This window comes from Ciconia boyciana, chromosome 1, assembly GCF_034638445.1.
Source record: "Ciconia boyciana chromosome 1, ASM3463844v1, whole genome shotgun sequence".
NCBI classification, from domain to species: domain Eukaryota; kingdom Metazoa; phylum Chordata; class Aves; order Ciconiiformes; family Ciconiidae; genus Ciconia; species Ciconia boyciana.
The window spans coordinates 50,064,559-50,198,873 of NC_132934.1; the positions used below are offsets into that span (position 1 = coordinate 50,064,559).

General features: G+C 37.6%; 3 protein-coding genes and 1 long non-coding RNA gene across 12 annotated transcripts; all 4 read right to left on the reverse strand.

The window, feature by feature from the left end:
* Positions 1–3,851: 3,851 nt before the first annotated feature.
* LOC140661134 (uncharacterized) lies at positions 3,852–16,706 on the reverse strand. The gene is made up of 3 exons (XR_012045632.1): positions 16,397–16,706; positions 5,296–5,386; positions 3,852–4,857 (listed from the first exon to the last, which is right to left on the reverse strand). It is a non-coding gene; the product is annotated as an uncharacterized lncRNA (long non-coding RNA).
* A 19,031-nt stretch (positions 16,707–35,737) lies between these two features.
* On the reverse strand, positions 35,738–70,457 carry EPYC (epiphycan). The gene is made up of 7 exons (XM_072857915.1): positions 70,308–70,457; positions 58,479–58,601; positions 43,966–44,119; positions 41,073–41,231; positions 39,309–39,511; positions 37,685–37,780; positions 35,738–36,154 (listed from the first exon to the last, which is right to left on the reverse strand). The coding sequence occupies exons 1-7, from the start codon at positions 70,455–70,457 to the stop codon at positions 35,984–35,986; spliced, it is 1,056 nt and encodes a 351-aa protein (XP_072714016.1). The 3' UTR covers positions 35,738–35,983.
* Positions 70,458–83,449: 12,992 nt separating this feature from the next.
* On the reverse strand, positions 83,450–105,201 carry KERA (keratocan). 9 transcript variants are annotated; one of them, XR_012043057.1, is made up of 5 exons: positions 95,256–105,201; positions 92,962–93,059; positions 90,801–91,693; positions 84,951–85,370; positions 83,450–83,682 (listed from the first exon to the last, which is right to left on the reverse strand). XR_012043057.1 is itself a non-coding variant. In XM_072865116.1 (5 exons), the coding sequence occupies exons 4-5, from the start codon at positions 91,684–91,686 to the stop codon at positions 85,198–85,200; spliced, it is 1,059 nt and encodes a 352-aa protein (XP_072721217.1). In that variant the 5' UTR covers positions 91,687–91,693; positions 92,962–93,059; positions 95,256–95,405; positions 103,132–105,201; the 3' UTR covers positions 83,450–85,197. The 9 variants fall into 9 exon arrangements, 8 of the variants coding, with proteins under 8 accessions (XP_072721217.1, XP_072721210.1, XP_072721201.1 ...); XM_072865116.1 differs by having other exon boundaries at positions 83,450–85,370; positions 95,256–95,405; positions 103,132–105,201; XM_072865109.1 differs by having other exon boundaries at positions 83,450–85,370; positions 95,256–96,931; positions 103,132–105,201.
* A 142-nt stretch (positions 105,202–105,343) lies between these two features.
* On the reverse strand, positions 105,344–117,173 carry LUM (lumican). Its single transcript, XM_072865138.1, has 3 exons — positions 116,925–117,173; positions 112,890–113,786; positions 105,344–106,390 (listed from the first exon to the last, which is right to left on the reverse strand). The coding sequence occupies exons 2-3, from the start codon at positions 113,764–113,766 to the stop codon at positions 106,236–106,238; spliced, it is 1,032 nt and encodes a 343-aa protein (XP_072721239.1). The 5' UTR covers positions 113,767–113,786; positions 116,925–117,173; the 3' UTR covers positions 105,344–106,235.
* Between the last annotated feature and the right edge of the window lie 17,142 nt (positions 117,174–134,315).

Below are 134,315 nucleotides of genomic sequence, written 5' to 3' on the forward strand. Positions count from 1 at the left end.
AGGAGAGTTTTCTTTTCAATTTCATCTCTCAGTAAGCCCACATGCAGTCAGTGTGGTGTGACAGCATGGCCACGAATGGTCCACCCCTTAGAGCACCAGTCTAAACAACGCCCCAGAGTTGGTTTGCAATAGGTAGGTCTAACCCTGGACCATGTCTGACCTCAATACGCAAGGAACAGAGTGTCACTGAGTGTGTGCAACTACATGACATACCAACATTGATGCACATGTACAAAACCCTGTGTCTCTCATCCCTTAGCATGGCTTTTTCTTTTCAACCTCAGTGTATCCCATCAGCTACATCCATCTTTTGTGAGGAAAAAATATCTGATTTGGACTTGGTTGGCATGTTCTTTGCTGTCCAACTCTGGTCTCCATCCAGATGTCCTTCCTACAGCACCACTGCATAGCAGAAACTCAAAATGTGTGTTTGTCTCAGGTAGATAGCTATGTCACTGTACCCTCAAACTCCACCTTTGAACATCTCATTGCTCTCAGACCTCTTATATACAAAGTATTCATGTTAGTGATGGGCTTCATATATCCCCAAGCATTTAACTCCCTCTGGCCATGGCTGCAGGAGCCCTGTGACTGCAATGCACTTGCAGACATGACTCCTCAGAGCTTTGACTCAAAATCCCTAATGTTTCATCTGTGGAGACTTAACATGTTACTGGATCCAGCTGTCTTTCCAGCTTTCTGCTACTGCTTTAGCCACTTCATATCACAGGCTGATATGTTGTCGTAAATCACCAACAAGTTTATTTCATGTTGATACACCAGTCTACAAAGTATGGCAGCTAAGAGAGGACCTTCTTCCCTTTTGCTTCCAGGAAGAACAGAGCAGAAAACTAGGGGGGCAGGGAAGGGTGCCACTTTAAACTGACACAGCATGAATCTGTGAAGGTGGCAACTCAGTCTTCAGTTTCAAACTTTATCTAGTGGGCTTGTTAGTAGGGTTACATCCTGTCAACTTATACGGCCTCAAATCCTGCTTCTTCCTTCTTCACATTTCTCTGCTTTACAATATATATTTCTGTTCTTTACTTTCGTCATTAAAAAAATCTTCTGCAATGTGTCTAAAATCATCCTTAGCATTTTTCCATTTGAGTTTCAGTGCTGCCTGTGACCTGAGTGGGCTTCTGAGCACATGCCCAGACATGACTATGATTTGACAAGGAAAGCTAACCTTTGGTGGTTCAGCATTTGCAAACGTGTGCATGCCTATTTCAGACTGAATTTACTGCAGGGATAACGTGTAAAATCTGTCCTCAGTGAAATTAACTGGAGGCTTGGCCATTGATTTCAGTGAACCAGAGTTTCACCTTTAATTTCTACATATAATTTCACTCAGAAATAAAAAGAGAACACTTATTAATGTTGTCTTTCTAGCCCCTTATCTATGGCCACTAAATCTGTTTCCTATATCAGTTTCATCCAGCTACCTAACATGTAGATGCTTCCTCTAAGGGCTGAATGACTGATCCTTTTTATTGATGATCAAAGTCTTAATGACTCAGCTCTGATACTGCTTTCTGACCAATACTAGGTGTACTAGTGCCCTTGAAAGAACTGGCTAAAGAAAGTAAGGTCCTGTACGTCAAATGTTAGCTTTTCTGACTGTAACATGGTGATTTTTGAACAACACAACTGGTCAACAATATCTTAAGGAATGAACAAGACATCTGTGGGCAAGTCTATTTACTGGAAATTAGGAAACTACAGAGACTCACAAGACACACATGGAATTTATGATAGAGCATAAACATCCCTGAGTTAAGCAGCCACCCAGAAAGTATAAATGAAGGGTTTAATTATCCTCTGCTGTGAACAAGCAGATTATTAGAAATAGCTGCTCAAGAACTCTATCCCAGGCAAAAGGGAGCAGCTGGTTCCTCAGAAGAGACGTCTGTGGTACCCGTTGAGGAAAGCTTTGGAAACAGAGACTGTCAGTCATGGAAAATAGAAAACAAATCAAAGAAAGCAAATCTTCTTCAGACTTAACACAGGGTTTCAATAATGAAATCTGTAGCAGATAGTGCAGTAGAAGACATTCCAGTCTTTGAGAAAAGAAGTGGCCTCCATGTAGAGAAGAAGCTCAGAGCTATATATACAACTGCTTGTCATGTATATGGATACTATAAATTCCTGAGTTACAACTAATTAGCAGAGATTATGGCAGGTGAGATGCTTGGTCTGTCAGAAATGGCTTATGTGGATCCTAGCTGTGTCTGGTGGTCAAGACTCTTGTGTCAAACTGACAGACTAGAACCAGCCCTCCTGTTGTGGAGTTATTAAGTTTCAGCACAGTATCATTCCCTTTCCCCTCCACCTCCATGATTTCTAGAATAGCTTAGAATACTGATATCCTGAAGCACTCACATGCTGGTTGAAATGAAATGCAGGACCATGAGAAAGGAAGGTGTACAAGGAGCTCCTCTCATGGAGGAACAATAATGGAAGCACATACAGCTGTTCCATTTGGAAGAGAAATACAGCACCTTCAGTCCCTGAAATTAGGAGGAGAGAAGAGAAAATAGACAAAAACTTGTGTTTGTGAAACTAATATCCAGCTCTGCTTTGAGAAGCTATGAAGAGTGACCTCTAATAAATAATTTACTGGAAAATAACACATAGAACTGCTCCTGTACTGGAAAATATTCTTCAAAAAGGTAAGTCATTTTCCACTTCACAACAGTACTGAGTCAGCCTCTTGTTATTGTTTCTCAAATGCAGTGGGAATATAGAGACTGAAGGTCTAATTACATAGTTTCTCTTCCTATGAATCTACCTTTCTTTTTGTTAGTATGCAAGCAGAAATTTAAATGTAAGTCTAACGATCATCAGACCTAGTTAAAATAAAAATCTCTCTGCAGTCAAGACTGCTATTTTGAAAAGGTCTTCTCACATGTAAAGCATTTGGTGTGAAATCTAAGCCTTGGCAAGTCTCCTATTGGTCTCATTTATTTCAGACACATATACTAAGCAGAAAAACACTTTTCAGTGAGGAAGTGAACTGGAAATGTAACTTTATGAATAAAAGCCTTAAATATTTTTCTTACAAGATTTTCCTTTTGTATTTCAGGTTTTAGACCAAAACCTATTCTTTTCCTTCTCCAAAGAGTTGTATTTATTTTATGTGGCATTTTCTTCAAAGCTAGCTTCTGATATTGGAAAGAACTTTCCTGCAGACATTTTAAATTGTAACATGATTAACTCAATCCTTTTGATTTCTTTTTTGATTGCCTACAGGTACATAACCTATTCCAATTAACTACTACAGACTATAAAAATAATCATCTTATTAGCTAGCAGCTACAGCTACCATGGTACCCTCATTTAGTACACTACAAGAAAGTCATGCAGAAAGGAGAAACTTTAAAGAAGTTTTAAACATATACAAATTATTGGAAATATGAGATTAACTCCTAGCTCTACAAAATCTTTTTTATAGCTAAATTTTATAATCCCTGAGTACCATTATCTCCTAGAGAGGAGACCAGAATATGGAAAGGAGATGTGCTGCTGTATTTCATAGTTATCAGCAAAAAAGCCTAGAACAAAAACCAGATAAAAGTAGATACAGTTAGCCAAGCGAGATTGCTTTTGAACAACCACGTGCCATCTAAGTGTACTGAAAGGTCCCCATGTTATTTTTTCTTTTATTAGAAAAAATTAAAAGGCCAAGCACTTGTTTGTATACGGTAATTTTCTACAAAACACATTTTTTAATTCAAAAGTAAATTTGTCAGAAATTAAAGTATAGTTCTTTACATATTTCCATTTAATTTGGAGAATGGTTCAGAAGAGGAGGCAGATATATCCTCTCCATCAGACAGGGGGAAAACTACAAGGTCTGTGTCAGGCAGCATGTTGCCCTCTCAGACATTGAAGATCACTCTATTTCAGGATCAGCTAAAAAAAGAATTGGACTATGGAAAATTTTGGAAATGTCATAGCCTTGTTGTTGTTGTTGTTATCTTTAGAATGAGTCAGTTCTGAAGGTTTTTCATTTACAAGGTGGGAGAAAAGGTGAAAAAAGGTTTAAAAGGTGTCAAGTACTTTGGAAACTAAGAGAAATCGTTTTAGTTTGACTATGCAACATTTAAAAAAAACATTGCCATCAACTAGAAATATCAACTGTTCTCAAAGACTGTTGTGCAGCCAAAAAAAAGGATGGGTTAGAAAGCCAGGGTAATTCCCCTGAACTGGGAGATAGTGTCTGTCAAAGAGCTCTCCCAATGCTGCTGTAGAATTGCTGCCTGTTCACTGGAAGTAGATGCCTATCTAAAAATACAGGGAGTCATAAAGGAGATGCTTTTCAAAGTTCTTAAGCTATTCAGTTTTTCCCCCTCTATAACTAAGTTGAAAATGCCTCCTTTTTTTTGGCTTATGGGAAGTATAAATCTATTTATTAAGCAAACTATCAGTTCTGCTTTAATTTAATTTCCTTTTTCTGATCACGATACATATCAAGATGACAACAAGCGCTCCTCAAAAAAGCAGGGACCAAATCCGTTATCCTCTGAGGAAAACTGCTTGACATTTGTGGCATTTAAACCCCATTCTTAAATGTAGTCAAGGGATGTGGTGAAAAGTGATGACTCTCAGTCAAAGAAAGTAAGGTGTCACAGAAACACTGGTTGTAAAGGATGGTGTGGGGATGCTCAATACCTCACACAATGGGACTTAAATTGCTGACCACATTTTGCACTGGTGAAAAATGATGAACTACTTTCCCTTTTTCTTTCCTCTTAATCATTAGTAGCACAGAACATGGTCACCTAAGGGTGTTCCTCTTTTTCATAGGCTAAGGTCAATGCTGTTTTTCACTTTTCACAGATCTTCTGGAGGAACCTGTAATTAAATAAATCAGAATTTAGTTGTATATCTGTAGGTTTGGGACTGCAGTTGCTACAGCTTTACTTCACACCAACAGTGCAATACTTAAAATGATTTCATTTTTTAGCAATTTTCTGAAAAGTCTAATCTTCTTAAGCCATATGAATACAGCAGGAGTCTGTGGCAGATGTGTTTTGTGACTAAGTAGAGATTTAGAGCAATGAATTCTGACTTGTGTGCAAAGAGACAGTGAAGGAGGCAGTTCTGTGACTGAGGGCTTAAAGTGATTACACTGGTATAATTTTGAAAATGGTACATGGAAACTTTCAAATCTCTTGGACAAGAACACATGCTATGACTGCTGGACCACCTTAGATAAATACAGGCTTAAAAGCTCAATTGATTGCTGTGAACTCTAAGAATAAAGATCAGAGATTCATGTAGATGCTTTACCTATTTAATTACATTGAAGTACTGCTGATGTTTGTCTTCTCTTCAGCTGTCTCTTGTTGATGACCATCTTAAAACCCTTTCCTTGGCATTCCTGAAAAATACACTTGTATTTAGCAAGCTCTTCATATCAAAGCTCAATACATTTATTTCTAAGGAAAAAGAATGGCATTAAAATAGCCCATTGTTCTGACTAGGTTTTATAACATATGTAATATTTATCACATTAAGCATTGCCAGTAATAATTATTTTGTTTTGGTAATAAAAGCAGTTTCCTGCCTTTTTCTGTGTTAACATTCATTCGTCAGCCTCAACCTATCAAACCATCAAGTCTGTATGTGGGATATACCTCTTCTATAGCATTTATTTTTTTTTATGGCAGCATTATAGAATTTCTCTATTTAATAAAGCCATATGAATCTTATTGCAGAAAGAGAGCTATTTAGATGGATGTTTTACAGCCCTTTTATTGTTTATTGTGCCTTCTTAGTAGACGCATGCTTTATTTGGTATTTTGCCAGAATTTGAAAGCATCTTGCCAAAGAAAAACAGGTATTTTTATGACATTATGTATGTACAGTCCAAGTCGCAGTCCTTGCTATTGTTTTGGTTGATGTTTCGAGCTGCACTGGGTCAAGTACCAGTGGTAGTTGATATTTTATTCTTTAATGTAGGCAGGTGCAGTAGGAAAAAGCTATGGCACAATATCACATCAATTATCTGTAAAGATACTTCAGATCTCTCTGAAGACATAGTGGAACTAATGAGCTACTAATATTCACTGTTTTTCTAAAGCATGTGTTTAAAGCCATATCTATTTCATGGATCAATACTTTAGATTAACAAGAAAAAGGAGGAAAGTATTTTAATGATGAGACCAAAAATCAATTGCTTTTCTGTCAGGCTTGATCTATATCAGGAAGATCGATTGAGATGCTCCAAAATGTTGACAGAATATCTTTGAACAGAAATCAAAGCCAAAATAAAACACTAAAGTAACTAGAGTTTGAAATGGGAAGATGACAAAATCGTTGCTGACTGCCATATTAAAGTAGAGGAAAGACCTTTATTTTTAGCTCCATTTATGTTTGAGCTTTCATTCATAGATGCACTTTTTAGTGGCTGCTCAGCTGGACTCATTTAGCTATGTTCTTCAATAAATAAAAATGGTTATATCTCCATAGTATCAAAGGAAAAAAACCTCTAAATTAGTTGTAGAATTTAGTTTGGATTTGTAGCGATATACGAGGAAATGAGATTCAGTTTGTAGATTATAGCACATAATGCAGGAATCTTTAAGTAGACTTTCAGACCTACATTGAGCAAGGTGTGCAGGCTGTCATTGCACTAGGGAGATCTATATTATGCTGAGAGTTTACATGACAGTGTGTGAACATAAAATTTAGGTGTCTTAATCTTTAAGCTAAATTCTAGCCATGCCGTTTGACTTAGGTTATTAATCTTGAAGCTGAAAAGTTTGAGACAGTCATGCAAAAAGCCTTTGCTTCATTTAAGGAGGGGTAAATAAAAGGTTGCATGAGATTCTTGTGTTGATCTGTGTGCGCCTGAATTTAATGATTTTTGGCTGTCATGAGATTTGCCTACTTCAGTTTTTCCTGTGACAAAAAAAGAGAAAATTAATTGACAAAGGACTTGAGTATTGACGGAAAGACTGGCTTTCAGGCTATATATCAAGCTTTCAGACTACAGCTGATCGAAAGACTATAGACATTAGCATCCATCAATACTGAGCTGAATGTATTTGGGACCATTCTCCATACTACTAAACTCTCTTACTTTCTAAGCAGCTCATCCTTGTAACTGCCTAATGAGAACAGTATTCAGCCCATGGTAACCCCTGAATAGCACCCAGGAGGTGTTTGGAGCATTGCTAGCTGACTTGGGCCAAATCACCCCAGGACTTATTCTAACATTTTAGCTTTCTAAACTGGTCACTTCAGGGTCCGGGAATATTTCTTTGTACTCTTTATTTTATTACTATAGACACAGCTTATATATTTCTCTAGCAACATATTTATAGCAATGTATAAAATCATGAGTGTTCCTATGCTATGGTTGAAGATATTTATTTGGATACAACAAAACAAGCACACCCATAAATCTTTCAGATACTCTTTAAAGAAAAAGAGCAAGATTGACACTCAATCTAGATGTACAAGATTAAATATTGTAGAACAATGCTGTAGTTGAGAATCAAAGCTACAGAGAGACCAGTACTGTCAAGACTGCAGCAGGAAAGGGAGGGATCAGAGTTTTGGAGAAAAGATCTTGGAAAATGTCCAACGCCCAGTTACTTCAGCAAAGTCAGGATAGCACTGCTATAATCCAGTTTTCTCCATAGTCCTAAACTGATGAGAAATAGAAGAGGTCTAGGATGTGAGTAACTTTGAACTGAATCTTCCTTTTAAAAGATCCAGGAATTTCAGGAATTTAATTTACAACGTTTTTCACATTGATTATTTTTCTACCCTCATATGTCTCTTCATTTGATTGGTTTGGATTATTTTTGTTAAAGTTTTTTAACACTTTATTTCCCAAGTTGTACTTAGTTGGAAGGACAACATATTTACCAATGTCTATTTCTGTTCTTCTGAACTGAAAGAATTAAAATTTGCTGTACTTTCAGTTTGTGTGTGTTGAGTGGATATCTGTCAACATTACTTACCTGGATTTTCTTTTCCTCTCCTGCATGTTTTAAGTGTATTTATTTTTCCTATTTGCACTTCTGCAGGAATTTGAGCAAGGTCTGAATGCTAAGGGGAGAGAATGTCTTCCACAGAATAAGAGTAACAGAACGGTTGAGGTTGAAAGGGACTTCTGGAGGTCACCTTGTCCATGCCTCGTGCTCAAGCAGGGCCACCTAGAGCCAGTTGCCCAGGACCATGTCTAGATGGCTTTTAAGTATCTCCAAGGTGATACTCCACAATCTCCCTGGGCAACCTGTGCCTGTGTTCGGTCACCCTCACAGTAAAAAAGTGTTTCCTGATGTTCAGAGGGAACCTCCTGTGTTTCGGTTTGTGCCTACTATATCTGGTCCTGTCACTGGGTACCACTGGAAACAGTCTGGCTGCATCCTTTTTGCACCTGCCCTTCAGTTTTTTATATACATTGATAAGATCCCCGCTGAGCCTTCTCTTCTCCAGGCTGAACAGTCCCAGCTCTCTCAGCCTTTCCTCATATGTGATGTGCTCCAGCCCCTTAATCATCCTTGTGGACCTTCGTTGTACTCTCTCCAGTATGTCCATGTCTGTCTTGTACTGAGGAGCCTAGAACTGGACACAGCACTCCAGGTATGGCCTCACAGCACTGAATAAAGGGGAAGGATCCCCTCCCTTGACCTGCTGGCAATACTTTGTCTAATGCAGCTGAGGATACCATTTGCCTTCCTTGCCACAAGGACGCATTGCTGGCTCACGTTCAACCTGGTGTCCACCAGGATCCCCAGGTCCTTTTCTGCCAAGGTGCTTTCCTGCTGGGTGGTCCCTGGCACATATTGGTGCATTGGGTGGTTCTTCCCTAGGTGCAGGACTCTGTACTTCCCTTTGTTGAACTTCATGAAGTTCCTGGCACTCCTTTTCTCCAGCCTGTCGAGGTCCCTCTGGATGGCAGCACAACCCTCTGGCATATCAGCCACTCCTCCCAGTTTGGTGTTGTCTGCAAACTTGCTGAGAGTACACTCTGCCCCATCATCCAGATCATTAATGAAGATGTTAAACAGAACTGAATCCAGTATTGATCCTTGGGGTACACCGCTAGTCACTGGCCTCCAACTAGACTTTGCGTCACTGTTCACCACATCTGGGGCCAGCCATTCAGCTAGTTTTCAATACAATTCTCTGTCTGCTCATCCATCCGTGAATTCCCCTTGGTGAAACCATGCTAACTACTTCTGATGATTTTCTCATTCTTAATGTGCCTGGAAATAGTTTCCAGAATTACCTTCCCAGGGACCGAGGTGAGGCTGACCAGCCTGTAGTTCCCTGGGTCCTACTTCTTGTCCTTCTTGAAGATGGGGGTGACATTTGCTTTCCTCCAGTCCTCAGGTACTTCTCTCAGCTGCCACGATCAATCAAAGGTTATTGAGAATGGCCTCGCAATCATCAGCCAGCTGCTTCAGTACTTGTGGGTGCATCCCATCAGGGCCCATGGGTTTATGTATGCCCAGTTTGCTTAAGTATTCCCTGATCTGATCCTCTTCCACCAAGGGTACAGCTTTCTTGCTCTAACCTTCCTGCCTGGTCTCTGGAACCTGGGATTCCTGAAGGCCAGTCTTGCTAGTAAAGACTGAGGCAAAGAAGGCATTCAGTACTTCCATCTTTTCCATGTCCTGTATAACAAAGCCCCCATCTTGCTAAGCAATGAGCCCACATTTCCCCTAGTCTTCCTTTTGTCTCCTATGTTTTCTAGGTTTCTTAATCCTAAATGTGGAAGGCTCCATCTATGGGGTCCTGTGCACTATCATAAATCTCATCTTGGGAAAGGGTTACAATGCAAGAATGTAGCTGGGGATAGTGCTATTGACAACTGTCTCTGAGTATGAAGCTCCAACAGGTAGCAAACTGCCAGCTATAGCAAAACCCTGCAGTCTTGTTTCTTGCTTTGCGACTGCAAGTGCCAGATCCTGCTAAATCAGGGTCCTGATATCCTGCACAAGGAGAGATTTTTGTGTTGCAAATGGTTACACGTCTTGCTGTCTGAGTGGCACGGCAACCTGACAGATCTGTGGAAGTTGTGGGAGTTCTAGCAATGATAAATGGCCTCACCTCAACATACACAGGTCCCAGTCTGACCTTCCTGCTATTGCTCTACCATGAGACTCAGCACCATCATGGATAGTGGCAGGCTTAGGGGAGGACCAGAGCAGCAGGCTTGCAGGGCAGGTCTGCAGGTGCTGGGTGGCAGGTCCTGGATGTGTCTGTCACAGAGATGCCTCCTTGGGCATCTACCCTAGCTTAGGGAAGGCTGTTGGCTGGGGCCAGCCAAGACATGTAGTTGGGAGGGATTACCCACAACCTATTGCTTGTCTTGGATATCTCCTGTATTATAAACATGGTCGTTGATGAGCAGTACAGGATTGAAAAGAATACCAGGAGAGGAGCAGAAAAGGGAATGTTTCAGAGCATTTTGCTTTGGCAGGCCTGGCCTGCTCTGAGGCTGGTAATGTCAATACACAGGTTCCTATCAACTTGGTTTTGACCAGAATTTATTTTACTTATGTTCATGCAAAAAAAGCAGACCAAAAAAAGACAGCACAATTGTGGTAGTTTTGGTCACTGCTGGTTTTTTTTCAGTGAGCTTCGTTTGGTAGCTAGAGAAATAGCAGTTTTTTCTTAAAACTCTACTAACTAATCAGTGTATTTGGTGTGACATTTGTTCCTAATAACTTGAAAGCAGAAACCTCTGTGGAATCCAGGTCCTCAGGTGAAATAAATAGTTCTGGCAATGCTGACTTGATTGGATATGACAGTTTGGATTAGCTAAGAATATCCCTGATACACACGTTGGTAATGTATATGGCACCACTTGCAAAAATCATTTGCTAGGGTAAGGTGTTATTTTTCACATAATGTATAACACGTTTTTCTTTTTAAAGTAATGAAACAGTAAATTAAACTCCATGGAGTGGAATGGAATACAGGCTTTAAATTAGCAGGAAAATAATTCTTTATAGCTTTGTCAACTCAAACAGTAGTTCCAGTTCACAAAATCTCTATCATGTTAATGCTATCCATTAATTTGGCCAATGCTTAAAAGGCAAAAAGGTTGACATATACCCCCATAGGTTCTTTATTTTTGTCTTTATATAAAAAAAAATAAAAAATCTATGCATATGCTCCAGCTGTTACAACTAATGGTATTTATTAGATGAAGATTGCTTGATTCTTTTTTAAGCCCCTGACTATCATTAAGATAGTGATGATGCAAACACTTTCAGTGACTATTACTTGTAGATATTTTAAAATAAGTTATTTAACGATGTGATCTTAAAATTTATATTTTTAATTTTCTGACACTTTTTACTGAAGAGCAAGTTACCTGTAAAAAATGAATGTCAGATTGTTTCTTTTTTTTTTTTTTTCTCCTCCAAAAATACTTCACAAAGAAAGCAGAAAAAGTGATCAGGGATTTTCATTAGCGGTTTTCATTGGTCTTGCCACTTGGCTTCAGAGTTTGATTTCAGAAAAAAAAAAGTTACCTGGTTCAGCTACCATCTCTGGACAAAAATACTGATTTTACATGAAATTGTAAAGTTTTAGTGCTGGAACTTGACAAAAAAAATATTTATCTTGGTTTTAGGAGTATTGTGTACTGAGACATTCATTAGAGTGTGAGGATGTGCTTCAGGAGTTTTGTATCAAGAAATGATTTAATGTTCTACCTCCAAATCCTCCTCTTCTTAGTTCCTTAAAATTGTAGAATTTATATCCTGTCCTCCTTGTAAAGCAGTAGTGAAAAAAATGTTGTAAAAAGAGTCGGAAGGATTACAAAACCTGTTAAATTATGGGTCTTTTAAGACTGGTCTTCAAATTAATTCTGTTTGTAAGTTTAAAGAGTTTTATTAACTGATTTTAAAAAGTAAAGTTACTGGTATTAAAATTAACTATTGAATTGCAGGCCATGCCAACTGAATTGTCTGATAACTGTGAAATTTCTTTTATTTCAAGGAAAAGTATATAATGTGACAAAGAAAATGCCTAAAATTTACCATTGTCTCTAAATTATGCATAGTTTCTCCTTATTTCCATGATGTAGTCCTCAGCATTTCTGCCATAACACCCCCAAATTTACTTTCCACTATCACATCCTGCTCTGACGCAATGTTGTCACAGTGGAAAAAGGATTAATAAAACTGATTTTGGAAAAAAGTACCTTGTGACACAAGCAGATAGAAATCCCTACTAATATGAAGTTTGACCATTTAACTCTTCAAAACTTGACTGCACAAAAAGTCTTGAAAATAAATGGGCTTTACTTTTTTTTTTTTTAGAAATAGTAATTGTTTAAATGTTACACATAAGGTTAAGATTTCATTTAGGTTTCAGAAAAATAAAGCCAAGTCTGGCCATTAGGATCTCAGCATTTTCAGAAACCTCTGGGGTAGTACCTTAGAATTCTTTCCAGAAAATCCTTATTTTCCACATTAATTAGATCTTACCAGTTTTGTGAACAAAGGACGAGTTATGTGCTAAGTTTTATCCACTGTTGCAAAGAAATGTACACAACAAGGAAATTTTTCTAGGGTTTTTGGTTTTTAGTTTTTGTTTTTAAACAAACAAACAAGCACTCTTGTTAAGACTAAAAGCACATTTTGAGAATACCTGATATTTTGGAACAGTTTCAACATTTGCCCCTAGTGCAGAACGGTTTGTGAGCCATACTCTCAGAAGTACACAGAGGTGTGGGTATGAGAATACCTGGCACATCTACACAGGAGTCTCAGCTTTACTGTACGTATGGCAGCATGTTCACAAGTGCGGTACAGGTGGGCCCCCGGGTGCATTGGCCAGACCTCTAACCATCTGCCCTCAAAGTGATATCCCCAGAGCTATGTCCAACAGGAAACTTGCAGGGGTGAAAGTGGGTAGTGTACTTCTTAGGCTCTTTTTAAAAGTCAATTAGGATTTTGGAACAGCCTGACTTCAACAGCAAAGAACAATGAGATCAATATGGACGTGGGGGGCTATGTTTGGGAATGTAGCAGGTTTTGGTCTGCCTCTAGCTAGCTCAAGGACATTATAAATATGGCCTTAATTTCTGGTAGTTCAGCACACCTTTGAGTTTTAGCTTGAAGGCAAATGCTGTTTTCAGAACTTTTTTTTAGAGGTAGGAATACAGATGACGCACTTGCCGTAGGTAGATTTGTGTTTACTTCACAAAAACTCTTGGTCTGCAGAAAATGTTATACATCTATATGGTAAATACTGTTAGACTTGTGACAAATATTTCGATTTTTATTTTAAATGCACATTTGAATCATGGCCTGCTTCCTTAACATATTAAGAACAAAATTTTTGTGGCATAGCACTCCACTAGCCTTTCTCTGAAACATAATATGCTCATTTTCACGTTCTCCACAAAAATCTGTCAAAATAGAAATTTCAGCAGTGTTCCAGAAAGCCATCTTTCATCCTAGAACAAGCACATACAAACACCTGCTCTTCCATGTTGGAAAAGTCTCAGAGGCAAGAAAAGAGGCTCTCATGTGAATCCAAGGATTACTCAGCAATGCCTGCTGCTGTCTTGAGCAAACACATTAGTCTGTTGCTTAAAACAGATGCAGGTCACGTTCTCTGGGCCAACAAGTGCAGACAAGACTGTTGAATTGCCGTCTGTGCTTAATCTGTCACTAAAGAGCAAACAAGGGTGTTCCAGCCTTTCAAAGGAAATGCTGACTGGTAGGAACATGTGCTGCATGAGAAGGCCCTCCAGTCACAGGGCTTTCTTCGGTTGTGCCTTCTGTTTGATTGTTTTCTTAATTCCTTCTCCGAGGCACTTAGCTTTATTCTGACATGTTACAAGGCTGCTTATCTTATTTGGTATCTTCCTTTCTCTCTTTATTATTTTTTAAAAAGTTTTTTTTTTAATTATTATTTTTACTCTTGAGGTAAAAAAGGATCCGTCATATAATCCTGATTTTAAAAAGAATTCTTCTTGGTAAAATGATAATCCAAACAGAAATCTGCCCCAGTAAACCCTCATTCTGAGCACTGAATGAATGAATTTTAGCCATAAAATATTTTCAAATAATGAAGAGACTTATAGTCAATTAATCTAAAAATTGGATGCTTATTTGGCCAAGATAGCTATCTTAATCAATACAGGAATTTATTTAAAAGATTAAATGTTAAAAAAGAAAAAAAAATTCCCTTAATTTTTTTTTTCAGTATATTACAGCAGTTATGTAATTTCTGGACATGTCTGTTCCAATTAGCCATAGTCTCATTAAAGAAATCCTGGTTTTTAAAACATGATTTAACAAAGTACGTGTTTAGGGATGTAAAAATGCACAAGAAGTACTTTCAAGTACTTTATTTTAATATATTGTCTGAGGGTTTTTTTAGAGACAATTCACACCAGAGCATGTTTTCAGGAGAAATGTTCTGCCAAAACCATTAGTTTGCCAGTGGGTTTTTTAGTTCTCTTTTCTACTCTAGAGATACTTCTGTGGATTAAAAGTATACTTTACCCTGCCAAAATCCAACTCTTCTCTGAACCTCTCCTACGTATACACTAATTCATGCAGCTTGCTCTATCTTATTGCCCACCACCAAAGAAAGGATGTAATTTCACAAACCATGTATTATGACTCAGCTACTGTAGCAACTAGAAAAACATACTAAATTACTTTCTCTCTAGAGGCAAGACATCTCTTTCACAATTAGGCAAGGTGGCAGAGAAAGTTGGTGAAAACAAGTTCATGATAAATCTCCCTGGATTTTAAATAATGCGAATGAGATGTATATCTTGTATGAAGTGATAGAGTTCCACTGATTTAAATGATGTCATTATTAATACAGCCTGAGAATTAAGCTTGATGTGTTTTGGGTTATTGTCATTTATCTAACAAACTACTTAGCTACCTGCTATCATGGGCTGGGCGGTGGCAGCAGGGAGAGAAGATAAAATATAAATAGTCAGGCAGTTTATTCCCCCAGGCAGTTAGAGGGCCTCCCAGTGGAATCACTGAAATAAGAGGAGCACAATTTTGTTGCACTTTCCATTCTGCTGAAAATCTACAGCAAACTGGACAATTTGCTAGCCTTTAAAAAGTCTGCATTGGCTTGATTACCTGCAAAAGAAGCAAAATTATCAAGAGAAAGACTTCTGGGGACAACAGATAGGTTTTTGGTTTGTGGGGTTTTTGGTGTTTTTTTTTTTGTTTTTTTTTTTTTTTACTCTGCCAGTGCATGAAGTCCTCATGAATCTTCCGTAACCTCATAAGTTTTCTGGCCAAGCACCCTCTTGTTCTGAAACTTACTGTTATATTTCAATATGCCTCTGCGTCCTCAGACAATTGATTGTAAGTAGGTTTTCTTCTACTCTCAAGAGCAGAGACATCACTAGCCTGTATTTTGTTGAGCCTAAAAGGGAGAAGATTCAGCCCTAGAATGGTAACACTGTTTTTTGTATGCAGCTTTGCCAAATTCAGTGCCATATTGCATCAACTATAGGCACCTCTATAAATATACCTCTATGTTTTTTTTCAGCCTATGGACATAATCACTGCACTTCATATACTGGATGGTTTTGTGCTCCCAAGCTCTATTCTACAGAGTCAATGACATTAAAAAATCAGTGTGTGGATTTTTTTTTTTTTTTAAGTCTCTAAAACATTTCTAAAGCAGTTTTTATGCACTCTTTGTGATATGTCCAGAACACATGGCAGTGGAATACAACAGTCATTTTGAGCAGTCTTTTGGGATGTATGATGTAACTTGATCCTGGTCTTCTCATGCATAGATAATTCAGTTTCCCCAAACTCACACTAACAGAAATGAAAAATTATTTGGAAACAAAACCAAAATATGTTCCCTTTTGCTTTTGGCAGATTTTCCCCTCTGTCACCATTTTTATTTTTGAAACAATGAGTTTGTCAGTGTGACCCTGAACTAAGTTTCAATTTTGACAAACTGTGTTTTCAAGCAGGAAAATGCTCTGTTGGAGTCTTTGACCAACGCTGCATACTAGAGCTGAGCAGATGGAAAGCTACTTCTACTACTCCCACCAGCAGTGAGATTCAGGGGGTTGATGCTTTTCACTTCCCAGGAATTTTTACTGGCTTAAAATTTTTCTCCTCCCACTCCCAACCCTCACTCCTCTTTGGGGCTGAAACCAGCTTTTCTCCTGTTTTTCAGTTCTTGCTTCTTAGTAACAGTTAAAAATACTCCCCGCCCCAAATAAGAGCTGGGATGACCCCAAGGCACACAGACACTTGTATTTCTTTTGCAGTGTGCATCCAGAGGTTTCTAAACAGTTTACGAATGGATTAAACACACTGACATATCTAGTAATATCAAGTAAAAGATCACTATTTTACCTGTAGAAAAATCAAAGTTCAAAGTAATTTGGCAACTCACTTACCATCATTCAGCATGCCAGGACTGGAGTGGAGATGAAAACTCAGGTTTTACATGGCTGTGGGCACATTATTCATGCTTTCCTGAACTATTTTGTCTCTTAAGTATCAAACTCTTAAGGCTATTAAACTGTTTAGGACTTGTCCTAAGAGGGCTGGCCCTTCGATGCCGCAGTAATGTAGTGCCTTAGTGCCCAGGTGTCACTTGTTAGGGAAACTGAAAGGGTATCTTGAAGCTGTGATTTGGTCCTTTCAGACTACTGCCACTTGGTGCAAAAAGCTCTGCTGAACAGAGAAGCGATTCAGTGCAAGGAATGAAAGCTGGGATCTGACAAAAAAGCGACAATCAAAAATAAAACCTTTTTCTGCAAAAGGCCTGCCACTTTCCTCGTGAAAAATACCTGTTAAACTAACAACGCTGAAATGCCTCAGCTCCCCCATTTTGCAGCTTTCGGAATGCACTGGAATTGTGCCGCTGCTGGAAAGGACCCGCAGCCGAGCTGTAAGGAAGAGGCAGGGAGAGGCGGCGTTGCCGGAGCTGGGAGAAGGAGCAGGAGCGATCTCCTCCCCAGCACCGCCTCCGCCTCCCTGCCGGCGGCCGCCCCCCCGCCGGCTCCCGGCGCGCCGTTCCCGGGCGCGCAGCGCCGCCGGCCGGGAGCAGCCCCGGCTGGCCAGCCCATCGCCTGGGAATCGGGCCCAAGTCTTTCCGGAAAGCAGTGGCAAAACGTAGGGGGCTGGAAAGGAGGATGTTTGTTCATCTGTAGAAAAAAAATCCGTAATGACTTAAGGATTTCAGTCCGGATTTTTCACATAGTTCTGTTCCATGTTCTTTAGCAGTTTTCTCAAGGGACCTGAAGGGTCCTTCAGGCGCCCATCCTCTCACCAAACAGAGTCATTCACTTGTCACAGTGGGGTATTCAAGAGATCAGGTCAACAGCAGGAACGACACTTCTGGAGTCACTGTGGCATCAGAGCTGTAGGATAAACTATCTCTGAAGGAGATGTGGTGCGTAGCTGAATTATCCCTGGTGATGTAGTAGCCTTAGTCAAGAGTTAGCTAACTATCACTCTGAACCTGTCAAAAAGATTTTAAAAGATAAGTAGGTAATTTAAGACACAGTTTTGATCCCATCTTAGAAGAAATGGTACAGTACTGGGATCTCAAATTTGTCATGGCTGAGTATCGCAACCCAGCCAGTCCTCTGACTGAAAACATCATAACTCATGGGTCTGTACAGCTTGTTCTTACCTAGATGATGAAAATTTTCCGTGGGCATCTTAAGTAGTGGATACGTAAATACTGTATCCTGCTGATATCTCCATAATGCATGCATTAGTCTGCAAAAATGTTGTGCCAACTGCGTAATGCCTCAGAAATCACCTTTTGCTCTCAGGGCTAAAACTAGCCATGCTGTGGATGAGGCATGGAGCTGAGCTCAGTGTATCCTTGAGAATGCATCTTGCACTTGCAGGGCTGAAGCTCATTGTTCTTTCCATTTGTGTCTGCACCATGTTCTTAAAGCCCTGTAGGGGACAACTGACATTGTAGATGTCTAAAGTTAGGTGGGATGATTCCCATCTTAGGTTTAGGTATGAAAACTTTGGCGCAGACCAAAACTTGTTTATTCCACCTGGTATACTGTTGTGTTCTTCAGGAATATGTTTTTATTCAGGTGTAACTTCATGGGGGAACAATTTCTTCACATGTGTTCAGTTTTTGTTGGTAGTTCACTAGTTCGTAATTTTAAACACTGCCTATTATCAATGGTAATTCTCAATTCCCACCTTCAGGTGTTTGTAACTTCACCAAATTAAGCATGGGACTGAAATTTTTCCATGTTGGATATTTTCTTCTGTTTAATTTTTGGGAAACTTTTAACCAAATTTGTTTAGCTGTTTCTGAGAACAAGACTATGAAAAGGTGTCATGTCCCTGTTAAAAATCCTTTTGGTCCTTCTTTTTCAATGTCCTGTGCTTTAGAGCAGGAACTCAGCATTGAACTGAAGAATGACTTTTGTTTTAGGGCATACCTCTTCTGTTGTGCATGAAAAAAAATCACTCATTTTTCTTCCATTTATGAATCTTTAAGGAAAGTGCAGTTTAGTTATGACTATAGGAAACTTGCAAAGGTTTTGCAGTTTGTCTGAGGGTTCCACCTGCTCTGAGCACACACGTGCTATCCACGCAGTCACACACATACCAGCAGGTATTCCAGCTCGGGGTTGGAAGGGGTTCAAAAGGATTTGGGCAGCTCTATTGCTGGCTGAGTTGGGGCTGGGGTCTAAACTCAGAGTAGGAAGCTTGCTTCTGTTCTGTGTGACCTTGTGCTTCTACCAAGTAATGTAGAAGGAGAAAATATTTAATTTGAACCTAGAGGGTAGAAAAGATGGATCAAACAAGGAAAGGAAGGATATGCAGATTGGAACAAAGACTCTGAAGCTGCACCTATATTAGTAGATAAAATGGGCTTCTCTGGTCTTGAAACCAACTAATGCAGCATAGCTTATTTCTATATAGCTCAAATCCCTTCCCACCCAAAATAGGATGGCCACATCCAGACGGCTGGCTTTGAGTGGTCTTCAGCCCATGCTAACTCCAGGTATTGCCTGGAAGAGCACTAGTTCATTCAGGCCAAAATGATGCCAGACTCCCTGTTAACGGTATAGAGAGCTGCACAACAGCCCCTTCAGCATTTTAGTTTTCTAGTGTAGATGAAGGCTTATGGTGGGAGTGAGGTGGGAACAGAGAAAACGTTCAGCTGCTCTGTCTGGGAATATTGGAGGACAAGACTGAGGAAGGGGTCTAAATAAGAAATGGGAGACTGGGAAAAAGCTGCCTTTAAAGAAAGTGCTTACCATGACTGAAGAGTTCCTGGATGGGGAAGGCTGGGATCAGAAAGTAATTTAATTGCAGTCTTTGTAAATAACTATATCATTTTCAAATCTGTATACTCATCTCCCAAACATCTGTCAAAGCAAGGTGCCCAAATCTCTATTCTGGTGTAGCAATAACAGCAGTCAGCACAGAATGATAATCAGGCTAGTGCTTTGCAGTCCCAGATTAGATTTCCTGGATTTTGAAGGATGATACATTTTTGTATTTCTGTAATGTTATCAATACATAATAGAACATAAATCATGTGGATGTCTCATGTGCAAAAAACAAAATTTATTACAGTGTTTGGGTTTCTTTTAAGCATATCCTTAACCCTGCAATTTCCTAAATTTATGTGGCTTAATTTGGAAACAATTACAAGTACTCTTTAATGTTTACATTTCCAATGTATATTCTAAGCCACACTTCCCACTTAAACTATAATTCCTGCAGGAATTTTATTGCTTTTCAAAAAGCTCATTCATGATCACTAGGAAGGTAAATGCAAAGGAGCACTATTATGCAACCATTAATGGTGTGGAGCTGTGTTTTCAGTAGAATAGCTGGTTTATTAGAGTAGTGTTTAACAACTACTTTGTGTTGCCAAAAGAGAAAACCACAGCCAAGGTAAAGTGCTCACAGAATCACACAGCAGCTGAGGTTGGGATGTTCCTTTGGAGATTTCTGAGTCAAACCCTCCTGCTCAGAGCAAGGTCTGCTAGAGCAGGTTGCCTAGGACCATGCCCAGTCAGGTATTAAAGATTCAGAGATGGAGACTCCACAGCCTCTCTGGGCAATCTGTCTCAGTGTTTGACCATCCTCACTGAGGTGGTCAGTATTTCTCATATGTAAATGGAATTGCTTGTATTTCAATTTGTGCCCATTGCTTCTTGTCTGTTCGCTGGGCACCACTGAGAAGGGTCTGACTGTGTTGTCTTTACTGCCCTCATTAGGCATTTATACACATTCATAAGATCCCCCTCAGCCTTCTCTTCTCCAAGCTGAGCAGTCCCAGCTCTCTCAGCAACTCGTCATATGTCAGATGCTCCAATCCCTTAACAATCTTCCTGTTCCTTCACTGGATTCTCTACGTTATATCCATGTCTCCAGACCTAGCTTAATCTGACTTTCTCTCAACAGCTTTTTTGTATCAGAGTAACGTGAAAGTGGAATAAGAATGGTGGACCCCAGAGCTTCTCTTTAAAAGGTTCTCTCAATAGTCCTGTTCCATTTTTCTTTAGCAGTTTTCTCAAGGGACCTGAAGGGTCCATCAGGTGTCCATCCTCTCACCAAACAGAGTCATTCACTCGTCACAGTGAGGTATTCAAGAGATGAGGCCAACAGCAGCAATGACACTTCTGGAGTCACTGTGACATCAGAGCTGTAGGATAAACTATCTCTGAAGGAGACATGGTGCGTAGCTGAATTATCCCTGGTGATGTAGTAGCCTTAGTCAAGAGTTAGCTAACTATCACTCTGAACCTGTCAATAACCTATGTGGTCATAGCTATTTCATATCAATACATCTGTTACCAACACTGTCCTAGAGACAATGTGTGCTCAATTTCTAATATGGTTACAATACAAAGATTCAAAGAAAAGATTCTCAAAGTTTCTGAAGGTGGGGATGATACTGTTCCCTCACCATTTAATAGCTCAGTGATTTTAATACTTACTTAGGATTCAGGAGACCTGAGTGTCCATTCTTCAGTGTGACCTTAATCCATTCCCTTGACTCTATACAACTTTGTAGTACCATAAATTGCATGCTGGAGCACAGATAGAAATCCAGATATCTTATCTCTCGAGGTAATATGCTAAACTAGTGGCTGCAAGGTTGTTCTCAGCTTATTTTTGGTCACTGTTTGCATGTAATACCTAAAATGAAACACTGATCAGTCTGATCTCTTGTCTCTGGCACATGAGACCATGGAAAGGAAGAGAGGCCACCTTGATGTGCTGCTTGTATCATATGCTCCCAGGGAGAAGGAGCAGATGGTCATAACTGATTCTGTCGATGTCACATTCAGTAAATGAAGAATAGGACTTTGTTTTCCAGCACCATTATCAGGAAATAAGAAATAGTAAAAAGAGCCTTGCTGCTTCATTAATGTACAATAAAGAGATATTGGCAGGTCTGTGGAGTGCCATTAATGGCATTCATAGCGATACCCTGTTGGCCTCATTTACCAAATTAAGTATATATTTAAATATGTACACCAAAAATATTAGTGATTTAGATTTTTATGTAATGACCTTTTTAATGTAAATGTCAATGCCAAGCTGATCTTTATGTACCTTCAGATGTCATTAGAAATACTTATTCAGACACAGTTCACAATATATTCATGGTTTAGGAAGTGTGTATTTTGGGAGGCATTAAGAAATGTTATTCGGGAGGCTTAAGAAATGTTATCCTTATACATAAATAATTCACATTCTCATTCTGTTGATGTGCTGCAAATTTGAAAGTATTTACAAGTCAGCTTGAAATTATTAGATACTGGTTGTCTGGAGAACAGACAATATAAAATGTAGTTTGACAAACAAGATCAATTCAAAATGTTGCCATAAAGTTAGTGTTGCTTCAGCCTCTTACATGCAAGAGTACTTTAGAGCAAACTATTTTACTATATTAGCCCACATTAAAAAAAAAAAAAAAAAAGGAAAAAAAAGAAGCTGTTTTCTTTCAGCTGCTGTTTTTCACTGTGAGTTCCCTATGTCTGGCTTATACCCTCTTGGGACACTATTATAGATAATCCCTTTAGCAGAATTTGCCCAGGCTCTTTACTGTTGTAAGAACATATTCCACTTTCTAACTTTTTTTCTTTGTCCTATCCACACCAGTAAATTAAAAACCAAAATTTTCCTTGTGCTCTTGAGATAAAATGGTATTCACGGACAGCACTCATCTAACAACTGTAGTTTCTTTTGTCAGAAGATGAAGCTGTTAAAAATGCAATTTTTTTCCTTAGAAGCATTTTAGACAGAAATTCAATATTTAAACCATGCTCTGCTATATTATTGAGCAGTACCACAGAGCTGCTTTTCCCAATTATATCACAAAAGCAGATGAAATAGATGAAACAATCAGATATTCAAAATTTACGCTTTAAAAAGTTTTATTGCCAGATTACAAGCACTTCTGAAAGATTAATTTTTTAATATAAATAATGGCAGAAGTAATTCTGAAGAAAAGCATTTCAACTTTATAACTGAGCTCGTATTCAGAATGTTTTAAAACAGTCTCCTGCATGGCAACACCTGAGCAATACAGTTTCAGTGGTCCATCATTGAAGTCAAGAAGATGACACACAACTTGTAGATTGTGAATGGGGAAAATACGCTGTAAAAAATTCTAGTTCAATTGTGTAGCAAAATTATAACTATTTTGTACTAACTGTGGCGTATTGCATTCTCATCTTTTCTAGTACCATAACAAAACAGAGAAAAGGAATAAGTAATTACAGCTTCATAGGGCACTGTTACTTCAGTGACCAAAGAACTATTAAGCAAAGAAGCCCAAAATTATTTTTTTCTGAATTTTGAATACTAATTAATATTGCTTGAAATATCAATTACATTGTTCTATAGTAACATTATGAACTGTTTGTTAAACTGTGATCATGTAATACTACTGGTCTGTGTAAGTAGAAAAACAATTAAAAAACCAAACAAACATACAAAAAACCCAGTATAAAACATGGAAGTCTGAACTTCCTGTTAATTTTCAAAATGAAGTCAGTGAAGATATAATACGGAAGAAAATCAGCATTGTGCTACACCACTACTCATTTTAGCAGAAACCTGTAGCTAATATGCTTAGTCCAAACTTCATATCAGCTATGATACCTTCTTACACACCAAAATCTATAGATTTCTCTTTTGTATTGTCAGAACGAACAGTTTTATTCTGTCATTTTTTTATAAACCAAATATTTTTCAGCACATTGGAACTGAAATTTGCATCAAAATAATTACTGCATGAATACAATACAGATTGGGTTAATAGATTGACAAGAATCTCAGTTTTTGAGTGATCACTAGCATCATGTCATTTGTAATTTTGTCAAAGCATTTCTCCATACAGATCCACTCTTACATACAGCTAAAAGTTAATTAAGAGGGAGAAAGAAGAAAAACATTTTCCTCTTCTAATCTCAGGCAGTCTTACAAATCATCTTAATAGGGAAAGCCATTTAAAAAAAAAATCAGACAAATCTCTCCTTATCCATAAAGGAAAAAAAAGATTGTTCTCTTAATCTTATAATTTAAAAAGAATTAAGAAGATTTGAATAGAAACATTCTGAATGAGAATGTGAAATACTTGAGAACTAAATTTGAAATGCTTTTGGGGAAACTCACTTTTTTGGTCTTGTGACACTCCAGTTCTTGTTAACCTTCCAACCTTGAATAGAATAGAATAGCCTATTTCAGTTGGAAGGGACCTACAATGATCATGTAGTCCAACTGCCTGACCACTTCAGGGGTGACCAAAAGTTAAAGCGTGTTATTAAGGGCATTGTCCAAGTGCCTCTTAAACACTGACAGGCTTGGGGCATCGACGACCTCTCCAGGAAGCCTGTTGCAGTGTTTGACCACCCTCTCGGTAAAGAAATGCTTCTTAATGTCATGTCTGAACCTCCCCTGGTGCAGGTTTGAACCATTCCCACACATCCTGTCACTGGATACAGGGGAGAAGAGCTCAGCACCTCCCTCTCCACTTCCCCTCCTCAGGAAGCTGTAGAGAGCAATGAGGTCACCTCTTGGCCTCCTTTTCTCCAAACTAGACAAGCCCAAAGTCGTTAGCCGCTTCTCAGAGGACATTCCTTCCAGCCCTTTCACCAGCTTTGTTGCCCTCCTGGATGTATTCAAGGACCATCACATCCTTCTTAAATTGTGGGGCCCAGAACTGCACGCAGCACTCAAGGTGAGGCCGCACCAACGCTGAATACAGCGGGATAATGGCCTCTGTTGAGCGGCTGGTTATGCTGTGTGTGATGCAGCCCAGGATGCGGTTTGCCCTCCTGGCTGCCAGGGCACACTGCTGACTCGTATGGAGCCTGCTGGCGACCAGCACCCCCAGATCCCTTTCTGCAGGGCTGCTCTCCAGCCACTCCTCTCCCAGTTTCTACTTCTGCCTGGCATTACTCTGTCCCAGGTGCAGAATCTGGCACTTGGACTTGTGAAATTGCATGTCATTAATGATTGCCCAATGCTCCAATCTATCTAGATCCCTTTTGATAAGCCTAAAGGGTTTATCAAGCTTTTATTGCCTTTCAAAGGCAGAAATATACCAAAAATGGATACTATAATAAGGCTATAAACCTTACACTTATTAAAATTGTTTTCTTCATGATTAGCAAAGTTTCAAACCATTCTTACAGGTGCTAAAAAGGTTGAAAATGACACTGATTTAGGAATAAATTTAGTAATGTGGTTTTCAATTAAGTAAGGGATTGAGAAGTCTAATATGAAGTAGCAGTTTCTGCTAGTTAGTTTATGGCATATCAGACCTTTCTTTCTTGCTTTACTGCCTCTCTCTCTACACCACCCTATCCCATTACAGTCCATGATATCATCTCAATGTCAATTTGGGCTATGTCAATTTACAGGAGGTAAAAATGAGGAATTCTGACAAATAAGAGATTTGCATACTGCTAAATGTTCAAGTTCTAATGTTTTGAGAGGGTTTCTATTAACTAACAGTGAAGCAGAATGCAAAGGAGGAAGAGCAAAAAGTATTAAAACATTATGCAATTTAAAGGTGAACTTTAAGAACATTTGGGATTTTTAAACAATTAGTTGGAGAAAAGAACCCAAAGAGAAATAATAGATCCACAGATCTACATGGCTACTTAATTCTACATAGGTTATTCAAGAAATTTAAATATGTATATTTATATATAAAACTATATACTTATACGTAGTTGTTTTACACAGAAAGAATATTGACATCTATAGCAAAATTGTATTTAATTTTGATTTTATTTCTCTCTCTGTTTTTTAGCGGGTTGTTTCGCTAGAAACATGAAAAATTAAATACTTGTCTCAACTTAGACCAAAGTTAGAAAAGGCTTATGTCACCTTATTCTATCTTTGTCCACAGATATAAAGGTCAGAGATACAGCCTTTCCCACTATCTCCATTTTTCCTTCTCCCCTTTTAAATCCCTAGCCCACATCAACATCATTGTCTCTTAAGCCAAGAGTTTTTGGCTACTGCTTTTCTCTTATGATGGCTAGTAGACATACATGATTCTTTCACCTTAAGATGGAAATACTAGTATATTTATGATGGTTCCTGTGGCTATAGTTGCAGTCACCTTCAAAAGTGAAGCTAGGGCATATCACCAAACCTCTTTCTCTTCTTGACATTTGGTAAAAGGAAAATGGTATGAGCATTCGTGACAGGTCAAGGTACATAGTCTGTGACTGGGCTGCTGCGCCCCAAATGTGATTTTTTGTTCTTTTTCTCCTATTTTTGGAGCTGCATTTCTTTTGCATATATAATGTATATATGCAAATACACACTTTAGCCATGGATAAGCAGGTTTTAGTGTCTGTTTGTATCAAAAAGCCTATTTATCCAACAAATACTCAAAAAAAGCCTCCATTCTAGTGGGTGCTTAAATATATGTTGGGTTTTTTTGGTTTTAATCATCTAGTAAGGCCTTCTGTTTTCAGTAGAACATAGTAATGTACTTAAAAGCCTTCCTGAATGGGACATATGTACCTGAGACAAACACAGGGTCTCTAAAAGATAGATCTCTGGGATAGCGGTTTTGACCACTTTGGCATATGCAATGCTAACCTTTTTGTTTTTCTGGTTCTTATTCTGCCGGCCCTATCTCAGTGTATATGAATCACTAGGCAGTAGGCAGCAGGGTTAGAAGTGCAGATAGATATTTATTTAGGAAGCTGAATGTCAAGAGCTTGCCTGCTCTTAATAGCTGATGATTTTACAAGTCAGATGCTTCCTTTGTGCTGTCACTCCGCTTTAGGTTTCACAGTAGATATTGTCTTGGCACTTCTAGTCTTGGTGGGCAGGCCATGTGCTCTCCTTCTCTTCTGTAGCTGTGCCTTCACCCTCCTGGGCCATGGAAGGGAGAGGGACCACGAGAGGGAAGTCCTCAGCCGCAGTGCTGTAGTTACTGCTTCCTCCAGACATCTCTGCTGCTGCTTCCTCTTCATTTCTCCACATGTACTCATGCTGGTCCATGATGTACTGGCTGGTGTTGTGGGGCGTGCACATCCCCTGCAGGCAGTACCCTGCCATGTTCATGGGGCGGAGGCGCACGCTTGCCTCTTGCAGCATCGGCGCCGGCATGTGCAACGTCGTGACCCAGCAGCGCTTCTTCACGTTCCAGAACAGCCCTTCCTCTTGGCCACCGCCACTCTGCCCACCTGCCTGGTCTTGGTGGAGAGGCTCAGTGCGTCGTTGTTGTCGTTGATTCCTCCTCCGGCCGTGACCCCACCAGCGTGCCTTCCCAGGCTTCTCACGCTGTGGTCCATGCACAGAAGACCTGCGCTTGTCACCCTGCCTCCTGCAGCCCTTGGAGGAAGATACACAGGGGTTCTGCTCCATGAGGTCTTTCTCTCTCTCCTGTTGCCCTAGCTCATCGTCTCTGTTAAAATACCGTTTTCCCCTGTGCTGCCGTCGCTGCTGCTGTCTTCTGCCCCTGCCAATCCTGTTGCGCCACTGGAGCAAGCGGGACATGGTGTCCGCCTGCACCGGCTGCCGCCGCCTGTGCCTCTTGCCACTGCCTTCCCCTTGCTGTGCCTTCTCATGCTGCCCGGGACTGACTGCGGCTGGCAGTGTGGCATGGCTGGGTGAGCTGTGCCAGGGGTGGTCTCCTCTCCTGCTGGGGTCTGGCTCTGCAGTGAGGGCAAAATCCCTGTCCCCATAGGGGATGTTTAGCTGGAAGGCCTGGGAAGGAGCCTTGTAACTTGCCCACCCCATGCTGACACCCTGCCGTCCCGCGGAGGGTCTTCACCTGGGGTGGCCTGGGGGCAAAGTGACAGACTGCCTTGCCACCCTGCCTGGTGGAACCAGCGGGGTGTGTTTGTGACATAGGGGTGATGGCTGTGACAAGGGCACCGGCCTTTGTGACCTCAGCCTCGGTCAGCAGGGGGGACAGGGCGCATCTGCGCCTCTCTCCTGCATAAGCCCAGGCCCCAGACCAGGTCTAGCTTTAATGTTAGTCAGTCCTATTTTTTGCTTGCCTCAAAGCACCTTGTAAAAGTGAGTGAATGTTATTCTGGCCATGTGGCGGAGAAAGATGCAGAGGGACTAAATAACTTTCATAAGCTTGCACAAAAAGTCAGCACCATCAAGAAGCCTTTCTCTCTCTCCTGCCTCAAAATCCTGCATCCATTTGAAATTAATTCTTGTCCTTTTATTGTGAAAGGTAGCAAGATGGATAGCAGACCTATCTCAAGATTCATTTTCTATACATACTATATTTACATCACACCAGGTGCTATTTGCAGCATCTCTTTTGTTGGCTTCCTGGAGTACAGAATAAAATAAATAAAGAAATAAATTTGTCTGCTATGGTGAGACAAAAAGCTTTATAAAAGACAGCTAGGTTCAAGACAGGTGTTATACAAGACACTTATTTATTGAAAAACAGGTGGTGTATCATCATTCTCACCACACAAAGATAAGGGTGGGGTTTTTGTGGCTGTGTTTGTCTCTGTGGAAGTTCACAAGGCTTGTGTAGCTAGGAAGAAGTGGGCATTTATTGTCTTAGCCCCCCTCTCCATCCACTGTCAGATCAGGCTTATGGTTTCATAGTAAGTGATGGAAATCCACATTTAGACCAGAATCTGTGTCCATCTTTTGCTGAGAGATGTCATAAAGGACTCTGAATTTTCATACTTAATGATTAGAGCATCTGCATAGTATTATGCCCTGAGACATAAATTTTTCTGATGGCATTTCTAGTCTGTTTATTTAAATACAAAAAAAGAAAAATAGTAGAATATTTTAAAAAATATAAAATATTTGTTTGCAATATTCTATGCAAAAAGGAATTTTTTCCTTTTTTTTGTTTTCTAGGCTGATTAAAGAAAAAACAAATCCACACAATGTTCCTCTGTTTTCTTTTGAAAGAGTTTCCCAATCCTTCAGCTTTCATTAAAGATGAAAGTGAAAAAATGTGCATAGGATTAACCAAACATAAACAAAGTCACATCTACCCTTAATGTTAGGCTTTGGTATGATATCAAGTGTTACTATTTATCAACACACGATGGCAGTAGGAGTCCATGAAATGATTAACTGATGATGCACGTTAGTAAAACAAAATCTCTCTTAATGCCTTTTTTTCTGGAGATAGCTACAGTTTTTGCTTGTGAATCTTGACAGTTACTGAGCTCAGCTCCACAGAAGAATGAAAAAAAGAAAAAAAAAAAAAAAGGAAGGTTCATAGTCTTTGCTTAATCAAGGTGGCCCTAACTGTTCTTGCAGATACAGTTTGTGATCTCAACCTCCATGTATAAAGTGGCAGTCTGGTGATGTCATTAACCATAGTGACTTTTTGGAAAGCTTTCTCTGGCTTATCATGTTAACTGTAGCAGGTTCTGTAGTCATTCTTTACCTCCTGGTCAGATTGTAGCACTTTGGGGATCTTCCCAAATCAAAAGAAAGATTTCTTTAGCAGCCCATTCAGCTAATAATGCTCCCATATCTGTGATCAATTTTGAGTGAGGTATCAAAGGTGCTTGCTGGAGAGACATATTGACTAAGCAAATACAACATTTTCCAAACTGCATTCTCACTTCATCTTCAATATGTCAAGGAAAAGTCTTTTAGACATGTAAAAGTAGTTTAGTATTCACAGTGATTGGTTTGATTGAATTTGATGTCATTACTTATCTTCTTGTTGAACACTGACAGCTTCAGCCTTTCTCCAGACTGTGTCTGCATGGATTTCCTTTCGGATGAGCTCTTCAGATAGAAACTAGACATTTAACATCAACTCCCTGTAACGTAACTTAAAGTAATTGCACAGTGTTGAACAGTTGAGATTCTCATGAGTCTCCCAAGCTGAGTCAGACTGGTCCTGTGGCTGAGGGCACATCTGCACTCATCAATGGATTGCGCTACTGAGACAAGCCTGTGTATCTTCCCAGCTCCAGAAGCTAGCAGCAGAAATAGCTGTGTCTCTGCAAAAACTCTGGGTTAACAGGATTTACTAAGAGGAGCACAAGGGTAATATAGCTACACTGCTTCAGACACCTGATGTCCTCCCAGCACAGTTCAGTCCCTCAGGCCAAGAAATTATTTACAAGTTATTCATTCCTCCTGCGACAGTCCCAGCAGACATTACCGGAAGATGGGAAACGCATGACTGCTGGACTGAACGGTCTATAAAATGTAACAGCAATCTTTTTCTTTTAAAACCAGCACTGGTTTTACTTTTGTGATTCACTAACAGAGCTTTTCTAAGAGCGTGGACTTCCTAGCAGAGAGGGACTTGCAGAAATTACCCCTGAAGAGACAGGGCTCTGTCCACTTCCAGGACTTTGCTACAAGTCCAGACAGGAGTGGTGGAAAGCAGCAGCAGATTGGCCCATACATGACTCAAACACATAACCTTGGCATTATTAGTGCTAACCTCTCAACTGTTTTCTGAAGTGGGAAGAGCATCAATTGTATTACCTCTGATAACACTCTCATGCTAAAAGGGTAGTGTAAGGCCTGGTCAATTAAGGAATTCAGAGCAGAACATACGTTTTCAGACTGTGGGTTCAGAATAAGTGGAAATACCATCCTACAACCTGGAAAACAGGATGAGGCAAGTCTGAAGACTTGATGCCACACTCACTGTATCGTAGTTTACTGACTGGCGGGAGCTGCAGGTGTTTCGGTTATGTTCCACGGCACTAAGGTCCTGCAGTGTGGAAGCCATCAGACACCTCACTCGGTGTCCCACTCTGGAGCCAGCAAGTCAAACATTGCAGGTGTTTTCTGCAGGCACCCAAATTCTGTGTTATAAGAGTAGGATAGTGCACAAAGGATCAAGGGAGAGAGATAAGGAACTGAATTCAGTGAAGCACAGCCAATTTCCTCAAATAGGGCTTGGCTACAGAAAAGCTGGAAATCACCATTTGTTTTGTTTTGTTTTTTAAATTAATTTATTTTTTATTCAGTTCTTTAGTCTTAATAGACTTTCCAGGTTCTTGCCCCAATATTGAGTATTTGGCATAGAGAACTGTCTGCAAATCTAACACCTTTCATTTGTCAGTCAGGTACTTAGACTTTGAATACAAAGGATATATATGCTTTTCAATCTGGGAGGCAGCGAATTTAAATTAAAGTGGTACACCTGTCTTCCTGTGTTGAAAATGTCCTCCTTTGTATCCCATGAATTAATTTTGAAGCAATTATTTGATGTTAGGGTGGTCTAGGTCTGAGTTTGCTCCTAAAAATTCTGCCTGATTCAGTTGCTGAGAGAAGTGTTTGCATTTTCAACTTCAGAGAAATAAGATTCTCTCCCTTTATTGTGTCCTTCTGGCTTCCTTCCTTTTTCAAACCCACCCACCTGGGCACACACCCTTTTACCTACTATGAGTTTTCTATTTTATTTTCTGAAATTCAGGTTAGCCTCCCTTCTTTTTAATAAAGGAGAACCCCAAATCTCATATCCATCACTCTTGAAATAATTACAGAAACTCATGCAAACACCATTTTTAAATGCAACCAAGTAAGAGTGAGGATACTGTTCTTGCAGATGTCAATAGTATGAATAGTGAAAGGTAGTAGACTCAGTGGCAGAGAACAGAAGAGATTACTATGTTTGCATTAACATCCACTCACAATATAAAGGGGATCACAACTGATATTCTGTATGTATAATGTATAAAACTGAGAATATAGTGAGTGTGCTTGGCCTTGTGAACTTGCACTAGAATATTGTCCTTATTAATGGCTTTGTTTGTTTGTTTGTTTGTTTTGCCTAGGAAGCAGAGACTTATAGTATGGGCACAGGACTGGGCACAGTCTCTAATGCTTAGGTTTTTCCATTACACAGTTTTTTTCAAGGCTCTTAGTTGTTCTGGTTTTATCTATCGTTTGCTAAAATCAATCAGGTTCATGCAACATTCACTTTGTGAAAGCAGTGTGAAGATAACTCGAGTAGAAAATTTCTAAAAGCTTTTCTCTCACAAAAGTCAGTGGAAAATGACAGCTACACTACTGCTTATGGCCTTGATAATATTCCCTAGGAGTCTTCACAGTCACTGGAAACAGAAGTCACTAAGAATAGAGGTGTCTAGTTTCTACATCTCCAGCACTCTCTTTATTTCTGGTGTATGCCAGGCATGACATTTCTGACCAAAGGACATATTGTAGGAGTTTTTGTCTGCTTCTCCTTTGGTGCAGTTTTGGTACAACCTCTTATTTTGGTGAAATTTCACATTGACTTTTTGCCTGTATCACACAGTCAAAGTTGCAGAAGTCAGAACATTTCTTTTCCCTAACACAGGCAGACGTTTGGCATGTACTTGAATGGGGAAGTTGCAAGACTGCTGAAAAACAAGCACAGGTTTAGACTTTATGTTTGGCAGTGCTGTTGCAGAATACTGAACTGCAGAGGAAGAGAAGCTAAGGCTCCAGAAGAGAAAAGTAGCAGAGCAGGTAGCACATGTACTCTGCATGCTGACTACCTCTCCCAAACCTCTGAAGAATGGAATTTGGTAGCGGGCTTCAGGTCTGTTCACATGAAGCAGGTCTGCACCTGAGCATTACAACTGAGTTCCATGAGACTTGGACTGATTTGTAAAGTGGAACAAAGACTGAAGTTCAGAAAAACCACATTAAAAGAAAAACATATACACAGAAACTAGCAAATCCCTGGTTAGATTTTCGCAACTGGATGAGGTCTGCATTAGATTAGTATAGCTGACCAGTATACAAGGGATGGAGCTCTGATCTGTGGTTTTAGAGGTTTCTTCCAAGGCAGCGTTTAGAGACATTATATTCTATTTAGTATTTCTTGACTTCTGGAGTACAATAGTTGATTTTTATCTACCACAGCAATTTCTACGTTTTTTTTGCAACATGCCCTTTCCTCACTGTCCTTGATCTGAGAGTAGCTTGCAAAACAATCTTCAAATTGCAGGTACACACCGTAGAATATGCTTGGGGCCCAGATATCTGAACACCTACATTACTTTGTATAATTGGTGTGCACCATACTCATCATGATTAGCAAGGGTTGCCCTCTCCAACTGATATGCATCTTCCCTGAAACAGATGTGGTACGGGCAACAAATCCGTAACCATGGCATGGTGCTTGACCTCTGCACAAGAGCCCAGGGACTGATTCAGCCTACTGCAACAACTGTGAAAGGGGCTTTAGTGCTCTCCCTGACTTCCCCCCTCAACCGCTGAATTTTTATCTTTCCCAGAGCACATGTGCTCCACTGGGAACATGAAGAGTTAGTGATGGCATGGGAGGTGAGGTGTGAATGGAAAGAAATGGCTAGAATCTCTTTAGCATAAAAATAAATGCAGCTAGAGAATAAGACTTCTGGGATAAGACTTCAGCAAGACAGGAGAGAGCAAGAATAACCTCTCTCTGCTCCCAACCCTGCTTTCTTCCTTTCTTGCTTCATCGTGTCACTCCATATCCTGTCCCTTCCTCACCTCACCTCCTTCCTCCCAGCTCCATCCCTTACTCAGTTCCCAGAAGTTCTTTGTCAGCACAGTTCCCTGTATTGCATTATATCCTGTGACCTTTTGAAAGCTATTTCTCCATTTTCTCTCCTTTGGTAGGCAAGTCACTCAGTCAAACCTAGGAATTCTTTTGCTTACACCTCCATTTGCTGGAGCGGAAAGAGTTTCACAATCAGGGTGTGAAGTAACCAGTGGAGGCTGACATTCATACATACATTTTATGGGTAACGAAACCCATTTGGGTGCGAAAATGTCCCTGTTCTGTAGGAATCTCATATTCATGTTAATTAGATTACCATAAAATATTGCAAGGGGCGGGGGGGGGGGTTAATGTTTTCTCAGGATCAGGTTTTTTTCTGACTGCCTAATTTTTGTGATAGTGTTGGGCTAACTACACGGTTACAGCCAGTTCTGAGAACTTCTGCTTACCTGCTAGGCACTGAGAAAACACTTTACTTGAACTGGAGTGTAAGGCAACATCCACACCTATGTTAACCATGTGAACTTGACTAGCTAGTTTTCTTTGGAAGTCTTTAGGGATAAACTTACACTGCAATATTAGGACTCTTTTAGGAATAAGCTTGCCTGAATGGTACTGGCCACATCTGTGAGAGCTCTGAAAGATATGTTAATATTGCAGGGTGTAGATTGGGCAATGTTCAACCTGTCTGTATATCGGGGACAAGAGTGCGTAGACATTTAAACCCAACACAGAATCATGGTTGTTTTTCAAATTGTGCCCCAAAGTCTGCCTAAAGCTTGTGTCTGAACATAGGCATATGCCCAGGCAATGCAGATGCACAGAAAGTGATGGTGGATGCAAGCTCTGACTGGTATTTAGAATACAATGCATATGTACACTAAGAGATTGTAACCTTCTGGAGACAGTGTCCACCATCGGTGCAACACACTGACAGAGACAGAGATTTCAAAGAAAAAAACATCCCAACAGAACAAATAATGGTTTTCGTCCTCAATATTAGTTTTCATTTGATTGACAGAACAATATAAAGCCGGTTATTTACATATTGACAGGAAGGTGAGTCCCAAAGGTAGGACAAAATGCCTATAGAACAAAGCACTGTAGATTCTGTGTATTTAAGGATGTATTGCACATCGTTCCTTTGACCACTAAACACAGTCCCATAGGTTCAGATTTTAGGCCTGAAACAAAGACTGTAGTTTGGAAGGTTGTGGTTTTTTTTTTTTAAATCATGACATTTTAGTTACTATTAGAGAAAAGAGAACTGGGGAGTGAAAGAAGAAATATTGTCTCAGCTTCAAGAGCATGTATGTGAGAACAACTCATCTTTGGAAGGAAATGCTAAAATGAAGATAGCTGTTGTTCTATGGTTTGTTCTGTATAAGTGTCTGAAAACAAAGCAAAATTATTGTAAACAGAAGTGAAGGGTCCAGCTATTATGTTTTTGGTTTGTTTTTTTTTTGTTTTGCCTATCTGGATTTCAAGTAAGACTGCCAAATTGGTAGAGGTATGGTGATAAAGACACAGTCCGTGTAACCTGCTGTATTTCTTCAACTCTGATTTTAGGCTATCTGAGGTTGTTGCATACAAACCTGCTGTCCATGTTCCCAGTGTGTTCTCTTCTAGAAAGTGGCAATGAGGGTGAAGAATGTGAGCTCTTCTGAACAGAATTTCCATTGCCTGGCCTGACAGAAATTTAGAAAGTCAGCTACACTTACACTTTAAATGAGCATGTATGTTTAGTTAGATGAAAGAGAATTTTGATATTGAACAAATATCAACTTGTGTAAGTGGAAGGATTTGTTATGTTTTATGGGGATTTTTTTGGCTGAAGTCTTTCATCAAACCTTTATCACTGAAGATGTGCAGGTGTTATTTGCTGCTTGTTACTGTAGAACAGAATAAGCAAGTACCTATGTTGTATCTAGTGGATCTTTTCTGGGGGCTTTCTCTCTAGAAAAATGTATTAAAGCTCCCCCACAAAAGGAGGAGAGTTGTTTAAACTATCCAAAGGGAGGGAATTTCCTAATCTTTGACTGGTAAGGCTCTTAAATGGTAAAGCAGAAAAGCTCAGTGAAATTGTTTCAAATAATTGGAAAGTGAGCCATGGCTCCACAAGGATATTTGTGATTTGGGTCTCTGAATTCTGGTCCTTAGTATATTGAACCGTAATATTTTGTGTGACTCTGGAAATATGTCAAGGGGAGTTTTTTCCACTTCCTATGCAGAATAAAGTTCAATATTTCTCAAATAGGCTATTTTACATGAGATTTTTATTAGCCAGATAATCTGGCAGGCAAATTTATCAAAGATACAGAAGACAGGTTTGGGCCTCGTCAGCATTACAAAGACCAACTATTACTGCAAAGATATAAGTAAATAGTTGACGTACTTTTTTGGGGTAAGTTGATACAAGTTTAATCTCTATATTTCACTATTGATTCAAGGAAAAATTCTGTTTGTGAAAGAAAACATGTTTTTTGGAATACTGCTAGTACTTTTCCAAAATGAAGGGACGTTTAAGGAAAGAAGTAGAAAAATGGATGTGTCTCTGACAGAAAAATATTTAATTTATTTTTTATTTTAATTATTATTAATTATTAATTAATTTTTTAATAATTAAATATAATTAATGGAAAAGGGGATAAACAATTGTGTACACAGATTTTATTTTTATTTTTTTATTTACTATGTTATAGTTAGATTTTAACATATAAAATTATTTAACTTTAGAATTCATACATTAGATCTGAATAATTCAGCATAAAATTTTACATTTACATTGATCTTTTATTGCCTTCAGTACAGTTTTTGTAGTAAAATATTTTTCTTGATATTGCTATACAACTTACAGCTGGGTAGATAATTGAGTTGTCTTTTAGCATTTCATATTATTCTTTGTATCTCTGTAATCAATTTCATTATTAATAGAAATATTTCCCAAAGTAATGAGATTTGAAAAACTGCATCTTGCTTAGTGTAGCAGTGAGATAATAATTTGTATTTAAAGATCCTTATAGCATATGACAGTATTGGCTTCTGTCAAAGCTTAGATGAGGTTACCAACTGGCAAACGGGGAAGACACATGTATGCGTAAGGTGTTTTGCTCAGGTTGATGGGATTACCATCCAGTCTGATGTCTTCAAGAGCCCTACGTACATAATTAAAATCTTTCATTTTGCAGAAAGTGTCTTCGTGGATCTCTTGAATGTTGTTGTTCTAAAAAAAAAAAAAAAGCTATCAGAATACTTGCTTGAAAGCAATTTTTTACTCTTTGAAGAACAATTTATGGATGTATTTTCAGTGCCTACAAAGATACTTGTTTGAAGCCAAGGGAACAGATCATGGCTACAAGTCATCAACAGAGAAATGTCCCAAGTAGGGGAAAATGTCTTGGCCAGTGCAAAGCTTCAAAACTGAGTAACTCAAACCATGTAACAGATACAGGCTTTGCAGGAGGGGCCTGGTAGAAATATAGAGCATTTTCATTTCCAGGATCATATTGAAGAGCTTTATTAATGCAAATTGGAACCAGCATAGGCCAGTCCAATAATCATAGAACTATAATTACTATCCTGACAGCTTGATACGCGTCAACCTGCAAACGCACAAATCTGCAATTTGATCTTTGACAAATTTCTTTCCCCCAGGCCCTCTCACATTAGCTTAACCCACATCTGTATATATACAGGGAAAATTGAATGCTTTAGGTTTTATTCCTTTGATGTAAATTCCACTAATATACCTTATCTTCACTGAGCTTTTGTTCTTGAAGTAACTATTTTCAACAATGAATTGCTAGAATACAATATTATCAGAAATTGAGAATAAAAGGGTCATCTCCTAAAATCAGGGCTGTCTGAAAATTCTTCCCTTCTCCATCCTTTGCTAGTCAGAAATTGGTGTGGAAAAAGTCTGGCTCACAAGCTTTGGCCTGTAGCACATAGCACTGAATATTTAATTTGGGCAGGTGAAAAAAATAGTCAGCTAGCAGGCAGAATATTTCTATAGATGTATTTATTGAAAGATAGAAGTCAAAATATGTATGGTACAGCAGGACATTTATTCAAAGTTTTTTTGCTGTATTATGTAATAAACAAAAACATCTTCTGATAATCAAAACTGGGCATTGGTACAAGAGGAGATAAAGGGAAAGAAGCAGAGATGGAAAAGGTTAAAAGGAAGAAGTCAGAAACAAAGGTATAGCTAAAAGCAAATACAAAAAATAGTAATACAGAAAGATGATGGATGGGAGATTCCAACACAGTAAAATGGAAAAGTTTGGCTGAAAAAATGTTAGCAAATGGGAATTACATGTATTAAGAGAATCAAATGCACTGGTAAAGATACAACCAATATGTAAAGTAACTTTCTTTTGGGTATCTAAAAGCATTCCCGTTGGAAGATTTGTATGAGCAGTGTGAGGGATTTCTGTCTTGGAAGTCTCTTAGACTAATGTTGCTCTTGACAGCTGTGAACATAACTTTAATCTGTACTAACAATAAATTTAGAATTTTATGTTTGAAAAATATTATATTACAAATTCTAATAATTAATGCTTAGCTGAGCTAATTTTTACATCTTTCAAATACTGCATTCGCTAGTTAACTGTATATTTCTAATAGTTTGTTTAGTTAAGTAAGTACACTTTTGGATAAACAGAAGAAACAAAACAAGACCGTAGTTACCCTTTCCAGTTTTACTTACTATTTGAACATGATATATAGAGCCATTGCTTTTGTAGCTTACCTGAAGATGAAGAGCTTGGAGGCTTTCAGGGAGTGGCAATGGAATGCGATCCAGGTTATTGTCAGTGATGTAAAGATGCTGCAGTTCATGCAGATCCTAGAAGATGAAGGAAAAAGGCAGGGGAAAATGAAAGACATTTTTGAAAATCTCTAGCAATTAAGTTTGAAATCTATCACTGCAATGAGCACCGCTGGATACTAACACATTTTGTTTCAGCATGATACAGTTGACAAGGCAGAAATTCAAAGACAGTCATGAACTTTTGTTTGCATAGGCTGAGAAATGTTACTGTTAAAGATTAGGTATTTGCATTAAAATAAAGGAAAAAAAAAATTGAAATGTCTGGAGACTTAATAATTAGAGATGTAATTTCAATTATGTTGTTCTAAAGTGAAAATACTGCCTTACCCGGTTATTATGCAGGAAGGCTTCCTATTCTGTGCTTTCTTGCTTTTGTGACAAGCTTACTCAATTTTGCAGAAGTGTATTGGTGTTGAACCAAATTATAACTGCATAAGAAATGCCTGAGCTAAAAATAAATTTCTCATTTCTTTTGAAAAAGTAAATAATTTTCTCCCTTGACTTAGTGGAAGAAGCAGCTTCATCTGGTAATTATAACAATTGTAATATATAAACTTGGCTAGGTCAATAAGGTTCAGTAGAATAATTTCATTTTGCCCCCTTTTTACACACACAAGTTATCATGGTACCTAACTACTTCTTTGAGTGTAGTGTCCTAGCTTAATTCTACTAACAGAACTCTGAGACATCAGGGTGAAGGTTCTTGGCAAATATGGAAGATAAAGGCTGAGACTCCTTCATGGCTAAAATCAGGAGAGTGCAGAAGGGTGCTAGGCTAGAGTCTCAATTTGGGGGACTGATTTTTGCCCATCATTCCTATTCCCAACACCTGCCTTATGTTGGGCTAGAAGAAAATATCTGATTCAGTAACTGCTGTTGGTTGCTTCATTAAGAAGCTGTCTTTCAAAGGAGGAATTCAGAGATGGCTGGTTAAAACTACCTTATTAGATGCAACTGAATAGTGCATATGAGCCAGGTCTAACATATGAAGCTAGCCTATATTCTATAATTACTTCAGATTTCACATGCAATTAGGAGCAGTACATGGTTGCTTCTCCCCACCAAAATTCTTGAGGAAAGACAATCACTCAGAGGTTCCAATTTCCCTGCTTTTCAAGGTGGAAAGAAAGTATATACATTTAATGAATACTCTAGCAAGTTCCCCTGTAGATACGTGGTGGAGTAAGTTTGAAGCAGGGGCATCCGTAGCTTTGCCCTTCCCTCTTCCCTACTTGTAAGGGAACATCAAGCAGCTTTCTGGAGTCTTGCTAGTTATGTGGGTGGTTGGTTCATAGATACAAACATAGTGTGCCATCACATGTCTTGTGTGGATCTTTGTAAAGAAGAATAAAAAGGGTTTTCATGTCCAGCTGATAGTGCTCATGCATCTTGCTCAATCTTTATAGATTGCCCAGCAGCCAGCACAGTCATGATGCCTATAATCTTAACAGTTTTACTACTGTAGAGGGACACTTAGGCAGCTCTTCTGACTACATCTTTTGGAGAGAGGAAGAAAAGATTTTCCCATCAAACCCAGACTTACTTTAAATGCCTCATTACGTATTCCCTTACGACCAAGCCTGTTCTTACTAACATCAATGAATGTTAAGGTAGATGGTAGCTCAGGGAGTTGCCTTATCCTATTGTCACGGAGCACCAGCTCCTCAAGTTGGGGCAATCTCCGGAAGGCATCTTCATGGATCTCTGATATAAAGTTTGCAGTCAAATCAATCCTCTTTAAATTGTCTGGCAGAGAAATAAGATACAACAAGCATGTAAGAATTTATTTCCTGAAAGCTTTAAAATAGAAAAAGGCAAATGGGTTATTTAAATTACAGGTGAAGTGTCTTGAATCAGATCCATTCCTGGCCTACTATGTGACAGCTCTCTCTGTATATAATGCAATAATCTGTATTTGAATAGTTCTCCTAAGGAAGGGGGCCAACATCTCCTTCTCATCCTGTTTAGAATTGTCTGTGTCATTCTTCATACGTCTTTCAGTGGAGGATTTTAAAGTTAATATTTTAAAAATTTCTGTGTGTTCTGGGACTCTTTTAAATGGTTATCTTTTGGAAAAATACATTTAAAGGAACATAAACATATTCTCTACCATCTTGTTCCACATGTTTCTTTATTTTCAACATTTTCTTATATGTAAGAAATTTGATATATTGACTTTTTTCTGAAATACACTCAAATACTTTTTCCAATCAAAAAAAGAAAATGAAACTTATTTTTGACAAAAGAGAACAAGGTCTAAATATCAGTGCATTAATATGCGTTAATTTTAAATGCATTATTCTGTAGCTTACTTCTGTTTTCCACCCACAATGTTTTTCATCGTTATTTTATTTAATTCTATTTTATTATTTTATTCTTATGCTAGCAGTATATTTTGGCCTAAATAAAGTTTCTCTCTTCTTAGTATTCATTCCCCTTGGTTTTTTTATATACCAGTTGTGTTCCTTCCCAACCTTCATCTTGGTTTGAACAAGCCAAAACCTTATAGTTTTCTTTCATAAAAGGATCTTTGCATTCCCCTGAATTATTGTAGTAACCTTTTTTGTCACTGATTCCACACTTCTCATCATAAAATCAATAAGCATTAGTTACACAAAGTTAGGTCTAAAACAAAAAACAAAGAATGTGGCTTGATATTCAGGCTGGTGAGTGTATAGCAGTCCCTATCCCTAAACAGGATAGGATTAATACTTCCTGAAAAATCAGGTATCTTTAAGAATCTCAAGTGGCAAATGTGAAAATATAAGCTCCCTAAATCACCAGTTTTGTCCAGTTTTAGGCCACAAATAGTTTTGGATTAGCAGTTTTCATTTAATGAAGATTTTCCTAGATAATTCTGGAGTAAACCAATGAACATATACTTTAAATATAAAATTTAAATGTAAAATTTAAAGGTAAAATTCCTTTCACACAGATGCTTTGCAAATATTTGAAAGTATGTCTACCTGAGAACTTGTCTTGTTTAGGAAAACAGTACTTTCTAATATGCTACAAATATTCCATGAGGTTTGGGTATTTTTCTACCTTTCTAAAGCTGATTACAAGTAACAGCAAAAAGATAGATGAACGTTGTTATTTCTAATAATTCAAAAATTTGATGGACAGTCTGCACTTGAAGTATTGACCTTTACGTTCAAAAGTAGCAAACCAGTTTTCCATATGTGCATTTATGTGTATAATCCTACTATCATCAAACATTACATAAAATGAATCACTGTGTCTTAGATTAGTATGAGCAAGAAATAATAGAAATTAAAGCTAATTGCAACAATACTACTATCCATACTTAAGTTAGCAAAGTCATTTCTGTTGATTTTCCTGATTCTGTTATAGCGTGAGTAGAAATACATGGTTTCCTTAGGCAACGGTGGAACAGCATCAAGCTCACGATCATCACAGTAGACTGTGGTCCCTAGGCATGTACACAAAAGGCAAGTGGGAAGACCTGTCAAAGAATTTAAAAGAAAACAGCTTGTTACAAAAAAAAATGTACAAAAATGATATGTAAATTACTACAATGAAATGCTCACCTAAGCACATAACAATAACATTTTGTCAGTGATAAAATTCACTCCCATTCTGATTTGATCACCACATGATATAATCGCAACAATAAAGTGATTAAATTCTACTTAAAACTATTTTTTTCTGCCTATGCCTATTAGAAGGTCATTTAACTTACTTTTCTGATACATTGTTTCTCAGACTATAACAGTAGAATATTAGGTGACAGCAGCCAACCAAAGACCAATTTCTCCCTAAGCTGGCAAGTGTGCACTTCCTTGTAGATGGAGAAATAACAGCTGATGACTGGAACTTGTTATGATTTCCCAAGTTTGGTTCTGTAAATAGGACTTCTGAATAATTTTTAATTAAATTAATATTTTCCTACCAAGCTATGGAGAACCTCAATTTCTTTTGCATGTTGTTTAATTACATTTTCTGATTCAGAAATTCAGCATCATGAAAAATTTCTCTGTCAGTCTGAGCTAAGGTAACTTGAAGACCATGTAAAAAAAACATTTGGTTAGCACCAGAAGTTCATGAAAACGAGAAATCACGTTGTTTCATCTCAGTCATAAAACTGCATGAATACAGTGAATTCAGAAGTTTCTTTTGATGATACTGTTCAAATTTGGTGAGAATTATGACACTGAGTGGTTTGTCTGGATGTAATTTTCAGTAGGAAAAATGGTTAGTTGCTATGTGCGTTGAATTTTTGATACATCTTTTCTTTGATTATGGGTATAAATCAGCATATCTGTTTCTCAGCTTTTACTCCCATAGAAATACTTTTCTGTTTCATGTCTTCCTCCTCCTTGTAGCAGATGGCTGGTTGTTTGTTCTGGTTACTTTATAAAATAGTAACATAATGAATGAGTATTAAAATGTTTTTCTTGCAGATGAGTCTTTTCTCCAGATAAGTTGTAGCTACATGGAAGATTTGCTTTCTGAATCTGTGAATTACCAACAGGCAGCAGTAACTAACTGAAGGGCAGGCTATATACGTGGTGCCTTTTCAGGCAAGATTAAAGAATCAGTGACCAGAGTACTCTTTTATTTGAGAATCTCTACTTGGGCATCCAGGAATAACATATTTGGAGACATGAGACTCTTTTTATACTTTCCCTGACTTCCTCCACAGGACATTTTAAACTACCTACAGGGAACAAGCCTGACACAGGGAAAAAATAAACTGTCACACTTTGAACCATTCCAGCAAATCTAGGCCTAAATGAATGTAGAGTTCAGGATGGGTGACATTTTTTCAAAATAATGCAACGTATTACAGGAAGAGAGTTTCTCCTTCTGTCCTGTTTTTGATCTTGTAGGAGTGGTATCTGTCACCTATGGTTGGTGTAGACTGAAAAAGGACAGAAGTATGGGAAGGATTCAAAAATATATCAACAAGACAAATGAACTTGGCTTGATGATCCTGAGTCTTGTAGTCTTCTATCCAGTACCAAGCCAAGAACAGCAGCAACATCTGACAGGAAAATATGTTGCTGAAAAAAATAAAGACACCAAAAAAAAATCCAATTTGATATGTTACAGCCTTGAGCCTCCCATGCATATCTTTAGTTGATGCACTAGTTGATTTGCATTCAGTGCTCAAAAATGTCGACAGATACAGAATTCATAATATGTACTATTTACATGAAATGTTTTGTAACATCCTGCAGCTTTCAAAATTGAAGGAAATCATGTGTTTCTTTCAGAACTCTCCTGGGAAATTCTAATTTCCATTTTTATTCGTTTTGACATCAGTGTATTTTTTTTGCCTGGTCAAGGCTCAGTAGTAATATGTATAAAAACAAGACTAGGAATGATTAATTTCTCTTCACTGAACACACAATTTTGGAAGTATGAACTCCTTTTTTTTTTCATTTCATTTGTCTTCTATGGCATTCAGTTATAGTGTTATGCATAGTAAAAAATAGGCTTTTCCTGTTGTTGTATGTTGATCACCATACAACACAAAGACCCACCACAGCAGTGGATAACTCTAGTGAGCTTCAACTACAAGAGTTTAGAGTAGCTGTTAACAAATACCAATTATTAGCATCACAATGTTTGTGTGGGAGAGGGACAGATTGTGTTTTACAATTTTAATTCCCCTACGAGATGTAGAAAGTTCTTATTTCACTATAGCTAGTCAGAAGAACAGCAAATCAGCTTCACTGAATTTTTAGAAAATTTCTAAATAGTTCCCTTTCCTTAAGTTTCATAGTTTCTAGTTTTCACAGCCAAAAATTGTTCAACATTTTAATGATATTTTGTATGAACACATTTATAAAAATAATGTAACAAATCATTATAAAATAAAGATAGTTGGTAATTACATTGAAATCTAAGTCAATAAAAAAGTACTGGTATCATTTGCCAATGATTAGCAAATTTTCCTAATGTTGTAAGTGTTTAAGTGTTAATAAAATTCTATGTGAAAATCTTCATTGGCACACAGTCAGCTTCATAGTGAAAGTGTGGAAACATTTGGACTAGTCACCTATCTGATTTCAGAGCATTCAAGATAGGCATGTTATACCTCTCTACAGTAGAAGGTACAGAAATTATATACCTCATCTTCAGTAAGAGAGGTAGACATTCATAAGCAAGCAAAGTGGGCTCACTCAAAAGCAAAGGTACACACGCAAAACTCATTTCTCTTTCCTACTAACCGTCTTGAGTTTGGGGTCCAAGAACCCCAGACCCCTGTGCTGAAGACCCATCAATTAATTTTGGTGTTGATGCTTCCTCCTCAGGTTCTTCTGTCAATGGTGCAGAAGAATAACTCTCTTGAATTATAGAAGGTAATGCTGTCCCAATCTCTGTCTAGGGAAAATTAAGAGGGAACAGGAAATGTTACTCTTTACTTCCACCCACAGCTGTTTCTCTTCCAGTTATTCATATTCTCCCACTAGAGGTCATATATGTTCTGAGGTTTAATGCTTGAGCTGCATTTTATCCAGCAGCTATAATGAATTTTGATGATGTGTAAACAATTCATGAAACTCCAACATGCTTATTCACTTTTTATCTCAGTGTTTTAAATGTTTTGTTGTATGCACACATGCATGCATACTGCGTCTACTTCATTAGCGAGAATATGTACTAACAAAATGCTTTTTCCACATTTATTGAAAGTTAAATTAGATAAAAATTGATATATTCTGTGTGACAAATTAAAATTTGCTGTGAAGCATCAAAAAGATGCAAGGCTTTTGACCATAACATTGTAAATTGTACCAGCATAAATCCAAACCCAATGTAGCTGTGCAGGCCTCGTTTTAAGAACACTAACATGCTTTAAAAATCTTATTATCTAAGGATTCTGAAGTCTAAGTTCACATACTTCTTGTGAATATGTTGGCAGTGTTTTTGTCTCCTTTGTTTCTGAATCTGAATAGCAGAAGACTCTGGTTAGCTTAATTAATCAGTGGCTGCATTATGTAGTATGAAAAATTACAAATACTAATAAAAAATATTAGATAAAATCTTGATTTAGAAAAATCCTATAAAATTTGGCAGATCCTTTCATGGAACTAGAAACTTTATTTTTTTTTCTCCATTCAACATAAGTAGTCAAACTAGTGAATTTTATTGTGTTAACTCTAATTCTAAAGATACATTCTGTTGATTTTACTGTACGACAACTTCAGGATAAAAATGAAGATGCAATTTTCATGCATCATGTCACCCCTCATAAAAAGAGTATTGCAGACTTGCCAGGCTCGTTGCAGAGGGTCTACGTTTGTAAAGACGCAGAGTGGTTTACTGTAATCACCTAGACACTGAGCATCCACTCTAGTTGTGTGACCTTTGCAAGTTACTTTACCACTGATTTCCCCATGTGTAATAATATTTTTGACCACCCCAGGATCTCCTTTGAAAATGCACTTTTTTTTTTTAAAATCCCCAACAATGAATTAGTGTCCTTATAGGGCTTTGCACATCTGAGGTACTGTTTAAAAGTTAGGTCGTACACCCACCCTTGTGGGTGCTGTACCCCTGTGCTGCAGTTAAGACTCCTTAGCCTATATCTAAGGCATGATCAAAAGCAGGAATTTTGTCACAGTATCTTTATCCCAAGTGCAAAGGCACAGAAGCCTAAAACTATGCTTTAGTAAAGATTTTCCTTCACTGCAGCCTTCTAGCACAACACCACCATAAAACTATTGAAGTTTTTCATCTGACCAAACATCTCCTGTTTTGAGATCAGCCCCCATCTACTGCTGACTTTGTTGTCCCCATGGAGGACCGGTTGTTGAAATCACTCACACTAGCACTCATAAATTCTAGTTGTAAAAGACAGGTAAAAGTAGATTGCATCCAGACTGGACAAGTCATTAGGATTTTTTAAATTAGGCTTTCTATGTAGACCATACAAGTTAAAGGAACTAACATACCTCAGATCTAGGTCCCAAGCTTGAGCAAAACTTTGGCTATATTCTAATCTCTGTTTGAATCTCTTGGCTTAACCGTATAATATTCAGCAAATAGAGTTATTTTTGTCTTATTATTCCTGGATAGGGTAGATTTTAAATATATTTATGTGAAATACATATATACATTCATGTGTGGATATATATTTACCACAAATTTGTAAGAAAACACTTCACACTTCAAAATAGACTCTCCGGATCTTGCAGCGTAGCTATATATCATTACTAGCAGTATTAAATATTATGATCCTGGACTGCCTGAGAACATCTAAATAATAATCTAAAACCCACTTTTTGCACAGAAATAATTTGCTTTAAGTTATATAGTGGCCACAGGTTCAAATATTTCGCACAGAAGACAGAGAATATGGAATCAGTGAAAAACCGCGAAGGACTCTGAACCTCACAGACTCAGATTTTGACTGAGCACAATTCAGGTTCTCTGTATATTCTTTAGTTGTATTCCAATAAGCCATAGATAGTATTACTAAGTAGGGTTTATGGATAAAAATGCCCTGATACAATTACTAGGATCATAACTTTGCAAAACGCATGGTGATCAAGTGAGCAGAATGAACTTCAGCTGAACTATGACTAACCTGTTGGTGTAAGTAAGAGTAAGGATGTACCTTGTTGCTTTGTGCAGACAAATATACAATGTTCCCATCTGCAGCACTGACAGTAAGACAGCTTAACCAGGAATGGAGTTGGGGACAAATCAAAAGAAGACTTTGGGAACAAAGGAAATGGGACAGATGTTCTCTGAATGGAGGAAGCCTAGAGGGAGAGATGCATTCCAGACTTTTATTGACCTAGGGTAGTACTGCACTAAAGTGCTTGCACATGCGTTCTTCACCAGTTTTGTGGGCATCAGATAAGAGTCCCTCTCCTGAACTTTGGAACAAAATCCAGAGATTTTGAGACCTGTTAACAGCTTTCTATGCAACTTTTGTGGCAATTTTACTGAAAATAATATTCTGGAGAAGAACATTTTCAAGATACAGTTTATAAATAGGCTTCAGACCTAAGACAATGTTCCTTTCAGTTGTCATTGGATTTGGGTCATCTACACTGACTGCCACTTCTCTGAATATTTGAGGGCATACTCAACGGAACTTACTAGCTTGAGATTTGTTATTTGTTTTATGCTTTCTCAGGTGTTCTTAGTTGATTAATCACTGTAGCTGTCGGGTACCAAAGCAGAGGTATTAACTTCTAGTAAGTCTGTTTCTAGACTGTTATCTCTCTCTCTTTTATTACAGGATATTATCTAGTTTTAGAGATGCACAGTTGAAAGCCTCCTTATAGTTTCCTTTCCAATGTGCTAAATCTGCGTTCTAGAGAAACTGTTCCAAGCAGTTAGCATCAATATCCATTCAGTCTTCTTCACCGGCTGTGACTGTCACAAAAAATACCAATTATTACAGTGAATGTAATGGTGTTGCCATTTTTACATTGGTAACAGGGTAGGAGTTCACTGATACATGTGTATTACATATCAGACCCAGAGCATGAGTGGTATTTGCTTGCTGTACATAGGTTGGACTTGAACCAGTAACCTAAAGGTAAAAGTCTGTTTCCCATTATCAGTCATCTGATCCATGCAGCTTTCTATCTTTTACATATTTGATAAATCACGCAAGATTGTAACAAGACAAAGATGTTTCTTGGACTATACACTGTACAGAATGATCCTTCATCTTCCAGATGTTTGTTTATTTTTGGCAACATGTGCTTTACTAAAAAATTGAAACAGAAATGATTCTATATCACTAAATGGTATTATTCTCCATAGGTTTTTTGGGGGTTTGGGGGTGGGGTTGTATTTCCTTTGCTACTCTAAGTAATATTCTTTATAAAAAATCACAAAGCAGGAAGAATATTGTAGAGAAAAAGAATAAAGCATGTTTCTCTTTGCCAACAGTTGCAAGTCTTCAAATCATAGTCAGCCTTCCAAGCTAGATTTAATACATGGCATAAGAAAACACTGAAAGGGAATCACATCACCTACCTTTAGCTATTAACTATGTGGTTAATAGTTACCTTACTCTGTCTTTGGAATCAGTCAAGAGATTTAGAGAATACCAGTGCAGAATATTAGCCACAGAGCATGCTATAAGCAGAGTAATATCTTTCCTAAGATTGCATGAAGTATCTGTTTTTTCCCCCTCCTGTATTTATCCAACGTGGCTAAATTTACAAATGAAACTGCTTAATGTGGATGGCCAATTTAGAGGCACTTTCAAACCAGGAAGCTACAAAAGTCAAGAGCACAGAAATCCGAACATATCAATAAACAATAAAATACAATTGGTAAAAGTCAACTCCTAACTTCAGTCATCCATAGGCTAGGCACCTAGTCTATGCTAGTGTCCTTTCACAGTCAGCAGAGAATGAGACAAAATTTCTGAAAAGCAGCTCCAGCCACTGACCACAGATACTTCTTTTAGGATGGGTTCTTTAGGTAACTATCTCTCACCATTGGCTGAAAAGGAGGCAAGACAAATGAAAAGGTTTTTAAGATTAGAAACAGCTCAGGAGGCTGAGCTGTGAAAAAAAAGTAAGATGAAAGAGTATCTGTGGGCTAGGAGTCAGTAGGGGTGGAACAGAATAGAAATGTAGATAGGAGTAGCCTATATGAGGATTATGAACCCACACAATCTATGCAAAGTAATAAAATACAGAAAATAAATAGATTTAAAGAGGTAAACAGGAAGTCTGGAAGCTATCAGTTGCCACATTTTACTTCTGAGGTGGTGTAATTCCAGTGGCAGATGTTCTGTCTATTGTTTTATGTCTACATCTTTTAGGATCAAAGTTGATATATTACACGTAATAAATTTAAATCCACAGGAGAATCTGAAGTGTGTCCTGTTTCAGTGCTTCTTTTACTGCAAAAAATATACTTAAAAACACATCAAAAGTTCAGAAGTTAAAGAGAAACATTATAAACTTGAAGGGACAGTTGTACCACACACTGACCGATCAAAAGGAACTAGTTTCCCCCACAGCTGTTCTGAAACTACCAAAGGCTTACAAGAAAATGTCTAATTATGGTAGAGGTTTTTGGTTTGTTTTCCTTTCCAAAAGTGGCTCATACTTGTTTCTTCTTGAATTTTGCATTTAAGGTCTTCTTTTCTCCTATTGTTCTATCTTAAAAATAAATATATCTGTGAGCCATTGCATGTTAATGCAATAACTACTTAGATTGCAAAGTCTGCAGCTCAGATAAATTGTCATTTTCTTGTACAGAGCTACATAAATAAGTTGTGTGGAGAAATTAGTGTAATAAAACTCAGGGAGATCTTGGGGAAGGTGATATTTGTTTACAAATTTTCTAAGTAAAGTGATTTTACATACTCACACTCATTCTCTCATATTTTAATCAGTTGCACTTTTACACCCACATACTCCCACATACCTAAATGTGTATGCCCAAGTGGTCTGGCCAGGATCACCTGTGTTCAGCACAGAAGACAAGGGGCAGAAGCTACTGAGTCCTTTTAGTGCCTCTGGGGTTCTTCTTGACAAGCATTGAAAATTAACCTTTGGACAGGTTTTTATCTCCTTTAAGATTCACCAGTTGTTATGGGGCAGTCTTTTTCCTCAGTCTTGGATACTCCAGCATCCATGAATCTTACACCAGGTTGCTGCCCATTGCCTTCTTTTCCTCATTGGGAATGTGATTTCATGATGACTAACATGGAAAGGAATGGTATATATTGTATGCTACAATCTTATTTCCTGTCTGCTGATGGTAGGATGAAGGGTCTTCACAGAGAAGTCATCCGTGCTGCGACGTTATCAGGGTGCATATTTTGACATAAACAACACATTCCTCAGTCTTGCTGCTGGCAACAGTGTTCTGGAAGTGGTGCAGTCGGGTACAGTGTCCTTCGTTATCAATGCAGGCCATTCTTTTAACCCTGTAAGCCTTCTAATTTTTTTAAGTTATTTTGTTGTTTCTGCTGGGTCTTACACACACATACACGCATAAATTTCCATTCATACTTCAGTCAGACCAACCTTAATATTTAAGTTACAGAGCTCTAGAGTTGTAACCCAGGTCTCTAGAAATTAATGTCTGTGGCTTCTGCCTTGGAAAATATAGGTAGACTCTGAGGTTCTTATAATTAGTCTTAGAAAGAGAAGTAGTTGTTTTAGCACCTTGACCACAGAATATCCTAAAGCTTCTTGTCTCAAAAGCAAGTGTATCTATGTCATGTATGATTTTAGCTGTGTAAAAACATTTATGCTGTGCAGCATTGCTACAGAGATTTTACTTACTAATTCTGTTGTCTGAGAATGAAGAAAGTCCATATAAATGGAGCTAATCTTGATTTCCATGAGTACCAATGAAGTCAAAGTCTCATTCCAGCACTGTATTTGAAATTACAGATTTTATTTCTAACATTCTGCTTTGAGGGCTATATAATATCTAAGTTAGCCTGCAGCAGATGCTTTTCTTTGGAACAGTGCTGAAGTTTTGTGAGACATAAAATTTCAAAGAGAAATATGCCAGTTTTAGACATGAGGGATCTTTGCACTATTATAAAGCACAAAAGGACTGAAAACCAGTCTCAGCTATTTAATAAAGATTTCCACAGGCGCTCCTGCTGATCCAAGCCACAAAGTAGCCATACGCAGCCAGACAAAGAAAGTTGGAGATCACTCAGATGAGCAGAGTATCTACCAGAAACTTTGTCAACCCTCAGACCTGTGGTAAGGAGCTGCCTCAGTTGGACTTCCAGAGCTTACTGTAAAGGAGGGTTCAGGGTCTCAAGTGTATTTCCTCATGCAGTCCAGGCAGACCGGGCCCTGCTGGAGCTGAACATGTTTTTGCCCAGTTCACCAGCTTGGCTTTTCCTAAAGGCACTGGTTGCTTTGAATCCGAACTACAACCACACAGTGTTAGAAACATGATCAAAAAGGACCAGATTCACTCCACTTAACGTCAGACATTGAATTTAAGTGTCTTATTTAGTAGCTTAGTCTCTACACTCCTGGTGCAGACAGTGGAGGAAGAATCACTTCCTGAGAGTAGTTCAGCACACATATGTTGTGAATCAACTTCCTGAGGTGCCTGTTGTCTTCCTTTGGCTGTAAAGGAGACCATATAGAGGCAATCATATTCTTTACAACACATCAAGGCCAAAGTCTGGTGTCAGATCTGCTCTTCCTCTCATTTCTACAGCTTATAGTGCCAAGACATTTAATCTGATTTGATCCAGTCCAGTACATGCATGTAGTCTGCAGTGATACAGATGTAGTGCTCACAAGTTTCTATATCTCCAGAACTAGAGAAGTTTCTAATAGTTTAGGTTTGTCTTCACAGTGTGGACTGTTATGCTATATACAAATGTCCTGTCAGTGTAAGATCAGTTAACATTTAGTGACAGGTCCAGGACACGAGTATGGTGCAAGGAAGAAAGTGCTGAGGACAGGGGCACGGGTGTGATACATTTCCTGCCACTGGGAGGGACATTCTGCATCATAACAATAGGCATTGCTACACAACTCTAAAAATAAGGAACATCAATATCAAAAAAAGAATAATAAAGAGAGAACATTTTTTTTCTGCACATTGATTTTTTGACTATGTGGTCTGAACTCTATGTCCAGGACTGATAGCTGCAGCTATTTTATCCACAGCTACTCTTTCCCCTTCTATTAATAAGAGCTAAGTCAGGAGTGAAAGTTGAAAAGCAGAAATTGGAAGCTGGTTCAAGCTTAGATTTCCTGTAAAGAAAGCCAGAGCCAAAACTACTCTTGAGAAATAAAATTCAAAGTAAAATTTTCAATCCCCAGATTTCTGTGCTGTCACAATAGGGATTGTGCTGCTATGAAATATATACAATTACTGCAGCACCATTTGTATACTATCTTTTTCTTTAAACAAAACAAAACAAAAAAGGTACAAGTCATTAAAAACAATAACTATGCTGATACTAGTGGGCAGTCCACCAAGTCTTTAAGCATCTAACAAGATACTAGGTTGCATTGAGGAATGTAGGGAAAGAAATTCTGTGATGTTTTACTTAGCTAACTCAAGTTCCTGATACATATTTTGCAGCTAAGGATTTAGGCAGAAATTTCTTTAGGGGTCTACAATCGTGCATATTCCAAGGAGTTTATTGAGCTATTTGTCTCACACTTAAGGCTATTTGTGTAGGGAATGAGGCATTCCTGCACCTAAGTAATTCAAAGAACCCATCTGCTAAATTTGCACACCTTTTTTACTCCATTTTAGTTCAGATGAAAACAAAGGTGCTGGTTCTCCATTCATCCAAGAAGCAAGAAGGCTGAGATATAAGTTGCTAGCCTGAGGAGGCTGGCACCCCAAAAACCTCTGTTCCAGAAGACATCCTAACCGCCAAATGGGGGCCAGAGGCAAGTTTGGATGAGATGTTGAAACAAAGGCAGAATACATCCAAAGAGGCAAAACTCATGGCAAGAGAAGTAGAACAAGCCAAAGGAAACATGATTATGTAGCCTAATATGAAAGGAACTGAGACCTGGGACCTTTTCAAAGCATTATTAATGTTCCATGCATTAGACAATCACTAAACATGAACAAAGATAGAAATGAGTCAGACCAGACTCAGAGCAGAATCACAACTCCTCCCCCCTCTGAGCTGTGTACCAAACCACATTCTGGATTCTGTTTTGATTGGTTCTAAAATTATTCTTATCTTAAATGGTTTTTAAATGAGATAGAAATGCACATGTTATTTAGCTTAACAGTGTTCAGAAAAAATATATAGCCATGGGTACAATTTAGAAATTTGGGGTAATTTTCTAAAATATCTGTATCCTTGTTTCATACCCCATGTCCGTAGGGATGATGCACATTACTTCTTTCTGGAAGAAGCCACAAAACTGGAAGTCTGGGGGAAAAATAGTTTAAGTGACTAGGGAAATTGAAGTAGCAAGCACCTACTGTAAAAGGTCTATGTAATTTTACTGTGGAGTTTCAGCTGTCACCTCTTTCACAGGAATTTCAAACATTGTGATAGTTACTCTTAAGCAATGAGCCCTAGCTGGACCAATTTAGGTGTTTTCAGACGGGGACAACTACTTCACGAATCTTACCCAGTCTGAGGCAAGAAGGAGGATGTAGTTACACTGTTCAGCTAAGGTAGTGGTAACTAATGGCACACCCAGTATCAGAGTTTTAGGTGCTTAAGAATGTCTTAGCCAGTACACGTAGTCTTTATAACATTTCAGGTAGCTAAGTGGGTGAGACGAGCTCTTCTTGGATTGTTGTACTAGAATTTAGGGACTAACATGCTATTTCAAATCATTCCTTTTTGTCTTGTGATATTTCTGCTACTTGCTTTTCTATATGACAAAATTGAAACATCACTCAGGTATTTCATGACAACTTTTTATTCCATGGAAATGTTCACCTTTTGTGAAGACATCTGCACAGAATCATATGGAATCAGTTATAAACAGCTAAGTGAATGTAAGAGCTGTAGTCAAAGCCTTTCTGAAAAAGTAGAAAACTTCCTATTTGGAGATAAAGCTTCACATGGTAAATTTAATTCTTTTATCAACTATGTAGTTATCTGACTTTTACATTACTTGTACCAATTCATAAGTTTTTTAAAAGTGTATACGACATGTTCTGAAAAGTCATTGCATATCCACCTTGAAGTCTTATTTAATCAGATACCTGCCACAAAGATAGAAACAGCAGTGTAAGCCTACGTGTAAGCCTTCAGTGTGCACATACATGTAAATCAATGCGTGTTTACGACCCAAGTTCTGAGCTTTGTGCAGGCACCTGAATATCCTTTTATCAGTTTGATTCAAATTCAACAAGCTAATGCAGGATCAAATATTAGACTTTCACAGTGTTTGTTTCTGATTATTTTGTGGATTGTGCTTTCCAGCTCACCTCTTCTGTGTACATAGACCTGGACCAACCTGTATTCAACTCCCTTGTCTTGCTGCTTATTCAGTGCTAGGATAGCTCCCTTGCTTCTCAGCCTCCCTGATAGCCTATTTTATTGATGAAAATATTTTTCTGATACCCCTATGTTTTCACTTCTTATTTTTCTAACTTAGCTTTTCCTACCTGAAGGAAAATGGACTGGTTATGTTTAACAGTCACAGTAATCAAAAGTTTGCAACGTGATTTTATTAGACATTAGTAGCTGATGCACATGGGAATCTCTCTCCACAATTTCTTTTTCTCACACGCTATCCAAACAAAGTATTAGTTTCAAGGAGGGAAAAACTCTGAGCCTTCAGTTTCACCAGCGAGGAGCTTACACAAGAATGCCTTTGACAGTCTGGTTTGATTGTATCCATTTTAAAGAAGGATATCTGTCTTTGTATATGTTTGCAGAGCAGTTGGGACAATGAAGACCCAATCTTGACTGGGGCCTCTGGACCCCATCGTGATATAAATATTCATTGAAAGTAATAACGAAACTTACTGTGAAGAAAAGGGGCAATACAGCAGCTCATGTTTATACTGTTTTGACTGTCAGTTTCAGAAGACAAATCCAACACAAAGCTTGTACACTACCTTACAGTGACATTCCTTTACAGTCTATTTCTCCTTTAGGACCTTGGAATTTTTTCCTTGGTAATAGATTTTTCTTTTACATTGCCTTTTTTTACCATTATCTGGGAAAGAGTTGATAATGTTCTCTCTAAAGTCTCTATACACATATTATTTCTGCATGATATTACTTAAGGTTTTTTCAGTAACAATTTCACTTTGGGTGCAAAGCTTTAGCTAGGTCTTCCATGTCTCACTAACCTGGGAACTTGGAAGCCACAGATATTATAGCCCAGATGTGACCCACCTAATACATGACAATGCATAGCTTTGATCAAGGATTCAATACAATTCTTCCAAGTAATGCACAGCTACAAGTATTTTCCCCATGCAAAATCTTTGCATTAAAAAATGTGTTCCACGTACACACATTGAATACAATGAAAATAATGGAAGAAATTAAACAGATCTGCTGATGTTAGCAGGCAATGCTAAATAACCTCTGATTTCCATTGCTAAGTGACTTTTTCCAAACCTTAAAGTTACTCTAAAATCTATGAGAAAAATAGGCAGATTTCAAGTGGAAAAATAAAAACAGCTGTTATCTAGATAAAATGTTCTCAGAAAAATTTTTGCAAGCCAATGAAATGTGTGTGTATATACACGCACACACTTCAGTTTTGGCATACACACTTCATAAGGAAAAATAATTCCAGAGTATGAGAAGTAGAAAAGAAGTCATGAACTTGGACTCAGTGACTTGATTAACTTTATTAAGCTGAAATTTTGGTGCTAAGCCTCAGACAGGTGCCTAGCATCCATCTAAAGTTATTCGAGGAAGATAGGTGTACAGGTTCTGGCTGGGATGGGGTTAACTTTCCCCATAACAGCCCTCATAGTGCTGTACTTTGTATTTGTAGCTAGATCGGTGTTGATAACACACCAGTGTTTTGGCTACTGCTGAGCAGCGCTCTCACAGCATCAAGGCTATCTCTCCAGCCTCCCTCCCCACCCCAAGGCTTGAAGGTTGGGGGTGGGCAAGAGGTTGGGAGGGGGCATAGCTAGGATAACCGACCCAAACTGACCAAAGGGATATTCCATACCATACGGTGTCATGCTCAGCAATAAAAGCTAAGAGAAAGGAGACAGGAGGGTAAGGGAGAGGGGCAGGCTTCGTTATTAAGGCATTTGTCTTCCGAAGCAACTGCAACATGTACTGGGACAAACTTCCCAGGAAGTGTTTGGACATCACTTGCTGATGGGAAGTAGAGAATAAATCTTTTTGCCTTGCTTTTCTTCTGTGCGCAACCTTTGCTTTTCTTCATTAAACCACCTTTACCTCGACTCACGAGTTTTTAATCTTAATTTCTCCCCCTGTCCCTCTGAGGAGGGGGAGTGAGAAGGTGGTTTGTTGGGCACCTGGCAGCCAGCCAAGGTCAACCCACCCCAATAGATATCCCAAGAGAATGATTCATAATTGTCTTGGAGGATGGTCTTAGGATGCAACGCCTAATTTTAGCCAGATAGAATGAGTGTGAGGAATCCCTCCCTAATTACTTCTAGGTTTTTCCTCATTTTGGTGGTTACGCATTAAATGACTGATTACAATACCCAAGGGGTAACATTCTGGAAAGGACGTACTGATATAGGTGCTTTAGTTTAATTCCTTGAGATGCACAGGTGCCTAATTCCCATTGAAATCAACAGGAGCAACACACCTAACGCATCTGAAGTCCTAAAACCAGTCAGTCTCCTGGACCTGCTGCAAATCAGTTGGAGGCACAACCTTGGAAAAGTTTTCATTTCTCCAATGAGTCTAAAAATATTTGAAACAGAATGATTTATATTTGCAGCTAACTGAATTTTAAAATCTTAAATTGAAGACAGCAACAACAGAAAATGCGATTTCATTTTTTCTCCACTATTTCAGAAGGTTAAAGACATGATTCAGAGTTTTCTAAAAGGAAATGCAGGCCTTAAATCAGGCCCTAAAGAGTTACTGTACACAGGCTAGATCTAATGAAGGCCTGCTGTTTGTCTGGGTCCCTGTGGTATTGCTCATCATTTAAGCTATGCATAATAAAAACTAACCTGTGACCTTGCATAAATACTGGGTTTTACACACAGAGACACTTGTGTAGTTCACATCTTTACGATAACAGGATTGTAGGGAGGAAAGTCGTAACCATGATCAAGAAATCAAATGTATTCTGTTTAAAACTTGAGTGACGTCAATAATATTCCATGTCTAAAAGATAACTTGCAAGACTGACATGCATGTCTATAAAAGCTCTTTGATTTCTACAGCACTGACCACTCTGAGCTCTCCTGGGTTTAGGGGAATTGTGAATGCTTAGGTTTCTTTTGGGTGGTACATGGTAAGAGGAATGTAAGCCAAAAAAGATTTTGGCTAAACATCCAGGAAAAAAAGGCTCTCACAGGGAGGTCCATCCATATGCAAAGTAACATTCCTTCCAATTGCTGTGATGTATGATCTTCACTTGATTAATTTTAAGAAGGCTGTCTGAAGAACTCAGTAATGGGAGACAATCCTGCTGTGGAAAATTTTAAGGACAGACAAAAGGAAAAGACTTTTTGGACTCTGCCTATTCCGTGCTTCCCTAAAGAAAGCAACCTGTGATAGGACCTGTTGTATCTTTTCTTGTTGGGTGCAATATTGGTCATCCTGAATTTCCTTTCAGGTAGAAAAGAACCACATGAGCCTTTCCTTGTCTCTATCCTTCACTCAGAAACTTAGAAAGAGGCCACCCCCTGCTTCAGTGTCATAGGACCTCACAGAGAGAGGACAGCACAGGAGAGTCCCACCTACCATTCAATATATTATTAAGAAATCTGTTGTTTGAATGAGAAAATCTCTGTGGTGAGGCATATACAGAATAGCTTCTCCCATTTCTGGGAAGGAAGCCATTTCTATAGGACTGATAAAGGCTTCATTTTTAAGAGCAAAGACAGACAGGAACTGTGACTTATTAGTCAATGTGAAATAGAGAGAGCATAAGTATCCATTGACTAAAAGTGGGGATGACTTTATCAGGGAAGAAAGCTCAAGCGCATGGGTATGTAAAGAGCTTTGACTCTGCATAGCACAGGGAAACAGGCCAAAAGCAAAGTAATCTCTTTAGAGCAAAGTTCTTCTCAGTCTTTCTTAGATGAGAAAATTTATTTCCTCCAAACTGTAAGGTTCTGATCTTAGTGCAAACTTTGAGATTATTTTTATCTCTTCAGTTCTCCAGTTTTAGGATAGATTTATTCTTAAATTGTCTCTGTCCTTTGATTTCAAGGCTGCTATCCAATTCTGATCTCACCTTGATGAAAGACTACTTCCTGTCCCTCCTGCTGCAATCATGAATCACTCAAAGGAACATATTTGCATGAATTATGTACTGTTACGTGAAAATGTATTAAAATATTATGTGTAATAGCGAAAAAACCATAATATTATTTCAATGTTATATTTTTCACTCAACTTGTATTGCACTCAATCCTGAATCATACAGTGCATATATCACCTTCTGGGAAGTTGTGCCGCTGTTTAAGCAGCAGAGCGAGATTAAAATTAACATAGCCTTTTAGTAATGTAGAAAAATACAGCAATGTAGGAGGGGAAGGAGACATTTAAGTCAACAAATTGAGTCCCTTGCTTGTACAGGCAACACATCTTACTATCTCATACTATCAGAATTTCAACAGTTTTTCTTCAGTAATCTTTCTCACTTCCCTGTTTTTCAATTCAAGTGCTTTCCTTTTTCTTTTTTACTTACTTCTGCCCACTTTCCTAACAGAAATAGAAACCACTGGCATTTATAGCCTGAAATACTTGTATTGAACATATCTATTATTATAAGAAATAACCTCAGGAAACAGCATTTTACAACCTCATTTAATGTGGAATGCTGGATGTCCTATCTCAGCTGCCTCCATACCTCATCCAGACAGATAAATCACAAGGACAATCTCCAACAGAATTTGTGGCAATGCAAGGAGACCTGAAGGAAGCATGGTAGCTTTCACCTGCTCTCAAAAATTACCACCAAAAAAAAATATTGGGAAATATTGTAGCCACATTTGCACAGAAAACTGCTGATCAGCCAAAGGCAATAGCAACCACATGAGTAGATTTGTCTGATAAATGTTTTCATGACCAACAAAAACTCATCAGTAGCCACTGCATTTGTGCACTTTGGAAAGATAAAATAAATTAAGTTCTGATTACCTCTAATTGATCAGACTGCTCGTTTTCATCATAGACAAATGGGTGAGGCAGCTCTCCAAGCGGTATATCATAGAACTCAGAATCATAAATTATGGTATCAGTGATAGGCGCAGCTCCAACAGACTCGAAGATAAAAAAACCCAGAAAAATATTTACAAAGGTCTGCATTCTGCTTTCTTTTCTGAAAAAGAAGAAAATGGACAAAATGTGAGTAATCTGGTATTTGCAAGGAATCTATGAAAATTTAATCTCACAAATACAGTACTTATATGTGTGCAACAATGTTTCTGATGGATAACTCATATTTATTCATGATGACTCAATGGTTTACTCTGTTTTGCTTCATGAAGAGTCCCTGGATCTGAGAATTTCTGCAGACTGCTTTGGCCGTACTAACATTTAGATGATTTAGGAAAGACCTATTGAGTTTTATTGGTATAAAAACAAACTGGCCTCAATGAGAAAGTACCTGAAAAGGTGAAAGGAAGATATATATTCATCTTTTTCCCCTTTCATCTAACTTCACCTATTTCCACTGCACCATTAGAAAAGAACTTTTGAGAAACTAGACAAAAGCTAAATTATATTATTTGTGTCTATCACGATAAATACTCTTTTGAAATGTACAACAATATAACTTTGTCTTTCTCCTCCACCATAAAAAAAAAAAAAAAAAAAAAAAGATCAGAAAACATTAGGACCTCTTTCTTTGTTGTGTCTGGATGAGCATAATCAAAACACCTTTCACCCAGTAGTGTTTTGCCAGAATATAATTTTAGTTGGTTGAATGGTGTGGCATATTTGGACCATCACTTCTGCAAAGTTCTGGGGAGCAAAATAAAAAGTAGTCTGTGTCCTCCATAGCCCTGTAAGTGACAGTACTCTGCATTCCTTCATTATTCAATCAACACCATTTTGAAAGTAGTGAGAAATGGTAGCATAGTACAGTCACCTGTTCTCCTTGGAGAATAGAATTGTAAAATGGAATTATCACCCATTTAAAAGTTCCATATTTTAGTAAAATAATACAAAATTCACACTAGGCTTGAATATTAGTGTTTATGTATTCCCTATTCATTCTAAGTGATGTATTCACTATTATCATATAAGATGCCTGACACAAGGCTCTATTCAGCATTCTTTACTTACACCTTGATTTAGCTACAGCTCCCACTAATTTCACCAAAAGCAGACAATGCTAATGAGCAGTGCATAAGTCTAACAAATTGTACTCCTGATGTGATGCTATAATACACACACTTAAATATCTCATTTTTAAACTGTAGCTACTTAAAATAGATTAAGTATAAGAAATGCATTAGACTTTTTTTTGAATGTGTGTGCTGAGCAACAAGCTGAATTTTAGCCTCATGAAAAGAGGTCTTTATGAAGCTGGTTTAGGCATGAGGATATGAAATTCCTCTGGGGATGGTCAGCAATACAAGGCGTTCATTTTTCCCTCATTTGCTTTATTCAAAAAGACTTTTCAGCTGCTGCTGGGAGAAGCTTGAGTCACTTGGGCTTGTCTTTGAGAAGACTTAGTTGAATTGCACCTTTCAGTATTAGCTTCCAATATTACTAAAGGTATTCTGCTTTGCTACAAAAATATGAAATGAAATAAAATAAAATAAAAATGCAACCAATCTCTGAAATAAACTAAAGTGTATTGGAACTTGGTTTTTTTCTGTCTTTATATTTTCTGCTGTCTATTTTTGACAGGACTGGTTTTGGTTTTGGTTTTCTTTTGCATGTCACTTATTCCAAATGATTCAGCTATAAAGGATGTTATCTATTAACCCAAAATGTAATACTAACATACCTGGTGTAATTTTTCTTCTGAATACACAATTCCTAAACAAAAGATTACTCATTATTCAAAATTGTTTTCATTTCATATTGCCTAGAAATAAAAGGTTTTTAAAGGGTATAGGGCTCGATAAATATTTCATTTTGTATATGTATAGACAAACCCAGCAATTATAACCTCTGTGGAAAAAAAAATTATTTACCTATGACCATAGTATCTGCACTAATTTGCAGGGTTTGCATGTCTCTGTACTTCCCTTATGTGTAATATATTGGAACACACTGTAATGATATTGGCATCTGCAGTAGCTGTAAGATCAAATATTTTGATGAAGATTATGTACTCCTCTCACAGGAAGGAACTAAGACATATCCAGGGAAAAATAAATAGCCTCCTCAATCTGCCGCCTTTGAATCAGTATTATGCACAATAAAATAAACCAAATACTATAAAAATATTTCCAGCATTAAAAATCCAATTAACTGTTCTAAGAGAGAAGTACCAAAACTTACCTTTAGCTTCCAATCTCTCAAATGGGATAGAGTTACTCAGAATGCAGAGCCAGTGCTATTAGACCCCGACCAATGGCAGTGGCATTCTGGGGCTGTGGGAGGTGGTACAGCTTCTACCCTCAACTGGAGACCTCAGCCCAGGGAGTTTCTCAGACTTCAAACACCTTTATATTTGATTTTGCTGAATTGAATTTTAGGAAGGTCAAACAAAGGTTTATTGTAAGCAAATGGCATTTATTTCATGTCACAGCTTTTTACACTTTCCCCTCAAATTTCTTACTGCTCCTACCAATATACCAATAACACTCTCAGTTGCACTCTGGAAACAATCTTTGGGGTGTCCTGATAATCTAGAAATGCATATTTTCCAATGTCCAAAATCAAGGCTTAAGCAAACTGGATTACATATGAATATTTTTTCCTATATGTAACATTTCCATTTTGGGGCTCGTTGTATGTGATAATGAATTTCCATCTACTGTGGGTATTATCTGTTATGTATTTAGAGGTACTTTTTTTCCTTTACTTTTCTGTAAGTACTTATGAGTCAATACTCATAGGATCTACTCTTTCCAGTATGTTTTCCTTCTGAAGGGGAAATACCACTTCCTTATAGATATGAACCGCTATAACATGCTGCAAATGATAGGCATAAACTGTAGTATCATGCATTTTATTACACCAGAAATATGTTTTACAATGCTACCAGGAGTCAAGCTATCTCTTTTCCTTATTGATGGTATTTTTTTATTATCACTTCCTACTTAATTCTGTGCTTACTTTTATATTACCAGTATTTTGTACTACATACAACCATTCCTCTGAACTTTTTCATCATTCCTCCAGCTCTTCAATGAATTATACCTCCTAATATTGTCAATGTCCTATATTAACAGTTAGGAAAAGGCAGAACCCATTCCTTATCTATGGAGGAATGTAAGATTCATGTAGAAGATTCCAATGTGCTAAGCAAACCTGATTCCCTTTGTTTTATATAATTTCTACATAAAAATTTTTCCAATAAGAAGACCATCCTAGAAGGCCAAATTTGTATGAGGCACTGAAAGCATGTTAAGAATTTTAAGCCAGTTCTTAGTAATTTGAATGTCCAACATCGAACTTCTAGTGCTAGCCTAGGGAATCCAAGACATTTGGAAGGGTTTGGCAGATAGATAGAAGAGCAACAGATCTGTTAGCGGATAGGTAGAGGGTAGGATATTGTAGGACATACGAAATGGCATTAGGTATCGTGTGCTGGTTTTGGCAATTAAGTCAAGTCTGCAGTGCCCTACAGTACTACAACTGCTCCTGGATGACAGACTTCTTTCTAAGGAAGGTTCAGCATGATTTGCTTCTATGAAAACGGGGGCCTTGAGTCATTAAATCAGATATTTTTAATTTCATTATTCTCAGTCCCTTCCCATTGTAAAAGCAGGGTTTTCCATGAAGAATCAGGGCAAGAAGTACAGTGCGAGCACCACACTATTGTGTCCTGTTGCTCTTCTTTTTCTTCAGGTCAGTACCTTTGGCCTCAATTTACTCCTTAAGTTAGCGATCTAGTTGCTTTCACTGACTATGTATGCTCCTTCCTGGTAACAAAGCAAATAGCTATATCTTTTGCAGCAAAATGCATCATTTCACCTTATTCCTACTGGTAATTTTTATGCTGCTCCATGTGCTGAAGTAATTAACATTATTTCACTTTTAAGTATTTTATTTGCTGCTGTGCTTGGTCATTTAAGAATTACTCTTCTAAATCCTCACTTCCATTATGTCTTCTTCATTTAAAAAACGTATTCTCTCTAGACAGGCCCAGTGTTCATTCATTTCACTTGTACAAAAGACCTCAATCTTGTATTCTTTATTGAAGGAAAATTCTTATCTACAACAAATTCTTCATCTCTATATTAATGTTTTTTCTTCATTCTTACACAACTAAGTTGATTTAGACATACTGTGACCTCAGGGCCTGAAAATTCTGTATCTTTTGGTCTGTAGGTTTGCTTTTTTGTTTTATTAAGACCAATGAAGTTCAAACCACTTTGACTCTGGATCTTAACTTAGTCTTGATTTTAGTGGCTTACTGTATTCCTGTCAGACTACAATATGTTTTGGTGGTCTTGTTTTCCAGAAACACTAAGCAAGTAAAATTAATTGAAGGCAAATGTTAACTTACAAACATTGATACTGCTTCTATTTTTTGTTAAAGCTATAGAAACTTATCTGAAAAAGGGTATATTTTATACAAAGCATTTTACAAGCTTATGAGCATGATGTTTCAAATGGCACACAAATTTTGCCAATAACAGTCAAACAAAGAAAACAGTTTTGTTTGTCTCAATTAGTGCTTTAAAGAACCAGAACTTGGAGACTGAGCGGTATATCTGTAGAAGACACGCCTTACTTGATGCTGGAATTAATGTTTGGCATTTTGTTCAAGCTTGGATGCTATAAGTCCTGATGCTAGCAACCCTAGACTAGCTAGAAACCCAAGAGACCCAACACTTAAGCAGTTCAAGAATATTATGCCATTAAAAGCAAAGGAAAAGAAAAACTACTTATAGCCCTTGTGGTGTTGCTAAGCAGAAAGACAAGCATTTAAAAAAGCTCACAGAAAATCTGTGCTTGAGCTAGGAACTGATTCAGATCACTGCCTTGTGCTTTCTGAATCCTGTTATCACAGCAGATAATGAAATTCCTGAGTCTGACTGAAGGACATTTGGGAGTGAGCTTTTAATGTCCTCTAATTAGTCCCTTCACTGACACTTGTTTTTTTTCCAGATCCTCTGGCCTTGTACAGTTTAAGTAACTGTTTTGCAAACTTCCCCAGTTGTCTCTAAATCTTGCTGTCTGACTTACTATCTTGGGCTTGATTAAAACCTCACTAAAGTTAATGGAGAGTTCCAGTGCATTCAGTGGTTTTTGGAGCATGACTTCAGCTGGAAGCATATCCAGCTGTGGTCATTGCCTAACACATTCCTAGCTAAAATGCATTCCCATTGTATAATTGCTGGCAGTGTTAAATGAATTAATTTATTCCCTTGTTTGTTGAGAGGGCTTTGTTTCCATTTCAGTTCTCCCAGTTCTTGGAGGTTCAATGACTCCTAACTGTGTTCTTGAACTCAATGCCAAAGCCTCAGGGTTGTCCTATTCTTGTTTTTCCAAAACCTTGATTATAAAGCATTGAGCCTTTGATTCAGACTGTCAACATCCACTTGATATAAATATAATTTTTTCTTTGCTTTGTTTTCTTTTGGGCCTCACAGATTCATTCCGAGGAACTTGTGATAAGAAAGAATGTGTGGGAAAAATACTAGCTTTGCCATAAAATGAAAAATCCTGTCTGACCCTCAGAAAGAGTTTGCGTATGGTACCAAGTTTCCCTCTCTGCACCTTCTTGGTCTGCCAGCCTGAACAGAAGTACAGTTCTTTAGTCTTCTGCATCAGCTCTGGAAAGTTCTAGTGCTGATTTTTAACAAGGAGGGCAAATAATATCCAGCTTCGGAAGGACTGACAGGGGAGGCCCAAAATGAGTAATTAATTTGGTTGTTTCTACTTGGCACCTGGCTAAAAGATGCTCCCAGTCTGAAACTATAGAGTAAGAGCAATAACTGAAGATGTTAATGTATTTTCATATTAAAAAATAGTAACAAAATGAAAGATCACCTTCTCCTGGACCAGGGACCAGTCTACATAAGGGAGAGGAAACACCTGAGTGTTCCAGTACTGGTGACAGTAAGTTCATCTGCTTGGGCTACACAGTCTCTTAAAAAGACACATTGGGTTTCCTCCAACTCTTTTCCACATTCTGTGACCAGAAGTGCATCCACCATATGAAAAAAATGGGGTCACTTGCATTTCATGATGGGGACAATTGTGTTTTGTTCATATGTGGGAGGTCCGTAAGTATGCATTTCTCAAGATGTGCTACGTCTCACAACCAAAATGCAGGTAACATTAGCATGTCAATGTTAGCATTAGCTTGTTAACATTAATATTAGTATGAGGAAGCAAATCTGGGGCACTTACAAAAGAAGGCAGCAAAAAATAGTCAAGTTGAATTGGTATAAAGCACTGACTGTAAGCCAAAGACTATAAGATAGTCTCACCAAGCAGGGGCAAGAGCCATCTATTCCAAATAAAGTTGTTATGAGAATGTCATCTCAGTGGGTATAGAAAACATTGGTCTTAAAAATTAAATTTCATGTTTTTGGAAGATTCCTTATATATTTAAACTTATGCAAGGATTATTTCTAGAAAAAGCAAGTTTGTGTTGTTTCCCTAAAAGCCCTGTATAATATGTAGTTTATTTTTCATATACTAAGAGAGAATTCATAGTTGAAATAATAAAATGTCATACATTGTGTCACTTTGGTTACTGATTTGTATATACTATTTAATTTTTGAAATTTTTGCTCCTTTTTAAATTACTATAAACTGTTACCTACTTAGGTCAGGTTTCAGATTATTTGGTGGCACACATGTACCCGTTATTAATAAAATGCCCACAATGAATGCTTGTTTTCTTTGACTTTACTGTAGAGAAGAGACCACAAAGTAGATGTAACTCCTTCTACAGACATTCTAAACTATTTGGAAAGACACCTATTATTGTGAACTTGTAAAAATTTTAATTTAAAATTTAAAATATGATTTTTCAACCAATGCTCTTTAACCTGCATATATGTACCTCAGCCTAATCCAATTGGATAGTTTTTAGTTATCTAACTAAAAGTAGTATTTAGCACTCCAAACTATGTCCACTGAATGTTCATTAAGAACTTTACTAAGGCGCATAACAAAGAGCTTTCCCTTTTTGTACCTGGATCCATCTTCTTTGACATCCTACTTCCCTCAGGCCTTTAATGCTAGAATCCTCCAACATTTTCATGAATGTTATAGACTGTACCAGAGAGTCTGCTTTATGTCCAAACAAACGTGTTTCTCATCTTTTTCTTGGTGTGTGACATTATTAATTACTGAATCATTATTTATTATTTATTTTCCAATTTTAAATATGTGGTCAGAATTATATTGAACAAAGAGAAACCATGACGTGAAATCCTGGAATCACTGAAGTTAGCTACAATCAATCTCAGGGCTAAAATTTGGGCAAGTATTTTAAAGTGTTTCCTTCTGAGACACTGAACACCCCAACTCTTCTTTTTGTTTGTTTGTTTGTTCTAAGGGCATAGTGAGAGGATGGAGAGGTAGGAAGCTGCTTTGATATATCCCTTGCCTGTCTCCATATCACTTGCATTTCATGAATTGGTGGATTGTGGAACCTCGTTCACCCTAGGACCCTGGGAAAAGGAGTGCATCGTTATGAACCTCACTGGGACTAGGGAACAAAGGCCAGAGAACAGAAAAACAAATGTCTCAGAGAGAAGGAGAAAGGAAGGAAATCATGTGTCTGCAGAAGGGATTAGCATTTCCATTTTGCTCATCAAAGTTAAACAAAGTACAAAAGAAGGATTTAGAGTGCTCCAACTGTTCCATCCCTTGTGCAAATCACCATAAACAGGAGGAAAAAGAGACTTAAACAGAAAATGTGAGATAGCTACAATTGGTTTTACTATTAAAGTCTTGTTTAGGTTTAACTATTTCTGCATAAACAGTGAATGCAAGGAAGAAAAAAAGCTTTTTAATGAGTCACAGAAATAATTAAAACCCCATTACATATGAATCAACTCAAGTACCTTATTTCTCACCTCAGTTTGCTTGATTTTCAGTTCTCGATGGTGAATTCCCTTTCAATTCACACACCCTTAGAAGATGTTATTCTTTTCCTTTAAAGTTACTTTTATTGTCACCTCTTACTTCCATGGTTGATATAGGCAGATTAAAGTGTCAGAACTTGTATTATGAGACTTTTTTCCTGTCATTCAAATATTAATTGTTGCTCTTTTGTACTGCCTGTCTGGCTGCTTTTTTTTCCCCCCCCCCCAATCTTACAGAAAAAAAATAACATGACTATTTAAAATTTGTCAGATGTATGCTGGATCTGGTTAACATTGATTACTAACAGTGACATCTCAGAATATTTTCATGCAGTCTGGTCTACAAACTATGATGCTTTTCCAAATGAGCACCCAGAATATAGTTTTCTTGCATAGGTAAAGCTCATATCTATTTAGACTCTGATCCATCATTGCATTCAGTATACCTGGAATTTCTTAGTTCTTAAGAATAAAGCATTAGCTTTAACAGGGATGATGCACATTTACAGTAAAATCAAACAACAAATCCATAGTTACAACAACAGGAATGGATGGCTCCCATCTTTCTTTTGGAAAGGATGATTTAGAACCTGCAATATCTGCTTCTGAAATTATTAAACTTTGTTGCAAACCATGAGCATGATCCAAAAGCTGTTACTTTTAATCATCCTTAGCCAGGCTTGCTGGCATGACTGTCCTGTAAAATTCAAAGATCCTCCTTAAATACATTTCCAATTTTACCTCTCTAACATTTTTTTGTATAATCAGCCCATAAGTTAAATCCATCATGGTGTTCTGTTCACTCTTTCTGTATGTTATAAATTTTCAAGCAGATGAAAAGCTTGTCAGATTATTACTATATGTTGTATACGAATAAACCATATGGTTAGCTTAGAAAAACACTTAGAAAATCAGAGAATTCTGATTATTCAAACTCTGCTAAAGCGGGTCTGAAATAGTCTTTATAATTTATTATATTCCTTGCACTTCTTCTTTTTACTTGATACAGAAGTCTCAAGAGAATAAATTTTTCTCAGGATATTTAGTAATTTCAGTTTGGACACAACTGGCAGGTAATACTGAAATATAATCTAAACAGAGGTTGGTGCTTAAGATAACATTTTTCCTTGTTCCATGTAAACATGCAGAGGAGAGATGGAGAGATGTATTTTCTGAAGATTTGCTGGAGAAATCATAATGGGTCAGGTTTTTTCTACCTTGTTACTAATCCTTTCATTTTGAAATTAATTGGGTGGAAACAAATGTGCATTTTGTGCTTCCTTGGTCTATCAGTTATGCACACGCACATAGATATATGCAGGTTATACTGCAGTTTGTTAATGAAGGCAGTCTCAGGAATTCCCGCTGAGGCCAAAGACGGGAGTCAGAGCTTCAGACTCACATACTTGGGTTATATTCCACTCACATTAGACAGACTGCCATTCTTCTAAAACCAAATTTACAGTTTGCCGTTTAAGAGGTATAATTTGCATCAGTTTTGAGAAGGAGCTGGAAAAGGAATCTCTGTTCTTTCTTTAATCATAGTTGAACATAAGATAGCACTGCTGAGTATGCAAGCATGTGGTGTGGCAGAATGGTTTTTATTAACATCCAGAGCTATTGTCTGCTGTTCCAGCCCAGCTTGTGGACTGGGTGGTGTTAGACCCTTTCAGGAAAATGCAGTTCCTGGCCCCAGAGATGGAAAACTTCAATGTTTTTGCTTAGCTAAACAAGTACAGTTCAGAGCTGGGTTATCATATTTATCGCTAAAAGATGTATGATGTTTTGATTGGGATGGAAAAATAAACCAGAAACAAGGTTCAATAAGACAAGGATTTGGAATTTACTAGAGCACAGGCTTTATATTGTATGTTGACATATCCATTTATTCAACAGAAATGGTGAATACTATTATACTATATTTATTTCATGGATAGGTACTGTAAAAGATTTTATGTAGCACAATGAGGGTCATAATGTCCTCAATATCTTGAGTAAATTTGAAATTGAGGACATGAATTAAAGTTATTTTTCTCATTAGTGTAAGTTTTACACAGTTTCCTATGATGTTTGAATATGAAATTGTACGTGTGTTCTTAGGTTTGCATTTTGTGTTGCATATATTGCAGTGTTTTATACCCTCTACATATGCTTCTAAAATGTTCAAAAAATGCTTGTAAAGAGGATAGCATGATTGTTTGCATTTGAGTACCTTCATGTAATCCTACAATTGTAACATAAAAATGATCTCTACTTTCATTGAATTTGTTACACAATGCATGAATATTAATTACTTGTAGTATCTTGAATTTTACAACTTTAGTACAACTCACTAGCAAGTAATTCTCACCTGCAGGGATCCAAAGAAGTCATAATTACTCCAACCTGCAGAACATAACCTGGAAATTATTAATGCAATGTGTAAACCAGTCATTACCATACTTTGCTCAGGCACCAGTGTGTCAGACACGCAGTTGGCATTCATGTTTGCATAATACCAGTTGCATCCTTCAGTGGCATTTATGCATTGTCTCCTTTTGATTGTTTCTTCTAGCAGTAGCCAAGTTAGTGGCTCTGAGGGAGTTGATGTCAAGGGAAGCTCTGCTAACATTAACCTACATTGCTTTGGTCTGATATTTGGGAAATATATTCATTCTCCTAATCTCTTAAGGAATAAAGGATTGAATGTAAGAGTGTCTAACCCTGGAAGAAGAAAACTGGAAAAATGCTTATTATAAAGCTGGGATACAAACAGTAAAACAGATCCCTTTTCCTCCCCCAACTATGCTTACAGGCATGTTTTCAAACAAAAAAAAAAAGATTTTAATCTTAAAAGTTATTTTAACATTTTTTAAAAAAATATTGTTATCATATTCCAAATGCCAGGAATAAAATGTATATAGTATTGGAATATATTTCATAGAATTTTATAAAATATTAAAATTGTAACCCTACTTGTAGGTTTTTTAAAATATGCTGGCCTGCAAGGCAGATTCTTTTTCTAATTAGTTTAATTGAAGTATATACATTGTAAAATAGAGCTGCAGGTGACAGCTGAAAATGATTGTAGCAAAATAGTTCTGTCACTATATCCAGAGCTGAGCTGAACTTCAGCAGGATTGCTATTGCCAGTCCAACTGACTGTCTATAATTTGTTTTCTTACCATTACTCTAATAACATGGAAATGATTTTTTGAAATTATGTATGTTTTCATAGAGTAAGTTGTTAGGGATTTTTTAGCAAAAGTCTTTTTTTTTTCCCCATAAGTGTCCCTTCTATGGGAAGTTTTCTGTCAGCTAGCAGTTTCTGTCTCTGAAATGTTTGATTTAAAAAAAAAAAAAGGCCATGGTCCAGGCTTGCTCCACAGTGGCAGGAATAGCACCAAGAGTTTTAGACAAGCGGTAGAGGAGGGGAGCAGCTTCACCACCATGGCCCACGGGATGACTCATGGCACCGGGGAGTGGGAAGAGGGGGAAGGGAGAAGGTACACCAGCTTTAGTAGTCCCCCTTACTGCTCCTCCTAGCAAAAGACAGCGTTCACAGATTAGTTCATGTGCCAGAGGAAAGACTATCCTGCTTCGAAGATGCATGCAGGTTGCTTGAGTGATACAATGGCTATATCCACACCAGCACTAGGTCATCTGATGGGGGACCAACCAGGCTAAAACCAAAGATGTATTTCCCAGTAGAGCTTCTGAGAGAGTATGGGTCCTGTTAGATGATCCAACCCCTACTACAACACAGCATTTCAGGCTCTCTCCAGCTTTTGGATGCCTGGTTCCAGCTCACAGCAGCCAGCCAGCTTTGACTGGCACAGTTGAGAGGTGCAGGAGGAACCACGGTGCTTGGTGGAGAGAGTGGGAGGTGGACGCTGCGGTCGGGAACGTGGGGCCTGAGCCAGTCGCACAGAGTGAGATAGACAGAGCTGGCCTGTGCCATGGCTAACCACAGCCTGGCTCCAAGACCTCTGGCACTGTAAATAAGAGACACACCACCCTTCAACCAATATTTCTGTTTATTTGTTTTTAATTTCTGCTTTAAACTGTTTCATTTCTGAGTAGACTTGGAAACACGTCCTTTGAGACAATAATGCACCAAGAATGTGAGAATCCACATTTTTTTCATAGGCTTTAAGGAAAAACATTAATTTTCTTTAGCTGTTAGAATTACCATGGTGATTTATCAATTATCTATAAAATAATGTGTCTGTAAACAAGAATGAAATACAATGTTAGACAGGCCTCCATTTCTATCAATTAAATATGTGGAAAACATCTCTAAAAAAATCTTAGCTTGCAGAAAACATCAGCCCAGATAGCAGTTCAGGAAAAGTGCAGATTGCTATTAGCATGACAATACAGGAACTATCATTGGTTGAAGAGCGACATATGAATTTCTCTACCATTTTAAAGGTCAGACATGGGTCATATTTTTAAAGGCAAATATTCAAGAACAATACCTAAATTAATACTTTATGATTGTTTTTGGTTGAACCAAAGTATTAAAACTTTACTTTTCAATTTCTATTTGAAATGTATGAGGCGTTTTCCAAAAGTATTTTTCTAATTTATGCACTCACACACACACATACACACAGACTCACACAGACAGATCCTGGTAGCTTCACAAAACCTCAAGACAGTGTAATCAAATCGCCTTAAAACTTCTGATTTGCAGGATTGTCTTCTGGGGGGGGGGGGGTTCGTTTGTTTTTCTTCATTGTCTGCACAATGTGTCATTGACTCCCACTGCTTAAAATTAAACTGCAATCAGCATTTGCTCAGCTCACCATCTGCAACAAGTTACCATGTGGTCTCTGCTCCATGAACTCTGTCATCTCTGTGTTGCCATTAAGAGAAACAGGATCAGAGTTAGCTGATGAAAGACCTTTTATCTAGCACAGCCAATATACCTAAATACAGGTAAAATTCTTTGTTGAGTGGAATTTCTCTACTGTATATCATCCACGAGAGACAAACCAAAATTTAAGCACCGGATCCAAGCAAGTGTTGGGAAAATACACAAGCACTGGGTGAGATACGGAAGGGAAAAGGAAAGTTTTAGGGTTCAAAGTAATTGCAGATGCAGCGTGTCTCAGTGCTATTTCAAGATTGCTAACGTCCTGTTTTCAAACAAAGCTGTGCCGATGAATGTGTGAGGGAATCATTCATGAGGAGGTTTCAGCTTGTGCAAGTTTCCTGAAGTCAGGAAACCCAGATTAATCCAGATTCATCCAGCTTTAGGCTGAGGGAATTACTTCAGCTCTGGTGCAGAGGAAAATTCTCCATCCAAGCACAAGGGAAACAGTGTTAAATTTCATTGTATAAATGGTGCTTTCTTTCTGTTTCTGTCCTTTGATGAGCAATGTGATGATTATAGTGCTGTTTGCCCAGATGCCCACAGTTATTTTGCTGATTCCTTTTGGTAGTCAGTTGGTTCACTGTATGTAACTGGAAAAAAAAAAATCTGCTGGCACCATGGCAAAAGGGCCTACAACAGCCACGTATAAATTCAGGTGGGAACTTAGAAGTTTTCTAACTGTAAGAGCAATAGATTCTGGAGCAGCAGTCTAGTGACAGTGAAAAGCCTTTGATAGTTTTAGTGTAAAATCACAGAAATGTATGAATTGGATTATGTGATAGCAAGTAACTGAGATTTTTGCTCCAAATGAACAAATCCCACATGAAGATCAGAAGCTTGAATTTCATCAGCTGGGAAAAGGGAGTAAGTGGAAATGTTCAGATACAGTCTGATGTGGTCAAAATGATAGGCAAGGAAGATGATTTGAAACTACATTTTTAATGTATGTAGTGTGTCTGAATGAGCATGTGTGAGGAGAGGGAAGGAAAAAAATAGGAATTGCTGTATCAGAGATGAGAAGTAAGAGATTCTAATAACTGAGCTTTATGAAAATACTGACAAAAACCATGCATAGGAATAACAGTTCAGACGTAGGAAACAGTATAGCATATAGTGACAAAATTCAGACCACAGCAGGAAGAAGGAAGGGTCCAAAAGAAGAGTGGGAGAGAAATTAATAGCAGTAAGGAAGACAAATAGATAGTATTGTGGAGAATTACAGAAGAAAAAGAGTAAGCTCCATGTTTTTCCGTTACAAATTCTAGTTTCTTTAATATAGCCTTCAGCAGGAGATTGGGGAATCCTCACCACATCAGCAGGAGACTGGGGAATCCTCACCACAGAGGTTAAAGATCAAGTAGTGTGAATAAATTGACTTGTCTAAGGAAAATGAGCAATGGGAGATCAGCAAGGCACAGAAGAGAGCGAGGGAAGGACTAAGATCTACTGAAGAATGACCTGAGATGTAAGAGGACACCCAGGAACGGATGTTTCTGCTAAACCCATAAATAAGATGCTGAACCACCAGTTGCTCACATGATCATTTTCTGGAAGGAAAATAGAAATTTCAGTTTATCTCTGTTATGCAGACATGTAAAGGTGCATCTCATTTATAATCTCTAGTATTCACAGACTATTCCTTCTCCTTAGTAAGGTCTGAGGGACACAGCCTCACCTGGTGAAAATCATCAGATTTTCACATCAGAGTGCAGATTAAATGAAAGTTGAGCCCTGAACATTTTATGGTGGTTTAGTGATAGCTAATGCACAAGCATGATATGCCAAAACTAAATATAAATTAAAGAACAGTGCAGCCTGACTTGTAAAACTCCATTACTGAACTAAAGCCATCTCTGAGGTAAATCATTTGGAGCCCGTGGTGAACTTGGTCTGTTAGAGAAAGTCCTTGCTTTCATTTACACCTCTGAAACACCATTAACAAAGGCAGATTTTGGCCCATATGCTACTTTAAACAGAACTCGAGGGCAGTAAAAAAGCCAGACATTTCTATCATTAAAAAGAATCCTGCTGGGAGGACCAGTCTGTTTCGGTTGCTACTGTATAGTGCCAATGACTGTCACTGTATCAGTTGCTAGAGAGCAAAGTTTGTTCCTGTAGGACTTTCTGCGATAGAGTTTGAAATGGTTTCATTTAAATAACTCTGGATACTATGTCTGCAACTTTAGATCACTGAATAAAGATAATAAAAGGGAGCAGAGGAGAACTCCATAATATATTGTCTGAGAAGAAGAATAACCAAAGGCAACAAAAACTTTCCCTTTGGCAGTTATTTTTTTCCCTTTTACTCCATGAAACATGAGAACTTTTATTATATAAAACTGTGCTTTCTTGTGAATTTTTCCTTTAGGCTTGCCAATGAGAAATGATGATTTAATTCTTTCCAGATATTCAGTTGATTTAATATAATTTCTTTCATGTGGAACAGAACGGGATAAATGGGCACAGGTCCTAGAATATCTATTCTTTTTCACAAATCCTTAAGGGTACATTTCAGGGAATCACAACATATTTTTTGCATTCAATTCTTGCACTAATTACATGGTGTTTGATTATAAAGCTGTTTATTGAAGATCATATGGTGTTTGTCCTGTGTGCTTAGCCCTGGATTTTTTCTTTGTTTTAATGGACAGTGATGTATGCTTGAATTGAAAATGCTATTTAAAAGAGACATATTTGAATAACAAACCCCCTTGCCCAGGTTCTCTAGACACAGCTGTTACTATTGCAAACCCAGAAGCTTTCATGTAACTCATCTCATTTCATTTCTCTTGGATTATTTCCGGAATAGCTTGAAGCATTGATTATGGTTAAAAGCTTCATTTTTCTCTAACTAAAACCAGTTTCATGAAAGTCTTCATTTCATAATATCTTTTATTCTCTCTTGTGCCTCTTCCTTTATCCTGTGTCTTATTTGTATGCAGTATGTTTCTTTTGTGTGCTACACATATTTAATTGGAAAACAACATACTGAAATTAGCATATGTATCACTCAATCATGTGTTATTGACACAAAGAAAAACCCTACCACTGTGGGATTCTGGCAAGAAGATGTGTAGATGTGGAGAGGGAATGCATGATCCAGAACAACATTTTTTTTTCCTTAAGGAGTTTATGTATTGAAATAAAAATGCCGTTGTGTTAAAGTTGAGCCAAAAAACAATACTGTGGGTAGAGGGGTTTGATACAAGAGCTATTTGAGTCCTTTCTTCTCAACTTTCCCTCGTGTTTGTCACTGAAATTCAGCCCTCGAAGTTAATCTCTTTTTGCACTGTTCTAGGTACTGTTAAAGTAGAAAAAGTCTTAGGGAAATTCACACAATTTTCTTTTTACCCCTTTCTTTTCTCTTCATTTTTTAATAGGAGTCCATAAGGTCACCCTCACTGTCTGGGAATGACTCCTTCACTGACTTCATAGTCCAGACTGAGGGAACAGCTGAATTTTGTTGTTATTGCTGTCATGACCATTTCAAAACAGTGCTGCTGTTTTCACTGTCGATTTGTTGACCGGAATTCATTTGGGACCAAAGTAACACAATCTATCCATGTAATAAGCGATTCACTCTTAGATTCCTGGAACCCCAAAGGATGTAAGATTAGATGTTTATCTGCCATTAAAAAAAAAAAAAAGCCTGAAAAATGCTTATCTGGAAAGGTAACCTGTTCTCCAGTAAAAAAATTCCTGCAAGTTGGATTTCTGATATTCTGCAATGTGAATTTAAATTTTAATTTGGTCCATATTAATCAAGATTAAGTATCCAGTTGTCTACCTGCCATGAACAAGATGAATTTACAAAACCATTGCATTTACAAGAGTAGAGATGTCAAAGATTTTATGATTAACCAGTGCTGGGACTGTACTTAGAACTTCTTTAAACGTTGTTTCTATAACCATCCAATGTTGACTTTTCTCCTTCAGCATGGACAGTCTTTTTTCTGGTATTCCTAGAAAAAATGAGGACTTTTTCATTGCATGATGTTAAGTGGAGGCAAAACTTTACTTTTGAGCAAAACTTTACTTTTGAGCTCGTAGTATATCTGAGCCATGATTCAGCACCTGAAAGTATTTAAGGGGCCATAGCACTTCTGAAAAACCCAACGAGTTAGAGGGCCACTGAAAATTAGTAAATCATGGATCTTATATCAGCTGGTGTCTGAAACATTAGCTGATAAAACTAAGCACATGGAGAAGCATATGGTTTACAGGATAAAGGTTAAGCCTGAGAACACTGCAGAGTTGATTTGCCAGCTGACATTGCCTCTTCATGTGGTTTCCAACAAATCTTTAACGAAATACATGGCTTTTGCATATTACCATATTCCTTCTGGAATTCGTTCTAAAAAGCAACTCCACATCAGCATGAAACAGTGCACAAAATATAGTAATGCATGATCTGAAGAAAGCTCATGGGTGTTATTTTCACATCGGCACAGTTTCTTTGTGTTTGGACAGGGCCCAAATGTTGGATTACATATTAATCACAGTGCTTTAGACCACATTACAAAAATTAAACACTTACTATTAGCTGTTGCTGTCCTGCCAGTTCCCAAAAGGAGTAACGCTAGACTAGGCTGAGGTGTTATAAGTCTCAGGTTTTAGGAAAGACCACAGCACTGCTACAAAAGGCATTGTGGACTAGTAGTTTCCAAGCTTCCAGGCTCTTGGTTTTCCTCCCAAAAAGCATCTGAGCCCTTTTGTCTCCTTCCCCCTCCTTTTACTCTCATGCAAAGGAATGCCCAAAAAGGAATCTCTCAAGCTTCCTTCTTTTCCAAATTAGTCTTATTTTCCTTCTTCCTCTTTTATACCCCCCCTCCCAAATTCCTTCTCTTCTTTTCCCTACCTAGTCTTATTTTTCACATCTGTCATCCTCTCTCTTCTAGTATTTGACTTCCTTTGTCTCCTTGCTTATCAAATTGTGGTTATACTGGTGACATGACAAATGACAAATACAGTTGTTTTGTTACTTGGCCAAATATTGGCCGCAACAAAAGCCTTTTCATATATCTGAGAGTACTGCGTAAAACTGATAACAACTACGGCTTAAGGTCCTGCACAGATTTTTGAGATCTCTAAGAATTCTCCCTAAACAGGCAGTTTTTCCACAATTACAATAGTGTTAAAAGGCTTTTTTTTTTTTTTTTCAAGTGGAAAAGAGCATCAATGTGGCAAAGGTTAATATATCTTTCTAAGTAAAGAATACCATCCACTGCCACTTTGGCTGTAATCTATTAAGTTGTGTCCTGTTTGTTTGTGTGATCATATCACATATAAATGGGCTTTATCACATCATTTCCCTTTCCACAGTGTTGGTATCTGCCCACAGTTCAGCAGCAACTGACAACATAACTCCATGATCTTGTGATGCAGAGGGGGAAGCACCACAGGGTCAAGGGCTGTATGAACTACCTAATTTGCAGTGCTTTCAGCTTTTTTTAGCTGTAGAAAGCACAGGGCTTCAGCATGTCCCACTCATCTTTAGATGAGTTAAGATGTTTTGGTCTGAGGGCTTACTCTCTTGAAAGAACAGGAATTTCCATTCCCAGCAAACAAGTAGACTGCAGTCACCAGCTCAGGTGATTCCCAGTTCTTTAGGCATTTTGTTGAATTCAAAAACAGTCTCAAAATTAAAATATGTGTCTCTACACACGCACAGAGTAGGGACAATTTAGAAATTATAAGTGTTTTCATTTTAATGGGATACAAATATTCAGTATGAAATGTGTCTTCTAGCAGATCAATGTGAAAAGATTTATCTAAAACATTTTGATTTGTCTGCTAATGATAAGATATGCTTGTTCAAAGTTTATTTTCTTTTAAATAAGGTGCATGAATTAATCAGAACTGTTATGGAAATGGTTTCTGAAATGATGAAAAAGTTAATGAAAACTGTAGAAGTATTTGACATATTTTCCCTGAAAACTGTAACAGCTTTCAAAGGAGAGGTGTTTGTTGTTTTTTTTTTTTAACAAAAAATATGTTTACATGAGCTTTCAGCAGCACTTATAACTGCTGGGCTGTGCCTGAACTCCTATGTTTAAACAGTTTCTGGAGACTTGGAAGAGTTGACCAATGACTGTTTAGACCTGATCACAATGGTTAATGTGAAGAAAAAAACCAATGCCACAAACCCATTTGTATCACCAATCTACTGTTTACCTCTGAGAAGGTAAACAAGAAAGGACAAATCATTACACATTATCAGAAAACCCTGCAAAAGCTAAGTCAGTTAGTGCAATCAAAAGAGCAAGTTTTAGGGAAAAAAAGTTTCCATTTCTGCATTCACAGCTTTCCACTGTTTCTTCTCTCTGAAGTCCCTCTGGTTTTATGCCTTAGCAGTGAACTGCCCAAGCTTCATGCATGGGTTTCCAAAGATCTTTCTCCCATCTGCACTGATAAGTTGAGCTAGCATGGCCTGAGGCAGCTGTGGGAGATCATTAAGTGGACTCAGTGACAAATGGCACTGAATCAGGTGAGGCTGAGGTAGTGCTGATGTTAAAAGTTCTGTTCCTCAAGTCACTGATTATAGAGAATTTCAGCTTTGGTTAAAAAAACAGTGAAATTTTTAGTCCTGTTACACAGGGATAAAGTATGATTTTATAAACCCTGTGAATTCTTAAAATCCAAAAGATAATTAAGAAGCATTCCCTATTTTTAGGTTGCCTTTTTTTTTAGCCTTTTGTTTAGAGATCCCGATCTAAGAGGCCTGGCTCATGTCTCCATTCATCAGGGGCTGCCATGAAAATTTCCCCAGCCAAACCAGGATCCTTCCTTCCCTTGCCCCTCATTCAGCCTCCAGAATCCCTTGTCGGAATGGAAGTGCAGTAACTGGAGTGTCTTTTCTCCAGATAATTCATGGACATTCAGATAGTTCAATCTGTGTGGATGGCTGCTTGAAGGAAACATGAAAAACAGTGAGGCAATTACTTCAGAAGTATGTTTGCCCTCCAGAGTGCATGCAGCTCCCACCTAAAGGGGATTGTTTGCAAAATATTGGTATAGATACGGCTGTAAACGTGTTTCCTAATTCTTCTTCTTGACACATTTCAGGTTAAGGTCTGCTGTAAAAGAAATGTATTTCAGGGAGCAGTTCTGTATAACTGCTGACAGAAAGTATGGCTGACATACCAAAGATTTACTTTTTTTTTTTCCTAAATTTGATAGAAGTGTTATAGGGGTCTAATGTGCCAAGCAGAATGCATCAGGTGGGCTTTTGCACTTCAATCAGTATTAGGATCCTCCAAGCTGCTAGAGTTTGAAACAAATTCAAAAACTACTGGGTGGGTTTTTTTCCCATCTTTCTTATCCTCAGCCGGACAGAGCTAATTGTTGCCTCTTTCTGTCTTTCTCACCTACATAAGTAATTGCACCTACTTGTAAGTCTGAAAGTTTACCCCAACTACGTCTTCATCTCTGTCTGTCTTGTGCTGGATGATTTTCTACTCTGCATGTTTGTGATAAAACAGAATTCATTTAGCTGTTGGACCGTTCTTGCCTTGATTCCTACCACTCAATTCAACCTCTTCATAACCCTGAGCTGCTAGTCATCTGCTTCAGCTCCTCAGACACAAGGCCCACAGGCTGTCAGTCCTCCATCAACCCAGATGGCCCATGTTAGAAGCAGCCCAGCAGCAATGGGACTTATACTGCTCCATCCTTCACAGTGCCAACAATGGGCAAAATCCCAGTATTGAGGTAGTATTAAACCATGAGGAATAAGCCCCACAGGAGCTTCAGGAGGTACGCAGTGGATGTCTAAATATGCAGAAAGCAGGCACCATACAAAGCCTTGAGTCCCTGGAAGTACTGTATTTCCTGCACAGGCATCTTGCACAAACATTGACAACAATTGCAGTTGAAACAGCATGAAAAAGGGGACCTGTATGCAGAGCTCGCAAAGTAGGAAAATACAGGCACACTTCTTATTAATACTTTGAGGAGAATAAGAAGCATGCATAATATTGCAGCTGAAATCATTCTCAATGTTCTTCAATACGTCATAAGTCTGCTACATGATCCCAGACAGAATGGAAACGTAAAAAAGGAACAATGGAGGAAAAAAGGAAAGCACAGAAATCTTGGCTTGAGAACAGAAAATTGGCTTTTCTGTTTGTTTGTTTGATGTTCAGACCAATATAAGAATATTTATGTTTATTTGACTAAGAATTAAATATTTTCTTCTTCTTTTCTTATTGAAATGGAAAATAAACGTCACACCATGTTTTTATGTTGTATTTTAAATTGAATGTTAAAGAACTTATACCAAACCAAAACAAACATATAAATGTTTTAAAAGATCCAAAACACCATGACCTTCAGAGAAAATCTCCACCAGCAGTTTTCACTTCCCTATTTGGCCAGTAATTCAGAGGCAGGGAATTTGGGGACCCTGTGCCTGGCAGCTTTCTCAGAGAAGGCATTTTAGGTGTCACTTCAGCAGGGTAGCTCCTGCCTGTTCTGCTGCTAAGCAGTGGTGGGATGGGTAGCTATCAGTCATTTTTGTTTGAAGCAGTTCCAGTCATTAAAAGCAACAAATCTTAGGATTCACAAAACAGGGTGAACCTCTAGTCTGGTGCTCAAAACAGTGTCCTCATAGAAAAAAAATCTACACTCCAATTCACTCTGCTTCTGATTCAGACAAGGATTTGAGCCTAGATCCTATAATAGCCTCCCCTCACTGTCAGGCTAGACAATCGGTAGATTATTTCAAGTCCTGAAAAAAGCAGAGCAACACAAGGAGATTACCCTCCTTGAAATAGGCTTCCTAGTAGTAGGAGTACGATTTCAGACAAATTCCAGGTTTTTATTGCCTGGAGAAGGGCATATCATGCTACATGGATATCTTAGCAACAGGATTATTAAATAAGAAGCATGAGCACTGTTTTATTATTTTTTTTCTTTCCTGTGGCTGAGATTATTTACATATTTTTTCTGAATTTACTAGTAATTCAGAAAAACTGTGATAGAGCATTTTGATGAATAAATGATTTATTGAAAAAGCCTAGCTTCGCTGAGAGCTGCTGATTCCACATGTAACTTTCACCACCCCAGCCCCTAATTAGGAACAGCTTTTGTTTGTGGAAGATGTGATTCCAGTTTCTTCACTAATTTTCCTACAAAAAAGAGTGGGGGTGGGGAGGGGAAGCCTTGGAAAAGAGATTTCCAGATATACCCTATCTACATAACAGCATCAGCCTGGGTTCGTGCACGTGCGTAGGAGGTGTGAATGCTGTTTATTTGAACCATGCTGTTCTGCTGCGGTATGTGTGCGGCAGTCGGGATGGCGCTTCCCCTAGAGAAACACAGATGCAGCTGAACTGCCAGGAAACATGAAATCAGAACAGCCATTTGTGCAGCGTACATAAATATGCTTAAGCTAATGAACGCTGAAGAAACAAAACTAAATCAAGCTGATAGGCAGATAGGTTGGGATGCATACACTACAGAAACCAAGACAAAAACAGTAAGAAGACTACCTGGGCTGTTAGCAACTGTGCAGGGGATGTAAGAAACAACTGTTTTGGGAAAGGTTTCAAATTCATTACAGTATAGATTTGTTTGAACTAGCATTTACAGAGCAAGCACAGGACTCGGAAGCAATATTACCTCTACTAATGGGAAAGAAGGTAAATAAGGCAGAACATGATGCAAATGAAGCATATTGCTTCGTACGCTTGACCTGAAGTGGTTAGTAATACTCCTGAGTATCATTACACAGGCAGCGTGGTGCCTTGTAGAGCTACCCTTTATGTTTAAATGGGTAAGCAATTCTGGGGAAAAAAATGCAATTATGGAGGAGACTTTCAGTCAAGAGGACGATGTTTACTTCAACTCTGCCACACATGGCAGAAGTGGGATATTAGCTGGTCAACAACCAACACAGCAGTTTAGGTGTTACAGTAATCTGATTCCAGATAGATAATGAAAATAGCTCCAATATAATATCAGCAAATAGATTTTCTAGCCTGGAAAAATGACAACAAGTATTTGTGGCAAACATTGGAAACCATTTGGGTGCAGCAAGGGTGAATGAAAATCCCTTCAGTGACACAGGATATGTATTGGAGTCAGTAATTGCAAACGTGCAAATTGGCTTTCTCGTTGTCTTCCAAATTTTTACCTCTTAGTGTTTGTGTTTCTTCTTTCAAGTGACATACAAGCTGCTATGGTCACTGGCATCTCTGCAGATGATTGTTGTGGTGGTGTTTTTCATTAAAAATGTTGAAGAAAGTGGTAGCAAACTGTTTGGAATATTGAGAAAGAAATAGAAAATGCCAGAGAAGAGTATGGAGCAGGGAGATTCATGCATATGGCTGAATTTTTAACTATACTGGCAGCATCTATAAAGGACTTTTCTTCCTGCAGAGCCAACTGTGTTATAAAATCACACAGTCTTTTGATAGATCCAGCAGCCATCCTCCAATCAAGCTGGCAGACATGTCAGAAACTTCTGTGTATTTCTCAGTTCTTGAGCCTCTCACTTTGCTTTAATGCTTTTCTTTACAGAGCAACTGTCTGTACCCTGGGCTGAGGTGATAGCACATCTGTGTTAACGACCATAATTTCAAAATTAACTCATACATAATATGCATTTCTGGCAAAGCACTAGGTGTTTGTGGTTTGGTTAGCGACTGACCACAACTGCAGTGTGCTTAAGGTGACCTGCTTTGTTATCGACTTCTCGTACTTGTAAATATCTTTGTCTCTGTACATGATATTCCATTCAAAACTGTTTGTGATGTGCTCTGGCATTTAAGTGAAACAAATGTCAGCTTTATGAAGGCAGCTGTGGGTTCAGACAGGACAGCTGAGAGGTCTGTTCCTCCCTCCTTCCAGTGGAAGAGATTGCAACTTTTTCTGAACCAGGTAATATCAGTGGGAAGTCTTAGACCAATCTTGGATTAGGAAGAATTAACATCAGACTTTCAAGCACAGTGATGCTTTTTAAATTGTTTTAGGGAGCCTCTTCATAGGGAAAAGGACATTGTGTTTTACATTTTCCTTTATAGTCTTCTGGCATAACGAATGGATTGAATGGGGTGTGGCTGAAAGCCTACATTGTTTGGTTCCACACAATTAAAGGCCTGCTATTGCAATCTGAGGGGAAATTTCACCAACTTTCCCAGAAAGTTTTAGAACATTAAGACTGTTGCAAATAGAGACACACATGCAGTAAAGCAGCTCAAACCCCAACCGGGGTTAATTTATCTTGTGAAGGTCACTGCAGTAACGTAACTATTTTTCATTCTAATTCAACTGCTGGTTCTGGGAGAGGGTATCAAGATGGGACAAATTAGCTTAAATGAGGACACTCAGGATTTTCTCTTTATTAAAAAATTCTCAGATGTGGAGTCAGCGGGTTGCATCAAAGGTGTCGAACACAGACCACTTGGCAGCAGCAGCTCCTCAGCCCAATAAAAGTTTGTCCAGGGATGTATCATGAATTTTTGTCTTCAGTCAAATTAACTGGGATTTGACAGGGACAAATCTTGAGCATCAGTCTGTATGTGTTCAAAGATTGTTCCACTGACTTTTGAAGAACTAATTTATAAGGCTTTCCACCCTACAACAGTTTGGAAAAATCCATTAATATCAGGCCAGCTGGTGGAAAATAACTCCTAATAGTGATTTCATCAGATTATGTTCCCCTGATTTCATCACATAATGTCCCTATCAAGAAAACTGAGTACCTTGATGCTTCTTTGTCCCTGTATGATTTTACATATCATCCCTTCACATATAGAAGCTTGACATCTTTTTAGGGAGGAGTTAGTCTTTCCTGTTTTAATATTTATATAGTGCCTAAAAGGGTCATAATTTTTGTCTGGAACTTCAAGATGCTTTGCTGTATGATCAGTTAGAACTGTAAATAATGTTAATAATATGCATATACGCCTGTGAATATTCACTTTGGAGTATGTATATTTGTTCTTTGTTTAAAGTAGAAATGAATTTCCAAGTACAAGCACATACTTATTGTTATAATTTAATTAGTAGTATTGTCACATAATTTTTTTTCAAAAAAATAAATTACTATGCTATTATTGAGCAAAGAACATAGATAAACATGCATACATATTGTAGAGACTTTTTAAATCTGTATTTTTTCATATAGGGTGAACACGGAGTTACAGAAAATATTTTGCGAGAAGGGCAGGAGTTTCTCAGCAATCACATAAAAAGAACTGCAAAAATAAATGTTTTTGTGATAGGATTTCTGAATGGGTTATTTCTATGCTGGGTTTCTATATTGGGTTATTTCCACAAGTGCACTGGAGCAGAATAGGGCCTGATTTTCAGATAAAAGGAGATTGAATGTTAGAAATTGCAGTTCTCAACCCTTTTAAAAATCTACTTTTAAGAAAATGCTTCATCTTAAAAGAAAAAATTATACCACATGCATAGTTTTAAAATGCTTGTTACTGAAGCCAGTCTTAAAATGTTAGAAATAGATGCAAGCTATCAAAGAACAACTAATTGCTTTTATCTACAAATACAAGAAGACTAAAATAATATGACTGATAGATAGTCTGTTATGCTGGCTATCAGAAATAAAAATGTCATACTCTCCCAGTGAATAGTTGACTCTAATATTCAAGTTGTGTATTGAAATCCCAATATTATCTTATAAAAATAGAAAAAAAACAACCAGATTTCATAAAAAGATGCCTGCTGATATCTCCCTTGTTAGTGTATTGTGAATGTGCTGTATTCTAAATACCTGGACTTCTCTAAAATCCAGTGTTATTATGTGTGTGTATATGAGTCAGCAGGTAGCTAAATACTCTGAGTTGATTGTATTTGCTTAAACTGAAACAATTCCTATGCAAATATTTGGCTAGTTCAGTAAATAATTGGGAGGGGATCTATCTCTTAATTTCTTAATTTTCACTTTATCACTACTATATAAACTAGCCATTCCAATTTTTGTGAAGTACCTAGTCTGTGAAATACGTAATCATTACTGTTCTTGGTTTTATCTGTATGGAAACTAAAATAAACCAAATATTCAATGACTATCGCAAAGCTACAGAAAGAAATGGTGTCAAAACTAGAAATGGAATACTGAAGAATGAAACAGCAGAAAATTGCCACTTTGATAAGCCAAGATTTCATCTCATGTTCCCTTGTCCCTGAATTTGAGTTGTATCAGTGTATTCTAATTCTGAAATCATACACTGAATGAATCCATACAACAATATATATTCAGTATATTGCCTTGAACTCTGAGCCTCATATATTTCATGCCTTGAAAGTATCAGTCTTCAAAGGATGACAGCAATTTATGAGTTATTTACATGTTAAGTGGTTGTTCACCATTAGTCACTATCTTAAAAAAGACAGTGGCAGTTCTGATAACTAGTAGTCATGCAATTTGTGATTTTTCTGGCATATATATTTAGCCAAGTGCACCCAAATTAATTGTGTTAATTACTATGTAACAAAATAAGGAATATAATTTGTCTGTAGCAATGATGTTAATACGATAGACATGGTAGCATTTGTCAAGAAAGATGGAGTAGACAAGAATTTGCTTTGGAATATTTGGGATCTTACACAGATGATTTTCAATATATTTGCATTAGGAATTCTTAGGTAAAGTGTTAAGCACATATTTCATGTCCATCCAAAATCTCTTCTGAAAGAAGAACAATATTTTCAGCTGTAGAAAAGATGCAAGCAAAGAAAAAATTAAACTCAAAATAAAGCTGTTACTTCTTGATTTATGAGTTAGAACAAGTTTCATTCCAGCAAAACTTGTATCTTAGCACTCTCACAGCATGAGAGTGACACTGTGATATCTTTATATGACAACAGCTTGAAGTAGTCGGAAACATATCATGATGTCCAACGGGATTGGAGGTTGAATTTCATTTCCATCCAGGCGAAGGTATCGGAGGCGAGGGATGTTGCCGTAAAAACCATAGTCTTCTGCTACGGCAATTGAGACTGGGCATATTTGAGTACCATTGACACCTGAAAATGTAGATCCACATGTTAGGTAATTTCCATGGGAAAGGTTCATGAAGATAAAATTCATTTAGAAAACAAATAAAACAGGCTTCCACTGATATTTGTATGGGAGATGCTCCTATCAGAGTGGGAAAATGCCGAATTAACAATTAACTGCTTTTTTGGTCAAGCAAAAAAGCGTCTTAATGTAATGTAATCTAGATCAGTGAATCACATATTTTATGTGCTGCGATTATGAATAAAGGCCACTAGATGCATAATTTTACCTTGGACAGAGAGGAAACTAATTTAGACAACTACTGGGTAATTATTCATTGAGAAATAGCTCTCTGCCCTCAGAGAGAGCAAAAAAGGTTAATGCTGAGGAATTTTGAACATCTTACTGCAATGACAGTACATTAATTTTAGCTGATAATATTCCCCAATGATCTTGCATTCAAAATGATAACAGTATTGAATCAGGGGAGCTTTTCGGATAGTGTCTGTAACTTTTAACATCTGTACTTTCCTGTTATCTCAAATTCTTCAGTACAGTTGGTTTTAATTGCAAGGATATAACTTGTGCAATGGGATATTTTTCTTCCTAATCTGAAAGCCAACAAGTCCTTAAAATTCTTTATAAATCACACATAGCTTGTTTCAGTTCAGAAAAAAATTGAAACTGTGGCTTAAATCATTACCCATTTTCATAAGAGTTGAATAGATTGGGTTTTTAACATTATCTCCCCTAAGTTACCTCTGCACTGTCACTTGACTGAAATGCGTTTCATATTTTGTCTGCAGTTGTTGAATAGTGAGGCTGCCGCTGCCCTATTTCAGCCTCAAATGGCCTTTTTCTAGAAAACACTGAAGTGTTGTTTGTTTATCAAAGATGTCAAATTCCTTTTACCAAATTATGGTATTTAGTGATTGGTCTGACTGCTTGAGGATCTTGTTGGCCCCAGATCACTTGCAAAAAGTGGTTGAATGGAGACTGTGCATGTAACAGATTTTCTTTTAGGCACATTTTGTTTAGCAGCCCAGAAACAGGAAAAGAAAAGCTTTCTACCAAAATTTTTCTCCCCTTATATTTAGCAATGATAATATGTCCACATCTTTTGATTACAATCCCCAAACTGGTTAAATGTTATAATGAAAAAAAAAAAGGTGTTTTTTTTTTCCCAAAAGAAAAAAAACACCCTATTTTAGAAAAACTGCCCAGATGTTTGCAACATCTTGGAAATGGACTTCATCTTTGTCATGGAAACTAGATAAATACATCCAGTTGGCCAAGGCCTAAAACTTTTATCATATCCATGATATAAAAATTTCTTTGCCTATGCTGTGAAATTTGATTAATGTTTGTAAAGCACTTCATATTCTTGGAACAAACAAGCTACAACTTATTTTTATGTGTGAAGCTATGAAGCAGGAAGATTGAGAGTGAGGTTTCACTATGAAAGCAGTTATTAAAAGTTTTACAAGTGAATCAACACTTTGTAACAGAAAATATCTGCCTTTTCAGGTCAGCACTACTGTGCTTAGGAGACAAGATGCCTTCAAGTCTGTTCTAAATCTGTGTGTTCTCTGACCTAGAAACTATCCCACTGCACTAGTTTTCACTGGGTTAATTACTCCAACCTTAAAGTGAGGCAGCAGTTATCTAACCACAGGCCACCTATGAAGAAGTTATTTCCTGATGATGCGGTATGAAGTGGTTTGGTTTTCTATTGTTCTCTTCCCATGAACAGTAAATCCTACCCAAACTGTCAGAGGAGTAAAAGCCTCTCTCTCTCCTCTTCTCTTGCAATCCGGTTCATGGGTGTATTGCTGAATTTTGCTTAAGCAGGAGGAACAGGGCAATTTGTCTACACAGGTACAGTTCACCCTACCTAAACTGATCCATGTAGAGGGCAAGTGTCAGTCTAAGTAAACCATTTAGACTCTATTTATAAACTCTAGCAAGAGATGAACACTTCCAAAAGGTGATTCACAGCTCCTTAAGATGGGATGATTTTCTCTCTGCAATTGTGTATCTCTTTACATTAATTGAGTAGGTGGTCTGTATGACTAACCCAAACTAGATACAAAAATCTAGGATGGTTAATTCAAATAAGATGAATTCCACCTGTTGTCAACAGTATTGTTAAACGGTGTAATATTTAAAAATGAGACTCTGGAACTTCTGTAGGGGAAAACTGCAGAAGAGGTTCTCATTAATGGCTAATACTGTATGTCTGCTGAAGAACTGCAGAAGATCCTGTTTCTTTTCAAGTAAAACTCATAATTTAGAAACATTCAGAAAGTAAGTTGATCTAGAAGGTAGATGTGTTCTGACATATATGAGTGTGAGGGTATTTATGTTCTATTCTTGTAACCTCTAGCTGCACTCACTGTAGTCCAACTCAAATAGTTGGACTCCCTTTCTCCTTTTCACATAATATTTAACTGCAGTAGCCATGGATCAGCCTGGAAATCTGTACCTTTCTGGGCTCTTCCAGCAAAGAAGATAGTACCAGCTATAACACAGGGGCCTGACAATAAGTCAGGATCTGTAACTTCAACCATTTCTTTCCAAATATCCTACAACGGATTCTGATAGACTGGCATTGCTACTTGGTCCATGGACTTCTCCCTTTATCTACACATGGAACAATATTAGCTCAGAGGAGCTACCCCAGTCTTCTGGTGTTCCTCTAGGGGAACTTACTGTTTGCTCCCTTTTATCACTCCTTTGATAGCACTGTAATACCACCTGCTTACCCTTACTCACTCTCTACATCATTGTTTCATGCCTCCTCCTCTTTTCCTTCATCTAACACTTCATTTTCCATCATTTGGCATCTCCCCAGAGCCTCGCATGTGTATCTCATAAATAAATATGTAAACATGTGTGTTTTAAAATGCCGTGGAACAAGTGTGGTGCGTATTTGTTGTAGTCATAATTAGTTTTGGTTTTATGTTGATTTTGCTTCCAACTTTCAAGTACTTTTTTTCCTCTCTGCATTGAGATCCTTGGGGAAGGGACCACAGGCGAAATCTTGGTCCCACTGAGACCAATGATGAGGCTATCATTGACTTCACTGGGCTTCAGGGTATTGCCCTATATCTTCATAACGGTCTCTGGAGAAATAAGGCCTTGGACTTATATGAAGAACTGATGTTATACAATAACATACAATAAAAAGTAGGCAAATAGTATTTACATAGGAATTTTGATGTCTGAGCTCTTGCAATCCCATCAGTGTAACTATGAACGACCAAGAGAAAATAAAGCAGCAACTGGCAGGTGTGCAGGGGTATCTGAGAATCAATATTATAAAAAGGGCTTGTATTGTACTCGTAAAAATAAACTTTTAGGAGAACTCTTTTGTGGAGAAACCAGATCCAAGCTTTTACAGTAATTTTTCTTTCAAATCTTTTACATTGGTTGTCTTAAAGTAATGACTGATCATCAATTTCCTGAATTTCAGAAGACAAAAACAACCTGCAGAATTAATGCCACATCTTATTACTCCTGCCTGATGGAATTACATTCCTTGTTTCCAATCCTAAAGGCCCTTTGAGATATCGTCTATTAGAGCAGTGTCTCATGAAGACTATGTCATAATCCCTTACCTCTTGAACAATTATGCTATATAGTAGAATGTGTCTTACATAATACCTGCATTTCATTTAAGGTGTCAGGTTGCCTTTTTAAATATTTTTTGACTACTTTATATGTAGTTACTAAGGATAAAAACTTTTTTTTTTTAATTAACAGCAGTGTTGTGCTTAAGTTGGTAATGAATTTTGAAAAGTGGTAAAAGCATTAAGGAATATAAGGCTGGTGGAAAACTATTGTGATTTAGGCTCATAGGTACCCATGTGTCATTGGAAAATGGGACCTGACTGCACATACTACACAGACTGATTGTCATGTTTTTAACCTTTTATAAACTTATTTAGGACAGGAAGATAATTTGGCAGTTCTTTAAATACTACCTAGACACAAAACACTTCTTAAACTGGAAGGTTACATTCCATTGATTTCGTGTCCACTTAAAGTGACAGGAGATAAAGTCTGCACCTGAGGCCCTGCAGTGAAGCAATTAAAATAAATCCCTTTGTAACCAAAGGGCAATGAAATATGTTCAGTAACAACATGTGTCATAAGCCCTAACTCTAGTTAACTGTTAGACTTCTCACAGGTCACTTAAATATGTGCCAGTGATACAAAATTGATTTTTCTTTACAAGGTTTCATAAATTTGTTTTGCAAAATGCAGCGAATTAACCTAAATTATTAACAGTTATCTTCCTTTGATATGTCCTTGTTTTAAACAGAAGCCAAACCATTATTTTTAGTATATTTGTGAACTGCAGTGACACAAAACAGGAGTAAGGAACCATTTATTTAATTAAATCACCATGACAGGAAGACAAATGTAGACACTTGGTTACCTTCTGTGCAGTGATAAATAGAAATTCATCACTTTGATTTTGGCTTTTGGCATGAAACAAAGGATTTAAGGTCTGTAGGACTTACTGAGCAGATACTTTAGCCAGTGTCCCTAACCACCACATCCCCGCTGTACCTGGATGAATCTGGAAGTAGTGCTAGAGGCTTATGACATATGAAACTATGACATAGTTTCTGTTGCCTTGGGTACAAAACCTTGTCTCATTTATACAAAGTGGAAAATATTAGAAGACATTTGAGGAGATAAACCTTAGTAGGACAAAGCTTCTGTAAAGTTAGTGAAAAGATTTTTCATGAAGATTAAACCCAAGTGTCAGCATTTTGTGCACAGTAAACAAAAGATGGGGAGGATATTCAAGCCTGAAATATTCAATATCCACATTCTAATTAGTCATACTTGAAATAGATTGTGTTGACTACAGCCAACATTATATTTTGTTTTAAGGGTTCCTCATCTTAAGCTCCTACTACATAATTTAGGTGGGCTGAGAGATACTCAGAAGAACTGAGCATACAGCAATTCTGTTAGTTTAGTGAAGTCCCTAAGGTGCTCAGAAACTTTGAAAATCAGATGTGGATTGAATATCCTAACTAGTTGCACACACTTTTTTATTGTTGTTTCTTGCTTATTTACTCCTAGCCTTTCTGTGGGAAAGTTAATTTGTTCCCACAAAATGGTTACTGGCATGTATATAGCAAAATGTGAATGCACAAATTATCCTTAATCCACTCATATTTCTGATCTGTTTGCAATGTGTCTTTCCTCTATGCATATAAACATTTTTCACATGTGGTATTACTACCATGCACATAATTGGTTGTCATATTTTATACCTGACTTGAAAACTGGCCTGTGGGAGGTCCTTTTGCTCATCTCCTTATAATCTACAGCACATTTTAAATCTCTTTATTTCAAAGAGCATTTTTTGTAGTTAAGTAGACATTTAAATAATTATGTCTTGGTAGGATCCCACACTGACAATACACACTTACTTTTGATTCTGTTGTGATCAAGGTGAAGGTGCTCAAGATGAGCATTGATTGGTGGAATTTTAGTGAGCTGGTTGTGAGACAACTGTAGATCTAGAATAGATGAAACATTAAACCCATTTGTGGGGATACCGTCATCAGATAATTTATTGTAGTTCAGCCTAAGGAAAGTCACTTTGGGTATTGCACTGAAGTAGTTTTCTGGTATCACTTCAATGGAGTTGTTGTCCAAAAACAGCTGCAGTGTGTTAGCTGGAATGCTTAAAGGCATTTTCTTCAGTGAATTTTTTGCTATGTTGAGTTGCATAAGATTGTTGAGTCCTTGGAAGGTGTCACTTTGAAGAGCGCTGTCCAACAAACTGTTCTGGTGCAGATCTAACATAGTAAGGTTTTCCAAATTGCTGAAGACTCCTTCTGGGATTCTGGAGATTTTGTTTCTAGCCAGTCTGAGCTGTTCCAGGCCCACTGGTAGTGGGGCAGGCACCTCTTCCAATTCATTATCTTCAAGGAATAAATAAAGCAGCCTTTTCAGCTTGCTCAGCACACCACTCTCAATTCCACTGTTGGTGATCTTATTCTTGTTCAGATTTATCCATCTCAGATGAGTGGCATTCACAAAAGGCTTCTCCGAAACTGTTTCTATTAGATTGTTTTGAAGATAGAGGTACCAAATTCTTGCTGGGATTGCAGGTATTTCTTTAAGTCCTTTGTTATCACAGTATAATGCATTGGGGAAACTAGGAGGACAAAAGCACTCTCGTGGACACTCAAAAGTGTAGTGAGACCAATGTTCAGGATCCATCTCATCATAAACTTGTCTCACAGTTCGAGTCCACACAGAATTGACCAAGAATAAGAGCAAAAGGCTTCTATAGACTTTTAGAGTCATTGTTTACCTTGGAAGGGGAGAAAAACCATTAGCTGTCTCTCAACAGAACTCTCTAACAGCATAGTAGATTAACAAAGCAGTATTACATAGCAAATAATATTTCATTTATAAACAGCCAAATTCTGTTCTCTGTGGTATTACCTATGGCATGTTAAGGAAAAAATGAACAGTAATATAAGAGGTATAAACAACTCAGTCCTGTATGTTGAAGAACATTTTCCTGATTCAACTTAGACTCCACATTGGCTACCAATTTAACTGATGTTCATGCAAGTGTCATTTCAAAGAACCTGAAAACATGGATCATTTTTTCTGACATTAAATCAGTGCTTCTTATAAATTTGTCTAAGTTTTTCCATCTTCAGTAAAGCTATCAATACCATGATATAAATACTATTGTACACAGTGTTCCTCCTTTTAAAATTAATCATACCCTCTTTTCTGGTTTTCTTCTCTCTTAAATATAGTGGCATCTGGATCAGATTTTCCAGGGTCTTTTCTCATCACGGAAAAGTGAAAGATCAAAGAGTGTTTTAACAGCTGTTTGTTGGGCACGTTCTTAAAAAGCTTGGAGGGAATATGTTTGAGTAATCCATTCCCCTCCCTCATTCAATCTCTCATATCCAAAGTTATGAATTTCCTTCTCTAAAGCAAACAGCCAAAACAAATGCCCGACTTAAATGACACAAAAAGTAAGTCCTAACCAAATTATATCATATACACTCATGCATCTTGTATCTATTTTACCTACTCATTTGCTTTGTTTAGCCTCTTTCACCATTAAATGATGAACAAAATGATCAACAATAATTTACTCCAAAAGGAGTAGCACAAAAACAATGCTTCACAAACTCTGTTATCTTGCTTGCTTTCTGATGAAGATTAGCAAGTATTTTGCAATGCAGAGGCAAGAGACTGATAGCTGAAATTTCTGGTCAAAATTAGGAGGTTATTTTTGTCAAAAATAGCATTTAAATAAAAAGTAAATTCTCCTGGAGGGTTAATGCACCAGTAAGGTTAAGAGCTCAGTTAAGTTGCTGCATATGATAGGTAGTCATTTAATAGTTTTCAACATTGTTATTCACAGTAACAAGTGCAGTATCTTACAGATCTTCCAGCCTCAGAAACTGCTATCTGGAAGCATTCCAAAAAAGGACAAATAAAACATTTCTAAAGAATAACCTCTCTAATTCACACAGTGAAATGGCACCTTCTTATTGTGTAAATATTCACAACCTTAATAACATTTTAAAAAAGAAATATAAAGTAATTTACCTTGTTAGTCAAGTTCCTGGAGCTATCTGAAGCCAGTTAGAAATCACTGTAAATTCACAGCCTTTGGCTGCTAACCACTGTGTTTGCTTCCTGTCCTCCTAAGAATTAATAGCATATAAAACTTGAAGAACATGCTAGTATTCCCAGATGTATTACCATACACACCTTATTAGATATTGTTTCTAATTTGACATTGCTTCAGAGTTTGGGCTTACCTCAGCTTTCTTGGATCTTCTTCTCTTTCTATTGGTCACTGTTGTTAGACTGTAATAGCTTGAGTCAGGCTACAAGCCGTGTTCTATGAATACAGCCTAATATATACGCATCAGTGGCTACAGCTTTTAACCCCTAAAATAACTAAGGCACCTCAGCACCTAAGCAGGAAAAGACAGGAAATCCTGACTTTAATATCAAGCAGCCACAGAGCTGAAGGCATTTGATTTTTACATTTTAGCAGATGAGAGGAACTGGTCTAGATGAAACAGGTAACACAAAATGTACCTTTATTCATAATTTTTGTCAGAAGATACTTTACACGCAAAGCTCACTTACATCATAATTCATTCTCATAATACCTGAACTGACCACAAAGAATTAAAAACAGTGCCATCTGTTTCTACGGAAACATTTTATTTGATTTTTATTACATACAGATGCTGCCATGCCATTTAAAGACATAATTCTTGATTAAGAGAATAAGATAAAAAAAGCATTTGCTAAGAATTTTTTAATAACATATTTTAATTTCTTTAAAGATTAAACCATACCTTTTCTTTTTTGTTCAGAGAGATAGTTACATATATGTCTGTAAAGTTATCATACTCTCCAGTGCCTACTGCAGTGAGGTCTGTTTTTAATTATCAAGGCACCAATTAATTATCTTGTTTTATCATTGATCTAAAGTAAACTCTTTCCAGCCAATTTGCTATCCAAGGCATAGACACATATTTCTCACATTAAGTATTTTGGAAGATTTTTGTTTTCTTTTTTAGTCCAAACTTAAAGTAACAATTTAATATCAGGAAAACTAGCCACGTTCAAAGCCAGAACAATGGCATAAGTATTTTAAGGAAAAAGCTAATGAAAATACTGAAAACATAAAATATATCCTGGTACCTTTTATGAGTTTATAGTAGTTTTAAAACTTATTTATATCATTATTTTAATTCAGTTTCCTCTAATTTATTTTAACAATAAAACCTCTAACAACTTATTTCATAATGTTTAATACTTTGCTTCCTAAACTAAGATTGTCTCAAAAGAAGTTTAGAAGTAGAGTAGACAAAAAAGATAAGTAATCAAAAAAAGGAAAGCAACCCTTAAGTACATGGGCAGCTTCCACTGACTTCAGCAAAGCTAATGTTAAAACGTCATAACATTTTTTTCATAAGTAAATGTTTGTACTACCTTGTTTTTTGTTTAGGAAAAAATACATCCTCACTACCAGTAATTTTTACATGGCTTAAGTATGTGCTTAAAAATAAAACAAGTGCTTAAGTCTTTCACTCTGCCAGAACTCCAGACTCTTCAACATCTCTTAGAGATTATTAGGGCTTTCTTATAAGCCAGGTATAAAATTGATTCCTTCATGCATACTATGCTGAATATTTCAAAAGTTTAAATTAGATGAAATTAATTTACATCTATACTTACAAATAAAGGTTCTAGCTTTAAGCAGATGTACTAATTATAAGCACAAAAATTAGATATAATGTATTAACCTTTTCATTATGAGTGTCACTTTAAACTCCTAAGCCTTAAACCATTTCCTTTGACCTCTCGCAACAGATGTGGTACCACACATTAATGACAAGTAGGCTTGTCAGCTGGAGTCCACAGAAGAGAGGTGGGGAGAGGCAAAGGCACCACTGTATGAAGGTTAAAATAGTTGTGTGTTCAGTTGTGAGTGATTTAAGGAGGCTTCACCATGAAAAGTGCATCTACGATTCTCGCAAAAGCCAGGCAGTGCAATGTAAAACTGGTTTGCATTTGTGCTAAATCTTGACAGAGTGTGTAGAGAGGATATGGAGGCACTGAGGTCTGTTTACCATTAAAGAACGAGCCTAGACCTTCATGAATGTTATACAGAAGGGTTTAAAGTGAGTCCTAGTGGCAGATGTCTGTTGTGACACATTTAAATGCAAGTTGCCAGATGTTGCACATTTAACAAAAAAAGAAAGATCTATTTATCTTACGCTTCATGGGGGGCTGAATTTACCCTTTAGCCTGCTAATCATGTACAGATGTTCATTATATTGTCACTGAGGTCACTGGTAGAGGGACTTGCTGGTTACCTTGTGACAGGCAGTGACTATTTGTGTGAACTACTCTTCAGCAGGGGAGAGGCCCGTCACAGTCTGCCCTTTGTGGAGGATTTGGAGGCCATGTATTTGATCCTTATCAAACACATACACTGCTGTCCCATTCAAAGAAGCAGTTCTTCACTAGGAGAAGAAAACAGGAAAAACATTTGCTAAGACTTTCTCAATAACGTGAATTTTCATTTCTTCTGATGCAAACAAAGAGCAGAAAAAATGACAGGAAATGTCCTCAAAATCAGGAAGAAAGGGTGTGATGACTGTGATATGTATTCTCACGTGCACTCAAAAATTTTGGAAAGATCTCTGCAGGAACAAGTGATTACTTGGTGCCCAAGTAGACTTTGCAGAAAGGCCTGCTTTCCACGAAACCTTCAAGATTATACACATATTCTCCGTCATACATTTGTTTCATTCAGTCCTTCATCATCTGGTGTTACTATTTATTATTTAACGGGTGCAATATATGGTGATAAAGATTTATAGACTAATAAAAGACCACAGCCAAGATTTTTAAAAATGACAAATGGTTTGGGAGGCTTTTTGTTTTGAGTATCCAACCTGAGACATTTTCCATGTCTTATTTTCATGCCTAATTTTCAGTAAGAGGGGGCTAAAAATTTTGTGTTAATGAGGTCACTTTTAACTTGTGAAGCTGAGCAATCAAAGGCAAATATCGGGGAAACACAAACTGCTCCCGAGATCATGAACAATCTCACAAAAAGTAACAGTATGCAAGGTAATTTCATGACAATAAAAGGAAGTGGAAAAATTATTACAGTAAAAATACTGTGAATGCCCACTCTGTGAATTTTAGAGACCTTTTAAAAGATACTGTTGGGAGTATTCTAGTTTGAGGAAGATGTCTCAAGCTATTACAGGATTTTTGCTCCATATGTCTCCTGGCAATCTATGTTGTTAATCAATGTAATAAGAGAATCTGTATTAAAAAAAATCAAAAAGTGAGGAAACCAACAATCGCAGAGGGTGGTAACATCTCCTTGAGCAGAGTGATGTACCTGCTTGAGACTAGAACAGCCCACAAGCTTCAGAAAGACTAGAAGGGCTAAAAAGATAGACTAGAAAGACCCACTGGGAGGAGATATGGACAACTGGGAGTGCTGTAAGAGGTGTTGTTCTGTTTCAGCATCGAAGTTGCTGATGGTGAAAAAATGCATTGCTTTCTTTCAGTAATGGCTGCCATATGTCTCAGATTTAATACGAAGCAAAGTCTGTTAAACATCAAGCATGTGTATAGTTCATCACCAGCAGACCCAGGAGTATACTGCAAGCAGAGCTAATTCACCAGCCCCGTGGATTTCTCCATTTAGCAAAGGCTGAAATCCAGTGTGCCTAATTTGGGTACTACTTTACTAAAATGCTAGGTGTCTTGCTCCAAAGGACAATCAGTTTATCTGAAACATGCTCTTAAATTTCCTTCATGATGACTAGAGAAAAGGTGATGCTTCAAAACCTGAAGAAGAGAGTAAGTCCTGTTTATGTACCTTTCACCATATACTGTACTGGTATCTCCAGACAGCCATGCAGACCACTTAAGGCAGATGTTTACATTTACTCGGCATTCAGTCTTCCTCTTTCACTTCTGAAGCTTGGCGTATAGTGGTGATTTCTCTCTCTTTTTTGCATCGCTGCTTGAAATAGAGAGTAGGAAGCTCTGAGTTTTACTCAGAGTCAGAAAGAAAAAACTTCTATTTCCAAACTGTTCCCTGATCACCAGACAGCGATATACCCCAATTAATAATATCTGCTACTCCTTTTAGAAAGGAGCCACAAAAGGTCAGAAAGACCAAAGAGTCTAGAATAAAGCAGATGAGTGAGCCCTTCAGGCTAGCCCAAGGAACACTGCAGACAGATCAAAGGGGCCAGCACAGATGTTCCAGACCCTGCTCCTATGGACACATTTTACTCTACATCATTCCTGGTGAAAAAAAACAAAAACAAAACAGACTTAGAAGCAGGAACTCTGCACCTCTCCTAAAAGCCTAGAATTGCCTGCCTAGACCTCTCAGTGGGAGAAACTGTGTCTCTTATTTAAACAGGCATTTCTGTGCATATGCAGGCAGTTAAAGTATAGGGAGTTTACCTGGGGAACTTTCAGGTTAGATTAGGAGACACTGTTTAAAGGAACCCTGGAAAATAGTTGGGCTGGCTTAATTTGTGAAATGTATATGTCACCTGACCCCTTGTTTATATAGGATTTAGGAAGATGAGATCCTATTTTAAAAGTCCAGAAACAAAATTCTAGCAGTTTACTTTCTGCACACCTTCACTCCCTTATAAAAACTACAGTGAGAACTGAGTAGCTCAGCTTAAAGACATCCTTGCAGAGCAACACATTTCAGAACAGAATAACTATGGAAAAGTCTCAGCTTTTATGGGAAATATAGTGCTCTCCTGAATATGCTTCATTAAGGAATTTTTTGGCTGTCTGTTCCCTTTCTCTCTCTATTTTGAGCTCTTTACCACAGTGACACCACAAAGGTTCCATAACACAGTGCCAAGATCTAGATTTTATCTTGGCTAGGTAGGTTTAGTTTACCTACAATGTAAATGTGGCTGTCGATCTCTTACCTTAATTTGTTTTCATACTTTCAACAATTTCAACACTGAAACAGATCTATCCTATCCATGGATGTGATTTTTAAAATGCTAGATGTAGAACCATATATGCTAAATGTATTTTAAATCAAATACCTAACAGGCATTTGTCAATTACACACATACATTGAGTTCTTGGGCCTGCATGCAACTATTTAGATGATTAATCTTTTCGTCTAATATTAATGATACAACTAATAATACAACTAATAATGATGCAACTAATGATAAATTAAAACATATTTTAGTGATCCGATGCCCATTCTGTAGATCTGCACTTTTGAAAAGTAAACCATCATGGATTAAATATTCTAAGATAGCATAAAGATAGTGAAAACAGGCTGTGAAGTGTTAGTGTTACTTGTGTTGTCTTATTTTGTTCTGTTGTTAAAGAAGTCAAAAAATACTTGAATTCATCTTTATTTTAGATTCTCACAATAGGATGATGAATTCTGAGAAGCTTAAACTTATAGAAGAATTTGTCCTCTAAAATAAACGACAAGGGTTTCATAAAAGAGTACTCCCACAACTTAATGAAAAAAAAATAAAAAATTAGTCCCCGTATAATAAAGCTCTGCTATAGTGATTCTGCCAGATGAGAAATTCAAGGTTCAGGTGCTTTTTTATTATTTAAAAAGAAAAGCCAAATGGCATAAGCTATATGAAAACCCAGCCCTTATTTTATTTTCCATTAATTGTAGTATTTTTGTCTAATTTTTAATGCAGATACTCTTGAGAAATATTGAAATTAAACATTAGAATATGTGATTTTTTTTTTTTCTTAAACTGTCATGTTGGTCATAATTTTTGAGAGTTGACATTTCCCAAAGCACTCAAGTTTTCTTCCAGAGTCCTGACCTGAAGCTAGAATCTCACTCACCATGAATACTCCAGTCACTAATTATCCTTTCAGATGGAACATGTTGAAACTAAGTCTTTATACTATAGATGAAAGTCTTCAACACCCAGCACTTTGGTGCCAACTGACACCACCTTTTTCTTTGAAGACTGCTCTGGAACCCATCTCCAGGGAGAATTTATGCATCCACCCCTATCCAAGCACTGTGGAGCACTCCAGAGGCCCTAAACAGTCAGGGTTGTGCTCCAGCATTGCCTGCTCTTATCTTAGATGATTCCCCGCTCATCACAGTGGCTGCTGTGAATCCCAGAGGTAAATGCCTAGTTCCTTTCTGCATTCTGGGTGTACTATGCACCTCATCTCAGGGCTGTGGTTTCATTAGGAACAACGTACCTGTCATCTTTTTAAATTAAGGGTGGGAATGAAAATACTGCAGGGGATGACTTTTCTTACCCAAACTTAGGAACCTGAATAAAACCATCTCATTTTTACACATGGAATCACAAATTCTTCTTGAAATTAATGCGACATTGCACATAATTTTTAGAATTTATTAGTCTTACTGGGGGTTTTTTTGGCAGCAAAATGGTTGTAATGATGAAGTCTAAATGTGAAGTTCAGGAAACATTTGTTTATCTAGTTTGGAAATGAGTCTGCAGAGTAAGATGGATGGCAGATGCACACGATGAGATACTGGAAAGTTGATGAAAACAGGAATTTTGAAAGACAGCACTTGGCCTTGTTTATCTTGAAGACAGCTTATTATTAAATTGGTTTATAAGGTATGAAATTTCTAAAAGCTTCCAGTACTTCTGTCTGAAGTCTTATGCATGTTTCAATAAAAGCATTACCTCCAATAGAAATACATTTTTACAGATATTATTCAATATATTCCAAAATGTCTTTGTAATTTTTGGAATATGTGGTCTACTCAGGTTGACCAGATAACACTGCTGTCTTGCACGCTTTACTCCACACTAGGAGACAAAGGATAAAGACAAAAATGCTCTTTTGCACAGTGTAGCTGCCGGTATAGTTAAATCTAACAGCCCATTCACTTTGCAGGTCCAAAGGCTACATGTTAACTCAGTCACTTCTGTAGCCATAAACGCTTGTGCTAACTGAGCAATACAAGAACTGATTGAGCTGCAGTAGGAAAAATAACAGGGGCAGCAACCTCCATACTAGCATGGAACGCCTGGCATGGAAGCTCTCCAGGTCAGTGATATAGTAGTACTTTCTCTGCTGAGTGCTGGTGCATCAGCCCCAGCAAGGAGTCCATCTATATATTAAGAAAATGTGTATTACCTGCCTTGCAGGTAGTGCAGCCATGCCCAGAGGTGGACCTAGCAAGCAGCTCCTCAAGAGATAGGAGGTGTGTGAGGTTTTGCATGTCTGATGAAGGAGAGAAGCCTAAAGTCAGCAAATTCTGTATTATTAAGCAGCTAGTTATGTTTTCTGGCAAAGAAATGTGCTACAATTCACACTGGTATCACAGACTTAGTTTGCTTTCTCTCACCAACATTCATGCCTGTCCCTTGGGGAACAAAAAAACCCCACTTGCAGGGTCTGATTCTGAGAAAATATTTGGGTAATTTTTCCCACCCCCGCTGCTGAGATACTACAGTAGAGATCTCTCTGCAGCTATAAAAACATGGCCTATACGTTAGTGAGAATGATCTTATGGTGGTATAACTGTTATAACCAGATCTGACAGAAGGTATAGGCAGCACTTATAAACCATTTTAAATAATATGGGATTTTTTTCCATGAACACTTAAAAATATTTTTAAACATCTCATAACAATGGATTTAGACACTGTTGTTCAAAATGCCACTGAAGATTGCTTTCTTGGAGGGAATAAACAACTCCATGATCCTTTATATCTTTCCTTGTGAGGTGGGTTTGATTTGCCCTCTTTTGCCAGAACAGTAGTACTTTTTTTCCAAAATAAAGCTTTCCTCTTGTTAAGAAGTCAGGTACATTTGACCAAATCCCTGTGCTTCCACACTGTCATCTGGACTATAAATAACATTTTTCCATTCATGTATTTGCCTCATTTCTTCACTGCCTTCTAATTAAGACTTTTTTTTTTTCTGCTTTTCTTTAACAATTTCAGAATAAAAAAACATGATGTAGCACAGACGTACTGCATAAGGGGGATTATACTTAAATAACAATTATTCAGGTAAACAAGACTTGTTATAGATGCTGTGTTTTCTGATCTACAGATTAAGGTTTCAAATTCTGAAAAGAAAGATAAAAAAACCATATAGATGGGGTTACACCCACAAATAATTATGTTTTATAACACCAGAGAGTAGCAATACATAATTTTTCAGTATGCTGCTGTCCACTGAAATCCTCAGCTCTTGATTATAATCCTATACCTTAAAATACATTGATGGAGGGATATAGATGCTGACAAAAAAACCCCACCTAGAACCTTAAGGGTCCACAAAAGCTATCAAACTGAGGACAACTTAAAGTATCCAAACTGAAATCTTCAGGGCAAAGTATTTATGTGACTCAGTGAGCAGAGCCTTGAGCAATTCAGTCTCACCTCTGAACTCATTCAAGTTGGGCACTTCAGGCAGGTCACCTCTCAGAAAGGACCAGTGGGATCCTTCTTGTGGTTCCAACATGTGGAGATATGAGCACAATGTTTTCCTGTCTAGCCCACAACCACAACTTTATCTCAGAAGCTGCAGGAGTATAGTGTGATTACAAGTGCTTCAGCCTCTTCTTTTAAGGCTGTTTGGCTTCACATAATGAAGCCATCATTTGCCCAGGCACTTGAACCTGACATTCCTACATTCAAGGTCAGTGTCCTGAGGTACCGAGTTAGCACTCCTTTTCTTTCTCTGTGCTAACTAATGTTGAACTGTTCACACTAAGTAGAAAAAAATTAAGAGATATTTATCCGTGAAAGCTATATAGCTTACAGATTAAGTTATTTTATTACAGACTGAGAGTCTTTTATCCAATATCTAAATCTACAAAAACATTCAGAACCAAAATGTCTTCCACGATCACTCTGTACACTGGGATGGTAGCTCATAGACAGTTTCCCTTATTTTGTGTAGACATCTAAACATGTTTGCCAGTGCTGTCCCACATGGGAGAGCTAGATGGGATGGATCTCTGACTTCAACTGCCAGTACTCAGTAGCTCACAAGTGTCAAAATGGGAGCAGATTTGCACAAGCCAGCTGCAAACATCTGGGCATCGAAGGAAAGTTTCCACAGTTTTTACCTATGGACTCAATATCCAAATGTTAGCTGAGTTATGACTTTGTGAGTATCATGAGAGTCTGAATTATAGACTGGAACCTGAAACAATAAATTTTCCATGTAAATTTAATGCAAAACTCTTCAGCTGTAGAGCTGATTATTAAAGTTTATATTGTCCCCCATTGGTTACTAGTATTCTTATAATGACAGATTCACAGAAATTATAAATAAATTTGAAGGAACATCTGAAGGTTGTTTACTTCAACCTTCTTCTAAAAATAAGGCTAACTTCAAAGCCAGATCTGTTCCTCAGGGCACTGCCCATGCAAGTTCTGAAAATCTCCAAGGATGGAGAGCCCACAGCCTCCTTGGGCAATCTGTGTCAGTGATTTACACACTCATTGTGAAGAATTTCTTTGTATGTCCAGCCTGAATTTCTCATTTTGAAACTTTTCCTTTGCCTTCTTGTCCTTTCATTGTGCACCCCTGAATCTGGCCCCTTTTTTTATAGTGTTCTTTTAGGCAGTGGAAGACTGCAATAAATCATGGGACCGAGGCATATGGTATATTCAGAGAGGCTAAGGGAAGTGACTTGGCATAGCCTGGAAAGGAGAAGGCTGAGAGAAGTTCTCTTTGCAGCCTTCCATCTTAGTGGCTCTGCACTGATCTTCAGTTTGCTTTATAACCTCACAGTCTCCACCATCTTCAGTCTGTGCTTGTTGCAGCTGTATATATAACAATTCAGACTGCCTTCCTTAATGATGTTTTTCCTTCTTGTTCCCAGTTTTCAAAATAATTTGGTTTATGCTAAGCAACTACCTGTTTATTCCCTTTCAGTAAAACTGAAGGCCTGCGAGTTGGGATGGGACCCTACCAGGTTCCTTGCACTAGAATGACAGCTGTAATCAACCACTGCTTACTCCTTTCTTGATCTGTTTGACTATGCTGGACTTAATAAAGCAGTAGAGGGCATGTAGGATTTATGCTTCCAGTGTATGTCCAGAAATTCACGTGAGTCACAGTCTGTTCCTTCTAGGGAACTTCTGTAATTTAATCTAACATGAAAAATGTCTTTTAAATCAGACAATACTTGTTTATTTGAAAGGTAACTCTATCTTTGTGAATGGCTATGCAACATACTTGCAGACCAGTTCTTGAAAGTTCATGGATAAAGTTTTTGTCTGTTGATTTTGCATATTGTCGTTGTAATACTGTTTTTCATGATATTAGTAGCAAACTTTCCTTTTTATGTCTGCTTTCAAGTTCATGTCTTTCCAAAAGATCTTGATTTTTGTAAATTCTTCCATATGAAACTTCACACGAAAGTGTCATGACAAATTTACCCATTTTGACCTGAAAGAAGGAGGGACATATACTGTAAGTAAATTGTATAGCTATAGGCTGCATATTATGTAGCCCTAAACAGAGTTTAGTTCAGGCTAATTTACCCACTCCACTGTCTCCATGCTACTGCAGCTGTGTTATTATCTGTTCATGTCTGTCTACTTTTAAGTAACGTATTTGCACCTGTACACATAAGTATTTTATAATATGATCAGGTTAGGTGGGAACAGGGATGTACGCATCATGTTTTTCAGTATCCAGAATGTTGAGGGCTTTATAACCAAGATCCATCACCTTCATTCCAGGAAGGGCACAAATTGCAAGTTACAGTGAATCCGTTTCCAAGGCTCTAGCTGTGTTAAGTGTTCCCAAACACCTTCATTTCTGCCTAGTGCCTAGAAAACAATTCATGTAGCTTTTATAAACTGATACCTAAGGTACATGTATATTGTTACCTGTCTGTTTCTGCAAGATATGTAGATATTGGGAACTTAAACAGTCTTCATAGTGATTTAGACCAATTCATTAATGCAGAAGCAGAAACATGTACTTCTGTGTCTCACAATATGAAAGCAAAGAGGTACAGAGTCCCATTTCTCCTTTAGCAGAAGGACCTCATGTTCTAGTTTTTTCACAGTTAGTATGAAGAGCAAGCTCTGCAATGTTATCTCTTCCCAACTAATGGGGAATTTCTGAACCACAGGAAAGAAGTGTTCAAGATAAAAATGTTCTGCCAAATGCCATTTTCTCTTAGTTGTCCAAGTGTTTATTGCAAGGTGAAGGTTCCTCAGTTTCTGAGGGAGGTCATCGGTACTGTTTGTTATTTTGACAGAGGGCTTCCTTCTACTGTATCCCTTGAAGAGAACTTCAAAATGCCTTGTGAACATCTGTGGATGCTTTATTTGCTACATATGGGTATGCAGAAAGTACCCTCATCAACAGGTTTTAATCTATCCTGAGGTGGATTGTTCTCAGTCTCACTGTTCACACTGTTTCATTTTGCATAAGGATAACTGGTTTGCTGAAACAAACTGAAAAGAATACATTTCTATCCTGTTTGCCAGATCACAGCTATGTGGTGACACATTTCAGTATCAGTTTGTGCTCTAGAGGTCTTAGTGTTTAGTGTATTTTCCTGTGTAGGGGACAGTTGGCTTTAAAATATCTCTGGAAATGGTTGAATGCTGTTTCCCATATCTTATTCTATTCTTTGGGGGGTTTTGCATGCACTTCTTTCTTTTCCTCCTGTGTTTTAATGTCTAGGTGCTATTCCATAGTGATTCCCACTCTGATGTGTTCAGAAAGCCCCAGCTTTAGACTTCATTCTTTTATGAAAATTCTAGTTTACTTGTAACAAAGGTTACTTTCAATCCTTCTTGTATGTGGATAAAAAAAGCAGTAACACTTATGAATTCCAAAATGACAAAAATGAGGAGAGAAATATTTCTATTGTCTCCTGCATCTCGCCTTTTGTTGTAGTCCCAGGTTTCTTTGTGAATTGTGTATTGTTTCTGAACATCTGGAATTGGCAACGTGCCGAATAAATGGTTTGGTGTGGGTTTTTTTTTTTTGCAGGGTTGATAGTTTCAACTTTTGCTATAGAAACTAGAAGAGTTTCTGTTTGAGTGTTTAATAGTCTAGCAGTTGAAAAGAAAATAGTACCTGTGGGATGATCTGTGTTTGCAAGCAAGCCATTTATGGTTCTCAGTTACTAATACATTTATTTTAGTGTGTGTTCCGGGATGCTGACAATATTTGGGCTATTCATTCCCAGATAGAATATACTGACATCTCTCTATCATGAGTAGCTAGGGCTGCATTTTACTCATTGCCTGTGGCTTCTGAGAGATTTTGTTGTTCTTTTGACAATGCTGAGAAATTAATTTGCACTATTTCATAGTGCTGTGAGCCCCATACTGCAAACTCCATAAGGCATCGACTTAATGACCAACACAAGTGCAGTGGAGTATGTTAAATTATATGTTTACAAACATATTGAAACTTGAAAGTAGAGAAAACAGTTTATTTAACCTTACAATAAATTTTAATAATAATAGAATAGCTTAGATAATCTTGTCTTAACCTGAAGTTTTTTTTCAATTTATAAAAGACTGAAACATAGTTGACTGATATGGACACAAAAATACTATTTGCTATGTTTTATTTTCTATAATCTGGTTAAAAGTAGCATGCAAGTAATTGAATAAAAATACTTGTATATATGACTTATTTTGAAATAAAAATTATACCAGCAATGGATAAAAATCCTACCATGAAAGTTTAAATGAAAGTATGACAAAAAGAAGAGTAAACAATTTTTTAACCTGAAAAATGTTTGTTTCCCTGTTATCTTTCACATATTCCATTAATTTAATAATGTCATGGGCTCTGAAAACATATTTTCATACATTTTAAATTGTTCTTAGATTGTTAAATAATTTTTTCCTTTATAATTGATAACAATATGAAAAAGGTGTGAATAATTAAGAAAGTTGGATTGGTTGGAGAGGAATCTGCTATTTACACAGGCTAGCCCATACTGCTCAGCACTCTGATGAAACCCACCTGACTTCCATGTAAATCTGGTACCAGCTGGCATGTATTGCATGCATGGACATAGATTTCTATGAAGTTGAATGCTTTTCATCAACTTACCTAGGCAGATGAAGGCATATTTTGCACCACATCTGGTCATTCTTGTGCTTTCTAAATATAACCGTTTGTAAAAATATGCACACATTTCCTGAAGGTTGCCAAGTGCATGCTAAATATTAACAAAACAGAATGGATAATATGCAGATTGACACTTTTTTTAAGGCATATCCTAATTTTAAAGAGCTATCATGATGTAATTCCTGTAGTTACTGCCCCTAGGAGGGAACTGGATGCTCCCAGGCATCTCACTCCAGTGAAACCTCAGCAGCCACCCGAAGGCAGTTGTACATCTCCTGTGGCAGGTCAGCCCGAGTGAGATTGTTTCCATCCAGGCGCAAATGTGTGATCCTGGAATAGGTCATTGGCCCAACAACCTTACAGAAGCTGCTCAATGGGAACTCTGAAACAAAGGGAACATGATTAAGAGAAAGTATGAATAATTAGGACAAATAGGACAAACCCATTATTTTTCGGCTTTTTAAATTTTATTTGGAAATTGTGACCTTAAATTTATTCTACTATTTTTCAATATTTTTCATGTCCACTGGCGTAATTCCCCATGAGTTTACTGGAACTTGAGGGGCTTGTGTTAGGAGAGGTTCTTTCCATAAGTTGTGAGAGGTTCAGAATTTCAAGACTGAGTTTTTCAAGTGCTATATGCTCCTCATACCCATTTGATTTTTAAGACTTCAGATTTTATATAGAGGTCTAATATGGCATTTAGCAAAAAGGAAAAAAATGAATCTCCAGTAAAACTGGAGATGCAGAGGGAGGAATCAATTATGCTGGGTACATTATGATGGAAGGGTAAAACCGTGCTACATAAGATATTGAAGGAAGTACAAAGTTTCTGGAGAAATTGAAACCATGATATGGCCTTACCCTTAAGAACAGGCAGTCAATGGGTGTCTGTGTCAAATATTATTTTGGATGTGTCACTTTGATTTACTAGTTTCAAAATGAAATTTGGGTCTAGGGTCGGGGAATAGTTTTACATTTAAATTGTATAGTTGAACCTTTGCAGAACAGCAGGATTAGAAGGTGAGTATAAACATAAAAAATATTTATAAAAATATTTATATTTATTGTAATTTATATGTAATTATATATATAGCCTCTATTAATTTGAAGTATTATTTGGTTCACATGACACCAGACAGGTCTTGAATGGAAAACTCTGTCTTGTATCTTATGAGCAGTATTAACTGTAAGCTAGAAATTACACAAAGCAGAGAAATTCTGTGTTCAGTATACATAAGCACACACATATACATATTATACACCTCTGTCATGCAGAGAAGATCTATCCTCAAGAGAGAACGTATGTGAATAAACCTGATGTCCCCTTCATACCATATTGTGTAATTCTGCAAAGATGATCCTTCATTCTCACCTGTGTTTCCTTTGAATCAGACAGAGGATTAGTCTATTGAAAAGCTCCATCACTACTAAAGAAGCAGTCTGAGAGGCTTGTTCTTCTTTGGGCTATTGACATCAATTGAATTCACACAGAAAATATTTTAAAGGGACTCCTTCAAAGAATGCATTCACCAATATGTGGACAAATGTCATATCCTCAGTTGCTTTTGTGTTGCAAAGGACTAGCTTTCATAATATCTGAGAAATCAAGGTAGTGTTCTCAAAATTGGATGCCATTTAACTACCAATCGTAGGTCATTTATGGACTTTTGAAAACACCACTTTATAGATCTTTTCTGCATGATTATTTAACTAATCTAAGAAAATGTGATGACCTACATTACGTTGTAGTACTAAAGGAAGTGGAGGAAGATCTTTCATATCTCCACTTTAACTTCAGTTGGCTTCATTCAGAACAGGCATTACAAGAATCTGCTATTATTGATGAAATATGGCTTGTGTAAACTAAGTATAAATGTATATCCACCTGTACAGCCAGCTCTTTAAAGCATGAGAGCTTAGGTAATATTTTGGACACAGAGATATGATGTTGAAGAATGGGTGAAGATTTGTGTATCTTTCACAAAATAAGTTGTTTTGAGTAGGGATTATGGAAATGTATTTCAAATGTTAGCTCTTGATCACCAATTTGATTAAAGCAAATCAAAACAATTTGTACATTGTACAGCCTTCTTTTGGAAGGGTGAGAGATAAAATGCATCCTTGATGGCACATTTATTGGGCAGTCCATATTGCAGTATAGTATAATTTTAATCCTACAGACCAATTCTGATAGTCTTCTGATTCAGAATGTACCAGCTGGAGTGAACTGATGATTCTTGTGAGTTAGGATCATATGATCTGAGAGATGTTTATAGGATCAGATCTGTGTGGAATTTTGCTGAATGAAAACATAAGTTCCTGAGACTTTGAACTCATCTGCTCGGCCTACAGGCTATACTATTAACTATTTAGGTCCAGTTTTCTGCAGATAGTTTGGGTGTAATTTGTAAATAATAAAATGAACATGAATTCTAATATAATATTGTTTTCCATTTTCTTGTCATTCAGGAACAACATGGTAAGTATATTTTTGTTGAAGGCAGACATTTAAAAATTTTGTAAATTTACTTATTTGTTTTTTTCCATATTGTTACTTTTGAACATAAATACTAACACTTTGTTACAAAACAAGGTATGCTTATACAAGTTGGGTAGATGCTTAACTACTCAAAGGATGTAAACTTCATGAATGTAAACCACAAAATTTATCTGTGTTACCAAAATACTCAGCTGTGCTGACTATTTATGAGACTGAAACCACTTAGGAAGTGGATGCAGGTCTAGTCCTCACAGAAGTCAAAGGAACTCTGTCATGGACTTCAGTGGGATTTGGCTCCAATATTTGGTGCACACTGTTTGCATTTGGACATTAATTTTTTATACAGTTCATATAATTGTCAGTTGTTAGAAGCATATTAAAAATGTTTGTTTTCTAATTGAAGTCTCCACTAGCAGAAAATAGGTAAGTGAATGCACTTGATGTGCTGTTACCTATATCATCTCTATGGGAACTGCAATCAGTGAGACTAGAGCACTGTTGCATAAAATATGTCAGTAGCTTACTTCCTCCTTCATTACACTTATTTGTATTGCAGGTGTTAAAATGTCTTCCTGAATTTATAATATTCAGGTTCAGAGGCAGTGGACCCGGAATTTTGCCACTAGTGTAGCATTCATATTTTCCCAACACAGAATTCCTGCATGAGCCAGACAGTGAGAAAACAAGAAAGGTTAGATGAAAATTGGATTTTCATCTGAACAATTAATTTCTCACTAAAAGTGTCTGTCACGATAAGAAATTCTGATATTCTAACAAACTACATGAATATTTGAAATATCTGGGGAGAAAAAAAATCAGGAACAGGAAATCTCTCCTCTCCTCTCCTCTCCTCTCCTCTCCTCTCCTCTCCTCTCCTCTCCTCTCCTCTCCTCTCCTCTCCTCTCCTCTCCTCTCCTCTCCTCTCCTCTCCTCTCCTCTCCTCTCCTCTCCTCTCCTCTCCTCTCCTCTCCTCTCCTCTCCTCTCCTCTCCTCTCCTCTCTCATACCTTGGGAGCAGACAGAGTTGTTTTTTTACTATACGCTAGGTGAGAGTATATCCCTTGAACATCAGGAGCGTAAGCAGCCTTTAGCTGAGAGGAAGATTAACTGTGCAAAGGTTCCTTGTTCAGGTGTGCAATATAGTGGGCAATCCTAATGGGATGTGAATTCCCATAGTCATCCTTGCTGGTCTGTGAGCCCACAGTAATCATATCTGAGTCATTTCTGCACATTGTAAAAAGATCCTTTTGAGATTGGTGGAGTGAGCCAGATAAAAGACCGTAGAGCACCTCCACAACTAACTGTTCAGAATAAGTACAATTATGGTACAGGTACTGATCCAGCCAATGGACCGGAGCAGAATATGTGGCCCCTTAACTGTCCTCTGGAACATTTTCACATTCCCCCTTGTTATACTCCATTCACATGGTATCTTCTTGCTGGGGTTTCATGTGGAAACAATAACTCTCTCCTTAATCCTTTACAAGTACAAATTAAATATGAAGAAGTCTGCCTTTGGACTCTCTTCTTATATCACTGAACCTCCTTCATTCCTGTACTTTTTTCCATCCTGAAGAGTTTCTTTTTGCCTTGAGGAGTCTGTAAAACAAGTGTGTGCATGTATATATATATATATATAATCCTAATGGCATCTTAAAGCATGATATAATACAATACAATAGCAAACCACTGTTGTTATTAGACAGAAAATTCTACCCTTAAATTACAACTAATAAGAAATATTAAAAAAAGAAGTTTCAATTTAGAAGTTACAGTTCAGGTTTGAGGTATGGAGAAAGCAAAGGCTTTTATAAACCTTCCATGGTTCTATGCTAGCTTGGAGATCCAACTAACATCAAGTACAGTAGATGGAGCATACAGCTGATACCTAACGTACATTCAATATAATGGATATGCTTCAATTTATTAGTTAGAGATCAGAGGAGTTACTCTGAATTTGTCTTCATTCCAGTTTGCTATCCGCTTTGCCGACTGCTCCTTGCATCATAGATGAAGACAGAACATAATGAAGTGAAGCCAATCCTGGCTTCATTCATCAACTCTTGTTCAAAAAGCTCAGTCACTCAAATGAGAATATTTCTGAAACAGTTTTTTATGTATGGCAATGCATAATGACCATAGCAAGCCCAGGATGAAACTCATGGACAATAATTTAGACAAATATTTCATTTCTTTCCGGTAATATCAAAAGGACTGGAACCAGATTACTCTTCCTTAGACAAATATAAATGTTAATTGATAGCCTAAAGGTACCTGAGAAAAAGGGTGACAGTAGCAAATGAAGAACTCTGGAGAAATATACTTATGTTAGGTTTTGGTATAAGTGAAAACTTTAAACTATGTAGGCATAATCTGAAAGATTATATGTTTTGCACATTTTAGGACAAATTATCATTACTCCTAATACAGAAGTCTCCCTCTCACAGTATATGTGTATCACAGGCCATGGTATGGAAGGGAAGCTGGCCTTGTTTACAGTCATCCTTACACAAATCTCTGGCAAATTACAATTTTTAATTAGAAAAAGAAACTGGTCAGTTGTTTGAGGCTCAAATACTCACAGGTCAATCAACTCAATTTTTAGAAAGACTAAGCACTCACAGCTGTAGGTCAAGTGTAATGAATAGTGAAATGCAAAGGCTTTGATCACCCTGTACCTGGTACTTCATTAAGATTAAATGCTTATTGCTAACTAAATTTTGTCCCACATTGTCAAGTAGCATCTTAGGGAACACAATATTATGCCTGTGAAATTAGATAGTCAAGAAAATTTGTTACTGAAGTCTGCTAGATTTTATGGTTAAGCAAAACCAGTAAATCAGAGTTCTCTTGCATCGGTCCATAGGGTAACAATGACAGTGCAGCAGCAGCCAGTGCACACCCACTCCTCACACCATCCCCCTCTGCTGCTGACCAGTACTCTAGAAATACAGCTTTCATTGCAAAATTAAATTGTTGTCACAATTGCTCAGAAGTCCTTGGAAATGTGAATGGAAAACAAACTCATTACCTGTGTATCTTGCAGAAGGCTCAGAACAACCATTCTGAGCAGAGAAAATTGCCTCATATATCTCATGAGCAATTAAACATCATCATTGTTAGCTCTTTTAGGAGAGGAAGAGATCTGATAGAGTTCTACAGGCTGGTGTATGTGGTGGCTCAAGTAGGAAGCATTAACTCATTGTTTTCTCTCATCAAAACAAGGAAATGAGATGTAATAGGAAAAAAAATCATAACGTTGAGGAAAATGTGAAGCATAGTAAATACAAAACATTTCAAAAGGTCTTGCCCTCTGTCTGGTAAAATCAGCATTAAAATATTTGGCTTTAAAGGCTATGTCTGTATGGAGTTAGCTATGTATGGAATAGCTAACACTGATAACCTAAACCCCTGATGGATACAAGCAGGCAAGCAGAGGAGAGGGTTTTATGGTTTACTTTATGCCAGCTAGCAAGATGATGTAAGTCCTCCTCCAGAAACACTGTTATGTTTGACAGATCTGCCTCTCCATCAGGGACCATCACTGACAGAGGTGCAGCTGGAGAGCTTCTGATGTGATGGTGAGGCCTCTCCAGCTCTCCAACACCTCCTTCCCACCCCAGGACAGCCTCATAATAGCCTTGTCTCAGTAGAAACCTCTGTGATCTCATGCAAGTGTGACATTTATTAACTTCAGAAGGAACATTTTTTCAAATCATGCTTGAATGGAGACAAGCTTGCCACCTGATCATACAATATGGGAAATGGGAATGAAAAGAAGAAACAACAGGGGCAGCTCTTTGGTTTTCAAGATGGGTTTGGAGGGAGAAGGGAGGAAAGAGAAAAAAGCAGCTCCTTTGTGGTATCTTTTTCACTGTGCCTTGTGCCTGACATCTTATGAATTTGTCGTCTTGTCCCTCTCTCCTCCCTCCAGCACTTCCCCTACCAGCCTTCTGAAAGGTTACACATAACATAGTCAGATCCTCAGCTGATATCTGTCTCTTTTTGCCAACTTGTGAATTCCAAACACCTTCCACACTTATTAAACTTTTCCCACTGTTTTTTCCTCAATTGTACAAGTCAACTTCATTGGCTTCTATGGAGTTACTCTAATTTGCATGAGATGAGAATTTAGCCAATAATACCCACATTAGTATGGAAACAGAAATTTCTGTCTTTAAGGTTAATTTGAGTAGCTATCAGATAAATGTCTGTCTTTTAACATTAATGTGGACAACAGTCAGAGAACTGTCGGTGTGCTAACAGTCTAACCAGTACCATTTCTTCAGACTGGTTGATCTACCCTTTCAGATACTCACATTGACCACCAGTATTCAGACTGTGGTAAAAAATATTGAAAATATGCAAATTTAACTCACTGTTAATTTTGTTGACTTGGAGGTAGAAGTTTTCGAGGTTCTCACTGACGGTTGGAATGCTCTTCAGCTGATTGAAGGAGAGATCCAACTCAACCAGTGATGTGATATTGAAGACATTGCCTGGTATTCCAGAATCTGTTAATTTATTGTGGGATAAACGTAAATATTGCAGGGTTTTAAAACCTTGGAAGTACTCATCAGGAACATTGGAGATCTGGTTATTATCAAAATACAGCATGAGTAAGGAGTGAGGCAGTCCTGTTGGTAGCTTTGTAAGTCGATTGAAGCTTAAGTCAAGGTACAAAAGTGAATTCAGGCCTTTAAAAGCCCCAGAAATAGAATCTGCTTTCAGCTGGTTGTTCTGGAGGTGAATGACAGTCAGATTCACCAGCCCCTCAAGTGCACCAGGATTGACTTTTGTGATCTTGTTATGACTTAATTGCAGGTCATCCAGAGTTTTGGGGAGTGGTCCAACAGCTTCAGTCAAATTGTTGTAGTTAATGTGAAGTTTCTTCAGATGCTTTAGTTTAGAGAAGACTCTTCCCTTAATTTTTGAATTTTCCAAATGGTTGTGATCTAGGATCAGCCACTGTAGGTCTGTTACATTATCAAACGTGTTCTCTTCAATGCCCTCAATCATATTGTTTCGAAGGTAAAGGTATTTTATTCCACTTGGTACAATCGGAATGGTTTTCAGTTTAAGATTGTCACAATACATGGCAGTAGGGTAGCTTAAAGGACAATTACATTCTGGGGCACAGACCGCTGAGGATGGCCCAAAAGGATCATAACCATAATCATCTGCAGGACCATAGTCATATTGGCAAAAAATGCCACTAATCAATAACAGAAAGATAGGTAGGGAGTTTAAAGTCATCTTTGCAATGTGTCTTGTCCCTGTATGGTGAGAGGGAATAAAAAAGTCATAACTTTAATTTTTTCTCTCTTTCAGCAATATTTGAAATTTTACCACCTAAAGATTATAACTAAAAACTAATTCATTCAGGCTTTCTATTTAAACTATTAATTAAGAAAAATATATTAGTTTGTTAGTATTGCATTGTTACTACTATAAACTTACAGTCCCTGTCTTGTTATAATCTGCCTTTGTAATGCAAAACTGCAGGCCATTCTCCTGTTGTAAGTAAAACATTCCTTATATCTTCCTGCATTCATTCATTAAGTCACAAGAACAATGATATAGTCCAAGTTTTTCAAACTTGGCACAGAAGAGTTTTCAGTTTTGCTGAAGGCCATGTTCAGAGGCAGTTCTGCCATTTAAATTCTATCAAGCATTCCTAATATACTGAATTGCCTCATATCTAAATAACATGTGGCAATTTGACTTAAGTTTGAAAGAGCCAAGGAAGTTACAAACTGAGGGTAATGATCTGCTGTATAGTGTGTTAAGATGCCTGTAGCTTGAAATATCTTCTCCTCATGGATCATGTCCAATAAAGCATGATCCACTAAGTTTCATATTCACCTAAAGAACAAACTAATAGAAATATATACCATATTGTCCTGGGCATGTCAAACAACCAACACTGCATACATGAGCATGACTATACTCTATCTAATACGGATCTACAGTGGATCTGAAATGACTGAATTTCAGATAGCGCAAATGTTCTTGCAAATTCTATGTATAATAATAAATGTGTTGATTACATTGTATGACCATTCTAAATCAATAGAACAATAAAGCACTGGCTTCTTATAGTTGGTCTTCCAGTTCACATACAGTAAAAGGATGTTCGGTGTCCTTGGGGATGTTTTGCTGTGATCCAGTATGAGTGGTCTCACCTTACTTTTTAAGGCTATACCTTTCTCATCAGATACTCTGCGAGGTGCTAATATGTGAAGATTAGTATCTTGCTTTTATTTCTTACTACCTAGGTAGATGTTGTGTTGCAAAGTGGGTCTAACATCACTGAAGTCAGTGAGCTTACTTTGATTTTCACCAGTAAAAGACAAAGCTCGGTGTACTCTACTGTTCAGAGAGTGAGACAATTAAGAAAATCCTTAGAAACTTCTTGTTCTCAAGTAATTTCAGAAAGTATGTGAAGCCTGTAAACAGACCGCCAGACATTGATCTCAGATCTGGGCAATCTTCCAGCAGAGTACATTAGTCTTGCTATTATCCTTGTTTAGTGTTACACAGAGTACCTAGTGTTAAAATGCAGGGCCATAGCTAGAAAGTCTTCCCTAATTCTAAATTTCCTTGCTTTTATTGACTTGATAAAACCACATCACATTCTAGTCAGCTAATAGTCTCAACTAAAGTACCTCTAGGCAGGGCCTATTGATCTCAGGCAGTACAGCATGAAGATTTTTTAAAAAATCTTTTCATGTTATCTCCAGTCAATCACCCACAAAGTCCTTCTGTTAGATATTAAGCTGCCGTCCCCTGAATAAGGAGGACAATTGCATATGTTTTACATGGTGTTGATCCCATCACATTTATCTAATTACAAACCATAGGATAGAGCAATCATTGAAATATGAGTTATCAGTGTAATTTCCTTTGTCTGTTCTTCATTACTGCATGAGGACATGCAAACTCAACCTTCAGTCCCCTGCTGGTATAAATAAATACAGCTCCTCTGAAAGCAAAGACACCATAGTGACACAATTCAGCTCAAAATCTGGTCCTATTTAGGTACTAGACATTAAGGATGGGGGACTAACTGCTTCTGTATCCAAAGTATAAGACAGAGTGTAATGAACTTCTTGGACTACGCTCTTTGGCCTTACAGTGGCATTTTTACATATCTGCATCATTTTATAGTCTTACTGATAAAGCAGCATAAACATCCTATTTTAAATTCAAATTCTATTGTTCTTCTAGTTTCAAATTATATTTGTAATGCTAAATTTTATTATTGATAACATAGGCTGACAGTTCTTTTAAATAGTATACAATGTTTAACTGCTCTGCAGAACCCTGGAAGTAATTTAAAAAGCTAGATAGCAAGTGTTTTGAATTATTTTATCAACAATATTTTAAAGTGTAGGTGACAATTTTGTAATGCAAAGGCATCTGAGCATGTGTGTGACATAAAATAGCACAGTAAAGTATATATGTAGTGAACTTGCTTTAGTCATGGATTTCTTGTTCATGTGTCTAATGTTTCTCTGTCAGAAGTGTAAAAGGTAAATAGATCGTGTACACATACATGCTTGTTTGTTGCACTGAACTATATGAATCCAAAAGATAAAATCAGAATACATTCTTAGACGTTTATGTTATAACATAAGCATGCTTGAACTAATTGCCTGTGTTTGTTCTAACCAGTTATGTTATAAAATACCTGTGAAAATATTTGTGAAGTTGCTCAGGCAACTTGCCAAAACATACTAAATGGCAAATCCACGATTTTGGAAAAATGCTTACTACAGTAGAGCAGACAAACTATTCAAACTATTTTGGAGCAAATCTATACTACTTTAATTCTAAAGTTGTTGTGAAACAAAATAAATATAAGTTTATCATTCAATCAGCCTTAAACTAAATATACATTAATTCTGCAGCAGAACATATTACACAGTTTGCAAAAGATTTAATTTTAAGAAGTTTCAATAGTATATTTAAAATGTGCTTTAAAATTAACTAAAAAATTCAAAATACCTATAATTTTCCTCTCATTGTTTACTTGATTAAGTATTTAAATATCAGGATACCTTGTCTTTTTGTAAAATGAAGCAAAACGATTTAACAAATGGAGTCTGTGGAGCTCTTACTAAGAGATTATGAATGAATAAGTAAGCAGTGACTAGTCCTACAAATTTCTTTGTACTGTACATCAACTCATCTTTTGAAGTAGAACAAAACAGATTGTAAAAAAGTGTCACACTGATGCACAAAATATGTGAGGTTGTTTTAAGGAAACTGAGAAAGTGAATCCACTAAGCAACTGTTGATTTGTGTTCAATTTACAAATTGGCAAACTTATCCTGACATGTTTTCACGTTCCCATCACAGCTACATTTAAATAGCTGAACATTACGGTTAAAACATGCAGCAGCACTTACCTTACTGCCTTGAAGCTGTTTTCCTTAATTCCCAGAGCAGATGCAATAAGGGACTGTATCGACCAATATATGCTGTAAACAGTGTCAGGAGGTAAAAGCCTGCCAGATCCTCTGTGTTACAAGAGAAAAAAAAGAAAAAAAAAGCCCTAGTCACGCTGTTCTCTGAAGCTGCTATGTCATCATGGTGATCTTGTGGTGTGGCATGTACAAAAATGCAGCTCTCTAATGAAGTGCAGGTGGATACCATATTTTGTACAAGGACAACCCATCTGTTATTCCTGTGGGATAAGAGAATGATCAGTGTTTCACAAACCTGAGAAAATTTAGACCACTAGCCATAGCCTTATACAAGGAATTTTTGTATTTTAGAGGGAAAACATTTTAGATTATAAAACAAATTACAAACAGACTTTTGTTTTCCAACTTATTTTATACTGCTAGACATGAGCTAACAAATAGTGCTCAGACCTCAATGCTGCTGTGCTTCCTCAGCCAAGTGACTCATTCATTTTTCTGCCTTTTTCTTTAACTATCTTATGTCCACAGTAAAATATTCCTAATAAAAGTTTCAGCTTGAGGATCAGAACCAAAGAGGCAAGATTATCTTTGAATTATAACCTTTCCACAACATTAAATACCGAGTTCAAAGTTTCTTCTGCAAAGCATTGGAATTTACTTGGTCTGGAGATTTACTTTGGTGATTGAATGCATGTTTGTTTAATAAAAACACATCCCAGGAATGGTTTTTCAGCAGTTACTGTAAACTCACTTTATACATTTGTTCATTTTTTGCAGTTACAGCTTTCTCCTTCTTTTCAGAATCTGGAACTACTCAGCTTTACATTGCCTGTTTCTTATTCCATGGATGTAGTTCAAGAATGCATCTTAAGGCTTGGATGAGATGTTATTTTCACCAGGCAATGCCAAAAAATAATGCACTGAGACAGTAACTGTTTAAAGTGGGTCTTAATGTTTCCACAAGAACCTTCCCTTATCTCTAAATGGTGGATGTCTTCCCTTTTTATGGGACACAATCTCTTTCTTATAAAGTTGGATGGGTACAAATGTGAAATGTGCATATAGAAAGCATGCACAAGCTACTTTAAAGTCTCTAGTGTGTTTAATTGTATTTGACTATAATTGTTGTGGGTACAGATCAAGTTTTTTTGTCTATTATCAACTGGCTATCTTTATGAAAATTCATGGTAGAGGATGTGGCTGAGCTGGAGAACCCTAGCAGCTTCCTGAAGAAGAGGAGCCTGGATGTGGGCTTCCCCCAAAATCTGCTGCTGATGCACCTGGGCCTCCATGCCAGTGCAGGTTACTGGGAGCAGGGAAAGGTCTGGCATAATTCAGTGCCCTTCACTGAGAAGAGGAAAGACGCCAAACAATTACAGACCTCTGTGCTTCTGCAATAATGCAATTAGCAAACAAATTTGCTCAAGACAGTGTGCCACGTGCCAGTGCAGCCCACAGGGAGTGAATGTTACTCTTTTGATGTTCTGATATATTTTTGATGTTTGATGTTCTGGTGTAGAAGAACCATTTACATTAGGAAACATGCTGATGACAGACCATAACTACATTACTATTTGAATGATGCAAATAAGTGAATGTGAAGCAGTGGGATTACGACAGTGAATTAAGCTAAGTAGGTGAAGAAGTGTGCATGTAGAAATGTAGAAGTGGACAAAGTGGTTGTTCTGTGTGTGGACAAACGGAGAACAGATGGAGTTTCTCAGGCACAGTATGATACTTATCTGAAAATTACTTCATTAGTTTCAGTTGACCAAGGAAAACCTAAACTGCAGCCTTGACTGCAAATGGGGCAACAAGCAGGAGCATTCAGCAAACGATCAATTGGATCATAAAGATCAACTGGATCATAAATAAAAGATTTTTAATACAGAAAGAGATACCCTTTAAAGCACAACTGAGGTTTGTCCTGTGGAAGAAGGTACAGCAAGTTGAGCAATGGAACATAATGTTTGTAAAGAGAATTTTAAAATTCATGGGAAAGGCACTAGTTGTGTTGTTTCTTACTAAAGATTTGTTTTGAAGGACAAGCTTAATATTACAATAAATTGATATATATTTTGATCTTTCAGTAAAAGACGTAGTTTTACATCTGCAGTACAAATAGAATTATAAGTTGGCTGCAAATACAGGATAGTGCAGGCTTAATATGTTTTTGGCACGGTCATATTTATGCACCAGTTGTTTATTCCATTGATTGCTGTAGGTCTAATATACATCCTTTTTCTCATTCTGTTAACAGAAATACAAAGCATGCATATCTTTATAACTTGTAGAAAAAATCTTATTAAACAAACATGATGATATTTTGCAATTAACATATGGTAAAAGCTTGGGTTACATAAAGTTCAGCTGAGACTTTTTCATTCGTATAGTTCCTGTCTTGCTAACTTTTAAATTAGCTATATAAATTGCACAGTCAAGATGAAGAATCACATGCCTTCCAAGGATAAGATATAAAACAATAGATTTTCCTTTTTCTTTAATAAGGTTTTTGCCATGTCTCCACTCTGTTATTTATACACTGTCCCTTCAGCATCATTTTATATGCTTTCCTAATCTTACTGTTCTGATTCATGAAGCACTCACCTCATAAACCTTTGGGAGAGCAGGTAGGGACTAAAGCTCAGCAAATGGAGGTATGGCTTCTTCTGCAGCAAAGGGTGGGAAAGTGGGTGGATGATTTCTTCTTTCTGTCCCTATTTTGTGTTTTGGGTTTTCTTTTTCGGTAGCTCTCTGAAGTCATTAAACAGCATGTGAACATAGTCTAGGAATACACAAAATAATGTGTAAATTCACCTATGACATCTAAGTTGAAAACCAGTTATGAATATGCTTCATACCTGATAACATCAGGACATCCTGATATTTCACCTTTACAGCAACTGTGCTCCTAAATAAGCCATCTCAGTTTGTTTTCTACAAAACTAATTTTCTTCTTATTCCTTATTTATTCATTTTTCTTTGATGGGAAATGTGATCAAAACCTACTCTCATCTAGTTTTCTTTGGCTTGTGATACATGAACAGAAATACTCCTTTGATTTGATTCAAAGCTTCTTTCTTGTTAATTCATATTTTTATGGCTGGAGATCGCCAAGAAGCCTGGTAGGTTGTAGTGAAAGAATCTGAAAGCAGAGCTCACTGCAAGTATATCACTTTGTAGTGGGTGAGATCTAGCCTTCAAATATTGTCATGTTACAGTGTCACTATTTTGTCTCTTCGCTCACCAGTGATACCCTTTCTGCATTTTCTCTTTTCTTTATAAAGAAGATGTAAAACTATCTTCTTTATAACTTCTATGCACTTCTGCATAAATGGAAACTCCTCCCAATCTGTTTGCTTTTAATCCCCTTTTTCCCAAAAGACTCAAGTTACTAAAACCTAATAGATATTATCTAAACCAACTGCTTCCTTTTAGTCTTAAACCTGTGTGCACATCTGGTACACAGATGTGTACCCTAAGAAACAAGAGATTTGGGTGCCCAAAATTAAGAGTAGGATATCTGGGTCATAGGAGCATATAATCCCAGGGGAAGTGCTTGAGGAACTTTTCACATTGCCACATAAAATGAGTCGTGAGTTTTTGCACTGATGACTCATAATTTAAATTAAATATTACTCTTAAGATGAAATGAAGGCTAGCTGCAGCAGAAGGTAAAGAAATCTCCATTAAAGGAAAAGGCCATTCCATGGGCACCATACAGCAAGCCACTTAATTATGAAGAGGTAGCGTAGTGTTTATGCATGATGTTTTCAATATCTCTAAGTAGTGAATATATAGCCTGTTAGCCTGTATATAGTAAATAAACAAAAATATGATATTGACTCAAATCTCTAGTAATAATTAGTTAAATGTTTTTGTGAAGTCCTGCAGCATTTTGAAAATATTACTTAAGGCTGACTCATATCAAATGAGTTCCACAAAAAACAATTCAGTTCCAGATTCTGAAGGATGTAGGTGCTTATTATTTTTTCTTCTGAAAACTTCCATTCCTCCAAATTGAAATTTTATTTGTTCAGCCTCTACACTGCACTTACATGTTAAATGGAAAGTGTTAGAGCACATACTATAAGCATTACAAAATTTGTGGTGATCCAACTCCTTTTTTTCCTTTCTCCTAAAAAGGAAATAACAGCTTTGGAAATTTACAAAAATGGTAATAGTGGTACAACCTATTAGCAGACCGCAACAGATATTTTAGTTGAGCATGAATCTTCGTTTTTGTCATTCTGAAAAATTGCTCACTGTTTTGCTTCAAACTTGACAGCGTCTGTATTCTACTACTGTTAGCCTCCTCTCCATTGCTTTTCAGACTCTTTTTGTACTAGACTGCACTTAATTTGATTTAAATTGTCAATGGCAAAATTCCTTTGAGTTGATTCAAAGCTTGATCAAACCTCTTTTATCATAAGAACTGCACAGATGAAGGCAAGATGCTGTTTTTAAAACTGATTCATATATATTTATACTGTACTTTGCGTTATAGCATTTAAAATGTGCTGATCTATGTATAAAAGAAAGTCAGGTGGCCCTGGAACATGAACCAATTCAAATGATTCCTAATGTAAAGAATGTAAGAGGATCTCAAGGAGTTGTTGAATTTGTGAGAAAGTTGTGGTTACAGGTAAAAATTATAGTAGCAGGTCTGTATTTTAAACAGTACAAATAATTTATAGGAAAAGAAAGAGGTGGACTTGACAAACTTGGCTAGCTCACTGCTTATTGTTTGTATATACTAATGCTGTATCACTGTAGACCTCATTTGAAAATCATTGGGTGCTAACCATCTTCCCCTAATCTAAGCATTAGCCATGTCTGTCTGCTTTCAGATCACTACTGTTTAAGGTCAGAAGGGATGTTGCATCATCTAGCCCAACCTGCTGTAAAACACAAACCATTAAACTTCATCCTGTTACTGCTGTACTGAGTTCAGCAAAACACCTTTGCCTACTTATGCTCCAGACAACATATAACCATGATTTAAGACATGAAAAGTTTGTGAGTTTTCTAGTTTGGTGCAAAAATCTGTTGATTTTTGCCCAGGCTGTTTTCAGGATCTGGCAGGTTATGATGGGCACTTAGCACTTTCCCATCTGTGGGCAGAGGGCTGCATCTTGGGGTAGCAGCTGACATAATTTAGACTGCCAGTTGGGCGAGGCTTATTTATCACAGTTTTCTTTCTTGTGTCTGCTAATGTGTACTTGCAGGAAGCACCCAGAAGCAGAGGGCTGGTTCCCAGGCTGATAGGAAGGAGGGTCTGCTCAGTTAGCACAGACCCAAGGCATCCCCACTCAGTACGTTAGTCTTCTGTTTCTACTTGAAGCACAAACACCAGAAAACTTTAGGCTTACGAACTCAACAGGGTTGCTAGCTGGTACAGGAACAGTATTTTCCAGCTCGCAGGGTGTATGGTGAGGCCCTGGGGAGTTGGCTGCTTCTGTTTGTGCATGGAGCTGCAGTGGGCAGCAGCTGCTGGGACAATCTGCTCTATGAGACCTCAGTGGGAGTGGGAACTGGTGCCTCCTGCAAGGCTGGTTTACTGCATCATGCTGCTTCCCCACAAGACACTGTCTCCCACTGAGTTCCTATAACTGCAACCCTTTGCCTAAAGTAATACAGCAGTATGGTGCTATATGGTTTAGTTTTAGGTAGTCCTGCGAGGAACAGGGAGTTGGACTCAATGATCCTTATGGGTCCTTTCCAACTAGAGACAGACTATGATTCTATGATTCTGTGTAGAAAGCAGCAGTCTGGTGTGCAGCCACATACCCCTTAGCTTTGAACATGATGTCCAGACAACCAGCACATAGCATTTGGCTTTCTGCCAGTTGATGCGACCCTCTACTGGAACATATCCACTTGGTGATAAATTGTCTTTGCTATGAAGATGGAACAGTTTGGGAGTCACTTAATGTGCAGTTTTTTAAAGCACTGCTTATTGTCATTTTTAAAATGCAGCACCTTGGAAAAATCTACAGAAGACCCTGTTATCCACCAAGTTTACAACCTCATGAGCAAGTAAAGGCTTGCTAGATGATATCTATTATGTCTTTAGTTATCTATTAGTGTCTATTCTGACAGTAGTTGTCACTTAATTCATTACCAACTGAATACTGTATCAGATCTTTACGTTATTTTTCCTGGGACTAAGGGCAGGTTAATAGCCTTGAGGTATAGTATCTACCTATTTGTAGTCCATGGACAGTAACAACGCACTGTCCTGGTGTTCTGATATTCCCAGGCTCGTGAAAATGGACTGCAAATGAACCAAAGATCTCTTACATGTCTTCCTAAGACATTTAAGTACAAATTATTATGACAACCCAATTTTAAAGTATTTATCACTAACAAATATTATTTAGGTATTTTCCCTTTAGAAAGAACATGATAGTCCTCATATGATAAAAGTACATCAGTCTGATGAAAGTACATCAGTCACCTCCTCTCCAAATGCAGAGAAAGAATGTTTACTGATTTTTTTTTTACATATTTAATTTCTACCCATTGTCTTGTGTCTGTTTATTTGTGGGTTTATAACATTGCTAGAATTTATTTTCCTCATCATAATCTTCAGCTTCTTCCAACTATCTTCAGCCATGCTATCTGTGATCTGTCACTGATCTCTTCAGTGCAACTCAGTTTTATTTTTGCCTTACTACTAATATGTCCAGCGACACTATTAAATATACTTCATATTTCTTCATTCTTCATGTCTCATATTTTTTTTTTTTTCGCTTCCAATTGCATTTCACTTTGCTACTGAAACAAACAAGCTTATGGCTAAAATTGGCCTTTTTTGGTTGTAAAATCAGGGGGGAAGAGGTATTTGAGGACAATCTCTTAAATTCTTTTTAAGTTTAGGTATTCTTATTTTTCTTCTAATTTTTTCCTCCCAGACGAATTTGCTCATCCTTTTCCTGTTTGGGGACATTGAGCTCCTCTGAAATACTGGCTGGAAATATGCTTTTGACCATACTAAATGGTCAGGTTTGGCAACCACCAGATTCCAGTCCAGTGATTAACTTGTCTTTATTCATCATAAGGAGGTCCAGAGAGGATTTACCTCATGTTGTATACAATACCTTTTGTCTTAGGAATTGTGCAGTGTTGAGAAACTCTACTAATGCTTGATTATGGGCTGCATGGCACTGCTAGCAACATCTCACAAAATAAAATTTCCTATTAGAAAAGCTATTTCTTTCATAACTTACTCCATCTTATATCTCATTAAGATTACCTCCACTTCTCTGTGAGATGCAGACCACCTTTTTCATAAATGGTCTCAGATGCTGTATCTCATACTTTGGTCTTGAGAGACAGCAAACATAGGTGTCTACATGTGTGCTAGGAGTCCAAGCATTCCTCATGGTCAATGGGGATCTAGTAAATGGAGTTATGGAGCCTAGGGAGTGATTCAACTCTCTAACACAGACACCATAACAGTATTCAGTTACATAAATGTAGGCATCTAGTATCATTTGAGATGCTCTAAGTATCCAGCTCATCTGTTTAGGTTATGAGAAAGGACTTAAAGACCTGTCCCCTTTTCAAGTGGCAGCTGATGACAAAGCACAGTACTCCACAGTGCCTAATAACAAGGCATCTGCATTTAGGCAATTGCCTGTTGCCAAGGGGCTTCAGTCAGCTGGTGATGCAAAGGCATCTACTGCTGTCTGACATGCCCTGGACTGTATGCCACATCCAAGTGGGGCTGGCTCTATAACTCAGGATCTTGAGGAGACCTGTCCTGTCCTGAAGTAGTGGCAGGAGGTCAGACACAACTAAGCAGTCTATAATTACATTAGACACTTATGTTTTGGTACCTGAATTGTGCCCTTGGAGCTTCAGTCCAGGAGATAGCCAGTCTCCTAAGTGAGGTAATAACCTCACTTTGTGTAAACTGTCTGAACGGTATTTTCTCCAACAATTTTCTCTGTAGATTTCTCTTAGCTGAGTATTCAGCACAACATCTGCAAAAAAATGTCACAGAAACAGAGCCAAGCAAAATGAGATGTACAAGCCTGGAGACAGTCATGATCTATTCCCCCACAGGTATTTTCCATTTTCTTACCACTTCTAAAAAACATAATAATAAAAAAGCCAAAATAGGGAATTTTTTGAAAGATCAAATAAAAATTTAGAAGACAGTCCTCTGCTTCCATTAGATCATCACCTGAGTCCTCACTGAACAGGGAGGACATTCTGTTTCTTCTGTTTTAGTCAAAGAAAGCTTTCCAATAGGTTTCATATATAATTGTCTAAGTTATAGACACTGGAAAGGAGAGAAACAATTTAAGAGATTTTGCATCACAAACTTTCATAGCCTTATTTTGAACTGACATGAGTGCTTAAGGTCTAATTTGTTCTCCATCCAACCCAAGAAGGGACAAGCTGTACCAAGGTTTCCCTCATCTTGTGTTGATTAAGGAGAATACACCACTTTCCAAGTATTCTTGTTCACCTCCCATAGATTTTAGACCTCTCTCTACTTAGCCTGACTCTTGTTTCTTTACCTATTTGTATTTTTCGGACTGCAGTAAGCACTTAGCAATCGTATTTAGATAATTATGTATATGTATATTTATACACATGTATGCCTGTTTGCTAAATGACAAACTAATTTGGAACAAAAAGTGGAATCAACATCTATCCCTTTAGCTTCCCAGTAGCCTTTTTCATGTTTTCTTAATATTTAAAATTACTCTTGCTTATATAGATACATTATGCTACAAAACAGAATAGCATTTTCAAAAATGCTGCACCTTTTTGGAATAGCGATATGAAGCCAACCTAGAGGGAATTTCTCTCCTTCTGTCTTCAAATTCTGGGTTGTAATTTCTTTTGGATTGTAGGTATGGAAAGTAAAACATTGCGATCAAATACTGTAACTCCTCCAAACTCTCAGTCAGATCAGAACTCCATGTTATCAGCTGTTCAAAGATATAAAAAGACAGAGATAAACTTTGCCATGAAGGGCTGAAGAAAGCATTACAACTGACTGAGGAGAAAAAATAAGAAAGCATTCAGATAGCAAGCAGGTAACAGCATTGTCAATGTTTGGGTAGATCAATGCAAAATATTAATATCACCACACTTTAAAATTATTGTATATAAGCAAATGGATGACTTACCTCCCCTTTAGGCTCCACCTACACTAGTAAATCACATAGTGCCCCTGGCACTGGCAAGTCATTTTTTATAGTATTAATTTATTAGAATGGGTTTTTCCATTATTCTAGCCTGAATTGAACAATTCCTAGCCATTGTTTGGGACTTACCACTCTCAACAGAGAGTTTAAATGAAGCCACCCTGTTTCGTGGGGTAAGATAGCCTTACAGTAGAGATGGGGCTAAGTCATGCTAGTTGGTCCAGAGCTGGAAAACGGTGTGATTTCACTTAATAATACAGATGCAGCTTTAGACTCTGGAATATAACCGGGGCCATCAATAAGAAAATAGACATTCAGGTCCTAAGGTCTGCTGACATTAGCTGATCCACAACTTGAATTTTATCAAATTATAATTTCATTGTTGTCACCATTTTCTCAAAATTTATGTGTTTGCATGTGTGTGCATGTGCATATGTCACTCTTGCTTTACACTGAAGTTTTGAAGAAGATACATGGATTACTTTTAATTTTCAAAAGAGAAACAAATATGTTCCAGAAATAAGATCTGATTCCAAGCTTTAGCAGAGTAATAATTTTTAGTGGAGAAGCTGGTTTTGCATAGAACTGCTGACACAAACTGAGCTACGGCAGTACCGGTGAGCAACACTATAATTTAGGTCATGTTCCTATCCCATAGATAACTTTGATAATGTGGCTAGCCAGTTGTGGTATAGCAAAATCCATAGCTCCTATTCCAGTCTCATGAAAGCAGAATGAGACCTTCTTGTTTCCAGAGCAGAGCATCACACATTTGTAATAACTTTGCTCATGAACAGAAGGGTTTTACACTGTGTTTTAGCAGTTAAATCTTTGCATTTATTATGGAACTTTTAGCACAACCATAATTGAATAACCCTGAGAGTACCTGGCATCAGAAACAATGTAAACAGGGCAATCACATTAGAAAGACCCACACCTTCTGTAAAAGAGTTTTTGTGAGGCTTCCCTGCTTTTCTCCTATCCCACTAATGTTTACTCTTCCCCCTTTCTGGGACGTAGTAAAAGGGTTTTTTGAGGCATGCAGGTGTTGATGAATGAGCAAGACTGGCTCTGAGCACATGTGAGCCTGCATCCTCATGTCCCTTACGTCCAGACCCATCAGAGATTTGTGTTGTCTCAGACTGGTGACTTTTCTAGGGAACCCACATGAGGGTCATCCTTTCAAGCAAGTGGGGAATAGATGTGCAGGTGATAACCCACGACATTTTAATTCAAAGCATGGTGAAGGGAAGAAGGTGTTTTCTGTCCCAATGAGCATGATATCCTTCTCCTGAAAGCCACCACTAATGACTTGTCACATATTCACATGTGAAAACATTTTCAGAAATGTGCCTTCCAACGTCTTGGAAAACGGCATTTGGGCTCTTAATTAACTCAGGTGATGCTGAACATTTTACTCCATGCCTATGTGCCTCTCAGCCTAGTAAAGGTCATCTTGCCTGTGTCTGAACTACCTGTTAAGCTCGGAGCAGAGAGTGTCCTCAGGGAAGAACTCATTTATTTCCCACATTTCAAGTCTGCAGACAAGGCCGTTGGAGTGACTGGGGACTTCTGCAAGCTCTATATGTGGCAACTCACCACGTTCCAGGCCCTGAGCGCACCAGCAGGCTCTGATTGCCCTGACCAGCCTCATCCACGTTCTCTAGCCATGCTGCCTCCACCCATTGGCCCAGCAGCTGTATTTAAGCTGAACCGCCAGCCCTAGCTGTGTTCTGGATATGCTGTGCCTGGTTTTTTACCTGGCATTATCTTATTGATTTGATAACTGAGCTTGACCTTGGACCTGCTTCCTCAGTGGCTATCTGTCACTGGATAGCTGGCCAGCCCTGCTAACAGTCACCAAACCAGCTCTGCTCTTCTTCATTATGTGCTGTGGGACTGTGCACCTTGCTCATGAGGTTGCTGCCCTGCCTTGTGTAACCGCTGGCTCCTAGCTTGCCTTCCCTTGCACACCTGCTCTCTGTTGCTGAACCCTGACAATAAGCTCAGAGAAAAGATAAGGACCTGAGTTTAAATGTAGCTGCTGGGACAATGAGTGGTAGATGTCTAGGTAGGCAGAGGCTCTGGAAGAGTGTGGTCATGGCAGCAAGAGCCTCCTGGCATAATCAGGGCCCTGGTACTGCATAGGGGAATCACAGAATGGTTTGGGTTGGAAGGGACCCTTAAAGATCACCTAGTCCAATCCCCCTGACATGAGCAGGGGCATATTTCACTAAATCAGGTTGCTCAAAGCCCCGTCCAACCTGGCCTTGAACACTTCCAATGATGGAGCATCCACACCTTCTCTGGGCAACCTATTCCAGTGTCTCACCACCCCTAACATAAAGAATGTCTTCCTTATATCCAGCCTAAATCTAGCCTCTTTCAGTTTAAAACTGTTGCCCCTTGTCCTGTCACTACAGGCCCTGGTAAAAAGGCTCTCTCCATCTTTCTTATAAGCCTCCTTTATATATTGAAAGGCTTCAATAAGGTCTCCCCGGAGCCTTCTCTTCTCCAGGCTGAACAACCCCAGTTCTCTCAGCCTTTCTTCATAGGAGAGGTGTCCCAGCCCTCTGACCATTCCTGTGGCTCTCCTCTGGACCCATCTAACAGGACCATGTCTTTCTTGTGCTGGGGACCCCAGAACTGGATGCAGTACTCCAGGTGGGGGGTCTCACAAGAGCAGAGTAGAGGGGCAGAATCAACCCCCTTGACCTGCTGGCCACTTTTTATGCAGCCCAGGATGTGACTGGCTTTCTGGGTTGCAAGCACACATTGCTGGCTCATATCCAATTTTTCATCCACCAGTATCCCAAAGTCCTTCTCTGCAGGGCTAATCCATTCATCACTCAGTCTGTACTGATACTGGGATTGCCTTGACCTTCATGAGGTTCACACATGTTCATGTACTACCACACATGCTCTCATACCAGTGCAGAAGCTGTCGATGAGATAGCCAAGTGGCTAGAAAGCTCTTTTATCTCCTCTCTCTCCCTTGAACTGTGAGGGAGGGTGGAGCTGGGTGGGAGGCATCCTCAGCTTCCTTCTCTGTACAGCAGAGCTTTGGTAAATGAGATATGTCTTCTCAGATTCCTATTCCTGCTGTCTTTTTCTTTTTCAGCTCTGCAGAATAATCTGAACTCATCGTGCAGTTGTATTTTTCCATAGTGTGAGCACATTCCCGCTGCCTAAGATGTAGGGAACACAACAATCCTGTGGGTCAGAATTCTGACAAGGAAGTTCAAAGGAAATATTACCATTTCACAGTAATTTAGTGCTTTGACAGCAGTAAGGAGCCTAACTACTTAACTTTTTCCATAACAATCCAATTATCTGCATCTGTTGAACACAAATTCACACAATCTTCTCTATCTCCCTGTAAGCTACACATGCCGCGGCTCCTACTACATATCAAAAATGATTGGCATGTCTTTAAAGAACTTGGTGCTGGAAATGAGCAGTAAGGGATAGAAGGGAAAAAATACCCAAAAGGTTAATCTTTTTGTTTAATTTTGGTGATGGCATGATGAAATATTAAATCGCCTGAGGTTTAGGATCTCTCAATGGCTCTCCGTTATCCAACACTTCAAAGACAAAGCTTTGTTTCAAGACTTCATTGCAACATATCCACTTTCTCCTTCCACATTAGAATGACGTGCATGGACAAACCTCTGAAGGATTATTCTCAGAACTGAATAAGCCTTTTGAAGCATTTCAGTTGTCTAGTCTCTAACATAGCCAAGCAATATTTAGAATGATTCTGTCTTTCATGTCAAGATTATTTTTGCATTTTGAAATTCCTTTTTTTCCTGCACTCTGGAATTCAGTTTATTCTTTATAATCTTTTGATTCCTGCAAGGACTCAATACCTTGAAATTAATATATGAAAGGATTCACCAGCAGAATACTACGTGATTAGCTTAATTGGTTCTGAGTTCTCCTGTTGAAAGGGCTTTCTAACACGCATTTAGCAGCAGACACATGGTCCCTATTTTCCATGCCTTTATATTGGGATTTGAACACTTTCAAAAAGTTACTGTGTGGAGAAGCACTAGCCTAATTAATCTCAATTAAAGTCTTCATCTGGAAGCAATAATGTAACTTGTCCAAACCTGAAGTTTGCAAAAATAGTAGCAAAATCCTTAAGGCTTTTTCATTCAAATATAATATGTAGTTTAATATATCAGTCGAAAATGAATAAAAAGTGTAAGTATGATTTATCATAAATTATACACTGCAATGCTGTTGAGTCAATAACATAAAGAGCTGGTAAAAAAATGGAATTTTGCTTGATTTCATGTTAGATACGGAAATAAAAAGTTTTGTAAATTGTGACCATTTATACAGAATAAAGCAGTACATATTCTACTGTCCATTCTGCCAAATGCTTGGAGCAACAAAAAATACCGATTAATATTTGTGCATATAAGCAAAATATCATGCCATTTATCACCAGAAATCAGAATTTGCAAGTATTCATCTTCTCTCCATCTGGATGTGAACCAAAGACAGTACCTAGGACAATTCTTTGGATGAAACTTTTCTGGATGGAGGTGGTGTAGACAATGTGTTGTTTGTTTGTTTAAAAACTTTTTTTTGTATTTAGACAGTGGATAACATCTTTTGTTTAATTTCCCTTCAAAACTGAGTGGTCATCTGTAGCTTTCAGTTCCTTGGACTGAAAACATTGGAACTATTCATACAAGTAAATATTTGCAGATGCAAGGCCTACAATGTTTGTTATTTTCCAAAAACTTTTCACTGTGTTGCTTGCTGCAGCCATACGTGTGGATTCAGAAACATGACCATCACTGCTTCTCATCACACTGCAGATTGTCTGATTTTGTTATTAGTTACCTTTAATTCTTTTTTTTAAATATTATGTTATAATCTTAAAAGATGTGTGCATATATATATCTATGATTAAGACAATACCATTTTTCATAGTTTTGTCTATTCTTTCTCCCACAAATTTAAGTATGCAGTAACAGAGCATTAACATTCTTCTGGTCTGCTGACTTAAGACACCCACATAGAGGTAATCTCCAAAGCTTTCAAGCGGTATAATGTACACACTGAGTAAGAGAACAGCCTGACAAAGCAGTTTTGAAGAAACCACATCTTCGTATCTCAGAAAGGAAAGTGTGGGGTTTAACAGGCAGGCTAAGCAGCCTTCTGTAGAACCTGCATCCAGACTGATCCTCAGGCACTTATGGTACACTAACAGCCCTGAATTTCCAGAGCAGGAAGCAGGGCAGAATACCAAAGGCTGTTTTATGTCACTTTAAATGTATCCATTGATGAGTCTAGCTGTTTGAGTGTTTGTGTTGAGTTTAATTCAAACACTAAAACAGTTTTTGTGCCTTTTCAGGAGATGCAGAGATACTTTGTTCTATTGCAGCTGGAGCTGCTGGAGCACTGTTAGGGTAATGTTTTATGCTAAAATTTATCAACTGTTTTAAGTTCCACTATTTCAGTTTGGAGATGATGCACTTAATATTGAACATCTCACAGCCCACGTTTCCCCTTCAGTGCTGTGCAAATTTGTCACTAACATGCTCCTTAATTTCTTTTTATTTTTATTGAATAAACTACTTCTAACTAAATTAGCACCAACTAAACCCCTTTGGTGGTTTAAAATTTGAAATGGAAAAAACCCAACCACCTAGCAATAGCTTGTTAATGACCATGGAAAATAAGGCCACATCTTTTGAAAAAAAATTACAGAGATGTAGGCCAGTCCCTGTAGCAAAACTGACTTCAAAGCAATGTGTGTATTCAGAGAGGATGAGCAAAAACACATCCATGTACAAAGCAAGAATATTGAACTGTGGACATACAAAAAGGCTATTGATTTCACTGCTATGTACTCTGACTTAAAAAAAAAAAAAAGAGAGAGAGAAGCAAACCAGCAGAGTAAGTATGTGAATTTGTGTAGCCTCTTTTCATAGAGCCTCATAAACATCTTTCCTCCTGGTTTTCACAATTAGTGAACAGTAACTTTGTTACTGTCCCTCAGTGACACTAGATGGCACTTCAGAGTAGTGGTCAGATCAGAAAGTCTTTTGTAATCTTTTCTAGTTATTTTGCATATGATATCATAGATGCATGAAATTAATGCTTGCATCGAACAAAAGCAATTTCTAAGCTTTCTGTTAATTTGTATGTGTGACTGTGAGGTAAATAATACTATCTGTTTAAAAAAAGTAACAAACATAAGAAAGAGATTATAACAGAGTGGTTCACTCTGTTCAAAAGTTCAAAGGTCAAAAACACAGGTTATGGGCTAAAGAGCTGTTGCCAGACATTATGTTTAGAGGATTTGAGAAGCAGTTTGTGGAGGGAACTGAAAAAAATCTATACGCCTGGAAATCAGAGCAACACGTTGATGCCAGGGATTTAAGAGTTGATCCTTTCCTGGAAATGAAATTAGATTTGATGACATTTATACATCAGCAATCAAGTATATGATGACTGTCCATAACCTGGTGCACTTTAGGAGAAACCAGCCAGCTCCCTTCTGGCCTTAAAAAACATGCATATACGAAGGGGCTAATTGATTTGTAGTTAAGTTTTGAAAAATAACATTCTTTAGCAATATATGGGTTTGCTAGCAAAAAATGTGTATGTACCTTCGGAAAGTCTAAACCTGAGGGACTTAATTAATTAAAAAAAAAGAAAAAAAAAGTGTGAAGGTTACTACAAAAGCAAAAGAATAAGTTTACAGTACTGCCATCAGACTGCAGTAAAATCTCAAAGAAGCATTGCTTCTTCAAGACATCATTTTCATTTCCAACTTATTTAGTCAATGCACTAGAAAATAGAAGGGACTATTTTCTTTAGTTAAAAACCCCTTACGGGGATTTTAATTAACACTAATAAGATTCATGACTTGGGTAAAAAGTATACATTTAGATATCAAAAAGTAGCAGAAAATGGGCCATAATTCTGAAAAGCTCTTTAAATAAGAAAAAGGGAAGTCCAAACATTTACTCAGGCATGTTCCTCAGTAGTGTGATGAATCATAGACATTATTAATTTAAGATGGCAGAAAATACATTGTTGTCTCTAATTTTATTATTCTGTCTTCTTTATTACAAAATGATAGAATTTTAAAAATATTATTAGAAAATTGGTTTTAGAAGAAAAGGCAAGCAAGTGCTATTATTTTAGTTTGAATTTTTTAATAATTATTTTATTGGAAGATGGTGGAAGAAATAAGAAGCCTCTGTATGTCAGTTAAATTCTTCTATCATTCTTGCAGCTGAGGATCTGTCACTACACCTTTTTTATTCTCATATCTCTTGTTTTCACCAGCTTGAATTTTCCAATTATTAGGATATCTTTTGTTTCAGGCTCCCTAGGAGGGTCTATTCTCACACCCAAGAGATGGTCACACCCCTGCCTGCAGTGACCCCTCTGTGGCACAGGGATGCAGGAAGGGATAAGATGCCTTAGGCTGCACCAGGAAACAAGGGTTTTATTCCTTTATGTGTTGGAGTCCTACAGTTGGGACTGTTTACCATCTTCATACGTTATGGAGGGATTGGAAACGCGCTGTTGGGCCTAAAGGCTTTCTACTTTAGCTCTCATTTATTTCTGTTTGGGTTTGTTCTTTTTTTCTTTCTTTCTTTCCTTTTTTTTTTTTTTTTGTTTTTAAGTGGAAGAGCCATATGTTCTGTATTTATATGAAAAGCAGTTTTAAGAGTATTGGGCTTCCCACTGCTTTGAAGTCTTTGCAGATGCTGTGTGTAGATAGAGTCCCATCAGTCAGACATTGTACGTATGGCTGCACAATTTATGGAAAAACAACAGTGTGTTTCCCTTTTGAATTTGTCATGATCTTGCTGGGGTCTCATGTTATAGGATTCGCTTATTCTGTTTTATTGCACAGGACTGGGAATCAGGAAAGTCCTGTTACCTTTGCAGCCCTTGGTTGTAGGCGGGGAATGTATTTTATGAGGAACAGCCTGTGCTTTAGCACAGAGGGCAGCAAGCTTGGTATGGGACATACCATGAGTATTACAGAGGAGGATCAGGCTCAGATATTTTCCACTGGGCTTAAAGTTGCTCCTAGTTTGAAAGGAAAGCCTTAGTATGGAGAGATTTTAAAGCCATGGAGGGAGAAATGGGTAGTTTGTGTATATGTTTATCTGGAGTTTTATGTAATAAGTAATTGTTATTATTTATTGTATAAATCTCT

Bases quoted from the DNA above. Each gene is read 5' to 3' on its own strand.
- EPYC (XM_072857915.1), bottom strand. From the start codon at position 70,457: ATGGCACAGGCCAGCTCTGTCTATCTCACTCTGTGCGACTGGCTCAGG. The intron at 58,602-70,307 runs GTGAGCTGGAAC...TTTATCTTCGAG, and splicing joins GTCAAAGCTGGCTGGCTGCT to TCTGTTGGAGCTGCGCCTAT. The intron at 36,155-37,684 runs GTAAGCTACAAA...TTTTTTTTTTAG, and splicing joins TCCAAGCTCTTCATCTTCAG to AACAACAACATTCAAGAGAT.
- KERA (XM_072865116.1), bottom strand. From the start codon at position 91,686: ATGACTCTAAAAGTCTATAGAAGCCTTTTGCTCTTATTCTTGGTCAAT. The intron at 85,371-90,800 runs GTAAGTGTGTAT...CTACATTTTCAG, and splicing joins TGATCACAACAGAATCAAAA to GTGTCAATGGTACTCAAATA.
- LUM (XM_072865138.1), bottom strand. From the start codon at position 113,766: ATGACTTTAAACTCCCTACCTATCTTTCTGTTATTGATTAGTGGCATT. The intron at 106,391-112,889 runs GTGAGTTAAATT...CCTTTGTTTCAG, and splicing joins CCAAGTCAACAAAATTAACA to AGTTCCCATTGAGCAGCTTC.